The following is a 119,283-nucleotide window of genomic DNA, read 5'->3' as shown; positions in this document are numbered from 1 at the left end:
TATTCTATGCTTACGTGAACTTGGTGTATTGAATATTTTTCTTTTTGGTAGCTTTTACAAAAAAATCAGGCATGCTGAAAATTTTTAGGGAAAAAATAGTGGGCTAATGTATGTTTTTTTCCTTTAGTTACCGACATATATATATGGGTTGAATAGACGGAACAAAAAAATTTGTTGATAAATTTGGATAGTTAAATATTATTTAGTTAGTAAAAGATAATGAAAATATCTCCGTAAACATACTTCAATTGGCAGATACATGCATTGTTTTTTTTTTAAGGAGATAAATGCATTGTTATATGCATGTATCTTCGAACCTCGGACACCTTACTTAATTAACTTGAAAAAGATGAATTCTAACCATTAGACTATTTGAAAGAAAAAAAAAAGATAATGACTCTTAATTTCATAAACGAGAAAAGGATAAACATAATTTAACATAAAGACATAAAATTATATATGATTTAAGTTGAGAGAAATTTTAAGTAGAAAAGATAATGATTTATGATGACCTCAAAACATCAAAACATCTATTTATACAAGGATGTGTTGAATATTATCTATCTATAATTTAACAAGGGTTGAAAATTTGGAGCAAGGGTTGCAGTTTTATTTTTGAAAATAAGTAAGGATTACAGTTATTTAAATAATGTTTTACTAGACCAAAAAAAATATGTTTTATGACCCAAAAAAATTAAGGAATATAATTTAATTAGAAGTAAAGTATTTTTTCCATGCAATCACATAATTAGATTTAGAGCCCGTTTGTTATAGCTTTTTTCAGGAAAAAATCACTTTTTTTAAAAAAATAATCACTTTTAAGAGTTTTGCATCCGTTTCTTACAGATTTTAAAAAAAATCAGAATCTAAAAATAATCTAAAAACAGTTTCAAATGAGAAGCTGTTAAGAGCAGCTTCTCAAAAAATAGATTTTTTTTAGAGCAGAGAGAAAAAATGGTTTAAAATATTGAACTAATTTTGTAACAAAAAATCCCTTTTATATAGTTGTATCCAAACAAATCAAATTATTTGTTTTAAAAAAATGATTTTTATCATGGTAAACAAACACAAAATAGATTCTGATTTTTCATAAAATTTCTAAAATATATTATCTAAATTATTTTATGTGAAAATCACTTTTATTTTAATCCGTAACAAACGGGCCCTTAAATTAATTTAATCCCATAAAATGAGGGTTGAGTTTGTTAGGTAAACATTATATGAGATAAATTCAAGAAAACAACCAATTTCGTCCCATACATAGTTTCTACACAATGCTAATTATTTAGATTTTAACAAAGTACAGGAAAAGGGATTCAGGAAAAGGAGGGATTGATACACTGTTTTTTGCTTAAGGTATGTGGGAATATTTTTGCTCGATCCAATAGGTCATCCAAATGGTTCAAGTTGGACCGCAAGTAGGAGTAAGAACAAAGCCAGACCGTCCGACAAGGGTCTACGACCTATTTAAAGCTTAACTCGGCTCAACTCGTTTATTAACAAGGTCAAACTCAAGCTTTTTATAAGACATGTATAATTAAATAAGTCAGGCTAAACCTTACAAAAAAAGTCTGTTAAATCGGTCAGACTACTTTTTATATATAATATAATATATCTTCCATTATTGATATTGTTGAAGTTTTTTTCTCAATAAACTCAAGTCTTCATATGATTGGTTATTTAGTAGCATATATTGTGGTGTAATTAGACATTCATATGATTTCATTATTTATTAGCATACATATTTATGTGCTTTAGGCTTTTATAAGTTTTGACCTATTTAGTAGTAGGTTTATATATGTTGCTAGACCTTAGTGTAAAATAGGCTTTCGGGCTTCATCAGACCTTTAAAAAGGCCAGGTTAAGCCTAGAATTCTGCTCTTCTCCCAACTGTTTTTGCTCGCTCCCAACTAAAAAGATGTAATTACCCCTGCGTGACTTAAGTCACGCAGCGCGAGTTAACTCACACTAGTTATAAATTCTGCGTGAGTTAACTCACGTAGGTTATAAACCCTGCGTGACTTAAGTCACCCATGGGTATTTTCAGAAGTTTGGTTGGGAGCGAGCAAAAATAGTTGGGAGAAGAGCAGAATTCATAAGCCTATGACAGATAATAGGTCAGACTCAAACCTATAATTTTTGAAGTAGACCAGACTTAGGCCTTACAAAACTCGGCCCGATCTAGCCCATTTCCACCCCTAACCACAAGTTCAAGTGGTGTAAATTAAACGGATCCGTAGATGACATATTTGAGTTTTATTTTTTGATTACTTCACCGATAGTGTGTTTATTAGATAAATAAGTGAAGTATACAAAGTCAATTGTTAGAAAAAACCACAGTAGTATAGTTTAATTTAATAATAAATGAACAGCTACAACAACTACCTTAACGACAACAATTGGTTTAGGTTTGTACTATTACTTGTTAAAGTACTAAGGTTAATTATTTGTGAACATCACTACTAAGCATGAAAAGTAATTTAGTTAGTAGTAATGAGATGGAATAGCACTATAGAGTATAGAGTCTATGATGCATTATTCGTGCCATTTAAGCACAGTTTTGATAGGAGAGACAAAGGGCGGTGCAAAACTTGTCGTGTGTTGTCAAGAACCATAACAAAGAATATGCCGAATCATAGAACATGCTCCCTTTATCACTAAAAGGATTATCTAATTATCGTCTGTCATGTGGCCCTTAAATTTCTAGTTTTTCTTTTTCTTCTTTTTTGAAAAGTTCTTCCACAAATTTCATAAAAATAATAAAAAGGAAGAAAATGAAATAGACTCTTTTTATTAGCCTTTGAAAAAAATCATTTTAATGAAAGGTTGACATGCATAGTTTTTCAACTATAATTTATGCCTTTTTTAAAGTTTTAAAGAATAATCTCAAAGTTATTTCTATCAAAATCATTTTTATTTTAATCTATAATAAAAAAAACTAATACTGGACCACGAGTTGAACTATTGATACTCCTTCTCTCCTCATCATTTTGTGTGAGTGAGTTTTACCGTTAAACTTTTTGAAATAAATAAATAATAATAATTCTCCTCCACTTGTAATAAAAAAACATATTAATGTTGATAAATTTTCAATATTTTTTAATCGATAAGCCACAATCAATAAAATGTGTAACTTTAATTATTTTGTACTTATAATTAAAGTCAATTATTTTTAATGATATGATGAATATGATTAATTTGCAGTAGTCTAAAAATAATTTTACACCAACGTTGCATATAAACTAAACGTTTTCTATAAAAATGCAATTTAATAGTAATTATCAATTTATTTCTTCATATAAAGAATGTTGGCCATCGATGCTTGTCGTCGTCGTTGTTTCGTCATAATGAATTGTTTGTTTTTGGACTTACTTTTATGTTGGTGGTCGGACTCATTCGTGGTTTTCAAGATATAGGTTCAGGTTCTATTTGGCTCGTTTTTGGTTTTGGTACTCATGAATGTTCACAATCCACAATTTTGTTGTAAAATGTTTTCGTAGTCATACGTGGGGTTGCTTGGTTGTGTACATGATGGCTTTTTTTTTTTTGAAGTAAAATCGCATGATGGATGTTCGTTTGCTTCGAATTTTGTTTACTCCGTTTTAAATTATAAGTCACTTTGACAAAAATTTGTCATAAATAATAAGTCACTTTTGCCATCAACATTCTTATATGTAATACTTAGTTCATCTACCTTGAGGTTGTCCCTATATATGTTTTTTTTAGTACAAGTTGTCACCATGTTATTGGTAACATAAGAATGCCATCGTGTGTGATTGGTGTTTAACAATTTAATTTTCGTTTTCGATTGTATATGTGATAATGTTTTTTTCTTTCTTTCTGAAGGGGTGTGTGATAATGTTGTTAACAAAAAATATTATGCTTTACGTAACACTTAGGGATATTACCTTTTCTCGATCGTAACATGCTTGGTTTTGATGTTAATGATAAAACCAAACAATATTAGGTAAATATATTAAAGTACACAATTAAATATTTAACCCAAAAGTCAACAATTTATAGATGGTTAAAAGATGTTTGAGACATTTGATATAACGAAGAGTAGCTTCGAACCCGTGATACTCATCAAAAGTTTCATTGACGTGTTTTTTAAGGTTTTTTTTTGTGAGTTTGAAGGGGAATGGAAGGAAAGACTTGAAAAAAAAAAAAGGAATGAGTAAGTAGAAGAAATAGAGGACATCAGAATGAGGGGTTTTGGGGGGCTTATTTTTCTTCAAAATATAAAACTCCTCCTCATTTGAGGGAACTAAAAAATTGTATTGGAGGGAGGGTTTTGAGAGGTTTGGAAGGGCTTATATGAATTCTTCAAATTTAATATATGTTGTTATAATATTCTTAAAATTAAAAATATATTAATCATAAGCATTAATTTATCACTTTCTAAAAAAATACTCTTTAAAAAATGTGAAAGATTTCTCAATTTTCCCATATATTTTTCTCCCTCAAAGCCTTTCATTCCACTCCCCTCCAAACTCCCAAACAAAGCCTAAGAAAAACCTTACTCACCCATTTTTGTTAAAATTAGTTCAATTTTGATACAATGCCACTATAAAAAAGTTTTATGCTACAATAAATCACAACAACTAATCCATGTGAACTTAACTCAATTGGTAGGGATATTGCATATTATATGCAGAAGTCGGTGTTCGAACCCCGGACACCCCACTTCTCCACATTTAAAATGTGTGAGCGCTAGCCACTAGATTATTTGACAAAAAAAAATCACAACTAATCTTTAAAAAAATATCGAGAATGGGAAAATTTATATTATTCATAATAGTATTAATGACCATTTTACAACATTCTTGAGCGGATCCAAACTTAATAAACTCTTATAGCACTGAGCTTACACCGAAGTGTAATAAATCAAAACCAATAAAATGCGTGACTATAATTTTTGTGTACTTATAATTAAAGTCAATTGTTTTAATAATATGATAATGATTAATTAATTAATGTTATTGTAAAATAATTTTTACTCAAATTATTTTAAAAAATGCACATGCAATTTAATAGTTATCTATTTTTTCATATAAAGCACTTTATGCACATGCAATTGTTTTTCATATAGTGCCAAGTAAGAAAAATAGAGCCAATTTTAAAAACACCAATTTGGCACTAGTTATATCCATTTAAGTTATTGTATTTGATTCTATTTTTTAACAAAAGTTATTAGATTCAATAATTCATCTGTCTCTTAAGTTGTCGTTGTGTAATTGGTAATCTAAGAATTCCATCGTGTGTGATTGGTTTTGGACGTTTTTATTTTCGTTTTCGATTATATATGTGATAATGTTGTTGCCAAAAAAGTATTTTGCTTTACGTAAGAGATAGGGTTTTTATATTTTTATGTAACATGCTCAGTTTTGATGTTGTCACGAAGTATAAACTAATGGATAACTAAACAATTAGGTAAACTTATTATAGTACAAAATTAGGTATTTAACCAAAAAGTTTACAATTTACAAATTGTGTAGTGGGATATATATGATTCGAAATTATACATTGCACTCTTGCAGACAACCATGCATGCCAAAATACGACTCAAAAGACGTATCAAATTGTGGTTGTTTTTAATTAGGAACAATGTACCTTCACTAATTAAACCCACGTTTATTCATTTGTTTTTTGAAAGGGACAATGTACCTTCACTAAATAAACCCTTCAATCCAAGAAAAAAAAAAGTTTACGACCCAAAGGGAGACCTAACCATTTTTAGTAAAAAAAACAGTGAACTCGCTTGGGTTGGTTTGGGTATTTAGAGTGTGATCATCCTCAAAGTCTCGAGTTTGATTCCCTCGATGTCAATTTTAGTGAGTTAATTTAGAACAAATATGATACTTTACTTGAATTTACTAAAAATAGTAAGGTTTACCTTTAGACCAAATTTGTATTAGACACAAAAAGAACATTTTTAATAACTCATTCTTTCCTGAACTTAATAACTCATTTGATCAAACGGTAAAAAATAAAATAGATTTGATCAACTTTCGGTTCTTATATAATGCCAACCAACATCTAATCCAAATCAAATTACAAAATTATATTATTAAAACTCCTTCAAAAAAAATTATATTATTAAAATAAAACATGTGCTCAAATCTAGATTTGAGAGTTGTTTGTATTTAGTGTCTTACTCACTTTAAATAGGATTAGCTCTAGTAGATATAACTTATACAGTGATCGTATTAAATGACAAATTATTAATTTTTATCGATGAAAATCACACACACTAATTATTAAGAAGTGAAGAACTAAACTTTCAAACTCGCACCTTATCATATCTAATGTCTCTCCAAGTCTTTTATCATCATTATATTTAAGGAGCAAACACTTTATATAAAAGCTTATAAGAAAATATTAAACTTTAAATAAAGTCAGTGACGGATTCAAAAATGGTGACTTGTGGGGGCAAGATTTTATATGATAAATATTTATAGAAAATTTTTAGCAATACAAAAGTGATATAATAATAACATCATTATCATTGAGCAAAATACTCAAGATTATAAACACTATCCTATTATATATTAGAAAAATTAAAGACTCGTCAACATCTACAAATTAAAACTGTTCTTTACGTGTCTTTATATTTAAAAAATATGGTAGAAATTATTCAAAATTCCATCTCAAATTCATTTACACATTTGATTTATAAAATTCATGAGCTAAACTTTTTATGGTATAAATTTCTATTTAACGGGGGCAATATATTATTTTAAGAGAGATCAATCATTAAAATATCAAAGATTTAGCAAATATAACCAGAAGAGTAGTGGAGACAGTTGCCCCCAACCCACTCTAGCTAGATCCGTGGCTGTATAAAGTTTGATATTATTAATTAAAATACACGTGCATAATGTATTGTCAATTTTTTTTTTCATCCACAAGACTTGAGTTCAAGACATTTGTCAAATCCATGGTATACAAGGAAGATAGTTTTCTACCATGCACATGGTTGCTTCAACTTCAACCATCGATTAATAAGTCTCACCATTAAAATAAATAAAATATGATGTAGTTTATTGGTCCAACAATAAAAAATAGACTTATGCACGTGCGAGAGTAATTTATTTGTGCATGTTCAACAACACCCAAGATATTGCTCAAATGATTCGGGTTCAGTTCACTCAGACCAAAGTAATTAATGTTGATTAATTATTGTCTACTTTGTTTTACATAAGTTTTTATTTTATTTTTTAAGTCATAAAAAAATCTTTAAAAATAATATAAACCAAATATTATAGACCTTAATCAAAATCAAAAAGTTATTCAAATCCAAGCCAAAATAAATTAAAGAAGATCAAATCAGGTCAAATTTAATTTGAAAATCAAACCAATCTTTTTCTATAATATTAATAATGAAAGTGTAGTTGAGTGGATCTCGGGACACACCGACACTAGGACTATAGTAAACCTCAAGACTCAAAAAATACTTACAGAGATATTTATAGATTTTTCATCAGCGAGGGTTGAAGTTAGGTCTCTCCGGTGTATGAGTCTACTTCATATGAACTAGACCAACCTATATTGACTAAAATCAAACAATTTGATCATTAAAGAAAGAAAAAAAAAACCTAAGGAGTGAGAATAGATTTTCTCAAGGATATATCTAATCACCACATCCCTCGCTTGTTATGTCGGGGTGAAATTAAGATAGCAAATCTATTTCAAATTCACTTACATCTTGACATACAAGAGTCGGTTTTATTTTGTATTGATTACACTTGACTTTAGTCACTTAAAGTAAAAGATGATTTTGATCCTTCAAAGATTTTCGTTAGAAATTAAGTTTTGCGTTTTAAAAATTTAAGCAAATTTGATCATGCTAATTTCCTTCTATTTAACACCCTTTATGTTTTAAACTAAATTTTAGAAACTTTATGCTAAGTTTGAGTTGTGACCTTCAAATTTTTAAAAGCTTATTAGTCAGTAATTTATATGGACATTTTTTATGTGTTCATGTCATTCAGAAATGTTTAAGTCGGTAAATGAGATCCATTACACATTTAGTTGGTTATTTAGTCATTATTAAAAGTGTATAATTTCAACAATGTTTAAACAATTCAATACCGACCTTAAAAAAAAGTTCAATAACAGCAACAAGATAAACATTTCAATATATAATAGATCCTGGAGATGTCAATTTTCACCCGTATGTGAGAATGTTCATGGGATCAGATCCATGCATAGACCCATGCATGGGGGCCACATGAGCGTGATTTTTTATTCCACGAGTTCATGTTGACAAGAAAAGTTCCCTCAAACACGTTAACGCATTACTCGATAACACTTGGATGAGATCTCTTTCAGGTTTCTTAAGGAGATTTTTCTTTAACAAAGACTTTGAGTTGAAATTAAGTTCTAAAATTGTAATGGTGTTAAATTTTTTGACAAAGAAGTTTTTTCATTCATTGTGGTTCTATTCGATATTAATCGTTACATTTGCGCGTAGATGATATTTGGTTTAAAAAAAGGAAGGAAAAAAATATTAACACGTTCAGATGGGGATCACACCCTCCATCACGTGGAGTACTCGTCCCCAATAAACCGGTTAAAACATATATTCATGTTTGTGTTATAACTTCTTTAGAAAAAGGAAAATAATGTATGTATTATAACTATATTAATAAAAAAAATTGTATTATTTTTATTAAGTTAAAAATTAATGAGTAATCTGGAAAAACTATACAAATGTTATTAACACAAATTTGAATTTGAGTTTTTGTTATCTAGTATTCTATATTTTATTCCAAATTTATTGAATTTTAGTTGATTATTCATTCTTTTTGATGGACTATGAAGTTCCTGTGGATCTACATAGAGAAGGATGAGGGAGAAAATCTCTAAAGTGAGATGATGATGGAAACATGGTGTAAATTTGGAGGTTGAGAATTGGGAGTAGGAGAGTACTTATCGCTCCCGTCCTGTTGACATTTTTGTATATGTATATGTCATTTTTATCAATTTTTAGAAACTTTTTTTTGAGCAATCAATGGTATATATTAATACCAAGCACAAGGTGTTACATATAAGACTTCTAATAATTACAACTTGTCAATGTTACCGAAGCAATTAGTCAATGTCCAAACAAAACAAGAGGTTTGACCACCTCGAAGTACATCCGAAAACAAAGTTAATGTTACTGCGATAATTTCCCATATAGTCGAAGCACAGAGTAGTCAAACTAGCTGCAAAAATGAGCGCCTTGCATGCAAACCGCCCGCCGAATGAGTAAACTGATACAAATGATCTGAGATGCTGTGAGGATCCGGTCTGGACACACCAAGCCAGGACCGCGCCGCATGCCATAATGAGCCATAAAAGTCGTAAGATAAGAATAAATGCTGAGAATTCTCCAATTGATCACAACCCGCCAAACAACCCGCCTCACCATCCATGATAATGCCGCAATCCCACAAGTTCGACCGTGTAGGCAACTGATCCCGCAATAACCTCCAAGCAAAAATTGAAACTTTCAGAGGATCCAACTTGTTTATGCCAAATCAAATTCGTCGTGTGATCAACCAGCGATGTGTCCTGAGAGGTTAAAAGCTGGTATGCACCACGAACCGTGTAGCCTGCACAAGGATCAAGCTGCCACATCCAGGAATCTGTAACATTAAACTGCAAAAAACACTGCGAAGTAATGTGACACATTCCTGTAACATATCCTCCTCTCGAACACACAACCGTCTCCTTAAAATTAATCTATCGTTAGAGAGAAAAATAAACAAAGATACCGATGATATATATATATATATATATATATATATATATATATATATATATATATATATATATATATATATATATATATATATATATATATGGGGTTTGCTACAATAGACCCACTCATTTTCATGAAGGTCTATTTTAGCAAGATGCACCTTTTCTGTTTGGACAAAAAGACCCCTTACTTTATGTTAGAGAAAGACAAGATTAAAGGGACACAATTGTAATTGACATTCGTGTTTATTTTTTATTTCTAAATTCACTACTTTTTGGGTCCACTAATTCTCTTTCCTAATTAATTTTAGTTAGTTTCCACATCTTAACCGTGCTGCACAATTTCTGTCGCCGCCCACATCACAAAGACCACCGCGCACGACCACCTTCTCCGGTTCTTTTCTCTCATCTTGCTTGCCTCTTTATATCTCCGAATTTGCGTTACCGCCATCAACCTCTTCGGTAGCCATCCCTCTATCCTTCTCTCGTTTTTAACTTGCAGATCTTCCTTGATTTTTCTGTCTCATAAGTTCATAACCCATCTTTTATCTTTCTCTGCGAGACAGTCATTCCACCGCTCTCTTTTTTCTTATTTCAGACAACTTCTTCTTCTGTTTTTTTATTTTTATTTTGTTAACAAAAAAAATGGTTGCAGGTTTCATGGAACAAGAACAAAACGTGAAAAGAAGATAGTGAAGAGCAGTGGCCAATAGACATAGGAAAGAGAATTAGTGGACCAAAAAGTAGGGAATTTAGAAATAAAAAATAAACATGTGAATGTCAATTACAATTGTGTCCCTTTAATCTTGTCTTTCTCTAACATAAAGTAAGGGGTCTTTTTGTCCAAACAGAAAAGGTGCATCTTGCTAAAATAGACCTTCATGAAAATGAGTGGGTCTATTGTAGCAAACCCCTATATATATATATATATATATATATATATATATATATATATATATATATATATATAGAGCAATGATATTAGAACAACCATTTGCTAACAACTTCTATGACAACCTCATTTTTCTCTCTTTTCATTGGTCAAAAACAATGGAGAGAGAAAAAGAAAGAGAGAGAGTAAGAATAGAATGTGAGTATGAGAGAGAAAGTTGTCTAAAGGTTGTCAAAAAGTGGTTGTACAAATATCATTTCTCATATATATAATAGATTGATTTTTTTGAATTCATATAATAGATTGATGTAATATGAAAAGAGTGATAAAAAGAAAATAAAATATTAAAAGAGTGTACAAAAAATAAAAGTGTTCAAAAATATAATTGCTCTTTTTATTAATTTTTCTCGTTGTTGCTTTCTAATATATAGGAAGGTCATTGAGGCACTTAACCCTTCACTCATACATTCTAATAAAACAAGTCAATAGAAGAATGAAAAAACACCACAACGATCGACGTTTGCAATTTTAGATACAAACTAGTAAATAAGTATTTTAGGCCTCGTTGAAATTTGGGTCTAAATCATCATTAAAAAATCGACTTGTAAAAAGAGAAGTGTCTCCTCTTTATAAGCTTTTATCAAGAGTCTTGTGGAACTTGGGTTTTTCCTATCAATTATTATTATTATTTTTTTTACTTTTTAAGTTAATTGAATAACCAATATGGTGTGTATACACGTTCACACATCGATTATTCAATGAACGTAAAAGGTAATTTTTTTTTATCATAGCAAGGACCAGATGATGAAATATACAAATGATTATCCTTAGATCACTTAGTTCAAAATCTACTCTATAACTTTGATGTCCTAGTTTCGATACTCTGGCACACCAAAAAAAGTAATAAAATACATGAAATATACAAATGATTATCCTTAGATCACTTAGTTCAAAATCTACTCTATAACTTTGATGTCCTAGTTTCGATACTTTTCGATACTCTGGCACACCAAGAAAAGTAATAAAATACACATTTAATTTTAAAAGATTGTGTTTAAATACCAAGTTCAAACTAGAGACACATTCCCTCCATGCTCAAATATACGCAACAAATAAATCATGTTCACAATTTGAAATTTAAACAAAAATTGACCATTCTTGGATAGTAGATTACACAAATTTCTTGTGTTTCTTGGATTCTAAATACTTCCCTCAATGATGCTTAATTGTTAGTAACAATCAGTTTCATTTTATTCTTCATCGCTGTCACGAGATATGGATTATTGTTCTTATTCCTGAATGTATATATATCCCCGACTCATCGCAAAACCCCTAACAAACTTTTGATTGATTCCTCCGTAAGACTTAAGAATAAAAATAATTAAACCATATCAAATGAGGGCGAGTACTTTAGTTGTAATGTAAAACTTGTTACAAAACCAAATATACATTCGTGTCCTAAGACAAAAAAGTAGTAAAATTAGCTGATATTTAAGATGTATCGTATCAAAACGGCCTCGTAGCCTCTTCATCATCTAGTCAAGTGCGAGATTGTCTAGATATGAGAGCGACCATGTTGTGATGTGATTTGGTAAAGAAATAGTGATGTTGTATGCTAAAAAGTAATTCTTTTGGTATACTCTCTTGCTAATAATAAGGACCTCAATGAATGTCGTTGTTGTGTTAAATGAATTAGGTGAACAGAATAAATATGCTTAAGAGTACGTACTTTTGTTTCTTGACTTATAAATGCGTATTTTTTTATGTTCTTAACTAAAAAATCTGTGGCAGAGATTCTTATGATGTTATAAATATGCTAACAAAATTAGGGAACAAATTTTGACCCGTGGAGTATATGCATATTTGGAACAAAATTGTAATTTTGCATGTTTATGTTCAAAAATAAAAATAAACTGAGGCTTATTCAGAATGTTATAAAACTTTGTATATCGTTTCTATATATTTTTATAGATGTCACTACAAAAAATTCGATTTATAAGTCAAAGTTTCCGTTATTTTTGTTGCTCTAAAAATTCATAATTAATTTGCCAATTGTCAAAAAAATTCTAATTTTCTTTGGAAAACCATTTTTTAACATCCTAAATATGTCTTAAAAAAAAATCATAAAAAATTCAACTTTTAGATTACTTTTCTTGACTTTATATCTACAATGGAAAATATAAGGACAAAAATAGGAAGAATTTTAAATTACAAGAGTAAAATATGTTTTTTACATGACTATTTTTTTTTCCGTCAGATTTCACATATATTTCATTGTTATTTTGAAAAATTAACATTTTAGACCATATGACAGTGTCACACATATAGTCAACGATCATATCGTATTGACTAACGAACGAGACAGACCGATCTAACAATTTTATAAGAGTTGTTGATTTTTCTCTAATTTAAAGGGTATTACAAGAATTTACAATTTAGAAGTTTTTATTTTTTGCTATTTACTCGTGTTTATATACTTATTTGATTTTTTTTTTTTACAATATCCTATTTGTATACATTTTATTTTGAATATGTTTTACTACATCATATACTTAATTTATAGTTTAATTAATTATATTAAAAGAGTATAGTCAACAAAAACGGTCTTTGTATGAATATAATAGCAGATCGTTATCCTAAAATCTTCAACGCTGAATTAAATCAATAACATAATGGCGGGGTGGTGGTGGAAAACAGCGGTGTTAATAGCAATATCCGCCTTACTACTCCGATCATATGGCGGAGAAGCAATCGGAATCGGAGTCGGAATCGATAAAGAATCATTGATGAAATGGATGAGAGATTTATCTGATAAACTAGGAATTTGGGCGATTCCACTTTACATCGCTATTCATACAATTTCAATTGCTCTTTGTTTACCTTCTGCTATTTTTCTTGAAACTGGTGCTTCTCTTCTCTTTGGTTGGTTTGCTTCTGTTCTTTGTGTTTTCTCTGCTAAGATCCTCGCTGCTTCCTTATCTTTCTCCATTGGCAGGTAACATATGATTTTTCAGATCTCATGTTAATTTATTGTTAGAGATGTTATGTTTGAGCTATGAAGCACCGACACAGACACGAACACGTCGACACCGATAAAAATGTGAAAAAGAAATGAATTAATTGATCGTTAATCATGTGTGACACGCCTTCCATTAGAAGTGTTGTTGATGCTAGTGCACTGAAGCTCCCGCATACACAGGGTCCGGGAAGGGGTCCCACCATTTGGTGTATTGTACGCAGCCTTACCCTGTTTTTACACAAGAGGCCATTTCCAGGACTTAAACCCGTGACCTTACAGTCACATGACAACATCTTTACCAGTTGCGCTAAGGTTACCTCTCTTGTTAGAAACTTAGAATTAGTTGAATAATTTTGGTTAAGGTAGTTGTGATTAGTTTTTGGTAAAAAAAGTAGCGGATAACTGATAAGATAGTTTATAGTGGATGACTTATAAGCTAACTTATAGCGGATAGTGTTTGGTAACATTAACAGTTGAAGTAGCTTATAAATATGAAATGATAGAAAAAATGTGCATTTAATTAATTTTTGTTTTCAATTAAGTTTGTAGGGGTAAAATGGAGATAAAAAGTGATAAACTATAAACTACTTGAATTAACTTATCAAAAACCTCTATAAGCTCATGAAAATAAGTTATAAGCTTGTGTAAAAATGTCAATTATCAAACGAGTCTTTTTTAATCATACTAGCTTATAGAATGCTATAAGCCATAAGGTCAATTTTATGTCTTACTAAATAGACATCTAGCTGGTTATATTATTAAATGTGTGTTTGGTTTTGCTGTATGAAAATTGATATTGAATGAATTGATTTTGTAAATTTGATTTTGGTTAAACGTGAAGTGATTTATGTTTGGATGCATTTATGCAAGTGAGTTGAAGAATAAATTTGAGTTAAATATGGCGTTTAGAGTCGAAAGCTACAAATATTAGGTTTAAGTTTAATCAATTATGGAGGCAGAATCAATTCTATCGGAGAACATGCAAATATGTCAAAATCAACTCTAGACCTCTAGAATCAATTTTTGTTTTTTCAAAAGTGGAACCAAACATACACTAAATTTATCGTATTTCTTTATTGTTTCAAATCTTGTGATGATGTGAATTTTTTGTCGATGAGAAAAAGGAATAATAGGTGTGGATTAGTTTAACGAGAATCTAGTATTTTGTAGTTATTTGTTATGTTGTGGTTTATGAAGTGAGCTTATGATGTGAATGATGAGGTCTAATTGGATGTAAATTAGTTTGGATTTAATTTATCATAAAGTGAGTTTATGATATGATGAATTCTAATTGGATACTGGAGTGAAACTAATTTGTGCTGATTGTTTATTCTGATTGAACCCTTTGATGATACCTAGTGTTTTAGTTGTCAATTTGCCTTAATTATTAAATCAACTATTAATTTATTATGTTGTTTTAGGAAGTAAGGATCAATTGATGGTGTTTGGTAAATGGTTTAGTTGATAACTAACGTAGCTCATAAATTAAATAAACTAATTGTGTTTGGATAGATTGTATAACTACTTCTAAAGTAAGAGATCTGTATGCTTGTGATCTGTTGACAGTGTAAAACGGTTTACGCTCAAAGTGTATTATTAAAAATTAAACTCAATTAGTTTTATAGTGATGTCCAATGAGGTTCTAGTATTTTTGTAGTTTTTTAAATTGTGGTTATATATAAAGTGAGCTTTCGATAATGATGACTTCTAATTGGATGTTGAGTTAAAAATAATTTGTGCTGATTGTGAATTCTCATTGAACTCTTTGATGATACCTAGCATTTTAGTTGTTAATTTGTCTTAATTAAAGTAATAATTAATTCATTATATTTTTAACTCTTATGAGTTGTGATGAATGATGATGAAAAAAGCAACAATCAGTGTAAATTAGTTAGTTTTACACTGATGTTCAACGGGAATATAGTATTTTGTATGTTTTTTACAATTTGTTGTTATAAAGTGAGTTTATGATATGATGAAAACTAATTTATAATGAGAGTGCATTTTCATTGAACTCTTTGATGATACCAAGAGTTTTATTTGATAGTTTTGTCTTAATCAAATCAATAATTAATTCATTAAATTGTGATAGGAAGTTAGGATTTAGCAGGTTTAGGGGTGTTTGGCAAACAGTTTAATTGATAGCTAACCAAGCTCTTTAACTTAATAAACTATTTGTGTTTGGATGTGTTCTTACTGTTTATTTTCACTTTAAAAAAATACAAAGAATTTGAGGTGGATTAGAGTTGAATAGTGTTAGAACAGCAAAGCTGGCTCTAAAGTAAATCGATAAATAAACACATAAGAACACAACGATTGATTACAGAGTTAACCAATTATGCTTACGTCTCCGTCAATAGATTGGCTACTGAGTGTACTATTATGTAATGCTTGGGGTTACACAGTACAAGTTGCGTTTAAATACTGCGGTTCAAATTATAAGTTTACCGCCGAACCGTCTGCCTACTTTTAGCTCCACTTGCTCCGCTCTAGGGTTTGACCTATTATTAATATTAATGACTATGAGTCATACTCAACTAATTGGGGGATGGAGAGTAAGCTTTACATAAGCTGTATCCGTAATCTATATGAGAGAGCTTACTAAATAAACTGAAAAATAGTTTTATAAGTTTTTTCAAACAGTTGCATACATGTTTATATCATTAAGGAAGTCTAAAAAGTTCTTTTGTATGTCGATTTATAGGCCATCAGAAATTTTGTGGTTTCTTTGTTGGAATCAAACGTGAAGCTTATATTAAAAGCAGGGTTTTTAATCTACTGCTGCAGTTTTCAACTTTTTTTAATTTTCATTTCAAATTTTCAAGTTATTCACCTCAATCTTTGTAATCAAATGATTGGTTGGAATAATTTGAGATGAAAGTTACTGGCTTCTCCTGTACGGCTGTACCAGAGGAAGCAGAGGGAATAAGAATTTTTCTTCTGTTTTGAGTCACCAATCTTGTCTATCATGATCAATCATGCAAACAGAATTGGAATTTTGATTTCCTAATATTGTCTCTGTGAAAGGACTGCTGGGAACATTAGGTTTTTATTATATTTGTTTTTTTTTGTTATGCTAGGCTTTGGAACCTTTTTCTGTGCAAATATTCTATGGTAATGAAGGGTGCTGGTTTGCTGACTTTTGTGCTTATTTTTGTTTTGTATACGGAAGTTATATTCTTTCTTTGGTCTTTCTTTTCTGGTTACTTTTTTACTTCGCATCTCAATAGCACTTTTTCTTGTCTGTAAATGAGTTAAAATTGATAGAATAGGAATTTGTAAAGTTTTGCATCTTCATTTTACGGAATAATTAATGCTTTTCTTGCATACAGTTGATTTCATAAATAAACATGTTTAAATTTAGGAACTGTTAATCAAATATCTGATGTTGACTGCTTTGTTTTGTTCAATTTTGATTTTTGTAATTATGTTCAATTTGCCTTAAAATTTTGTTGAAAAATTTGATAAGTTGGTTGAAGGTCATATGTCAAAAATCAAAGTCCTTATTGCTGATATTACACTCAAACTATTGTGTATTCTTTTTGTTTTTGACTCCTGTGATTTTTTATTTTAGAAGAGCAAAAAAATGATCTCAATTATTGAATTTTTTTTTTTTTTTTTATGTTACATGCTCATACATTACAAATCTATTTATAAAAATGTATCCTCTTGGTTTCTCATCCATAGTTGGGATTTCTTACATGAGTTACTTCAAAAGAAGTAAATAAGTTTCCTTAACATATTTAGCTATACCGAATTATATCATTGGGAAAGGGAAGAATTATATATTGTCTGATTCAAGTTGGCCTTTAAGCATGTTGAGTCCATGCCCTTTATAGCTTCACTGGAATAGAAATTCAAGAAAAGCCATTGCCAGTTTAAGTTATTGCTTCTTTGACTTTACTTTGGACAGCTAAAACAAACTGTCATTGTATGAATTATAAGTGGTAGTTTATAGGATGAATGAATGAGGCAGTTGTGTGAAGACTATTCTAGCTTAACATGTCTAGTCTAATAGTAACAATATGTAGCACCGAGCCACCAACATTTCACTTTAAAGGCATGTCGGACACCGACACATATTATTACATCCAATTTATCCTGTAGCACCGACACTTCACATTTAAGGCATGTCGGACACCGACACATATTATTACATCCAATTTATCCATTTTCTCAAATATTTATCACTGTCGTGTCCAGATCTTTGACAGTGCTTTATTAGTAACAACTAACAAGGAAAGCCATATGTTGATAATGTATTGTCCTCTGGATGTTCTATATGTAATTCATCCTCTTTTTATCTTCCCTGATCTGATCTGAATTTATGTCATTTTGAGTTCTTCAGGTTAGTATTCAGGAATTCAACCTCAGCAATGGACTGGGCTAGAAGGAACAAATATTTTAAAATCCTTGCAAATGGAGTTGAGCGAGATGGTTGGAAGTTTGTTCTTCTTGCTCGGTTCTCGCCTGTGCCATCCTATATCATTAACTATACCTTAGCTGCTACTGAAGTTAGGTTCTTTTTGGATTTTCTTCTTCCTACCATTGTCGGATGCATCCCCATGATCTTACAGAATACATCTATAGGAAGTCTTGCTGGTGCAGCTGTTGCTACAGCCTCTGGCTCTAAGAAATCTCAATTTTGGTCTTACTTTTTCCCCATAGTTGGTATTTTATCTAGTGTACTTATTTCTTTGAGAATTAAAAAGTATTCGTCCCAAATTTCAGTACCGGAAATTTCTTCTGACAAAGATAACACTGTTGAGTCAAAACAACAAAAATAAAATTATCTAGTAGTGAAGAGGCTGTATGTTTTTCTGTTATTAAACTGGTGCGTGGTTAGTGCTCATTAACCGTCCTTCAGTTTACCGATCGAACTGTCTGTTTGGGACAATACTGAAGAGACTGTAATTTTGTATAACTGCCAATTTTGTTGTTGTTAGTATTAACATTTACATGACTTTTATCTTCATGAATGTTTTGTAACTTTTGTTATGACTTGATCTTCATTTAATCTGGTAGTTGAACTTCACTTTGGTTATGTGTGGACTTTGGTTGGGATTTTTCTGATGAAGCCTTTCTTTTCTTTACATGGGGTAGTGAGTGGTCCTACGCAAACACTTCACTTAAATGCAGCTTAGTGGTTGGTGTAGACGCCAACCTTTTTTCGACTAAAACTCAGATCTAAGATCTAGCAGTAGATTGAATACACAGCATTTTGTGATTGGAAGGAATGTGTTATCCTTACGCTATTTTAGCACTTACTAAATGTTAGAATTCTAGTACTAAAAAAAGTAGTAAAAATATATATTTTTTACTACTTTTGTGAAAAGAGTTCTAACGATTCTCGGTTTTCGTCCCTTTATGCAAATCGGATTAACGACATTCAAGTTTTTCAGGTATTCAAGACGACTGTGGTAATTTGATCGAGATCAAACAATCTAGATTTTAATTTCAAATAAAAATATTGAGTATGAGATGTAGACCTTTCAATCTCGATTTAAGGATTATTGTTGCTTTGAATGTGTCAAAATTTGATTGGAGCAATCATGGTCCCACTTTATGTACTACCAGGTTTTTTGTTTTTAACAACAGTACCACCAAGTTGCTTCATATCTGTGTACCTGGTGCATCTAACATCATGGAGATCTATTTGATTTATTTTCTCCCACATGTGATGCATTTTTTTGGTTACTACTAGGAAAGTTTGACTTCGTAACTTTCATCAAGTTATCTTAATTATTTGAAAAAGTATAATGCTCATTAAAATACATGCTTAAATAAAAAGTTAAGAATTATATGTTTTTAGTCCTAATAAGGGACAAAGAGTAACTAGTTTAGATAACTTGTAGACAATAACAAATTGGTACAAAGACTAAATTGTAAAGTTTATAAACGACTTAAAAATATGCTTGTTAACCTAAAATATAAGACTCCTTCAAAAAAAAAAAACTAAAATATAAGATGTTTATTTAATATATTGTTTTTATTAATTGATGCGACAATAGAAGTCACCCACCACATCATAAATTAGTAAATTGTACACTGCCACCCTGCAGCAAATTAATGTCGGCCAAAAAGATATACATCTCTATTCTCTTCTACAAGCAAATCTATTGACTAATGATATTATTCAAAAAAAAAAAAAAATTGACTAATGATATTTGAAGAACTAAACGTTGACAATTGATATTATTCAAAAAAAAAAAAAATTGACTAATGATATTTGAAGAACTAAACGTTGACAATTTTTAGAGAAATTCAATTTGTTTTTGTAACAAAGTAATAAAGATTAGAAAGAATAAAAATATAATGAGAGTATGAGAGATCATTATCTTAAAAATTCTCAATTTTTTATTATTCAAATACTATTACTTAATTTGTTATTGTTACAACTTCAAATAACAAATATTTAGATACACTTATATAAAATAAAAAAATTAAAATAAAATAAAATTATTGTGTTTTAATTATTTCATTTTATGTATACGTGTTCAAATATTTTTTTATTATGGTTGTGTCCATAAAATATTTGCTCTTATTTTACAACAACAAGTGGCAGCAATTCCATTTAGAGGACTTTTTTTCTGTCACGTTTGGCTTTTTATCATTAAGTTTGAAGGGGCATTGAAGGAATAGGACACTGCTAGTGCTATATCCCAATATTATTGAGAAAAAGTGCAGATATGTGTGGGCTAGATTTTTTTTTTGACGTTATGTGTGGGCTAGCTAGATGAATTTGAGTTTTGTTAAATTAATGCACCGCCACACTAGTTGTTGACTCAAAAAATCGGCGTGGTGGAATGCGTGTGCATTACACAAATGAGTTTTGTAGATATTTACACCTTTATTTAACATCGTGAGAGGGAAAGAAATGGATATTGAGATATAGGATAGTTACAAGTTAGCATTAGTTATATTGTAGTATATATAGTTATAACCACCTTATTAGAATGTATTTTTTTATCATTGTAATATTTACTTTTATCATCAATATAAATATTCTTTGAGTTTTCTCTTATTTCTTTTATGGATGTCATGTTTCATAACAATAGAGAAAATTATGTAATAGATATGATTGATAGTTGATGCGATGGAAAGAGATATACCGAGTAATTTATAGACGTATGATTCATTTAAGTATTCAAAATAGATGTTTTTATTGTGGATGTTTTTAGAAGACACAATAACTTTGAAAAATAAAAACAAATTAAAAATCTGTACATTAGGTGGAGTTCAAATACAAATATTATTAACTCGCTCTAAAACTTTAATAATGAACCTTTTAAAAAAGACTTTAATGATAAAGAAAAGAAACATAAAGTTTTATAATTCATGGCAACTAACTCAACCCAACATAGCATATGTTTGGGGTTAACTTCAAAAGGAAGAAAGAAGACAATGAAAAAGGTGAATACCAAAAATTGGGTGGAAAATATTAGGCTATTTCTTTTTCCACGTTTTTTTTTTCTTTTTCTTGTGTGCTGTATTTAGATTATAAACTCCAAAAAAGTAGAGGATTTTTGAAGGTATTTTAACGTGTTTTAGAGGACATTTAATTTCAGATTATATTTATACTATAAGCTTGTCTCTCTCTTCCAGCCCACGTACCTTGTTTTCTATCTTTCAAATATCAAAACAATTAAGTTTACAACTCACCAATCCAAATCGAGTAAAAACCAAAGCGACGCTCAAATTTAGCGTTTCAATTAGGAATTAGTAGCTTTTCTCTATTGTTTGGAATTACATTATCTATATTTACTTTTTTGAATGAAAAATGTTAGTCGGCTAGTTTTTATGTTAGTATTTTCTCCTTGTTAGAAATTGACCTTAAACCTTTTAAACTTTTAGTTCAACCCATTATCTACCTTAGCTATTTGAATGCTATAGTTTATTCAAGAGAGACATTGATTATTAACATAAATTATTTAGATGAAATAAAAGAATCGGTTAAGAGAGATATAGAGTTATCAAAAGTAGAACATTGACACAAAGAATCCGGATTCGTTTCCCTTTATTATACTGAAGTATTGACTGAGCTATGTGAGAGTCAAATCTCAAGACAAACCTAACACAAAAGCAAAAATATTGTAACCTTGTTCACTAAGCCCTAACCCTAGAGACACCACTTCTTATTTTCATTTCAATCTGATCCTTTCATACTTTAATGTGTTAGACACAATTGTGATTAACCTCCGAGTCAATTATACGGTAGCTTTGGCTACCTAATTTTTCAGATACTCCAATAAATAATTAAATTCAAGTGGTAATATTTAACCATATAACAGAAGAAAATATATTTTAGTCTTCAAGATATTTTAGTCTTCTGGTCAATCCAATCATTTCCTACTTAAATTCTATCTTTAATCGAATCCTATATCATTCTAGTCTCTTTAGATTTATGGGACTAAAATGGAAAAATAAAATAAAAAAGGAGATGGATGAGCAAAAATTTGGTGGAAAATAGTAACCCCATATTCACATATATCTATTCTATAGGCCTGTTTTAAGCCCACCAAGTTCACAATTTTGTACAATTCTTCCTCTCTCGTCTCCTAGAAAATCTGAAATTGTTCGTTCTATAATTTTCAGATTTTAGAATCCTATACATGATACGTGTTTTCCTGTATTTTACGAAGAGAAAATAATTAGTCATGTTTATTTACTATCTTTAGCCATGATCATTTTAACACTTTTGGATTCTAGGATCCGAACAAAAAAACAATTATTTTTTTTACACATTTAGATTTTAGGATCCGAACACCCATTTTACATGCATCGTACCACTCTTATGTCAAAAATTAATTTTCACATTTTTTTCCATATTTTTTTTTTATCATAAGAGGGATTCAAAACATGTAAATTGGGTGTTTGGATAATAAAATTCGAATGACTCGATATCATAATATTTCCCCATGATTTTTTGGCCTAAGACGGTCCAAACATGTAAAAGGGGTGCTCGAATTTTAAAATCCAAAGTACTTTTGTTCAGTTTGGATTCTAAATTATCATGATGAGGAAGATGATGCTCATTGATCAGTTTGAATGAGAGGAAATTTAGTTCAAAAAATCAAATTCCCTTGTTACTTAATGATAGAAGTCCGCAAAACAAATCATGATATAAGTTTCCTTTTTCCTTTCTTCATGATAGAAGTTGCCTTATTTCCTTGTTACTTCATGCTTTACTGATTCACATGTAGTGCATTTGCCTTAGTCACTTCTTCATGATAGAAATTGCGGAAAACAAATCGTGTAGTTTTCATATAGCAAAACATCAATAATCGGAGCTTGACTCATGGCGAAAATGGCGGTGTCTTTGGTTGTTAACAAACTACTTCCACTATTAAGGGAAGAACCCAAGCTGTTAAGGGTATTCACAAGGAATTTGCAGACATTAAAGATGAACTGGAAAGAATTCAAGAATTCCTTAAGGATGCTGATAAAAGAGCCGAATCAGCTGAAGGAAACATCACTAGTGAAGGAGTTAAAACACGGGTGAAGTAGTTTTTCGTATAGAAAATATCGTTGATGACTATTTGATCCAGGTGGGGCAGAAGCCTCAGGATCATGGATGTATCTTTCATCGAAAAAGTGCTCGTAACTATATTTTTCAAATGGATCGAGTGTCATTGACTTATGAAGTGAGAAACTACTTGCAGCAAAAGACGTACGTTGTTGTGTTTGATGATGTTTGGAGTGTACATTTTATGGTGGGTGTTCAGATTTGACTATAGTGGGTGTTCTCCAAAAGAACTTATTAATATAGCTTATGAAATTGTCAAAAAAATGGCTAAGGTTTACCACTAGCATTTGTTTCCGTTGGCGGTCTTTAGTCTACAAGAGAGAAAAATGTGTTTGAGTGGCAGAGACTTGGTGAAAATCTAAGTTTAGAACTAAAGAAAGATACACATTTAATTCGGATGAAAGAAATTTTAGGTTTAAGTTATGATGATATGCCTAACTATCTCAAGTCATGCTTTTCGTATTTTAGAATATATCCATAAGATTATGAAGTTAAATCAAAGAGAGTGATTCGACAGCGGATAGCTGAACGGTTTGTGAAGGAGAAAAGGGGGAAAACTTTGGAAGAAGTAGTAGAAGGATATTTAACAGAGTTGATCCATAAAAGCTTGGTGCAAGTATGGAGTCGATGGTAAAGCTAAAAGTTGTCGCGTTCATGATCTACTACACGATTTGATCCTTGAAAAATTTGAGGATTTAAATTTTTGCAATCATATTAGTGAAGATGGACAATCATCCTTAAGTAGAATAAGTCGGCACCTATATCAATAACAACTGCTTCTGATTTCATGGCGCGTATTGAAACCTCCCATGTTCGGTCATTACTTGTTTTTACAACTAAGGAATCAAACGTAGACTTTGTGAGGGAAATCCTTACAAAATACAAGTTGTTGAAGGTTCTTGATTATGAATCTTCTCCATTATTTGATCCACTTGAATTATTTAAACTTCAGGCATGCAAGAGTAGCTGATGTCCCAAAATCCATTGTCATGCTCCAGAACCTAGAGACTTTAGACGTAAGGAATACAAATGTTATCGAGTTGCCAAAGGATACTAGACTAGCAAAGCAAAGCATAGAAAAATAAGACATCTTATCGGCTCTAGATAGTCTTTGATTCAATTAAAGGATGATATTGAAAAGATGACAACCCTATAAACGTTACATTTTTATTAATTTAGGTATGTATGGAGCTGTAGACGTAATTAAAGAGTTAGGAAGCATTCAAGTTTGGAGAGAAAATTCTTCTTCAATCGATAAAGCGAGTTGGGTTTTGGAGGGGAAGGGAGGGAAAGGAAAGGCTTATGGAGAGGTAAACCCTTGTTTGCGAGTTTTAAAAAACAAGGGAAAGGTTTTGGGGGGTTTAGAAGGGCTTCATTTGTTCAATTTTAAAGTTCCCCCAAATTGGGGGGTTTTGGGGGGTTAAGCATACAAATTGACAATTTTGCCCTCATAATAATTCAAATTGACAATATTAGATATAACCTAATTATTACGATCTTTTTTAAAAACAGCTTTTTCTAAACAACTTATTTATCAAAAACAACTTATTTATGCAAATTAGCTTTTAACGACCTCTTTTTCAAAATCAGCTTATTCAAAACAGCTTATTCATCAAAAACAGCTTATTACGACCTCTTTTTCAAAAACAACTTATTGAAAACAACTTATTCATCCAAAACAGCTTATTACAATCTCTTTTTCAAAAACAACTTATTCAAAACAGCTTATTTATCCAAAACAACTTATTATGACTTCTTTTCAAAAAACAGCTTATTTATGCAAAACAGCTTATTACGATCTCTTTTTCAAAAACAACTTATTCAAAACAACTTATTTATACAAAACAACTTATTACCACGTCTTTTTCAAAATCAGCTTATTCAAAACAACTTATTTATCCGAAATAGCTTATTACGACCTCTTTTCAAAAAACAACTTATTCAAAACAACTTATTTATCCAAAACAGCTTATTACGACCTCTTTTCGAAAAACAGCTTATTGAAAACAACTTATTTATGCAAAACAGCTTATTACCACGTCTTTTTCAAAAGCAGCTTATTCAAAACAACTTATTTATGCAAAACAGCATATTACGATCTCTTTCTTCAAAGAGGTCGTTAAAAAGCTGATTTTCATAAATAAGCTGTTTTGAATAAGCTGTTTTTTGAAAAGAGGTTGTAATAAGCTGTTTTGGATAAATAAGCTGTTTTGAATAAGCTATTTTTGAAAAAGACGTGGTAATAAGCTGTTTTGCATAAATAAGCTGTTTTGAATAAGCTGTTTTTTGAAAAGAGGTTGTAATAAGCTGTTTTGGATAAATAAGCTGTTTTGAATAAGTTGTTTTTGAAAAAGAGATCGTATTAAGCAGTTTTGTATAAATAAGCTGTTTTGAATAAGTTGTTTTTGAAAAAGAGATAGTATTAAGCTGATTTGTATAAATAAGCTGTTTTAAATAAGTTGTTTTTAAAAAAGAGATCGTAATAAGCTGTTTTGGATAAATAAGTTGTTTTGAATAATTTGTTTTAGAAAGAGGTCGTAATAAGTTGTTTTGCATAAATAAGTTGTTTTGAATAAGTTGTTTTTTTGAAAAGAGATCGTAATAAGTTGTTTTGGACAAATAAGTTGTTTTGAATAAGTTGTTTTTTGAAAAAGATATCGTAATACGTTGTTTTGTATAAATAAGTTGTTTTTTAAAAAAGAGATCGTAATAAGTTTTTTTTATTTTTATAAATAAGTTGTTTTTGAAAAATAGATCGTAATAATTTAATTTTTATGAGATAAGTTGTTTTGAATAAATTTCAAGATAAATTCCAAAGTATAACACAATGTATTGTTTTTAAGAGAAAAAAAGGGTAAAATAGTAAAATTATAACATAAGCCCTCCATTTCCTTTTCTTGTTGGTTTTTTAACTCCCAAACAAGGGGAAGGTTTTCCCTCCTTTCTCCCTTCCCTCCCTTCCCTTCCCTTCCCCTCCTAAGCCTTTCCTTTCCTTCCCCTCAAAACTCGCAAACAAAGCCAAGGTAAACTTCATATCATTAGTTTGAATTGGTTGGCAGTGTGACCTGAGGGTGCTCTCACTTACCAGCCAAACTCTCCCTCTCTCTCATTGAGCCAAAAATATACAAGGCTCGGTAATCATTGAGCAACACCTTACACCTATGTGAAATTCGAATTTTTAGAGGGTAGGGTTGGATTTTCGGATTTGGAAAAGTTGTGATGATTTTTGGTGTTAAAATGTGTTTTTGGAAGGTTTATGATATGTGGAACGAGTTTTGGTGTGTGGGTGTTGATGAAGGATTGATTTTTGGGTGTTAATGGAGGTATTTTCTTGTGTGAAAATGGAGTTTTTGTGTTGTTGGAAGTGAGGAGAATGGGGAAGAAGAGAGAGTACGGTTGTGGTTTAATTTAATGGGGGAAGAGAGAGAAAGTTAGAGTTTTAAAAGGAGTGGATGGGGTAGGAATGGTGGGCCCAGCAGATTTTATTTTTTTTATTTTTTTTAAAAGTTATGACGGCCGTCACGAGGGTGACCAGCTGACCGTCACACCCATTTTTTTTTTTTTTAAGAAATGGAAAAAAGAAGAAAACAGAAATTAATTAAAAAACAAATACCTTAGACTAAAAACTCGTGGGTTGCCTCCCACGCAGCGCTTTATTTAGTGTCGGTAGTTCGACTTTTCAGCGCATGACCCTTAAGGAGGGCACATCACTAGGGTAGCGACATGTCCTACTTTCTCTGCTGGATGGTAGTGCTTCAGTCTCTGGCCATTTACTATGAACTTTCCGGTGGATTCACTCCAAACTTCAACTGCACCGGATTGGTTAACTCTAGTTACTTCAAACGGTCCACTCCATCTGGAGCGAAGTTTTCCAGAATTAAACAAAGTTCTGGAATTGTAAAATGGTACGGTAGCTGAATGAAAGCTTAAATTACAATAAAAATAAACTGTTTCTAAATAACGCAATTTCTCTCTAAAAGGCTTGGTATCTTTAAACTGATTCTTCCACATCTATTTATAGGCAAAAACTCCAATTAGGTGCTTCTGGTCGTGTCCCTTATGGTGGAGAAAATGCAAGAAGTGGGAAAAACTGCTTCTAAACGTGGGGAGACTTTTTCAACTCGGCGCCGTGACGGGTGTCACAAGGGGTGACGGTTTGCCGGTCATGGGTCGTGACAGTCTGCTGGTCATGGGTTATGACGGGTGTCATGCCAGACGTTGACTTTTGTTGACTTTCTGGTGACTTTGAGTTTTTCTCCTATTTTCACCGTTTTTCATCATTTTGACGTGCGACGACCTTTATCTGACAAATACCTGAAATAGACACACAATACCAACATAACATTGCAAAAATCTATAAAATCAAGATCAAAATATGTGTAAGTTGAGTCAAAATAATAGTGCATTTTACGTGTTATCAGTAAAATATCAGGGGAAAACAGAGTAAAATATCAGAGTAAACAATAACAATTTGACAAATATCAGGAATCAGAAACAAATTATCAGAAACAAGAAACATTTTGAGATAGTATTTTTAGGTCCAAAATCAGGGTATGACAATTATGCTCCGACGTCATGAATTCCATGGGCAACTTATGTCAAATTACTTGTCATTTAAAATTGAATTTTTTTCTTCCTTCAAAAAAAAAATTTGAATTTTTTCCTTTATTTTGGACTAAGATGAATTTTATTCTTCATCTTTTACATGTTAAGGTATGTTTTATTAAGTAGAAAAAGGTATCTCATTTTAACATAAATTGATTATGTTATTTGGTTATAGTTGTTGATATTCTTTTTTTTGAAGAGGCATAGTTGTTGATATTCTATAACTCATGAATTTGACAATAACTTAATTACTACTATTCTTTAAAGAGATAAGAGTAATTTTAAAGACATAGTGGAGTTGTCTTATAGATGTGCCACATAGGCACAATCCAAGCATTATAATGAAGCAAGTTTCAAATACAAAGATATATAGAAGATAAATAGATAGATAGATTTTGTTTTCTTGTATTAAAAGTTACAATTTATCTTATGAGAAAAGAGTCTCAATTTGATACAAATGACACTCACATGGGCAGACCCAAACGCATCACCTCCAGGCCCATCAAGCTGAATGACTATGTCACCTAGTCCACAAGGCCCAATGGAAAGCTTTCTAGAATGATCTCATGAGTATTATCATCGTTGGAGAATAAAAGCTGTCAAATTCTTCATTCCTATTTTTTACTGTCCTTTATCTTATCCTTTATGTCCTTTTATTTTGATTATTATGAGCTGGCAGCATCTTTTCTTTTGTATCAGGAGCCTATGAGGCTGCCTTCTATTGTATAAAGAGAGAAGTTTGCTGATAAAATAAATATATGAAATTTCACAACTTAGTTTTTTAGGTAGCATAGCTATAGCAGTAGTAAAACTTTCCTATCACAATTATAGTCAGGCCCGGCCCTTGGCATGTGCAAGGTGAGCTACGGTGCCGGGCCTCGCAATCTTAGGAGCCTCAAAATAAATAAATTAATATGGCACTCAAAAGTGTTAGGTATATAAAATAAAATATAAAAAATCAATAGATATATTGGAATAGTTTAGTAGTAAAATAGAATGCACTTGAGTCATCGGTCTTGAGGCTCACTCCCGAGAATTTGTGTGAATTTGAACCAAATATAAAAGTCTCAATTACATACACAACTATTAGGCCATTACAACTTAAAATGCATTTCAAAGTTATCTATGAATGTAGAAAACTACTATTTATCTTGAATTTTTTGTCATCTATTTTCATTAACAAGCACGCCTTTAGTAAAAATAATTGCTAATTTTAATTTCGGTGGCTAATAATCATTATACGAGTGTTATTTTCAATTTAAATAGAAGATTAATCTCTTAAAAAAATTGTGCGTTTTTTTTTATTATTAGGGGTCTATTTTTACTACGAGAGCCGAGCCTCCAGTTTTATAGGGACGGCCCTGATTATAGTATAATTATTTATCGGTGCAAGGTAGTGAAAGAGTACTTTTGAGACTTGGGAAGATGAATAACATCATCATAAAAGAATATATGTGCGGATTAGTGTAGAGAAGTGTTGTGATTTAGTTAATTGGTACACACTTATTATGAATGAAAAAACTCTTATTATGAATGAAATCAAAAAACTTGCAACTAGTAGTATAGGACATTAATAGTTATAGGACCACTTTGCATTGCATTTTTCTCTCTTACAGCCTGTTTGTTTGTGCAGAAAGTTGAGAGGAGAGAGTTAGCTACGACAGATTATAGGAAGAAAGTCTTAATTTCTTTCGTTTGGCAGGCGAAGAAATAGCAGCGAGAGAAGTTTAAAGCATGGGACCCACCCCAAAAACCTTTCTCTTCAGATATGCCAAGAAAGCCCACCATTTTGCTGTTTTCCAGTTATGCCACTAACTCATGACAACACGTCATTGTCTTTTATGTTCCAACATTTTATTCAATTAAATTAAATTTGCACACTAATTAAATTAGATTAATTTAATCATCCTATAAATTTTTAATTAAATAATTGTTATCTTTAGACTATGTAATTTTTTTTTTAGTAAAGACTAATGTAATTTATTTAAAAAATTTAGTGCAATTAAAATAAAATCTAAGGTAAATAACAAAATACATTCCAATAAAAATAAACTTTTAACACAAGGATATTGTTGTCTTTTTAAGAATTAAACACACTTCTCTCTCTTCTATTTCTCTACTCTTTCTTTTAAACCAAACACCACTCTAAATCTACTCTATTTCTCACATCTTTCTCTCTTCACATATTCTCTCTTACCTATTTCTCTCTTCACAACTTCTCTTCTACACCAAACACACCATTAAATACATAGTACATACCCCAATAGACTAAGCTCTATTGCTGCCTTATACTGAGAAGGAATTTCCATCAATTAAAGTGGTACACACTGCCTTATATTGTAGAGACCAGGGGCGGATCTGTGTGAGGCTGAGTGTGGCTATTGCCACACCAGCCCAGCCCATTCTTTTTTTTATTTTTTATATACAGAGCATAATTTTTTTTTTGAAATATACAGAGCATAATTATATAATATATATGTTCTATTTCGAAACATAATGTGACATTATTCTTTGGTCTAGTGACACGACATTTGTGTTTCTGTTTGTGTTTGGTTGTTGTCGGTTCAACTTTTAACTTTTGCGTTTTTTTTATAATATTTTTCATGATAATATAAACAACATAAAAAAATAAATTTACTCGTAAAAATCGAACTTGTGAACTCCAAACAAATTGACTTGATTATCTTCCAATAAGCTATAATGCTTGCAATGTTTTTTTTTTTGCAACTTTGATATATATATATATATATATATATATATATATATATATATATATATCTATGTATGTATGTATGTATGTATGTGTGTGGCGCGCGTGCGTGTGCGTGAATGTGTGTACGCGCGCGCGCACGAGTTCTAAGATAAGATTTTGTAACTTACGTTGTGCATTATCTATTAATATTTATTTCTCCAAAAAATTTAGTCTTACTTCCTTCAAAAAAAAAATTAGCCCCACTAATAATTCAATCTCAGATCCGCCCCTGGTAGAGACGTGTTTACTATCGGTACACACTTATTATGAATGAAATCAAAAAACTTGCAACTAGTAGTATAGGACATTAATAGTTATAAGACCACTTTGCATTGCATTTTTCTCTTATTATTGCCCCGTCTTTAACTCTCATCATTGCATTGCATTGCATTTCTCCTTTCAAACTTAATTTTTCCTTATAGGACCACTTTGCATTGCATTTCTCCTTTCAAACTTAAAAAGTATGACCACCAACAAGAAAATAATACACTATTTGAAGTTAGCAATTTATGCTATACTTCTGCTAGTGGGCGAATCAGCGGCAACTCTATTGGGAAGACTATACTATCAGAAAGGTGGTAAGAGCAAATGGCTTGTTACTGTTATGGAACATGCAGGTTTTCCATTTCTCATCCCATACTATACTTTTTAAATTTATCATCCAAGACACTTATTATGGAACATGCAGGTTGTTAGTAATTTTATTTAAGTTTATTTTATTTTATGCTTTAGAAGAGGGTTGTTAGTAATTTTATTTAAGTTTATTTTATTTTATGGAGGCACCTAGGTCAGTAAAGCCATATGGTTGTTCTAGTATACCAATTTGCAGGACACATCTATGATATATAATATTTTGATGTTATAATTTGATCAATTACATATATTAAAATAAATAATTACATATGGTTGTTCTTTTTTAATATTGTTTACCATATAATGTCTTCCGTAGAGGTGTCAATATCATGGGGCCTTGAAGTTTTGGCCCCAACCCATATAGTAATGGGGCTTAAAAATCCACAAGATTAAAAGGCCCACATTCATGCAAGCCCACAAATCAAAAGCCCCCAAGCCCCAAAATTTCTATAAACATTTTCTTTTAAAAATTTTTTTTTTTAAAAAAAAACTATTTTAAAAGTTTTTTTTAATTCAAAACAAATTATTTATACAAAATAGCTTATTACGATTTCATTTTAAAAAACAACTTATTCAAAACAATTTATTTATGCAAAACAACATATTTATGCAAAACAACTTATTCAAAACAACTTATTTATGCAAAAGCTTATTCGAAACAACTTATTTATACAAAATAGCTTATTTGTGCAAAACAGCTTATTCAAAACAGCTTATTTATACAAAACAGCTTATTTGTGCAAAACAGCTTATTCAAAACAGCTTATTTATACAAAACAGCTTATTCCGATTTCATTTTAAAAAACAACTTATTCAAAACAGCTTATTTATGCAAAAGAGCTTATTCGAAACAACTTATTTATACAAAACAACTTATTTGTGCAAAACAACTTATTCAAAACAACTTATTTATACAAAACAGCTTATTCAAATAAGTTGTTTTGAATAAGTTGTTTTTTAAAATGAAATCGGAATAAGCTGTTTTGTATAAATAAGCTGTTTTGAATAAGCTGTTTTGCACAAATAAGTTGTTTTGTATAAATAAGTTGTTTTGAATAAGCTGTTTTGCACAAATAAGCTTTTTTGTATAAATAAGTTGTTTGGAATAAGTTGTTTTGCATAAATAAGCTGTTTTGAATAAGTTGTTTTGCATAAATAAGTTGTTTTGAATAAGTTGTTTTTTAAAATGAAATCGGAATAAGCTGTTTTGTATAAATAAGTTGTTTTGAATAAGTTGTTTTGGACAAATAAGTTGTTTTGTATAAATAAGTTGTTTCGAATAAGCTGTTTTGCATAAATAAGCTGTTTTGAATAAGTTGTTTTGCATAAATATGTTGTTTTGCATAAATAAGCTGTTTTGAATAAGTTGTTTTTTAAAATGAGATCGGAATAAGCTGTTTTGCATAAATAAGTTGTTTCGAATAAGCGGTTTTTAAAAAGTCATTCTAATAAGTTGTTTTGCATAAATAAACTATTTCGAATAAGCTATTTTGTATAAATAAACTGGTAAGAAAAAAATTATAATATGGGGCTTTATTAGGCCCACAAATAAATAGATTTTATAGTGGGTTTGGCCCCAAATAATTCTTTTCAATTAGGGGGCTTTAATTTAGTGGACTTGGTAGGGGCTTTTTTAAGTGGGCTTTGAAATTTGGGGCTCTATTGACACCTCTAGTCTTCCGTGGTAATATTGTTTTCCAAATAAAAGGAACAATGTACCTTCACTAGTAAACCCTTCAATCCAAGAAAAGAAAGTACATCTAACATAGATTTCTCAAAAATAGTTTACGACCACAAGGGTGACCTAATTAACCATTTTTAGTAAAAAAAATAGTTAATAATAAATAATAAAGAACAAATATGATATTTTATTTGAATTTACTAAAAATAAGGTATACCTTTAGACCAAATTTATATTAGACGCAAAAAAAAAGAACATTTTTAATAACTCATTTTTTCCTGGACTTAATAGCTCATTTGATCAATGGTAAAAAATACTCCCTCCGTCTCAAATTGTATGACGTTTTGAGTATTTCACACATATTAAGAAATGTAATTAATTTTGTGTGGAAAAGAGATATTATGAGTTGTTTTACAAAATTATCCTTAATAAATGATATGGGAAAGATAAATGAAAGAAATGAAATAAGAGAGAGTAATAAATAGTTAAGGATATAATAGGAAAAGTAACATTAATGTTTCGTTGGTAATGTAAAGCGACATATAATTTGGAACAAATTTTTTCTTCTAAAGCGACATACAATTTAGGACGGAGGGAGTATACTTTTGATCAACTTTCGGTTCTTATAATGCCAATTGCCAACCAACTTCAATCCAAATCAAATTATAAAATTATATTATTAAAACATGTGTTCAAATCTTCACTAGAGAGGTATTTGTATTTAGTGTCTAACTCACTTTAAATAGGATTACCTCTTTCTTATTGAAGAAAAAAATGCGATTCTACAGTTCTATTCACATACAACTATTATATTAAATGACAAATTATTATTAATTTTTATGTTTTAAAGAGCTTATCGACGAAAATCACACACACTAATTATTGAGAAGTGAAGAATTGAAGGTTCAAACTCGCACTTTATCATATCTACTGTCTCTCAAGCCTTTCACCACCAGGAATATATTTGAGGGACAAAAACTTTTGTTTAAGCTTATAAAAAATATTAAATCTTATTTAAAGTTTGATATTATTGATCTAAAATACATGTGCATAATGTATTGTCAACTTTTGTTTTTCCATCCACAAGACTTGAGTCTAAGCCATTTGTCAAATCTATGGTACGCAAGGAAGATAGGCTTGCACCATACACATGGTTGTTTCACTCATGGATTAATAAGTTTCACCATTAAATTAAATAAAATAAGATGTAATTTATTGATTCAACAATAGAAAATAGACTTATGCATGTGCGAGAGTAATTTATTTGTGCATGTTAGACAACACCCAATATCAAATCAGATCAAATTTTAGTTGAAAATCAAACCAATTTTTTATTTTTATAAAAATGAAATTGTAGGTGAGTTGGATCTCGGGACAAACTAGGAACATAGCAAACCTCAAGACTCAAAAAAAATACTTAAAGAGATATATTTATAGATTTTCCATCAACAAAAACCTAATGATGGTAGCGAGGGTTGAAGTTACACCTTTGCAGGACACATCTACGATATATAATATTTTGATGTTATAATTTGATCAATTACATATATCAAAATAAATAATTACATATGGTTGTTCTTCTTTTTTAATATTGTTTACCATATAATGTCTTCCGTGGTAATATTGTTTTCCAAAGCAGATTAAATCGTTCTTTATTCGAAGTACAATTTCTATTATAAAAAACAAAATTAGCAAGTCTTGATTAAGTTATTAAATTTAAATATTAAGGATTAGTCTTGTTAAGCTTTCGGTTAGTCATGATTCTTAATTAATCCACTTCGGTATATGTGCTGATGAGAGTAATTTGAAATATATGAAAGTGTTCTTCTAGTTGACTCATATATCTTGATCATGTGCACTAAAGCGAAACTATTATTATTAACCATGTTATACTTCAAATGAAGGATAACTTTGACAAATTTTATAATAGTATTAAACATTCTTTTGTTCATTTAAAAAAAAAACATTTTATTCTTTGACCTAAAATAAGTAATCAAAAGTATCACGTGAGGGAGAGGGAGTATATCCACTAATTTCTCAACTCTCTCTAAGGTGGTTTTAATTATAATCTAAAGGACACATGTGACATTATTCTCTTTAATATATGCCACTTTAGTTTTGTGTTTTGCATAACTGTGTAAAACTTTTATACTTGTACATCTAACTGAATCACATCAATATATATTGTGATGTGAGTTCACACAAGTAAAAAAAATGGTAATTTGTGATTTCTATTTGAATGGCAATGGTAATTTTTGATTGAATGCATGTGTAAAAAAACATTACACAATAATATAGTGTATACAAATTATAATTTAGTCATAATTAACTATATTCTTAGTCCAAATTAATAATTACCTAGATTTGAGCTAGCAATGATTTCATATAAATTCTTAAAAAAAAATATGATTTCATATAACTTATATTCAAACACATCACAGCTATCCAAGTTGGACATAGCTAGATGCATGTAATTCTCATGTTATAAAGAGAAAACTTGTCCGATTTTAAAATTTTATTTTGTAACTTCAAATTTTATTTTTTTTGAAATGGCATTTTGAAACTTCAATTAACCAAAAAAGTTACACTTTTACCTAGACAACTATTTCCTTTCAAGTTTTGGGTTAACACCCAAGGACAAAGAAATTGCTCTTCTCCCTTTTGTTTTTGCTCATTCACTGATCTTAAATGTGTCAGCGTGAGTTAAATCACGTTGAAAAATGTCCAGCGTGAGTTAATTCACGCTAGAAAATGCCGAGCGCGAGTTAACTCACGCTACATTGAATTAAGGGAATGAACAATTTTGAAAGGGAGAAGAGCAATTTTCCAAGGACAAAGACATGTATGGCTTTAGAACAAAGAGATTCCAAAGTGGCCCTCGTTTCTAATGTAGATATAAATAACCTTTTTGCATAAAGTTGTGTTTATAGTAGGGGTGGCAAAATGGCTGGATTGTATAGAAATGAATTTTGATCCTAATGGAAGGATGGATCAAAAAAATTCATTAGTCCATTAAAATCCATTAAATATAAAGTCCATCCAATCCATCCATTATTAGATTTTGATGGATGAATATCAATCTGATCCATCTTTTAAAATGTGTAATTTATTTTTTAAAATTTGTTTTACATAATTATTTTGTTAATAAATTGGTGCAAAAAGAAAAATAATTCAACTCTATTTATTTGTCTAAGCCCAAAATAATTTTTTTAATTAAGCCCAATGCTTATTTTTTGTCTAACCCCAAAACATATTTTTTATAAAGTCTAAAACATTTTTCTTTTTGCAATAAAATAAATAAATAAAAGGTGGTGGTGCACCAACGGAGCTCCAACGACCTCCACGGCGGCGCACAATGGTGCTCTTGCCGGAATTTGCGATTTTAAAATTTTAAAAACAAATGAATATTTGTGGGTTTAATCAGTGAAGGTACATTGTTCCTAATTAAAAACAATAGTGACAGTATTCAATTTGTTAGTGAAATTATATAACCACAATTTGATACGTCTTTTGAGTCGTATTTTGGCATGCATGGTTGTCTATGTATAATTACGAATCATATATATATCCCACTACACAATTTGTAAATTGTAAACTTTTTGGTGAAATACCTAATTTTGTACTATAACTTTACCTAATTGTTTAGTTATCCATTAATTTATACTTCGTGACAACATCAAAACCGAGCATGTTACATAAAAAGATAAAAAACCTATCTCTTACGTAAAGCAAAATACTTTTTTGGCAACAACATTATCACATATATAATCGAAAACGAAAATTATAACGTTCAAAACCAATCACACACGATGGAATTCTTAGATTACCAATTACACAATGACAACCTAGGGACAAATGAATTATTGAATCTAATAACTTTTGTGAAAAATAGAATCAAATATAATAGCTTAAATGGATATAACTAATGCCAAATTGGTGTTTTTAAAATTGTCTCTATTTTTCTTATTTGGCACTATATGTTACACACTTTGAATACATAAAGTGCTTTATATGAAAAATTAGATAACTATTAAATTGCATGTGTATTTTTTAAAATAACTAGAACTCAGACCCGTGCTCCGCACAGGTCATATCGATTGTAAAAATTAACAAAAATATGTAAACTTGTAATAGACCACTCAACACTAAGGAAAAAGTTTAGAATTAAAGATACAGTATTGCATAAGTCATACCAAGAGATGGACTATAACATGGTTAATTCAAAAAACTTCTCTATAAATCACATTAGACGTTACATCCGCCTCTTCAACATCATCGTTGGATACTAATATCTTCAAACCATCTCTTGAAGTCACCCTTGACAATGCCACGTACAATTGACCATGAGAAAAGACAGGCGATGGTAAATATACTCCCACATGCTTTAGAGATTGGCCTTGACTTTTGTTGATAATCATTGCAAAAGAAACAGCTATCGAAAATTGCCTTCTTTGAAACTTAAAAGGAATTCTGATATCAGATGGGGTTAAAGATAATCTTGGAATAAACACTTTGTCACCTATATTACTTCCAGATATCGCTTGTCCTTCAAGCACAAAAAATAAAGGATCATTAGGACCAAACTGAATATAAAAATAAAAACCTATTTTAGCAAAAAACCAAAACTTGTCACTTAAAAAACCAAACTTAATGATTCAATGTATTGAGCTATGATATAATGAGTAGTTCATATTCAAAATCAATTTTTTAAGACATTAGCTGAAATACAAAGTTATGGGTGAAAGTTCACATAAGCATTAAATCTAACATATGGTGGATGCAAAAGTACAAAAGAAACAAAACAATAGTACATTTAAACAATAGAGATGATTATTCTCTTTATCATGTTTGTGGACTTCATGTAAATCAACATTTAGAATAAGTATGTTTCATTTTAATATTGATTAAATCAAACGATGTAATATAAAACACATTTTTGTGGAGACCTTATTTTACATAGAAACTTGAAAAAAATATAACAACATCTATATGTTTTTTTAAACAGCCAAACTTCATTGATAATGCACAAAAACAACACACAAAGGGTATACTATATGCGAACAAAGAACGGCCAAAGCACATCAAAAAATTGTGTGATAATGCACTCAAAAACCAGATAAAAACTACCCTAAAACAACCACTAAGGGACCCAAAAATAGCTGCACATAATACCCTCAAAAACTATGCCCATGCATCCAATTGTAACCAAAAGAGAATACAAAAATATAATCCATGGTAACACCATAGCTGAACCAAAACATAGTGATCACACTGCAACAACCACAATAAAAATCGCAGAGCAATAAGCAAGCCCAACACCACTTTAGAACATGTTCATCTTTCACTCAAATGTGCCATTTTGTTTACCTGCTATGACAACATAACAATTGGAAACTCAATCAAGCAACATTATTCATAAAACAAAAACGAATCCCTCTAAAGAAAATTAGCAATCATCAGATATGTAACATTAATTTAATTTTACTTGTGATGACCTGAATAATCTAATTAAACAGCCAAAATCCGAAAACAATATGCATATCTCAACACTGCTAAAACTGGAACACACTACTCAGACTGAGGAACTTCAACTCGATGACAGGCAAAAGGACCACGCCTATTCAAATGAGATGCATCCAACAGGAACTGAAGCATTGTATGCAGATCAAGAAATCAACCTAAAAGTATAAATTCAATCCGAAATTAACTGATAAGTGAAGACCATGACTATGTGAACTGCGAATCAGAAATAAACTCCAAATCTTGTATGATTGGCAAAATAAATCATTAAAAAATAAGAAAAATTGATCAAAAGACAATTAGAATGTTCTTCTTAACAATAAAAAGTTCATGTTAAAAGAACAATGTCGAAAGAAAAACTACAAAACTTAAAGCAATGTGGAACCAAACTTTTTATATAAAAAGCTGTGATTTGCAATTGGAAGTATTCTAAAAAGAAAACTACAAACAATGTGATCATAGATACTAACCTCAAACACAATGTGAAATGTTTTTCCACAAATCATGATCCTTCATATGCTTTCATCCTCCTCCTTCCATCACCAGATTACAACTTATGTAACTTTCATAATCTCAGTGGAAATGAACAACAAAGAAACAATTTTCCTTTTCCGGTGTTATGCAAAACTGCAAGACAAATGCCATTTGAAGATTCAAATTTTATAGCATATTAAATGAAAGAGTTGATGTTATTGCAATTGATCAAAAGCTTTAATTGATGATAATACCATGGCTACATAACAACTCGTACCAAACACTGTAACTACAACACCAACACCATCATTTTAGAACCACTGCAGAAAATTGACAAACAAAAAGGAAGAACTCACAATTGTTAGTAGGTTACATTTGAACCCCCAATGAATAAAATTCTCTCAATCTGATATCAACCCTCATTTTGAAGATACTTAAACAGTTAAATACTAACAAAACAAATCTCCGCATAAGCTACATATCCATAACACTAAATATTAACACCATCAGCCTTAGAGGGAATTGCATTGAGAACAAAAAAATAATTATACAGTACAAAATCTGCAGACCGAAGACCACCGCCTAAAGCCAAATCATCAATCACACGCACCCATGCTCAGAAACAAAATTGGCACAACGGTCCAGATAGATTCGTTGCGATCAAAACACTAAACCAAGGCATCACAACACAAAATAAATGCAGTAGAACACCATAGACTTGAATAATACAAACTGATGCAGCAGGCGACAAAAAAACCACACAATAGAAGCAAAATTGCATGAAGCTGCTACAGCTGAGGCAAACCAGCCCAGATCACTCCAAAGCAAAACAGAAACACGACAAAGTCTGTGAGAAAAACCTGAAAACGAATTCATAACCTAAAATTACTTTCTTTCAATTGCTGATCCAAACAAATTAACATATCATAATAAGAGCAGATTAAAGGGACTCAGTCTAACAAAGGTATCAATAACCTAGAAAAAGTTAGCACAAACATGTAGATCTTGTTGTTTCCTAATTGATTTCACTAAGAAATTGGTTGTATAATCACCAACCCTCCCAATATACATGATCCTTCTGTGTGTTGTGGGGAGGAAACAATAGCCATAAAGAAATAGAAAATAAGATAAGCAAAACAAATAATACACAAAAGTAAAATCTGATGCTTTGTTACCTCATATTTCATCTATGAAGGATTCCCAATCTCACTGTCTCCTCCACACTATCATGCGCTGAATCAACAATCCCCAATCTCACCGCCTCCTTCGCCGTCACCTTCGCAGCCTGCATCACAATCTTCCTCCTCGCCGCTGCATCACAAACCTTCGCATCAACAATCGCAATAAACCACGCCGGAATCACATGATCGATGTCAAGTTCGCTCATGTAGAGAAATCTAGGATCTGATCGCATTAACACATAGTTGTGAGATAATGTGAGGAAGTAACCTGTAGCGGAGGCGTGACCGGTGACGGCGACGATGGTTGGCATGGCAAGAGAGAGAAGTTCGGAAAAGATCATGCGAGAACTCACAAGCATATCGTGGTTAAGGTAAAAGTGATGGACAAAAATCAATTGAATGGGAAGGGTGGAGAGGATCCATGAGAAAGAGAGAGGATTTGGAATGATGAGAGAAGAAGAAAGATATCATTTTCAGAAAAAATGAGATGATAGAGATGAACACAGCCGTGTGTAGATACCATCAAGGGAACATTGGAAAATGATAAAATTTTGAATATGCATTGAGAACATAAAAGTCACGTTGGAAACATGCATTGGGAGAGGAGTTGAATGATAGCAAAGAGAATAGCATTAAGATATATGATCAATGGTTTATAATGAATGGTGCTTTAATGATGAGCATCCAATGGTTTAGAAAAATGGAGGAAAAATATTAGGGTTAGGGTTAGCTTGGGGGAAATAGAAGAGATAAATATGAAATAGTTGTTTCGGAAAACAGAAGAGATAAATATAAAATAGTTGTTTCGGAAAAATAGGGCTATAGATAAATATGAAATAGTTGTAGGGCCAATTTGTTTCGGAAGTAGAGATAAATATGAAATAGTTGTTTCGGAAAATAGAAGAGATAAATATGAAATAATTGTTTCGGAAAATAGAAGAGATAAATATGAAATAGTTGTTTCGGAAAATAGAAGAGATAAATATGAAATATGATCAATGGCTAAAATTGAATGGCGCCTAAATGTGCAAGATCCAATGACTTAGAAAAGTGGAGGGAAAAATGGGGGGAAAATATTAGGGTTAGGGTTAGCTTTAGGGGTTAAGCTTTAGTAAGTAAGATTGCAATCGTAAAAGTGTAGAAAATATTTGTTTCAAAAAAAAAAAGAAGAAGGATACGAATGAAATTTGTTAGGTTAATTTTTTTTTGAAAGGGAAATTTGTTAGGTTAATTAATAAATAAGGATTCGGATGGCCAAAACTATAGCAAAACAAATTTCGGATTTAAGTGAATTGATAACAAATTTCGGATATGACCAAAATTATAATTAGAGATAAATATGAAATAGTTGTTTCGGAAAATAGAAGAGATAAATACGAAATAGTTGTTTCGGAAAATAGAAGAGATAAATATAATATGATCAATGGCTAAAATTGAATGGCGCCTAAATGCGCAAGATCCAATGACACAAATTTCGGATTTAAGTGAATTGATAACAAATTTCGGATATGACCAAAATTATAATTAGAGATAAATATGAAATAGTTGTTTCGGAAAATAGAAGAGATAAATACGAAATAGTTGTTTCGGAAAATAGAAGAGATAAATATAATATGATCAATGGCTAAAATTGAATGGCGCCTAAATGCGCAAGATCCAATGACTTAGAAAAGTGGAGGAAAAAATGGGGGGGAAAAATTAGGTTTAGGGTTAGCTTTACGGGTTAAGCTTTAGTAAATAAGATTTAAGTAAAAATAATTTTACACTAATATTAATTGATTAATCATTATCATATTATTAAAAATAATTGACTTTAATTATAAGTACAAAAATAATTATAGTCACACATTTTATTGGTCGTGATTTACTATTACAACTTGAGATGTTAACTCAGTGCTAAGAGTTTTAATCATCTAGCTTGATAGTATTGAGTTCGGATTCACTCGAGGACGTTGTAAAATGATATTAACACCACTATGAATAATACAAATTTTCCCATTCTCATATATTTTTTTTAAAGATTTGTTGTGATTTAGTGCAATATAAAACTTTTTTTTTTATAGCGGCATTGTATCAAAATTGAACTGATTTTAACAAAAATGGGGGAGTATGGGTTTTCTTAAAGAACATGGCGATGAAACTTTTGATGAGTATAATTATTTTCGGATTTACACCCTGTAATTTTTTTTTTTACCCTCTATAAAAGAAAATTCTTCAGAATAACCCCTAATAGACCATTCAAAAAAAAATATTGGTTTTTGAATGGCCTATTAGGGAGTTTTAAAAAAACTTTTTCTATAGGGGGTAAAAAAAAAAAAATTACAGTTTATACAAAACAACTTATTTATACAAAACAGCTTATTTGTGCAAAACAGCTTATTCAAAACAGCTTATTTATGCAAAACAACATATTTATGCAAAACAACTTATTCAAAACAGCTTAATTATGCAAAACAGCTTATTTGAAACAACTTGTATAAATAAGTTGTTTTGAATAAGTTGTTTTGCATAAATATGTTGTTTTGCATAAATAAGCGGTTTTGAATAAGCTGTTTTGAACAAATAAGCTATTTTGTATAAATAAGTTGTTTCGAATAAGCTGTTTTGCATAAATAAGCGGTTTTGAATAAGTTGTTTTGCATAAATATGTTGTTTTGCATAAATAAGTTGTTTTGAATAAGCTGTTTTGCACAAATAAGATGTTTTGTATAAATAAGTTGTTTTGAATAAGCTGTTTTGCACAAATAAGCTATTTTGTATAAATAAGTTGTTTCGAATAAGCTGTTTTGCATAAATAAGCTGTTTTGAATAAGTTGTTTTGCATAAATATGTTGTTTTGCATAAATAAGTTGTTTTGAATAAGTTGTTCGAAACGGCAAGTTCGATCCGAAGAACAGTTTGTACCCTAGCTTATGTTTTGTTAACGGTCAAACGACAAGTTCGATCCAAAGAACAGTTTGCACCTACTTACATGTTGTGATATTGATCAAGCCGCAAGTTCGATCCAAAGAACAGCTTGTATCTAACCTTTTGTTTATATCTCCGGTCAAACGGCATGTTCGATCCAAAGAACAGTTTGTACCTGCCTATCTGTTTGTGTTTTCAATCAAGCGACAAGTTCGATCCAAAGAACAGCTTGTATCTTCCTATATGACTATGTCTCCGGTCAAGTGCCAAGTTCGATCCAAAGAACAGCTTGTACCTATCTTTTGTCCCCTGGTTTGTCTACCCTGACAATGTCTACCTAAATCCCCAGTGATATGACATGCTCTGTAGACTCCAGTTCGTTTGTCTTGCATTCATAATCAAAGTGTTGCATGGCATTCATGTTTTTGAATATGTGAGAAGCGTATTTTTATGTCCAAAAACAGTGCAAATGTTAATATTTAAGTGTCTTCGTCCCGTCAAAACAAAGACTTCGTCTCCTGACTCTCCGGACAAAGAAACTTAAATAGGGGCAGCTGTTATACCCTAATTTTGGACCTAAAAATACTAGCTCATTTATTCTTTTCTTGTGTTTCAAGTCATTTGAATTTGTCCTTGATCAATTGCACCTTCCTCTGCATTTTATTTCAATATTATTTGCAAAATTCATGAAAAAGGGTATTTTAGTCATTTCCTGCATTCAAACTCATTTTAGTCCTTGAAAATTGTTTGAGTCCTTTCAATTAGTTTGTATAAATCCTTATTTCAATTCCATGTCAAAATCCATTTCAAAAATTGCATTTGAAGTCATTTTGAGTCAGTTTAGCCCCTAGGGGCATTTTAGTCTTTTCATGTGTTAAAACTCTGTTCAATTTCTAAAAAATTTCTCTGAGTCTTTTAATTTGCTTGTATAAACTCTTGCTTTAATTCCTTGTTAAAAACCATTTTAAAAATTGCATTTGAGTCGTTTCGAGTCATTTTAGTCCCCAGGGGCATTTTGGTCATTTCACACGAAATTTCGACAGAGAGAGGTTACTTTAAAGTACCTCATTTAAGTAATTGGTTCATTTTAGTCCGTTTTGTTGTTTTTAATCGTTTCACTTTACGTTATTTTCAGATTACATTTTTTACCAATTTTATTTTAAATTTCATTTTAGTCCCTCAAAGTTGTTAAAATTGCACTTTAGTCCTTTCTTCCATTTTGTTTTTTTTCTCTTCTTTTAAAATCTTTTCCAATTTACGTTTTAGTCCTTCAAGTCAAACTTTTTGTTTTTAGTCTTTTTAAGTCAATTGCAGATTGATCCTTTGATTTTAAGAAATTGCAGATCAGTCCCTCAAGGCAATAAGTCCAGAATTCAGTCCAAAGCAAGTCCAGTCTACGTGTCAGCTCATTATTGGCCCAGAAGGCCACATGGCAGCCTATAAAAGGCACTTTCACTGCACAAGTGTCAGAAGAATCAATCACGCAGTGCCAACTCACAAACACATCAACATTTCTCTCTCCCAGATCAAAGAATCAAAATCCAGAAATTTCACAAGAACACGATGAAGGTTTGAAGAACCTTCAAACCCTAACCGTTTTTCCAGAACCACAATCCATCCAAACTCTCTCAAATTCATACCAATCCACATCACTTCACAACAAATCCACACCAATTTCATCATAAGAGAATCAGATTCAACAATTATCACGCAAAACCAGTTCGAATTCAAAAAACCCTAAAAATTTCAGAATCAAAATTCATCACAATTGAGGCAAATTACGACGATTCTCAGAGATTCATCACTGAATCTTCATCATTGAATCGTGTTTCTTCGCAATTCAAGTGAGATTCTGTCACTTACAGTGACAGATTCAATCACGATCACGAAGGAACTTCGAGAGTAAGAAGAAGAAGGATCAAAGCCAGATTCAAACCATAGAAGAAGAAAGACGAACTGAATCACACCGGTGTACAAGAACCAACAAATTCACCGATTTATTTTCGGTTCAAAGCCTCATTTCTGAAGAACGAAGGAAAACACGAAGTCTTCCGTCGTCGTCTCCGTTCGTTCTCCGATTTACACCGAGGTAAAATTCTCGTTCTTCTCTCTTTAAATCTCCAGTTTAATTGTTGTTTCGAACAAAGAACGGTGTAGATCGAAGAAAGAACGGTTGATTTCATAAAAAGTTTCAGAAACATAGGTAAACACATGAACCATCTCGTCTTTTCTTCCAAAACATGCACGAAAGCGTTTCATCCATAGATCAACGTAGATCGAAGCTTTTAAAACTGTTTCCTTCAAAAAAAATTCAAGATCCAAAATATTTTCAAAGAAAACGTAAAGATCGAAGTCCAAACTACGTCGATCTACCGTTTGTTTGTGGAATCAAAGTTTAAATCTGCAGCTAGCATGAATCTCTGAGTGTTTTAGGGTTTGATTAGGTTTAGATCGGAGAGAACGGTGAGAAGACGAGAGAGAACGAAGGAAGAAGAAAGAGAAAGAAGTGGAAGAATGAATAAAAAACCGGTCCCATGCCTTTTATATACCACGTGAACCAAACCGGTTCATACGAACCAGTCTGGTTCACGTCTGGTCCACTCTCTCCTTCTTTCTTGACCGTTTGATCACTGGTTCGTTGTGTGTACGGTGCAGATCCAATGGTTGTCTGTTCTCTCTTTGGCTTATGATGCACCACGTGTTCCTGGCCTTTAGATTTAGGGTTTTGGAGGAGTTGGATCAATCCAACGCCTCTGAGGCTGTTGGATGATCCAGATCCAACATATGCTTGGGCCTGGGTTTTGTGTTACTGCTTTTTTCGTTTTTTATGGATTTTCTTGCTATTTGCACACAGTCTTGTGGTTTTTACACCCTCAACATACCTAAAAACTTTTAGAAAATTCTATAAAAAATTTGTGAATGTTTCTCATCATTTTTGCAACCTATTGTGTGATATTCTTGTATTGAAAAATGGATAAAAATAATGTGTTGTGTTTTGGCTTTATCTCTTGAATTGTATAATAAAAACTTGTGAGAATGTGCATAATTTTGATTCCAATTCTTGATACATGTTTTTGATTTGTGATGTGTGAAGTTGTGATGAATTTACCCCTGTGTTTGACATGTCTTTACTGGAGTTTGAGGTGTTGTGGTGGATTACTTGTTTTGCAAGTCATGTGGATAGTGGTGTGTAGAAATAAAGTGCCATATGTACCTAAGAATCTATCATAATTCTTGACTTGAGTATGTCCTTATAACTCTCACATTATTACTGCAACAAAACCTCTTGAGAATTGTTAGAATGAGAGAATTATAGGTCATATCCATATTGAGATGTTATGGTGAACTTTTAGAGCATTTTGACACTTTATTCTTGTTAATCTTACCACTTTTTGTTTAACATCTTCTTGCCTTATTTCTTTATCCTATTATATCTTGTGCTACTAACCCTTTCATTTCATGTCTCATGCATTCCATAAGGCATCTCATCCTCCATCTCATATTCTTGGTCTTTATCTTTCTTACATTTTACAATTCATACAAAAGTTAGAATGTAAAAGCTTAGGAATTTTTGTACTTTATTTTTATGCAATTTAAATTCTTGCAAGACCATAGAATGTAAACTAGGGCATGATGTAAGGGATAATGGACTCTAATGATGTACACCGACACAAGCACCGACACATGCACACACACCACATAGGTATTTTTAGATGTATGTTTAGGATTGCATGTTTAGATGAATGCTTAGGTTTTACACTTAGAAAAATCAATTTTCCAAAAAACATGAACAACATCACTCAAATCATTTTCTAAATAAACCTTGGGATCAAATCCCATTGAATTTTCCTTTCTATTTTCTTAATCAAATTCCAATGAAAATTAATCATACTTGACTTTTTTCCAAAAATCACTAATCAAACCCCACTTTTTCTTCAATCTCAATGCTCATGAAGCCTCTCAATCTCCATTCTTCAAAATTCTAATTTTCAAACTTAAAATCAACCAACAAAAACAAAAATATTTTTGGAAGAGAACTACGGTGGATTTGATCCCTTAAAAGGGTACGTAGGCAAGGGATCAAAATTCCTTCAATTCAAATAAAATAAAAATTCAAACATCTTCTTCCCCCTCCAATTCTTCACTTAGTAAACTCTTAGGTGTAAATATTATTTCTTAAATAGCATTTAAAAATAAAGCGTGCTCGTAGAAAGTAAAGACGGTTCCTATAAGATACTATAGTCGTTATGGGTGCCTAACACCTTCCCGTAGCGAAAACAACTCCCGGACCTCGATTCTCAAGGGTTTTGCTTATTTTTTCCCTTCCCAAGAAAAAATGAGATATCAAAGGTTAAAAAGGTTCAAACGTAATCAATGTTTGACACCCGAAAACCAAGATAAACAGCTGGCGACTTCACTGGGGAGATTCGAGAGTTGCGCCTAGTCTTTATTTCCACGCTTGCGCTCTTTTTACTTATTTCTTTTACTTGCTTTCTTATGTGAATAAATGTTTAAATTCTTGCGAACATGAGGGGTGAGAATATCAAAAGTCCTACACCCGGACTGAGTGAACTTAGGATTTAGGAGGGATATAATCGACAATTCATTCCGGGGGTTGCCTCGTGTTTTGGATTATGCGATCAATCCCACATAGCTGAGGCATTCTGGGGGTGATGTTGTCGGCGCGTGTTGTCGCGTTTAGGCACTTTACTTCTAATTGTTCTATGACGCTATGAACCGTAGATAACCGAACCCATCCATGGCCATTTTCTAGGATGTAGTGCGGAGGCTAAACCGAGTGTTGTCTCGAGTTTTAGTCGTCACGCGATACTACACTCAAGTTAGACCTTCTTACGGATAATCATGGAGCGAGTGTTCGTCTCGTGGCACCATGATATACGCAAGAGAGGTTGCAACTTGGGAACTTTCGTAGAACCCGGTTACTATTATCCAAAGCCCTAGATTCACCGGACACCGTGTCCACCCATGACTCCTTAACTTTGAATTTCAACCCACCATGTTTTCTCCGTACTTGAATGTGATCATGCATACATGCATAAACTTTTTTCCATGCATTTATCGAAGGGCTTAGACAAACTTGAATTTGTAAACATTGTAGGAATGGGGAAGACTAAGTCCTACAAGTTCAAGGAAGTGGATTTGACTAGTTTGAGAGATTTGGCACTCAAGATCGAGGATCCGACTGGTTTCCGACATCGTTACGGGGCCTTACTTACTATTCTCCAGACTAATGTGGATGAGAAGCTTGTGCACACTCTAGTGCAATTCTATGATCGGGAGTATCTGTGTTTCACTTTTCCTGACTTTCAGTTGGTGCCCACACTCGAGGCTTATTCTTGCTTGATGGATCTATCTATTGCTAAGGGGGTACCTTTCGCGGGACTTGAGAATCCTCCTACTCCACTGGTTGTTGCTAAAGATCTCTATCTCAAGACTACCGATGTCTCCAAGAATCTTGTCACTAAGGCTCACATCCGAGGGTTCACTTCAAAGTATCTACTTGAGAAAGCCAACCTCAAAACCACTTGTCAGGACACTCTTGAAGCTATTCTTGCACTCCTTATCTATGGGCTTATTCTCTTTCCAAACCTTGATGACTTCGTGGACATGAATGCTATTATGATCTTCCACTCCAAGAATCCGGTTCCTACTTTGCTAGCTGACACATACCATGCTATTCACGATCGATCCGGCAAGGGTCGTGGATACATTCTTTGTTGTGTACCTCTTCTCTATAGGTGGTTTATTTCGCATCTTCCGAAGTCTTTCCATGATAATCTAGAGAATTGGACTATTTCACAGAGGATCATGGCTCTCACTCCTAATGAAGTGGTTTGGCTCACTCCCGCTGCTAGAGTCAAAGAAATTATCCTTGGTGGTGGAAAGTTTCTTAATGTACCTCTTCTTGGTACCCGGGGTGGAATCAACTATAATCCGGAGCTCGCCTTGCGACAATTTGGTTTCCCGATGAAAGAAAAGCCGATCAATCTTGCTACATCTCCTTACTTCTTTCACTACTCCAATGCACCCACGGGAATAAGAGAAGATTTCATGGAGGCTTGGTCTAAGCGCGGCTTGATAAAAAGTGATAAGCGCGGCTTGATTTAACTTATCAAAAAGTGAAAGAAAATGGAGATAAAAGGTGATAAGCGCGGCTTGATTTAACTTATCAAAAACCTATATAAGCTCATGAAAATAAGTTATAAGCTCGTGTAAAAATGTCAGTTACCAAACAAGTCTTTTTTGATCACACGAGCTTATAAGCTATATGCTACAAGCTGTAAGCTCAATTTTATGTCTTACTAAATAGACATTTAGTTGGTTATATTATTAAATGTGTGTTTGGTTTCGCTGTGTGAAAATTGATAGTTGGTTATATTATTAAATGTGTGTTTGGTTTTGCTGTGTGAAAATTGATATTGAATGAATTGATTTTGGTTAAAAGTGAAGTGATTTATGTTTGGATGTATTTATGCAAGTGTGATGAAGAAAAAATTTGAGTTAAATATCACGTTTGGAGTCATGAAGCTACAAATATTAGGTTTAAGTTTAATCAATTATGGAGGCAGAATCAATTCTAGTGGAGAACATGCAAATATGTCAAAATCAACTCTACACCTCTAGAATCAATTTTTGTTTTTTCAAAGTGGAACCAAGCATACAATAAATTTATCGTATCTCTTTATTGTTTCAACTCTTGTGATGATGTGAATTTTTTGTCGACGAGAAAAGGAAATAATAGGTGTGAATTAGTTTAATGAGAATCTAGTATTTTGTAGTTATTTGTTATGTTTGGTTATGAAGTGAGCTTATGATGTGAAGGATGAGGTCTAATTGGATGTAAATTAGTTTGGATTTAATTTATCATAAAGTGGGTTTATGATATGATGAATTCTAATTGGATGCTGGAGTGAAACTAATTTGTGCTAATTGTTTATTCTGATTGAACGCTTTGATGATACCTAGAGTTTTAGTTGTCAATTTGTCTTAATTATTAAATCAACTATTAATTTATTATATTGTTTTAGGAAGTAAGGATCAATTGATTTAGGGGTGTTTGGTAAATGGTTTAATTGATAACTAACTTAGCTCATAAATTAAATAAACTAATTGTGTTTGGATATGTTCTTATTGTTTTTTTTTTTTTCACATTAAAAAAAGGAAAGATTGTATAACTACTTCTAAAGTCAGAGATCTGTATGCTTGTGATATGTTGACAGTGTAAAACGGTCTACGCTCAAAGTGTATTAAAATTAAACTCAATTAGTTTTATAGTGATGTCCAATGAGGTTCTAGTATTTTGTAGTTTTTTAAATCGTGGTTATATATAAAGCGAGCTTTCGATAATAATGAGTTCTAATTGGATGTTGAGTTAAAAATAATTTGTGCTGATTGTTAATTCTCATTGAACTCTTTGATGATACCTATCATTTTCTTTGTTAGTTTGTCTTCATTAAAGTAATAATTAATTCGTTAAATTGTTATAGGAAGTTAGGGTTTAGCAGGTTTAGGGGTGTTTGGCAAACAGTTTAATTAATAACTAACCAAGCTCTTTAACTTAATAAACTATTTGTGTTTGGATGTGTTCTTACTGTTTATTTTCACATTAAAAAAATAAAAAGAATTTGAGGTGGATTAGAGTTGAATAGCTAAAGTAAATTGATAAATAAACACATAAGAACTCAATGATTGACTACAGAGTTAACCAATTATGCTTACGTCTCCGTCAATAGATGGCTACTGCAGTGTACTATTATGTAATGCTTGGGGTTACACAATACAAGTTGCGTTTAAATACTGCGGTTCAAAAATTTTCTGGTTACTTTTTTACTTTGCATCTCAATAACACTTTTTTTTGTCTGTAAATGAGTTAAAAATTGATAGAATAGGAATTTGTAAAGTTTTGCATCTTCATGTTACGGAATAATTAATGCTTTTCTTGCACACAGTTGATTTCATAAATAAACATGTTTAAATTTAGGAACTGTTAATCAAATATCTGATGTTGACTGCTTTGGTTTGTTCAATTTTTATTTTTGTAATTATGTTCAATTTACCTTAAAATTTTGTTGAAAATTTTTATAAGTTGGTTGAAGGTCATATGTCAAAAATCAAAGTACTTATTGCTGATATTACGCTCAAACCATTGTGTATTCTTTTTGGCTTTGACTCCTGTGATTTTTAATTTTAGAAGGACAAAGAAATGATCTCAATTATTAATGAAAAAAAAAAGATTTATGTTACATGCTCATGCATTACAAATCTATTTATAATAATGCATTCCCTTAGTTTCTCATCAATAATTGGGATTTATTACTTGAGTTACTTTAAAAAGAACTAAACAAGTTTCCTCAACTTATTTAGCTATACCAAATTATAGCATTGGAAAAGGGAAGAATTATATATTGTCTGATTCAAGCTAGCCTTTAAACATGTTGAGTCCATGCCCTTTATAGCTTCACTGGAATAGAAATTCAAGAAACGCCATTGCCATGTTAAGTTATTGCTTCTTTGACTTTATTACTTTGGACAGCTGAAACAGACTGTCATTGTATGAAATATAAGTGGTAGTTTATCGGATGAATGAATGAGGCAGTTGTGTGAAGACTATTCTAGCTTAACATGTCTAGTCTAATAGTAACAATATGTAGCACCGACACTTCACATTAAAGGTATGTCGGACACCGGCACATATTATTACATCCAATTTATCCTGTAGCACCGACACTTCACATTTAAGGCATGTCGGACACCGACACATATTGTTTCATCCAATTTATCCATTTTCTCAAATATTTATCAGTGTCGTGTCCGGATCTGTGAAAGTGCTTTATAAGTAAAAACTAACAAGGACAGCCATATGTTAATAATATATTATCCATTAGATGTTCTATATGTAATATTGTAATTCATCCTCTTTTTATCTTCCCTGATCTGATCTGAATTCATCTCATTTTGGGTTCTTCAGGTTAGTATTCAGGAATTCAACCTCAGCAATGGATTGGGCTAGAAGGAACAAATATTTTAAAATTCTTGCGAATGGAGTTGAGCGAGATGGTTGGAAGTTTGTTCTTCTTGCTCGGTTCTCGCCTGTGCCATCCTATATCATTTTATTAGAATTTGAGTTTTGTTAAATTAATGCACCGCCACACTAGTGGTTGACTCAAAAAATCGGCGTGGTGGAATGCGTGTGCATTACACAAATGAGAAATGTTTTGTAGATATTTACACCTTTATTTAACATCGTGAGAGAGGGAAAGAAATGGATATTGAGATATAGGATAGTTACAAGTTAGCATTAGTTATATTGTTGTATATATAGTTATAACCACCTTATATTAGAATGTATTTTTTATCATTGTAATATTTACTTTTATCATCAATATAAATATTCTTTGAGTTTTCTCTTATTTCTTTTATGGATGTCATGTTTCATAACAATAGAGAAAATTATGTAATAGATATGATTGATAGTTGATGCGATGCAAAGAGATATACCGAGTAATTTATAGACGTATGATTCATTTAAGTATTCAAAATAGATGTTTTTATTGTGGATGTTTTTAGAAGACACAATAACTTTGAAAAATAAAAACAAATTAAAAATCTGTACATTAGGTGGAGTTCAAATACAAATATTATTAACTCGCTCTAAAACTTTAATAATGAACCTTTTAAAAAAGACTTTAATGATAAAGAAAAGAAACATAAAGTTTTATAATTCATGGCAACTAACTCAACCCAACATAGCATATGTTTGGGGTTAACTTCAAAAGGAAGAAAGAAGACAATGAAAAAGGTGTATACGAAAAATTGGGTGGAAAATATTAGGCTATTTCTTTTTCCACGTTTTTTTTTTCTTTTTCTTGTGTGCTGTATTTAGATTATAAACTCCAAAAAAGTAGAGGATTTTTGAAGGTATTTTAACGTGTTTTAGAGGACATTTAATTTCAGATTATATTTATACTATAAGCTTGTCTCTCTCTTCCAGCCCACGTACCTTGTTTTCTATCTTTCAAATATCAAAACAATTAAGTTTACAACTCACCAATCCAAATCGAGTAAAAACCAAAGCGACGCTCAAATTTAGCGTTTCAATTAGGAATTAGTAGCTTTTCTCTATTGTTTGGAATTACATTATCTATATTTACTTTTTTGAATGAAAAATGTTAGTCGGCTAGTTTTTATGTTAGTATTTTCTCCTTGTTAGAAATTGACCTTAAACCTTTTAAACTTTTAGTTCAACCCATTATCTACCTTAGCTATTTGAATGCTATAGTTTATTCAAGAGAGACATTGATTATTAACATAAATTATTTAGATGAAATAAAAGAATCGGTTAAGAGAGATATAGAGTTATCAAAAGTAGAACATTGACACAAAGAATCCGGATTCGTTTCCCTTTATTATACTGAAGTATTGACTGAGCTATGTGAGAGTCAAATCTCAAGACAAACCTAACACAAAAGCAAAAATATTGTAACCTTGTTCACTAAGCCCTAACCCTAGAGACACCACTTCTTATTTTCATTTCAATCTGATCCTTTCATACTTTAAAGTGTTAGACACAATTGTGATTAACCTCTGAGTCAATTATATGATAGCTTTGGCTACCTAATTTTTCAGATACTCCAATAATTAAATTCAAGTGGTAATATTTAACCATATAACAGAAGAAAATATATTTTAGTCTTCAAGATATTTTAGTCTTCTAGTCAATCCAATCATTTCCTACTTAAATTCTATCTTTAATCGAATCCTATATCATACTAGTCTCTTTAGATTTATGGGACTAAAATGGAAAAAAAATAAAAAAGGAGATAGATGAGCAAAAATTTGGTGGAAAATAGTAACCCCACATTCACATTATATCTATTCTATAGGCCTGTTTTAAGCCCACCAAGTTCACAATTTTGTGCAATTCTTCCTCTCTCGTCTCCTAGAAAATCTGAAATTGTTCGTTCTATAATTTTCAGATTTTAGAATCCGATACATGATACGTGTTTTCCTGTATTTTACGAAGAGAAAATAATTAGTCATGTTTATTTACTAATTTTAGCCACGATCATTTTAACACGTTTGGATTCTAGGATCCGAACAAAAAAACAATTTTTTTTTACACATTTAGATTTTAGGATCCGAACACCCATTTTACATGCATCGAACCACTCTTATGTCAAAAATTAATTTTTCACATTTTTTTCCATGATTTTTTTTATCATAAGAGGGATTCAAAACATGTAAATTGGGTGTTTGGATAATAAAATTTGAATGACTCGATATCATAATATTTCCCCATGATTTTTTGGCTAAGACGGTCCAAACATGTAAAAGGGGTGTTCAAATTTTAAATTCCAAAGTACTTTCGTTCAGTTTGGATTCTAAATTATCATGATGAGGAAGATGATGCTCATTGATCAGTTTGAATGAGAGGAAATTTAGTTCAAAAAATCAAATTCCCTTGTTACTTAATGATAGAAGTCCGCAAAACCAATCATGATATAAGTTTCCTTGTTCCTTTCTTCATGATAGAAATTGCCTTATTTCCTTGTTACTTCATGCTTTACTGATTCACATGTAGTGCATTTGCCTTAGTCACTTCTTCATGATAGAAATTGCGGAAAACAAATCGTGTAGTTTTCATATAGCAAAACATCAATAATCGGAGCTTGACTCATGGCGAAAATGGCGGTGTCTTTGGTTGTTAACAAACTACTTCCACTATTAAGGGAAGAAGCCAAGATGTTAAGAGGTACTTTCAGAAGTTTGCTTTTTCTTCCTTAAAATTATTCATGGCATTAATATTTACTGTTTTCTATTTCTATAGACACTAGTAACATACCCGTGCATCCGCACGGGTACTGGTTTGTCGGGGGCGATTTAGGCAGTAAAAAATTTACAATTACTAATTATGTTTATTGCAATTATAATTCTAAATGTATTAGGGCACTTGTGTGAGTATTAATATTAGGATACAATTGTAGAATCAAACATTATGACTAATTCCATATGCATGTATGACGGTTCAAATTTGCTGTAGTTCAAAATATAGTTAGGAAATAATTATGGGATCTATTTGACAAAATATGTGTCACATAATTTAATAAAATTATTATAAGTGCATTGAAATTTTTTTAAAAAGTTGTTGAAGTAAATGTAGTAATACCTCTGCGTAGATTGTTATGAAGTATGGTAGATTAGACTAAGATGACATCAATGGTGCTACACTGCAATAGACCGATCTTTGATTGACTGGTAGTGCTCTTATTGATGAAGAACTGTATTCCATGTATTTTTTATTACTGTTGTATGTTTTGTAAATGAAGTTGTATTTATATTATATTATCCATAGGACATTTATTGTATTTTATCATTTATAGAAAGTGTATTATTATTAAAAAAAATTTGTTGTGTCTTACTACTGAAGTGTATTCGAATTATGTTGTATGCGTGATTTAATGGTAGCATTACAATATTTTTCAGGAATTGAAAATGAAAAATTATGTAAAACATTTATCTATCCTTCTTAATATAAGTTAAAGGCATGCATTGGCATAGTGTTATACGGAAGATGTATATTTTTTTATATTACAATGATAGACATATTGCTTACCTAATTACTATAATAGACATATTGCTTAACTAAAAGGGGTGAGAATATCAATAAACCGAATGTAAATGCTGTATAAGAAATAGTTGGGCCTTTTTGTTACCGGGTCATGAGTAATATCAAACTTAAAATTGGCCCGATTTCAGGTTATAAATAGTCATCGTCACATCCATTTGTTGCTTATTATTTAGCACTGCATACTTTGATCTGTCTTTGCATTTTAAGATGTCTTCTTCCAGGAAGTTAGATTTCGATGCCTCCAGCAGCAGTGTTTACACGGGAAAAACTGGGGCAGTTGAAGATATTGAAGCTGAGAAATCGAAAATTGTAATGGTTGACAATTATCGTGAGCCAGTTGAATTGCCTCCATTCTTGAATGTTAAGAAAAATTCTTGGGAGATTATTGTCAATGAATATCATATTCAACCTAATCACAAACTTGTAAGTGATATTTATATAACTTTGCTGACTATTTTATATTGCATTAATATCATTATATTGTTTAAAATATGCAGCGTCTCCCTAGTCATATTACTTATGAAGGTGTTTTGAGTTCTGAGAAGAACATTATGCTATATATCACCTAGGATTAGTGCAGTTGAACATTATTCTGGCATGGAATTCATCTATTCTTTGCAAATTTCCAGTTTGGCCTTGCATGATGATATCTCTGTGGGAACCAGAGTCTATATCACCTAGGATTAGTGCAGCAACTTCAGATACTGTTGGTTTGTTGTAAATTCTACCATCAGTTTTTCGATCAGCAATCAGTTTCAATCTGACATCTTGGAAATTACGATCATGCAATATATCTCTTGCCATTCGGAAAACTTGTGCATGGACATTATTCTGGTCCAGCATAACTTTGAGTCTCTTCACAATATCTTCATCAATGTCTTTGTTTGATCTATATAACCACAAAAATTCAGACCTGTTAAGCAATATGAAATTTTATCCATAAGCTGAAATTTTAAAAAATTAATAATAAACATGTTTATGTTGTACCTGTAGGTTTTCATTCTATTTGAGATTTCATTCTCCGTATCAAATATGTATAGTTGAGCATATTTTGGACTCTCACCAGGTAAAGGCAACATACTTCCAATTCTGTGACATGCTTGTCCTTGCATTCTTAATATTGGGGGACCTCTTCCATTGTTGATGTCATTGTCCATTTTCATTCCAGGTGAGGTAAATGAAAACATTGCATTGTATGTCCTGATATTTGCTTGGTAATTCTTGCTACCTGGTGATTGGTTTCCATCTAAAAGATCTTGCAACAGTTGGGGAGGTGGGTCTAACAGAGGTAATTGCACTTTGCCACCACCGCAACATAACTGAAATTTTGGTATCGTAGTATTCCTTGATTTATCTTTTCTTTCATTATACCACATCAAAGCTCCACATTTTTCGCATTCCCACACAGGATCACCTATATCAGAATAAACTGTGGCAATGCAAATGCCAGAGACATTGGTTATTAATTACTGGCTAGATGTATATGTATATTTGATAATCAGTAAGTAGTTGGGGTTAAGATGGTACGTACCTTGAGCATAATTCTCAATATGTTCAGACTGATCTTGTTCACTCTCAGAATCTGAATCAGATTGTTGACTATCATCAGATTCAGATTCATCTGATGACGAGTCTGAAAGATTATCTACAGGATTTGTGGCATTAGGTTCATGTATGCCATTTGCAGCATAATATTGAGCATCTGTAGTAAAAGCTTTCCTTTTGGTTCTATTGGATTGACCCTTCCCATTTGTCTTCGTAGGTTCTTTACATGTTTCACCATCAGGAGAAGGAATCCGTGCTGGCATTGAAAATGGATTTAGTGGAATGCCATTTAAAATGGAAGCAAATGGGTTGTAATATGTTTGTGGTATATTTTCCTTTGATACATGTTTATTCCTCTTGGCAGTGTTCTGATTCGGTGCGGTTGATAAATCACAAACATTTGCAGTTCTGATCTCTCTTAAGATTCCAGCATGAGGATTAGTTGAAGTACTTGCTCCAGGATCAGAATACATTGATCGTGAAAACTTAACATTAGATGGTATTCTGTTAAATTCGGGATTATATTCTGTAACTAATTGTGATAGAGGGATTGGTTTGACATTTGCTCTTGAGTGATTGACTTGTTTAGCATAAATAGATCTTGAAGTTTGGAATTGGGGATTACCAACATTTGTTGAGTGTGTTTGAGTTTGATTAGACTGAATTCTCTGCAATGGTGTTGCATTCGGCCGAGGAATTTGTTGTTGAGGCTGAAGCGATCTTGGCAGCTTTCTTTTAACATTTGTGAACACAGGAGTTGTTGTTTTCAAACCAGAAACAGGTGTAGGATAAGTAGTTGGTTCTGGTCCATTAGTTGATGCTGAGGCAAACTTGTTGAGTAGATTAACACCAGATACATATTTCCTTGGTCTTAGGTTCAATTGAGAGATTCTATTTTGTTGATTAACTGAAGGATTTGTTTTATTTTCAAGAGATTGGTTTTCAGAATTTAGCTGGTTCAGTGTAACTGAAGTTATATCTGCAAGTGGTGTTGAAGAAGGATAACTTTTGATATCAAGTGATTTTGTATTGAGTTTGGAACTGGACACCTCTTTCTTTGATGTCTTTTGTTTAGCAACCTGGGACAATGTCTTTCTTCTTTTTCGAGCTTCTGCAGACTTTGAATCAGAGGTTGGACTTCCTACCTTGTCCATTTTCTAAAATGAAGTAGCTGAATGAAAAAGTTAATAATTGAAATCGAATTTAAGTTAACTATCAGATCAGACTGCATGAGCATATATCTATCGTAGACACTTGTTAAAATCACATATTGAAATTCAACATGAAATGTAGTTTGCATAAAAATGAATGATATAAAAGTAGTATGTTAAAATGGAAGTTGATATAGGGTCAAAAGATTAAAACGAATATGAATAGCATCTCCATTAAAATGCAATGAAGATATGAATGCTTACATCACAGAGTAACTAATACATGCAGATTTGGACAAAAGACATTACAGATGTGATATTGTAGTGGTAGACAAACATATAAGTATTGCAACAACATGTTAAAAAGTAGCTAGATTATAACAGGGATTACCGTGTTTTGATCTTAACCAATGTCTGAAGCACACCTTGTACTAATGTAGAAAATGAATCATATCTTGGCAAAATGAATGAATCTAATTACTTGATAAATTCTTAATAATGCAGAGAGAGTGTTTGTATGTTATAATTGTTTTATATAAGTCATTATTAAAATATAATTTACAAAAGTTGCAGGTTCCATACCACGTTTGGCAGCAGACCACAAAGTTTACTCAACAGTGTGTACAGTATAACAACATTTAATGCTTGGCACAATTTGCTATGATATTTCCCTCACATGTCAAGTCCAAAAGAAAACGTTGAGTGTAAAATTGTAGACATATAAGTGTAGATGTCATTGAGTAATATTGGCATGAAACTATTAAAAAAAAAAAAATTATGCAATTAAAAATGAAACGGCGTGACACAAAAATATCACACTAAGCCAAAAACATAATTAAATGCCCTTAGATCTGTATTTTTTATGTTGACCTCCAATTATAAACTTGGTATTTAAAATTATAGTGTAATGAGTTCTTAAAAGAGAAAATAAAATGTGAATGTGTAGTCAGCAAAAAAGCGACTGTGTAACCAGCCAAAAAAAATTTAGCCATTATGGTAGATCTGAATTGTTCATTTTGACATTGTCTAAAAGTTGGTATTTACTATTATATTGTAATGTGTTGTTAAAAGAGGTAAACATTTAGATACTGTGTAAATTGAGAGCTTAATGTATAATCTTATACTGTAATGTGTTATTGGAAGATAAATATATAAGATTGATTGTGTACTTGTTCGTTATAATAATTTTTAAGATTTGTGTTAATAGGAATTCATATATAAAGCTATGTTGTACAGTGCGTTGTACGTGTAAGCAAGATATGTATATGAAATCATTTTCATAAGATGTTGACCATTATAGAAATGTGGTAGATCAATAAAGAGACTTTCAAAGTAATAGTGGTGGAAGCAATTTGCAACATAATGTGGAACGTTTGCTCCTATCAGATATAACTCAGGAATATTGTTAAAACAGGATGAAATTGTTTATAAAGAGACTAATGAGTTAATAACATATATAGAACCCAAGGTTCATAATATAGATATAGATATAGCATCCTATATTGGATGAATAACTTGTCTATTATCACATTGGCAGAAAGTTTGGTACCAAGAGATAAAGCAATATTAGTAATATTACAAAACAGGGATCATCCTTAGGTAAGTAGTAACATAGATCATGTTTCACTTCTTTTCAGTCTTGATAACCTTAACCCTCTTTGACGAAGACTGTTTGGCAGGAATGATCTCTTCATATGTCGCAGTCGTAGGAAGCACAACTGTTTCGGGCATCTTCAAAGGGGTGAATTTATCAGCAGACGCATGATTGGTAACCTTTCCTTGAGACTTATCACTCATTGGGGTGAGCTGGCTCAATGTGTCCGGATCGTATTCAGCAGTTGCAGAGGGCTCCTGAAAATAAAAGGTAAAAAACCATGTCTCAAATAGATATATTTTAAAAAGTCTAAACCAATGCACTAATTATATCAACTTCACAACTAATAAATACTTACAACAGACATGGTGACCTCTTCAGTAAGCGCAACACTGTCGGGAGGTTTTTCAGCATCATCGGCTGACTCAGCGCGTGACTCGTTGATCTCGTGAATTAGACAATAACAAAATAATGTGGTAAGGCTCTCAACAGTTGTTGTTTGATCATATGGATTATAATAATGCAGTTAGATATGTGCATATATCAAAGTAATAACATAAATAAGATGTGAAAACTTCATTAATGCATACCACAGCTTCTGGGAACTTAGAACTGACCAACGTTGCCAAAACATCTCCTTCTCTATAGCAAACGACAGATATTGTCTTCCATTTTGGCTGCCATTTGATCTTAAAAGCCATATTCTTCCCACCTATGCCATCCATTAGCATTGGATATTCTAGTCGGTTTGTAATACCAGCCTAAATGATAAACCATATAATAATCAATAATATATGAAACACCTAAGGTTTTCTTTGAATATTTGAGATATATATGAAACTCATGAGAAAGGTCAAATTAGTATATAATAAAATATATTATTGATTAAACCTGGATCATGTTGCTTCGAAGCTGGGCAGCAGAAATCCCCAGTAACTGTGTGGATTCACGATCCCAAAGAACAAATGTAGCCTTCGTATCACCATACGAAACATCCAGCTCAAGTTTGTACCTTAAAAGGAACAATATGTATGAATCAGTATATGGGCCATCAGCTTATGTTATATATCAATTAGTTATAAAGCAGGAAATACATTTTACCTGACAATTTCTGTCTCAGTATTGTGGCCTGCATCACAAGTGTATGGAGGGTTTTCACCCTTAGCAATCTTACTACACTTGTAGCAAGCCATGTAGTACCAACCAAATTTAGTTGAATTGACCTTATCGATTTTTGCAACAGTTACAACATAAGAAATCTGAGAGAAATAAAAACACAGAATATCAGATGAAGTTACAATAAGATATTACCTTGCACACATCAGCAAATAAGATATACCTCATCAAGCTGCAGAATATCAGACAGTGGCATGATTAACGGATTAGATAGCAAGTCATCATCCGTACTAAATTGCGACCCAGCAGATGATTGTGTACACATAACTTGGCTTTGTGTCATCATCTGATCATTCTTGGGCAAACTGCAAAGTATTATGGATCAATTAGTATTACATTAAACAAATGTTTTTGTTGCAAGACATCATGAGTGCTATTAAGATACTTGCCTTTCCCTGAACCTTTTGATTTGGGATATATCAGCATTGATATACATTTTCGTAGCACCATAGGTGTTAGAAACACAGAGAGGGTATTTACCTGCAATATTAATCATTTGCAAAGATCCTCCTCAAAAAATATATATATACACATATTTATACAAACACACACACACACACACACACACACACACACACACACACACACACACATATATATGCAATTTAAATATAATAGTATAAGATAAATATGAAAAATAAACAACCTTCTTCCTTAATCTTCCCATACTTCAACATCACTACAACTGGACCACACTCCTTGTTATCATTGTTAAATTTGATGAATTTTGCAGCATAGTCCTCCCAAAGAGTGCAGTGTAGAGAGATGTCACTAAACACATTATCACAATATTTAGTGATATTGACAATATATGGTCAGAAACAATGTAGTTTGAAGGATAATTTAAATTTCACCTAAGGTCTTTCAAAACCAAGTTCACTTGCAGTTTCTTAGACCCTCCTTGATTTAGTTGACAATGCCCAATTTCATGAACATATCCTATGACATCTGTTGGAAAAAAAGTGTTTTTTACAGTTGGAGTAAGTACTACTTAACAGAAGTAAATCAACAAAACACTGTAAGTTAATGTACTTACGAACTAATAGATCAGAACGCCATTTCCCAGCAACAATTTCAGCAAAGGGTTTGAACTTCAAGTCACTATCAGGGATATCATGAACATTAGGGTCTACAGCAGTTGTTCCACCCGTCCAAATCAACTTGTACTTGTTAACCGATGCTTTGAAAAACAAATCATTGGTCAATACCACAAAGTTGCTCAAGGTATAAGTTGTATTTTCTTCAATCTTTTTATCGGCTTCAGCCTTATATGCCGTTGGGATGATGACTTGAACATCAGTACCCTATTATAATAAAGAAAAACAACGTATTAGACCAACTTTCATAAAAAATAAGATGATATCCTTGTAACCATATTACCTTTGCATCCACGATGACCATTTCTAAGTGCTCCCTTCCATCCTTAACAACCGTCCATTTGTCCCTAACCCTCACAGCAATTTTCCAAAAGTCCTTCTTTTCGTTGATGTCTTTTAAAAACACAAAAGGTCTAGTTTTGACTTCAAAGGGTGCAGCCATTTTCAGCTGAAGGAAAGTTCAAACAAATGATATTACAACTCGGAAATATGGTGAAGTAAATCAACAAACAAAGAAAAACAAAATGAAAGCCACGAAATCAAATGTTATTAAACTATGAACATTAAACAGAAACAATGAAAACATCATATTATAGACAAAAAAATAACATAAACAAAGATATCAGATATGAACTATGAGACATATAAAATGACACACATATTTTTTGTGAAAAATTATTGTTATAACTGAAGAAGGATTACCAGGTTATGTTTGAAGATCTATGAGACGAAAATATTGATAGAGTGAAGAGAAGTATGAAATGTGTATTGTCTTAACCAAATGGATCTGTGTTGTTTTGTGTGATATAGAGTAGTAGCAGAGCACAATGAGTTCAAATATTGAGAAGTGTGATAGTTTGAAAAGAGTGACCCATTGTACCGTCGATTTGATTGGTGAGGCATATTGTTTTTTAAACATTTTACTGTAGCATTCAGTTCGTCCAGGATTTAAAACGTCACATGTGCAATTAGATTGCAAGTAACTAAATATTATGAAGACACATTTAACCAAACCAAGTTGACCATGACCTCATTAAAGTTAATCATATCTAGTTATACATATTTAGTTAGATTTTAAGTTTTACAGACACCTTTTACCCTTAATTTGGCTGCCTGGCAGAAGGGCAGATTGGGTTATAAACGATAATTCCACAACAGGTTTTTTTCTTATATTAAGAAGGATTAAATATTTAGTTTTAAGTCATCAAAATACAAGATATATCCTCTAAAAGAAATACAAGTTTTATTTTTCTTCTGTTATATATGCTTCATTATTTCAACTCAACATCGCCAATTATAAGGTTTTGTTCAAAATAATCGATTCATTCTCACAGTCAAGATGATTTGCAGTGATTTGGTAGGTGTTAGGCTTCCTCTTCAAGTGCAATGGCAGTTCAGATTCTCCACAGTGATTTCCTTTCTATCTTGGTGTGAGAAAATTGAAGTTTTTATGCTATTTGGTATTGCTTTCTAGCTTATTCAAATATTGACAATTTTTAGTTGTAAAAATATTGAGCTAGAAACAGGTAAAAAAGAGAAAAGAAATGGTATTATAATGTTTATTTTAATCTATTTTACTTCAATTTATGGAGCCAAAAACAATTTTCGAAATTCTGCTCAATAGATTTGTTACATTGGTCCTAAAAATGCGGCACAACTTTAAGATTACGAAATCAGGAATGATAAATTTAAGATCATGGCCTGCTGTTGAACAAAGAAAAGAGATGTCATTCACATTGATAATGGTACCTTTCTGCCCGAAATCCGCAAAACCCTCAATGCAGGCATATTGACTAATTAATTCCTCAATTTAGCACCACCAAGCATATAGAGATCAATAGTCTGCAAGAGGAAGAAACTAAGCAATAGGGAAAATCGCGCTCTTCAAATTTCAGACAAGTACAATATCCGATTCAATAAGTCTATCATACGCGATTGAAAGATAATCTTTTTTTAGATTGCTAAAGGTCTAACCAGCTCTACTTCGCACCGACAGAGTTACTTTTAGTGTTAGCCACTACTTGATGGAATAAAATTTATACTTTCCCATGTTGGACTAGCAGAAAGGGGAGACTCGACGATTTTAACTTTTTTTTTTTTTTTGCCATTTTTTATGATTGCTTATAGATGGGAAAAGAAACACTTTTTGGAAGAAACTAATCTACCCAGATTGTACCAAAATTAAAGGTATTGACATATGCTTTCAATTGTTGCTGTTATAAAAATCATACTATGCAAATGAAACCAAAAGCTATTTTATGAGGTTGTGTTTATACACCTGATGCAGTCTGAAGCATTATACAACAGGTTGAAAATATAAAACAAGCTTATATTATGTCAAATTCTTTGGATCTTGAGAACCATAGTAGCAGTAATAATATGTGCAATGCTTGTCGAATGACGAATTAATTGTGACAGTGCTAATGTGATGTTTTTTCATAACATTCGGAGTATTATAGTCATGTAGGTAGCTCTGTTGGTGAGTTAAATGTTATGTCACGTAAGGATCCTGTGTGTTTTAATTTGAAAACTGCATTGTTAGAAATCAAATGCAAATATATGTAGCGTGTCTCGTCACTCCGTATCCGACAACAACGACTTGATACTGACTCATGTCAATGTCAATGTCGTGTCCGGTGTCCATATTAGTGTTCCATGTGTAAGTTTAAACTCTTTACAGGGTGAGACTAATTTTAACTTCAACTAATTCTTTTATTGTTTTCGCAAGGCTTCCATCTGTTACTACATACATACAGGAACATTCTTAGATGATGATTTAAACAAGCCTGCCCCAGAATTACATCCACTTTGCAGAGGCTTCTACCAGCAATAATGATGAAGTCCATATATAGTTTCAGACATGTGGATCAAATGCTAATTAACAAACTTGATGGGGAAGAATTTGTGGCACTAAGATCAACTCAGATGGTTCTAGACAAATTTGTTACTAGAGTGCTATACAACAGGGAAAGATGATGCATCGTTTTTTTTTTTTTTAGTGGGGAGTTTGAACCCAGACCTTGCATATATGTCCTTATCAATTGGGCTAAACTCACGAAGACAAACATTTGTTTTTTTTTTCCTTTTAACTATGTAACCAATTCCTTAAAAATTAAAATATATTTAGTTTTTTTAACGATAGATTTACAAATTTTTACAAGGATTAAATGTTATTTTATTTTGTCAAAATAATAATATATTTTTAATCTCTATAAAATGACAAGCGGCGATTTTAATAAAAGACAATGAATGAAAACATATCTTTTTATAATAATGTTTTAACATGTCTACAAGATTTTTTTTTAAAGATTCAAAGGGCACTCTTGAATTTATTTAACTGTAGAGACTATAATTGTTGACATAAAATATTATGAAGATTAAAAGTCGAAAAATAACACTAAAAATATTTTTTTTTAAAATTTATAAGGACTACAAAATATTTAATCCTTTATAAATTTATTGCTTTTTTTAAATTTCTCTTCTTCTAATTATTATTACTAAGTATCTTACAATTTGAAAAGCAGATATGAAAATCAAATTTTAAGGGTGGGTATATTAGAATCTAGGTTCAAGTTTAAGCAAACTTTTCTCTCAAAAAAGTTTAAGTAAATTTTATCATATATATGGTTTTAATTTTGAAGAGTCAAAATGATGATAGAGGTTATAGAATTGATTTTTTTCCTTTCAAAAACAAAAGAATGGATTTTATTATGTTTTGAATAATTTTAAGGACAATTGATTTTTTTTTGAGCTCCCACATTTTAAATATGAAGAAACGGGGTGTCTGAGGTTTGAACACGACCCTTAAATATATTATATAATGTTCATATCAACTGACTTAAGTTCACGGACATTATATAACGCAAATATTTATTTGAATATTTTATCAGATTAATTCTCTTTTCGAGTAAATATTTTCACGGACATTTATATTTAAAATATTCAAATATATTTAAGGGGTATTCAAATATTTATTTCTCCGCAAATATTTATTTAAAATATAGCGCAAATATTTATTTGAATATTTTATCAGATTAATTCTCTTTTTGAGTAAATATTTTCACGGACATTTATATTTAAAATATTCAAATATATTTAAGGGGTATTCAAATATATAAAATAAATATTCAAATAAATATTTTCTTTTGAGTAAATATTCAAATATATTTCTTTTGAATATATTATATAATGTTCATACCAACAGACTTAAAATATTCATCATCATCATCAAAGACCCTTGTTTTGAACCATATGTGCACATAATTTCAAGGGGTATTTGCACATAACGATAATTTTTTTTTACCCCTATGATGTGACATGACACGTGGCAGTGCTATGTGGATAGTCAAATGCCATGTCATATTGACCAGAGGAAATTGATGGAGGGGAAAATTGATGGATAGGGCAAGTTGATTAATGTTATGCAATAGGGCAAGTTGATTAATTTTATGCAATTTCAGGTAATTGAACTTTTGTTAGTTAGGATAATTGCCTATTTACTCATTTAGTCATTTGCTTGTGTAATACTAATGTGTATGAAAGTCCCACCGAAACGACACTAGAATGTACCGTTTCGTTGATGAATTAGAACACAGCTTCTTCCTCCTCTTCTCTACTATCCCTTTTCATTACTGGAGAGAGTGTTGTTAGTCAAACCACTGAAACGCAAAAATGCTTCAACCCCGTTCCCTCCGCCCTTACATTTCCATCTCTTCCCCTTCCTCAAACCCTAACCCTAACCCTAACCCTAGAGACTCCATTTCTCGTTTCAACATCAACAATGAATTCCCTTCATCATCATCTTCAACCTCATCCTCCTCCTCCTACAGATCTCTCAAAAACCCTACAACATTCTCCCACAATACCCTAATCGCAATCTCCCTCATCCCCGCCGCACTCTTCATCCTCGACCTCTCTTCCACCACCGTCACAACCACCCTAATCATCGGTCTCATGATCTCCTACATCCTCGACCTTCTCAATTTCAAACAACCTTCCTTCATCTCCCTTCACCTAACCCTAATCCTCTCTCAATTCACTTTCTATTTCACCTCCTCACCTTCTTTATACACCACCTTCAATTCAAATCTTACCCTAACTATCCTCGCTACTTTCCTCACCGCACACACTACCTTCCTTATAGGTATTTGGTCATCTCTTCAATTCAAATTCCTTCTTCTCGAAAACCCCGCTATCGTCGTCGTGCTCGAACGTCTCCTCTTTTCCTGCCTCCCAATTACAGCTTCCTCGTTATTCACTTATGCCGCTGTTGCTGCTGTTGGAATTCAAAATTCTGCTTATTATCTTATGTTTTTTAATTGTTGTTTCTATTGGTTGTATTCCATTCCGAGGATTTCATCGTTTAAGATGAATAATAATGCTAGGTTTCATGGTGGTGAAGCTCCTAAAGATAGTTATATACTTGGTCCATTAGAGAGCTGTGTTCATGCATTGTATTTGGTTTTTGCACCGATTTGTTTTCATATTGGATCGCATTATTCGGTTGTGTTTGCGTCCTACGCGAATTTCTGTGATTTGGTTTTGTTGTTTTTTGTGCCGTTTTTGTTCCTGTTATACGGTTCTACTAGAGGTGGTTTGTGGTGGGTTTCTGAGAATGCTGCCAATATAAGGAGTATAAGGGTTGTGAATGGTTTTGTTGCGTTGGTTTTCATTGTCATTGCGTTGGAGGTTAGAGTTGTTTTTCATTCGTTTGGGAGGTATATTCAGGTTCCAGCGCCATTGAATTATGTTCTTGTTACCATTACTATGCTTGGTGGGGCGGGTGCTGCTGGTGCTTATGCTATGGGGATGGTTTCGGATGCACTTAGTTCGGTTGCTTTTACTACTTCTGCTATTGTGGTTAGTGCTGCTGGAGCTGTTGTTCTTGGATATCCTGTACTGGTGAGTGGTTTCTGACTTGTTTTTATGATTGCTTGCTTGAATTGTATTGAATTGAATGTGGGTTCTTTGTGGTAGATTTCAATTTTGTTGGATACCCTATAGAGTTGTTTGATTCTATAGATGATTCTACATTTGAATTTGAATTGTTGCGAGATATTGTTTTTAGGATAGAAATAGATTCATTAAGAAAGAGAGAAAAAAATGATGAAATGATCATGAATGAATCCCCTTAAAGATTAAAAACAATGTATTGTAGAAAATAAGGAATGCTAGTTTGCAAGTCCTTTCTAGAAGCGCTGGTAAATAGACCGGGAGCAGTATAGTGACTACATGTTAGGTACTCAAGCAGATCTTAGGATGATAGTCAAAATGGTAATGTAGATTTAGTTAAGTCTGAGCTTTGTGGTGCATGGAAGTAAAACTGCAGACAATGATTGAATTGCATGCTAGGTAGTCAGGCAGATTTTGAATGATAGTCAAAACTGTGTTTAGATTTAGATAAGGCTTAGCTTTATCATGTTTGTTTGTGACCTGCAATCTGCTTTGTATTTATGAACACGGGTAGTTGGGAACAGTTATGTTTCTTGTGTGTCAGGCATTTGCACAATGAAGCTACCATGAGTGACTATATCCAGGTAGTTGCAAGCTTCTAACATAGTGTGGGTGAATTCAATAATAGATACCTCTTGGCATTCCAAGCTTCCTTAAACCCATCCTGCCCAGAAATTACTCATTCGGCGTCTTGTATTCGTCCAGCAGAAAGTTAACCTGCTTCAAACGAGTAAACTACTATTTTGGTCCTTGAAGGTGTAGGGCATTGGCACTTTAGTTTAGTTCTTGAAAGGTTTTTATTTTAATAAAAAAAGTCTCTTGCTATCAATCAATTGAGGTCCTATGCTACACTCATTACTTAATGTTCATGTTAAGTGCCTGATTGGATTTATTACGTGTGGTAATATATGGCATCTTTCTCTATTGGGGACTAAAAGGACCAAAATAACTTGAGCCACATGGAACCTTTTACCTTCTTCATCAGTCCTTTTAAGTACTCACCTTTTTCAGATCCCTCCAATCTTTGAACGTGTTGAGCAGCTTTAAATTTCACTATGCACCGACATAGTGGCATTATTTAGGGCTTTGGTCTAGATCAATCATTTTAGCTTCACTCCAGAATTTTGCTGGTAAAGGGTGCAACATTTTGTTGCTGTCGGGTGCTTCAGAATTTTTAGGAAGCTAAGCCCATTAGCTTTAGGGTCTTCAACTTTTATTACAGTGAATGATTTACGGTGAAGTTATGGAAGGTTGAAGTCTTAAAGAAAATGGAAAGAGGATGCTAGAAGAAAAAGCTTACAAATATGGAATGTGAAAGAATGGGGTCCAGACTTGTAGGGTGCTTTTGAAAATCAATGTATAGAAAGAAATAAATTGAGAAAGAGAAATGGATAGAGAAGAGAATACTTCCTGCCTGAATGAGAGAAGTTGAGGGTGAAGGCATGAATGTGGTAAGAGGGATGAATGTGGTGTTGTTACAGAGATTGAAAACAAGTGACGTGATTGAGGGTATTTTGGTTATTTTAATCCTTAGCAGAGAAAGATGCCACATATTACACACGGAAGGATGTGTCTGGGTACTTAGTTTGTCACACGAGCAGGTCTGTTAATGTTAAGTAACTGGACTTAATTTAGTAACTAAGTTGTCTGAAGGGATACACTTTCAGGGGCCAAAATGGTGGTTTATTATTCTTTGAATCTTCTCCTTTTGAACCCCAATGCTTTAGCGGCGTGACCTTGCTTGTGCGACCTCAGTTGTGCTTTAGTTTGGGCTACACAACTTCAGTGTTACATCATTTGTGCTTGTGGAGCTTAGACCGAGCTGTCTCTGGTGGGGTTTACGTTTTTCCATGTTTCTGGTTTGTGCAGGATTCTATCAGCCTTTGTGAGAGCTTTGGACTGATTTCTACTGTGTGAAATGAAACCTGATTGGTGTTGTTTATTCTTTAGCTGTTTTTTTGGGCATTGATCGTTCATGTTGGGTGTCAGGAAAATGTCATCTATTGTTCCTGGTACTTCTATTGCTCCTATTGATTTTCTATGCCTATCAAAGGTTTCTTGTTATGATATCATTAAATATTCACTCCCATTAAAACCTTTAATAAACTTAATCAGTTGGGTACTTTTCACAAAATTCATATAACTACTAATCTAGTTCAAAACCACATGTTTTTCCCCTGGAAATCTTCCTCAACTTTTTGCAGCAAGTCATTTTTAGGAACTCTCTTAGGTACCTTTGTCCAGCTAAATCCCTTCACGTTAAACTAAGCTTCAGCCTTCCAGATTTAGGCAAGGCTGAGCTTTTCGTTGAGCGTGCTATATTGCTAGTCAATACGACAATGGAGATTGTAGATTTGCATGATTCAACTTGGCATCTTCCTGCTTTTCTAGCAAGCCTGAAATGTGGTTGAGGAGTTGATCAGATGCTTAATGATGTTGTCCAGCCGAAATATTCACCATCCACCCCATCAAACAATGGCATTTGCATTCATCCATCCTAAAATCAAGATGCTAAGTTTTAAACCTTTCCTTTTGAACCCTAATGTTTTGATGGCGTGGTTGTAAAAATGTCCCTAACATCTTGTCTGTGATTGACAACTTGAACTGACTTCTTTTTATGACGTGCTTATGATTTTCCTTCTTTCTGGTTTGTGCAAGGTTACTTCTTTTTGTTCTCCGCTGGGTTAGGTGTTGTTCTTGTCATTTTCTGGTTTTGGGTGTTGCTTCTGGTAGTTGGTTGTTTGATGTATAGAATGAACCCCGATGGGATCAAGTTTTTCGTAGTTCTCTTCTTTTATTTGATAGTAAATCAGAAACTGAACAACACACGCATGTATAAGTTCCCAAAAATGTTTAAAGTCCAAGTACTGAGATCTAGCTTATTGAATTATTATCTACCTTTGATTTGCAGTTCCTGCCTATGCCTGCTGCTGCTGGCTTTTATTTGGCTCGATTTTTTGAAAAGAAGAGTTTGACTTCATACTTTGCTTTTGTTGTTCTTGGGAGCTTGATGGTTACATGGTTTGTGCTGCACAACTTCTGGGATTTAAATATTTGGTTGGCAGGCATGTCACTTAAATCTTTTTGTAAGCTAATTGTTGCAAATGCAGTCCTGGCTATGGCTATTCCTGGTCTAACTCTTCTGCCTTCGAAGATAAACTTTTTATCTGAAATCAGTTTGATAAGCCATGCGTTGCTCTTATGCTACATTGAAAGCCGGTTTTTCAGTTACTCCAGTATTTACTATTATGGATTTGAGGATGAGGTGATGTATCCTAGCTACATGGTTGTGATGACAACTTTGTTGGGTTTGGCTTTGGTGAGAAGGCTATCTGTGGATCATCGAATTGGAGGAAAAGCAGTTTGGATTTTGACTTGCCTCTTTACTTCAAAGCTTAGCATGCTGTTTATTACATCTAAGTCTGTTGTATGGGTTTCAGCTATTCTTTTGTTGGCTGTTTCCCCTCCATTACTTCTTTACAGGTAATTGTTGTGAAAGTGTCTCGATTTTGTAAGTTATGAGGGTTTCTCACCTGTATTATGCCACTTTATTTATTGTCGGCCTCATTATGCTTCATTGTTGTATTTTGTAGGGATAAATCAAAAACAACAGCTTCTAAGATGAAACCATGGCAGGGTTATGCACATGCTTGTGTAGTAGCCTTATCTGTATGGTTTTGCCGAGAAACCATTTTTGAAGCCCTCCAGTGGTGGAATGGAAGATCTCCTTCAGATGGTTTAATGTTGGGCTTCTGTATACTGTTGATTGGAGTGGCTTGTATTCCAATTGTGGCCATTCATTTCTCTCATGTTTTGGTATGTATAATTATCCAATCCATTGTTTTGCGTTGTTTGCTTTGGGAGTGTGGACTATTCATTATCAAATGCAAACCTGTGCTATCTCATAATAATTAGAAATTATTGACAGAGTAATCCATCACACCTACTCAATTCATGCAAGATATTAAAAGACTGATCATAAGCTTTTTGTTTAATATGCAGTTTGCCAAGAGATGTCTGGTGTTGATAGCGGCAACTGGTCTACTTTTAATTTTGATGCAGCCACCTCTTCCTTTGTCACTGAGTTACCGGTCGGACATCATCAAAACTGCCCGTCATTCTGATGATGATATCTCAATTTATGGCTTTATAGCTGGGAAGCCTACCTGGCCCTCTTGGCTGCTTATTATTGCTATTTTGCTGACTCTAGCATCCATTACATCAATCATACCCATTAAATACATTGTTGAACTAAGGACAGTTTACTCCATTGCTATGGGTGTTGCCCTTGGTATCTACATTTCTGCTGAATACTTTGTCTGGGCATTTGTTCTGGATGTTCTCATTGTTGTCACTATGGTTTGTGCCTCTGTTTTTGTTGTCTTCACTCATATGCCCTCTGCTTCAAGCACAAAGCTTTTACCCTGGGTATTTGCTTTACTTGTAGCTCTTTTTCCAGTTACTTATCTTTTGGAGGGCCAACTAAGAATTAAAAATATTCTTGAAGATAGCGAGATTGGAAATTTGGGCGAGGAAGAAAAGAAGCTTACAACATTGCTAGCAATAGAGGGTGCCAGGACATCTCTTCTTGGTTTGTATGCAGCAATCTTCATGCTTATAGCCTTGGAAATAAAATATAAACTTACTTCAATTATGCGGGAAAAGGTCATTGATTCAAGTGGAATTAGACATAGTCATTCAGGTCAAAGTGTATCTTCTAGTTCCCTGCCAAGAGCGAGATTCATGCAGCACCGTCGGGCATCTACTGTTCCCTCCTTTACAATTAAAAAGATGGCTGCCGATGGAGCTTGGATGCCTTCTGTTGGCAACTTTGCAACAATATTGTGCTTTGCTATATGCTTGATTCTGAATGTTTACCTCACCGGTGGCTCAAACCGATCTATATTTTTCCTGGCTCCTATCCTTCTGCTGCTCAACCAGGATTCAGATTTTATTGCTGGTTTTAGCGACAAACACAGATATTTGCCAGTGACTGTTGTTATCTCAGTCTACTTTGTTGTAACTGCCTTGTATAGCATATGGGAAGATGTTTGGCAAGGTAACGGTGGATGGGGTCTTCAAATCGGTGGACCAGACTGGATTTTTATGGTGAAGAATTTAGCACTCCTTGTTCTTACATTTCCCAGTCATATAACTTTCAACAGGTTTGTATGGAGCCATACAAAACAGAGTGACATACAATCATGGATAACATTGCCCCTTAATCTGCTTCCTATAGCATGTACAGATGTTCTCAAGATTAAGATCTTGGGTATCTTAGGAGTTATATATTCACTGGCCCAGTATCTAATTACTAGGCAACAATATATCTCTGGTCTTAAGTACATCTAAAATTACCATGTACTCTGTACTATATGTTTTGTCAATTTAGTTATATAGATGCTTGGGCTGCTTGTGTTGAAATTTGTATGAGGAATATGGCGAAATGCATTTTTGTTATTGCTAATAGTTAATTTAACCTATCTTGAAAAATACAAATAATGCTTTGGTTGTTTGTGGTTGGATGTACTTTGATGGATATTGTAAAGCGTCCGAAGTTTTATGCATGGCATCAAGACAACTGGTATCCAATAACCAGCAAATTGCAATATCCGGTGCTTTTGATGTTGCAGAAGTTCATAAATAAACCATATAACTATTTTTAGCTCTATTTTTGCTAGTGCGGAAAATGGAGGGACATGTGTTTTGTACATTTTAGGTGGGTTTATTATCCCGAAGAACAAAGATCAAGAAAACGGGTGACATTGGAGAGTTGTTTGGGGTTTTAGTGTCGTATTAGTTCATGATGTATAATACGTAGATGTGATTATATTTGATTCCATGTTTTCTCTTGTTCAAAATGCATTTACCACTGCAAGTTTGTGAATGCTTTGCTTGGCGCATTTGTTATATGATCCTTGCTTTTATCCTCTCCTGGATCTTAAGCAGTGGTTATGATTTTCCAAAATTATGAGACTTCCACAAGCAAGAAAAAAAAATCAGAGACTTCGACAAACAGGTGGCCTTGGGCAAAATATGACATCAATAAAAATCTTCCGACCAAGTTGCAGAATATATTGCAATAAAAATCTACCCTACCGAGTTACTCTTCTACAATTGCCAGTAGCTTGAAAGGGGATGCGGTTGGAAAGTGCATGGTAGAAGCCTGGATAACCGGATCAAAAGATTTCGACGCTAATTGTGTCGCATGTGGTTGAAAAGTGCAGGGTTGAAAGTGCAGGGATGTTATTCTGTGAGACTATTTCAGAGCTATTTTGTAGAGCTTAATAAGCTGAAAACAACTTATGGAGATAGTCTCTTACGTTCTTACGGAGATTTTGTGGAGGATTCGGATCAACCATATTTATTAAGAGGCAAACAGGGCTCTAGATGATTTGACTAGCATGGGACGTAATCTAATGGCAATATGATTCTTGATCAATATTAAACATTTGATTTCTCGTAGTACTTAGGGGGTTTGAACCCTTTTTTCTCCAAAAATATATCCAAATTCACCTCCAAATTAAAGAATCAGTTGCCTTTAAAGTTCATTATTTATAGTTGATGTCTTGTAAAAATATATGTTCATTTGGAGAAACTAAATTCAACTTTGCATGGAAGAAATAAACTCCGATATGGCATCAATTAAAAACTAAATGAATGGTCCTGGTTGGGAAATGCTAACATGCAAATTTTGTAATGAAAATTTTACCAATTTATTTTTAAAAGGGTTTGTCTAACATGTATTTATGTTAGCATTTGCGTCAATATTTCAAATACATTTGCAGTAAATTCTTATGGTTATATGTTTTATGGTTACATGTTTAGAGAAGTCACATTTGCGTTTTGATTTTAATCATACATAATAAGATATTATCCTCTCCCATCTCCAATATTTGTTATTTTTTTTATTTTTTTTTGTTTTGCGTCAAAGGGCCTAGTGGTAAAACTTAAACACACTAAGTGAAGAGATATATTGCAGATTCAAACCTACTCTATGATATATCAAATACATTTGCAGCCTTACTAGACTACTATTTTTTATTTTTTTTTGAATAATACTAGACTACTATCTGCGTTGCCAAATTTGACAGTTTTAGGCTTTGTTTGGGAGTTTGGAGGGGAAGGGAAGGGAAGACTTTGAAAGATGAGAAATATGAGGGAAAATGAAGAAATCTTTCAAATTTTTTAAAAGAGTAGTTTTTTAGAGAATGATAAATTAATGCACATATGATTACAATATTTTTAATTTTAAAAATATTATAAGAAAATATATTAAATTTGAAGAATTCATATAAACTCTCCAAAACCCCTCAAATCCCTCCGTCAATACAATTTTTTAGTTCCTCAAATGGGGAGGGTTTTGTATTATGAAGAACAGTTAAACCCCAAAGCCTTCCCCTTCCATTTTCCTCTATTTCTTCCACTTGCTCATTCCTTTTTTCCCAAGCCCTCCCGTTCCTTCCCAGGGGCGGATCCAGACGTTTAGTACACGTGGGGCTAAAATTTGAAGAAACAATATATTAAAAATAAGAAGGATTTTTCTATCATATGCAAAATTGCACGTGTTAAGAAATTTAAAATCGTAAGTTTGTCTTGTAAATTGTGTATTTTATATTAAATATATAACTTTTTAATAAATAATTAGTGTTTTTCAATGAAAAGTTACTACTTTTAGTTGCCTTAACACTAGAAGTTGAAGAGTGTTGTCTAAGTTTCTTCCTTTGCGCATACGGTGCATCCATATCAGACATATCAATACCATGCTTATTGCAAATTTTAATAACTTTAGATAATAAGTTCTTCTCATCCCTCATTCCTCATTTTTTGTAATTATTTTTTGGTATCATTAACAAGTGACAAAGCATTCAAAATATCTTATTTTTAACATGTATTTTTTTTATTTAAAAAAATAGGAAAATTTCATGTGGGGCTTTAGCCACACATAGCTTACAAGTACATCCGCCCCTGTTCCTTCCCCTCCAAACTCGCAAACAAAACCTTGGGAAAATGAGATATAACCGAACATTTTTTGCTTTGTATCCATATACACGTAGAATGAATTTTATTTTACCATTTGTCTTTAAAGAAATTTACTTGAAAATAGACACTATGTTAAATTTTCACAAATAATAAAAAAGAGCTTGATAAAGTATAGTTAAGGATTTGATTTAAGACAAAGAGAAAGGATAGTTGAGAATTAAGATTTAAGACAAAGAGCAATTTTCAAGGATAAATTGATCTATACTCCCTTCGACTCAAAATGTAAGAAAAAAACTCACTTTCATTATCCCAAAATGTAAGCAAAAAAGACAAACTTTTATCCTATTTAATCTTGGTTTTTAAAAAAAAAAATGATCTTTTCCAAGAAAAACTTTTGCTTATTCTCATGAAATTAAATGCAAATTACATTCAATTCTCTCTCTCTCTCTCTTCTATTTTCTCCATAATCAATAGCCAATGAAAATTGTTTTTACATATGCCCATGAAACTTATTCTAAAGAAAACACAAAAAACTATACTCCAAATTCTTATGTTTTAGTTTTCTTAATAAGTGTGATTTGATTTTGTTTGCTTACAATTTGGGACGGAGGAAGTATTTGTTTACATTTATCTTTTCTTTAATATGTATATCTTAATTTTTCAAAGACCAAAATTAGGAACATAGGGAGGTGTGATCAACGAAGGTTGGTCTGGTTGTTAAATATTCAACTCATACTCCCTCCGTCCCAAATTGTATGACGTTTTGGGCATTTCACACATATTAAGAAATGTAATTAATATTGAGTGGGAAAGAGATATTATGAGTTGTTTTACAAAATTGTCCTTAATAAATGATATGAGAAAGATAAATGAAAGAATTGAAAGAAGAAAGAGTAATAAATAGTTAAGGATATAATAGGAAAAATAACATTAATGTTTCATTGATATTGTAAATTGACATACAATTTGGGACAATTTTTTTTCTTCCTAAAGTGACATACAATTTGGGACGGATGGAGTATTACATAATAATGATTTTGAATCTCAATGTTGATATTTGTTGGTGGATAATATGAGTACCAATTCAACACTTTTTTAATCTTGAAACCTCTCTAACACCGACGAGCCGCCAAATCATCTCTTCTAAACTTTACTTTTTTATTAATACAATATGGGGGCTGCTAACTTACACTCACTTAAAAACACTAAGGTGCAAGTTAGCAAGCTACACCCACTTATAATTTACTAAAACTTGTTTATATTCTAATTAATTTTAAATAGAAGGGCAATTTTGTAACTAGCTTAAAAAAGATCCTTAAAAAAAGAAACAAAAAAGACAATGACATGCTTAAGGTACAAAACATGTAATAAAGACAAACTTTTAAGGAAACAATATTTGGAATGATGAAAGTGAGTGTAAATTAGTGAAGATTGCTAACTTGCACCTTAATAATACTTATAAAAATGAGTGTAAATAATCAAGTGGGTGTAGGTTGCTAACTTGCACCTTAATAATTTTAGGTGGGTGTAGCTTGCTAACTTGCACCTTAGTGTTTTTAGGTGGGTGTAAGTTATATGTGTGTGTATATATATGGAGAAATTATCAAAATTCACTCCTTTCATATGTGTGCTTGTGTATTATCTATCTTTCCTTTTCTATCACATGTTACACTTATTCTTTCACATCTCTCTCTTCCTTTTCCATCTATACCTCTCTTACACCTCTCAAATAATTCTATAATGAAGTATAAAATTTGAGACAATCATTATCTCCTACCCTATCGAATTCTATGGTTGAAAGACCAAATCAAAAACTAAATTTGTAGATAGCCAAGTGTAAAAAGTGAGTGGTGAGGGAATCCAAGTGCTCCCTTTATTCTAAGGTGTATACTTGTAGTCTTGTACCATATTTATATTCCATATATGCTGACCATGCATTGATTTTCTTTTCATGTTGTAGTGCCTACGAACGAGTAATAGATTTAGAAATTATCTTTTTTGTGGCTAAGGATCATCAAACATCAATCTAGACTTGTTAGTGCTCCTATACATTTGACATACAAAGTAAAGACAACTACGTAACATTTTTACCATTTTGACATTTTTCATGCAAATGCATTTTGCAAATTAAACGTACATTGTGTCCAAATTTTTTTTTTAAGTGTAACTTAATAGTTATACAAACATAACTGTAATCTTAAACATTTGTTTTTTTAAATTTAAACATAATATATAACAAGATGCTGAGGAAAAAAAATATTTCGTACAAGTTTACATATGTAGCTCAAGTAGTTGAGTTGCGTGACACCTAAATGAGTTTTTAATAAGAAGATTCTAACTTCTAAATTGCTAATATTATATTATAAGAGTATTGCGTACGAGTGACTAAATAACATTGTTTAAGCATTTGTAAAAAAAAAACATTGTTTAAGCATTAAACAAGATAATTATTCGTTAAAAAGTTAATTATCTATTCACAATATATATATATATATTTTTTTTGTGGTGGCCGGGGTTTGAACCCCGGACCTTTGCATATATTATGCATTGTCCATACCACAAATAGATGCTCCTGTTCTCACAAATATTATTTTTCTAACGAATATTTGTGAGAACAGGAGCATCTTTTTTAGAAAAATAATTAATTTTAAAGATTTTTTAAATAAATAAATACATATTATGCATTGTACATAACATTAATTAAAAACTTGATATTCTAGACTTAATAAACAATGCTCCTATTAGGGCACTCTTTAGCATTTGCCATATATTTATGATCACGTAATCACCACATCTAGTCAAGTTCGCTAAAAAATCTTTCTTTTCAATATATTTTTTGTTTCTTGGTATCTTTATGATAACATATATAAAATTTAATGTAAATTGGACATTTAAACAATGCCCTTATTGGAGATTTGGAACTATGTAATTTTATGGTAAACACTTAATTTTATTTTAAAAAAATTATTATATGTTCATTTTTAGTTATTTGATTACCTATCAAATAGTTCTGAAATTTTATGAGCATTTATGGAGTTGGTATAGCAATATATACAATTCAGAAAATCTTTAAAATTAATTATTTTTCTAAAAGAGATGCTCCTATTCTCACAAATATTCTTTTTATTTATTTATTTATTTATTTATTTATTTTTCTTTATATTTTTCTCTCAAATATGACAATAACGTTAAGAAAATAATTAAATGGAAGAAGGAATAGAAAAAAAGACAGAATCTATTTATGACAAGTGATCACCTCATGAAAGGCAAGGCCAAAGCATATATAAAAGCATGGGCATGTAGTAGAGCCAATAAGCAAATTATCAAAGCATACATTGTTAATTATGCGTATTAAATCAATGAATCCTCTTGTGGTTTGTGGTGTAATTGGAGATGTTTTGGATCCCTTTACAAATTCAGTGTCTTTGAGGGTTGTTTATGACAATAACAAAGAAGTCATCAACAGTGGTGAGCTCAAACCCTCTCAAATAGTCAACCCACCAAGAGTTCAAGTTGGTGGAAATGACCTCAGGACTCTATACACTCTGGTTGGTATACACATTCTTTCTTTAATTAAGTGTATATATAACAGTCTTTATCTATTTTTTTTAAACAAAGAATTACCATATATAAATGGATCCCCGAAGATATAAGAAAGCTACCCCTTAAGAGAAAATTAGGGTCAACAACACCGCTTATAGAATAAACCATTCCTTCTTTGTCCTAGCCAAAAACTTTAATTTGATCAACTATATATTAAATCTCTTACCCCCCAAACTTGAAAATAAATTTTCAAGCAGCACAAATTGCCTAAATAATACATATTGCAAAATTAATTTTTTCTGAAAGAAGATTGTAAAATTAATGCCAGCCGCCTCCAACACCCTTGAAATGAAAAAAAAAAACAGTTAGGAAAATTCACATCTAATAAACAAGTTAACCTTACCTCCATACAAATTAAACCTAATTGGGATCATTCTTAATAACAACTGTTACGTAAAATCTTTAATTGATTAAAGCCTTTTCTTTCTAGGGTTTTTGAGTTTGTGGCACTAATTTTCAGGTAATGGTGAATCCTGATGCACCAAGCCCTAGTAACCCGACTATGAGGGAATACCTGTATTGGTAAGTGGGAACTACCCATATGGGCTTGTTAAATATTTTTTTCATAGTTAAAATATTTGTTAAATTGTTTCCAAGACACCATGCTTATGTAAGACTATAACAAGAAAAACTTTTTGAAATAAAACTAAAATAATTTATAGAATGGCATACGCTATTTCCTAGGTTCTCAAGTTTACTACTTTCATAAGCTTTTAAAAAAAAAAATCAAACAAATGCTTATGTAAGTAGCTAAGTTTAAATTAGTCATTCATAAACTAATCCAAAATCCTTAAGTCCGATAGTTAGTGGATGATCCTAGTAATATATATTTTTTTTAACAAGAAAAACAGTTCATTGACAAAATGAAACAAGGAATCCAAGCACATGTGACTAGTTAAGTTCAACATGATATAGTTCATGTTTGGATAAACAACTTAATTTCTAGCTTATAATATAAATGCTTATCATATATAAGTGCTTAATTATTTATAAACTATTTTCATAACAAAATATAGAATAAAGTCAATTTGTTTTCATATAAGTTGAAAACTATTTTTATAAATTATTTTAAAGAACTTATAAAAAAAAAAGTCGAAAATGGCTTATGCTATCATAAGTTCTTTCAAACAGTCTCATAAATGTATTCAACTTATGCTTAATTTTGTGTCAACTGGAGTTGCTATCATAGAAAGAACAAACTTTTTTTTGCAACTGTACTTTTCATCCCATACTTTATTCTCACTGTCTATACATATTTTTTTTTTTTTGATATAGTGTATAACTGTATATGTGTGTGAATAAAGTGCAGCTATATATGAAATTGTGTGTGTATACATATGTGTGTGATTTGGAAACTTTTGTTTGGCTGCTTTTAGTTTTATTCTAACTTTTTTTTTTTTTCCTTCCTTCGTTGGATCCTTAATTAGGATGGTAACCAATATTCCAGCTACTACGGGGACAACGTTCGGTACGTGCAAAATTCTCTTGGGTCTTTTAATTAATTATATTTTGTGTTTTTTTAAATCAAAATTATGAACCCAATTTTAAGGATAAACGGCCCATTTATATCCTTGTTGTAATAATAGTTCCGACTCATGAAAAATAAATAAATCAGCGACTCAATCTATCAGCTTAGTCTCCAATGTTAAATTTGAATATTAAGCATATAAAAAAGTTGAGCTTACATTTTTTTTACGGATGGGGATCGTGTAGCGTGACATTTTTGTGACAATTTCGTCTCAAAAAAGTTGAGCTTACATTTTTTTGACTGATGAGGATGGTGTAGCGTGACATTTTCATGTCAATTTCGTCTCAAAAAAGTCGAGCTTATATTTTTTTGACTGATGAGGATGGTGTAGCGTGACATTTGTATGTCAATTTCGTCTCTAATGTCAATATCTTCCAACATTCAGAAATCTATACTTTTTCTTGTCAAATCATTCAAGTTTTTCACAATAAACTAATTAGTATCTTATATAATTTATTATTATTATTATTATTATTATTATTATTATTATTATTATTATTATTATTATTATTATTATTATTATTATTATTATTAATGTATGTATAAATATATGGTGTTTGAATTAATTGTAGGACAAGAGATAGTGAGCTATGAAAGTCCAAGACCAACATCAGGGATTCAACGTGTAATATTTGTGTTGTTTAGGCAACCTTGTAGGCACAATATATTAGCTCCTGGATGGCGACAAAATTTCAATACAAGAGATTTTGCAGAAGTTTACAATCTTGGATTACCTGTTGCTGCTCTCTATTTCAATTGTCAACGAGAAAATGGTTCTGGTGGAAGGAGGATGGTCATGTAACAATAATCTAAACATTTGGTCACAAAAAATTCCAAACATATCCTTGTCCTTCAATATAAAATATACACTAAGCAAAAAATGTCATGTCATCATGTCATAGCTATTATTATAACAACTTAAGTAAAATAAACTCCTTTCAAATAAAATAAAAAACTTCAGTAAACTAAAGTATTATTATTGTACCCAAAAAAAAATACTATTATCATAAAAGTAAAAATAAATTAATGTTAATCAGCAAGGAGGAAATAATGAGTCCTCGGGGGATATGAGCTTAGTTCAAAGAATTCGTCATTTGCTTGAGATGGATTGGAAAGTATTGTTAGACAAACCATTGAGAGGATGCTCTGACACATAATAGTCGTAGTTTACCTCTTAGTTGATTATTTATGAATTGTGTCCGACTCAAATTAGAGACTTATTGTTCCGATGCTATGAAAAATTTGTATCTTATTTGATTTGGTTGTACGTGTTTTACTAGGCTTCGGCTCTCTTATTTTTTATTAAAAAAAGAAGCCTAAATTATTTTTCAAGTGTGTACGAGGAGATAATATTTGAGAAGTGCATGTAATGATCTTTGAAGAATAAATTGGCGATTATCTACCATATCACAGTTTATACATGGAAATGGATTCTCTACTTTTAAGTCAAGATATTGAACCTGACTTTCTCTCATTTTTTGCTCATCTTTCTCTCATTAAATACACTAGTCATAGTGATATTATACTTTTTTTTTATTAAATAACCTAGTAATAAAAATCACAAACTTTAAATGTGGAGATTGGAGAAGTGGTTCGTGTAAGTATAGAGAAGTGGAGAACTGCTCTTCAAACACGCTTCTCATACATCAAACGTTTTCGAACTACCGTCTTATATGTATTTACGAGATTGCGATTTGAAATTTCTTACACGTGGAAACAAGTTTGACATTATTGTTATATGGGTTAATTATGTTTCTAGTCCCTACAAAATAGCGACCTTGTAAGTTTAGTCCCTACTTAATTTTAATAGCAGTTTTAGTCCCTAATTTTGTTTTTCTGCACTGAGTATTAGTCCCTACTCAATTCAAGTAAGTTTAGTCCCTACTTAATTTTAATAGCAGTTTTAGTCCCTAATTTTGTTTTTCTGCACTGAGTATTAGTCCCTACTCAATTCAAATTTGTTTAATTTATGCTTAAACTCTTAAATTTTTGAACAATTTTTTGCAGACATGTTTAGAACATTACTAAAAGTTCGTCCGCAAAAAATTATCGCAAAATTTGATTTCTACATTCAGATTTTATTACTTTTTATCTTTAACTTTTGTCGTTTTAAAAAATTCATATTTAATTCATTTCATGTCAGAAAATTCTAAATTTTAGTAAACGAACCTTTCATAGTGTTCTAATATTGTCTCAAAAAAATCGTTCAAAAATTTAAGAGTTTAAGGATAATTAATCAAACTTTGTTTTAGCAGGGACTAAAATTATAAGTAAATTTTTTTTATAGGGACTAAAAATGCTATTAAAATTAAGTAGGGACTAAACTTACAAAGTCGCTATTTTATAGGGACTAGAAACATAATTAACCCTTGTTATATTTTCGCTCACCATAAATTTGTAGGAGGGTGCATGGAATTCCCAAAGTTATCTACCATGTATTTTCTCCATGAGATAGTCTTGTATGTCATCAAATCTATAGTGCCTAGATAGACACACAAAGATACACTTTTCTTCAAAATATTAAATCAATTTTTTAATTAATAAAAGAAGTATCTCGATGTGTATGTGTCTAAAAACTATAAATTTGTCATTTATAAATATTAAATCAATTAATCTTTTCCTCTCTATTTCAATCTAAATAAGTGATTTTCACATAGATCTAGGTTTTTTCTTTGTGATTTCATCATCTAAGTGTGGTGGTTTGTTGTTCGTCGTCTTGTGCGGCGCTGTTTGATTTTCCGTCTTCTTGCGGTGTTCATTTGATTCATCTTGAAAGATCGATTATTCAATCAAAGATTTGGGCGTCAACGTTGCAGATCTGGAGTCTATGGATATTCCGGTCACTTTAATTTTATCATATATTTTTGTAGGCATTATGCCGTTATATGCTATTAACTTGGATGCTGTGAGTTTGTTCGCAGATTCATCCTTTACGTTTTTAGCAGTGTTGAATGATGTAATCTCTCAATTTGAATGAATGAATATCATTTTATTTTTGTCAAAAAAAACTACTTTAAACCAACAACGTATTCAATTAAACTCATTTTCCTAATATGATTTTTTATTTGAAACAAAAGCTAAAAGGGCCTGCACTTTTATCACCCAAAAGAAAAAGCGCATGCACTTTATACTTTATCAAATTTTTTTCTTCTAAAAAAATAAATAACTAAATTAACGTTCACGGTCAATATTGCTCCAAAGAATAGAACTCATTCTGTTTATGAAATCTAAAACTCTACTTGGAGCTACTCTAGAATATTCTTATGATATCTATATCTTCATGTATACACCTCCACATATTATGTATCTTTAGCAAGACCACAAATTTGAGGATGAAACACTATATTCTCATTCCTCATGTGATCGATATCCATTAACTCATTGGTGATGTAGCTAGAGTACCAAAGATAAAAAAAATAAAAGAATTATGTCAGTAAAAATTTGTTTAGTTTGTAAAAAGTTGACTCATATTAAGTGTCCTCTTTTTATGGAAGAATCTCTTTGATGTATGTATAATAGTACTCATTAAACTCTAAAATCTACCCTAACTCCGATGAGTTCCAAAACTCAACTCACTTAACTTTTTTTGTAAAAAAAACAAAATATATAAAAAAATAATAATCAAAATTAATTGATCATCTTACACTCTCATCCACCATTCACAAGACATAATTAAATTCGTCCCCACGTTTTTCTTTATGCACTCCTATAGTAATTAAGCAATATTTTTTACCAAGTACAATAAGGTTATCCTTAACTGGTGGTGTTATTTCTTTAAAGGACACCACATCAAACATTCTTCTAATTACTTTATCAAGGAATATGTAACTTATGGGGTGTTTCTTTTAGGGATCATTTAGAAAATGTTTCAAAGTGTGGAACCTTGATCAAGTTAACTAAATAGCCGATTAATTCATTTTTAATTGTTATTAAATAACTTTAACATTATTGTCAACCAATAATAACACCAATGAATTATGTTGTATTGTAACAAATAAAGTGGATAGCTCAATTGGATGAAACTAATTGATAAGGAGTAATGAATAAGTAGTTGAATGTCCCGAGTTTAAATTTGAATAAAGGAGAAAAATTAATATGACAATTCGACCAATTAAAGCGAGTACTAGTCAATTTTTCAGTTGATATAATTTTTGTTGGACATTAGTCTGGTTGAATCAGATTGAACTGATGGTAAACTGGTGGAAGGAGGATGGTCATCTAATAATAATCTAAACATTTGGTCACATAAAAAAAAAGTCATGTCATAGCTATTTTTATAACAACTTCACTAAAATAAACTCTTATCATAAAAATAAAAATAAATTAATGTTAATTAGAAGGGAGGAAATAATGAGTCCTCGGGGGATATTGTGCTTAGTTCAAAGAATTCATCGATTGTTTGAGATGGACGAGGAAGTAACATTCTTATTGTGAGACCAATAATGATTGTAATTTTGCTTTCAATTGATTATTTATGAATTGCGTCCAACTTAAATTAGGGACTTATTGTTTGGATGATCTGAAAAATTTGTATCTTATTTGATTTGGTTGTACTTATTTTCGGCCCTCTTATTTTCCATTATTGAAAGAAGCTAAATTATTTTTCAAGTGTATAAGAAAATATTTGAGAAGTGCATGTGATTTTAATTGAAGAATAAATTGGTGACATATCCCACTTTATATATGGAAATGGATCCTCAATATCAATATTCGTTGGTGGATAATATATAACTACTAGTTTAATAGTCTTTTAGTCTTAACCCTTCTCCAGCCCTAACTAGTCGTGGAATCCATCTTATCTAAACATTATATTAATACAAAAAGGATATATAGGAGAAATTATCAAAATTCACTCTTTTCATATGTCTGCTCGTGTATTATCTATCTTTCCTTTTCTATCACATGCTACACACGGTGGGATTTAGTATGGGAAAAGAAAGTTGTTTCCCATGATGGGAAAGTTTAATAACAACCATTGATTTAATATTTTTTTATGTGGATGGCTCAGATCTATTATCTGGTAATGGTTTGAAACTTTTTGTTGGCTATTGTGTAACAAAGAAGCTGACCCCACCAAACTATTAAAAAATAATTATGCATTTGTTTTATTTTATTTTAATAGAGACATGTAAACCCCAACCAAACTTTGCTTCTTCTTCTTCGTCCAGCAACATGTTAGTGTCTCTAAAAAATTTAACCATGTTAGTGTCTTATTTTAAAATTTAACCATGTTAGTGTCTCTAAAAAATTCTTCCCTTAGATCCTTTGTTCTCTTTGTCGCCACCCGAAAAGGTTTTTGAATTAAAGCATTGTTCTTAACATAACCATTATTTACATAAATTACTGCATTATTTTTTCCAGAAATTTTCTGGTTCTTTCATTTCTAGCCAAAAATTGTAACTCTTTCACTATTACTGGATGAAGAGAACATGGAAGGGTTGCTATTTTGTACACATGGAGATAATGCAAGGAAACCAATTATATGAAAATAGTTCCTTCAATAGTAGAATGGATTTAAAAATTCAATTGAAATGTTTAAAGAAATTTCCATAATCAGAATAAGGAAAAAATTCAGATTCTGGAACTGCTGTGTTCGTTCATCTGTCACATGAATCTGATTGCAAATGTTGAGAAATCAATAAATAATAAATCAGATTGTCAACAATAAGAAAGATGCAGAGAAGAAGAACGCATTTTGTAAACATTGACCAATGGGAAGCGATTTATTTGGCATTTTAATTAATTATTTTTTATCATCACAACAAGTCATGACTGCCAGCTGCAGGTAAAAAGCAAAGTTTCCCATGGTGGGAAAAAACTTTGCTTTCCCAGGTTAAATCCCACCTACACGTTATTCTCTTTCACGACTTTCTCTTCCTTTTCCATCTATACCTCTCTTACACCTCTCAAATAAGGTGGAGTTTAGCATGGGAAAGGAAAGTTGTTTCCCATGATGGGAAAGGCTAAGCATGACCATAGATATATTAATTTTATATTTCAACGGTTTAGATTGTTTACCTGGTAATTGTAATGACTTTTTGATGGGAAACATTGAAAAAAAATGATGACCCCACCAATTCATTGGTTTTTCTGCCGTACTGGCTTTTCTGCAGTATGTGATTACCCAATTCAAATATCTCATGTTTTGGTTGTTTAATTGTTTGTTTGGGGAATAAACCAAGATTTAAGCCTGGTTATATTAAAACTAGTGGTCGGTTAGGTAAACTAAAAAATTAATGTATGTAAATTTATAAACCAGTGGTCAATTAGTTAAATTACATTAAAAAATTAGGCTACACAAGATTTTTTTTATTATTAAATAAGAAAATTAAATTAAATTAAATTAAATTAAATACGAAAACATTATTACGTAAAAAATGGGTTAAATAAGTTTTTTGTCTTTTTTTGGTAGTGGTCGGGGTTTAAACCCCTGACCTTGCATATTTTATGCATTGTCCTTACCAACTGAGCTATGCTCATGAGGACAATAAGTTTTTTGTCTCTATAAATATAACGAATTTTGATTTTGGTCTCTAAAAAATTAAATTGAATGTTTTTCATTCTCGCAAAAAAATTATTTTGTTTTTGGTTTTTAATAACCATTTTATTTTCATGTAAATGTTAAAATTATAACTTTTTTATGTTCAAATTGTATGCATGTTATGTCCTTTTATTTTGTTCAACATTTATATATTTATATTATGTTCAAAAAAAGGTCAAATCATGTTAAAATTGTATTCGTTAGGAACAAAACATAAAACAAAATTTTTTTAGAGACGAAAACCAAAATTTAATACATTTATAAAGACAAAAAACTTATTTAATCCAAAAAAATTGACAAAATTATCAGGTAAAATTTTAAATTAAGCAGTACGTTAATATAATAAGTCAAGCAGTTCGGTAATAAGCTCAAGGAGAATTGTTAGCAGTATATCTTATTTTTGTGTAGTCTTTTTTTATCCGTACCTAATTAATATTGATTTTAAGAATAATACAGGGGGAGTACGTAATTAGTTTTGAACAGACTATATTTTCTTTTTCTCTTTTTTGCAAAAAACCCACTATATTTTGTTAACTAATCACTCCTTATTATTGAAATTATTTGATTAAAAGAATAATAATGGGCTACGTAATTGATCTTGAATTTTTATTTTAGTTTTGTTAATAAATTATTGTTGGAATTATTTTTAATTATAGAGTAATAATGAGCAGGGTTAGTACCTACTAGTCACTAGTGTGTAGGCGTAGCTTTTCTTTGTTTGCATGTTCAGAAAATTGGTCAGGAAAAAGGCAGAAGGTATATTTTATTGTTTGCCTCAACCGGTGGTAACTGCCACGTGCCCTTTAAAATGTAACTTTCCCATCCTGGGAAACAAGTTTACTGTCCCAGGCTAAACGCCACCCTCAAATAATTCTAAAATGAAGTATAAGAGTTGAGACAACCATTATCTCCTACCCTATCGAATTCAATGGTTGAAGACTAAATCAAAAACTAAAATTGTAGATAGCCAAGTGTAAAAAGTGAGTGGTGAGGGAATCCAAGTGCTCCCTTTTTTTTTTTTTTTTGGTACAACCAAGTGCTCCCTTTATTCTAAGGTGTATACTAGTACTATATTTATATTCCATATATGTGCTGACCATGCATTAATTTTCTTTTCTGGTTGTAGTGCCTACGAACGAGTAATTAATAGATTTTGAGAGTATCTATTTTGTGGCTATGGATCAAACATCAATCTAGACTTGTTAGTGCTCCTATCCATTTGACATACAAAGTAAAGACAACTACGTACTTAGTGAGTCTAGTTACCTTAACATTTAACCATTTTGGCAATTTTCATGCAAATGCATTTTGCAAATTAAATGTACAATGTATCCATCAACTTTTTTTAAGTGCAATTTAATGGTTATACAAACATAACTGTAGAAAAATCCCTTAAAGATTTGTTTTTTTTTTTTTAAAAAATTTAAACATAATATATATCAAGATGTAGAGGCAAAAAATATTTTGTACAAGTTTACATATGTAGCTCAAGCGGTTGAGTTGTGACACCTAAATGAGTTTTTATAAGAATATTCTAAAAACTCCGGTTAATATTATATTATAATGGTTTTGCTAACGGATGTCTAAATGTCATTGTTTTAAGTATTTTAAGTTAAAAAATTAGTTGTCAATTCACAATGTATTAAATACATTATTGAACAATGCTCTTATATTTAAATTTATTTATATGTAATCTTAAGTAAATTGGACATTTGTAACTATGTAATCTTATGGTGAACATTTAATTTAATTTTTAAAAAGCTTATTGTATGTGCAGTTGTGAAGTTGATATATAACAATATGTATAATTCAAAAAATCTTTAAAATTAATTATTTTTCTAGAAGAGATGCTCATGTACACATAAACATCCTTTTGCTTTATTTCTTTTGGTTTATATTTTCTCTTTAAAGTATGACAACAACTTTAAGAAAACAATTCCTCTAAAAAAACTAAATAATTAAGTAGAATAGAGAGAAAAGATAGAATCTATTGATGACAAGTGATCACCTCACGAAAGGCAAGGCCACAGCATATATAAAAGCATGGGTATGCAGTAGAACCAAATGAGCAAATTATCAAAGCATACATTATTAATTATGCATATTAAATCAGCGAATTCCCTTGTTGTCGGTGGTGTAATAGGAGAGGTTTTGGACCCCTTTACAAATTCAATGTTTTTGAGGATCGTTTATGACAATAACAAAGAAGTCATCAACTGTGGTGAGCTCAAACCCTTCCAAATAGTCAACCCATCAAGAATTCAAGTAGGTGGAAATGACGTCAGAACTCTATAAATGGATCCCCAAAGATGAAAGAAAGCTACCCCTTAAGAGAAAATTCATAGAGTCAACACACCACTTATGGAATGTCAGGTGCTGATCCGCTTAATATTGATGATCATTTCATTCAGTTTACTCACTCTACATGTCACTCAAAGGCTCGACAATCCTTCCTCCAACATATTTGGTTACTTTGTGCATGGTTGGTTTGGAATAAACGCAATAATAGACTTCATAACAATATCCAAACCAACATGGAACATCTAGTAGAAAAAGTTAAATATCACTCTTTGTGGTGGCTTAAAGCTAATAAGGCCAATTTTATGTACGGTACTCAAAGATGGTGGTCGGACCCTTTATTATGTTTGGGTATCGACTGACCTTCGCTTTGACTATTCATTGTATGACTGACTGTTTTTAGGGGTGGCACTTTTAGTACATCTTGTACTTAGGTGCTCCCTGCCGTTGTTAATATATTCCATTTTTATATCTTAAAAAAAAAAAGCCATTCCTTGTTTGTCCTAGCCAAAAACTTTAATTTGGCCAACTATATTTTAAATTTCTTACCCCCCAAACTTTAAAATAAATTTTCTAGCAGTCCAAATAGGCCAAATCACACAGATTGTAAAATAAATTATTATTTTTAAAGAAGATTGTAAAATTAATATCAACCCCCTCCAACACCCTAGAAATAAAAACAATAAACATTTGGAAAAATTCACATCTAATAAACAAATTTAATTCCGGTTCCTGGACAATGGGTATAATTTACATCACCAATATGGAGAAGGGGACATAGAGACGACTTGGTGCGGCGGCGTGTCCTTCATCACGATGATGCGGCGTGTGTGTCAGGTTGTGGGAACACAGAGACGACAACACATCTTTTTTTAGGCTGTTCTATTTTCAGCTCTCTATGGTCTTATATGTGGCTTTGGTTGGGTATCTCTTCGGTTTTTTCTAGTGACATCCGACAACATTTTGTTCAAGTTACTAATATGGCGGGCTTGCCTAGATTCACCCATTCATTCTTCACAATCATTTGGTTTGCCTCTATTTGGATTATTTGGAAGGAGAGGAATCACCGTGTATTCCAAAACATGGCTTCTAATTCTTCAACTCTTATAGAAAAGGTTAAACTCTATTCTTTTTTATGGTTGCAATCAAAACAGCCGACATTTAGTTACAACTATCATGATTGGTGGAAACACCCGCTCCTTTGTATGGGTGTCCACCTGTAAGTTATCTTGTCGGTGTAGGCAGGTGCTTTCTTTGTATTTTCCACCTTGAGTTTTTAAATACTTTTGTGTGGTTTGCCTTTTGCACGCCTTGTGCGGGGTAAATCACAATTGTTAATATATCATTTTAGTTTGTTAAAAAAAAATATGGAGAAGGGGAGAATTGTGGTTCAAACACTCTTCCCATGTATCAAACATTCCCGAACTACCCATGTAGATATACACTTACAAGATTGTGATTTTGTAATTTCTTATATATAGAAACAAGTATCGAAATTTAAAAAAAAGTATTGAAGATATAGTTATATTTTCTCACAGACCATAAATTGGTCGGAGGGTGGAACTTTAGAGTTAATTTTTTTTTTTTAAAGGAAAGAGTTTATTTCATTTAATTAAATATAAGTTTAATGATACATTTCTTAAGGTTGTTTTCCATAAGATAGTCTTGTGGTCACCAAATAAAATCTCTAGTGTCGGTGACCTTAACTCCAATGATAGGTCACCAAATAAAATCTCTAGTGTCGGTGACCTTAACTCCAATGATAATAAATAATAGGATATCTTTATTTATCTTTATTTTCCATAAGGTTGTTTTCCATAGAATATCTATTAGATAATTTAACTGTGTCATGGCAATAATTATTAGTTAAACTTAATTTATCTTGCTTAAAGAAAAAGACTTTATTTACTCCATCCGTCCCGCAATACTTGACCTACTTAGTCATTTCACACAGATTAAGAAAAGTGTAAAGATGAAAGAAAGAGAATGATATTTTTACTGAATTGCCCTTATTATTTTTAAACCTTCATTTTTTTAAGTAATGATTACTTTCTTTGTTCCACTACAAACTTTTACATGGAGACCACAAAAAGTAACTATAAGGGGTAAACTTGTCAAATTAAGCTTAAAAATTTGAGAAGGTCAAGTATTGTGGGACAATTTTTTTCTCCAAATATGTCAAGTATTGCGAGACGGAGGGAGTATCTTATAGTAAATGTTTGGATTAGTCAACCCTCTTTTTCCTAAAACCTATAATCGTGACAACATTAAATATTTCAAGATTTTCTTCAAATTATTAGACCATCTACATCAGAGCATCCGTTTTAAGTGTTTAAATGGGACCCTTTTGTCCACATCGCTCATTTTACAATAATACTCCATCCGTCTCATAATAATTGTCTCTTTAACATTTTTTATTTTTCTCAAAATAATTGTCACTTTAGAATACCAATGCAGCATTTATTATTTTTTTTCATTATTATATCCTTATTTCTTGAATTTTATCCAACTTAACTACTCCGCTAACTACAATTAATAAGGGTATTTTAATAAATGATATTAATTTTACCATTAAAATTAACACAATTAATTATTTTCTTAATAATCGTGCACAAACCTTAAACGACTATAATTTAGAGATGGAGAGAGTACTTAACAATCACCAATATTCTCCAACCCAACACCACAAAAGAAATTACTAATTAAGTCCCACAAATAATTCTATATCATTACATTTTAACACAATTTTATTTATTTCATTATGATTTATTAAATGGGGTTAAAAAAATGAAGAGAGGATGCTTCCATAGCCACCCTTCTCCATAGACACCCAAATATCTGCAAGGGGAAGTACTCACCATTGTGAATGACCTTAGGTATTGAGAAATGATATTTGTACAAGAGGGTTGTTTTTTTGACAAGGAATACTTCCAATTGACACATGGAAATTACTTTAAAGCCCCTGGCGGTAGTTAACTACCGCTGGGAAACACGCCGGTAGTTAACTACCGCTGAGTGCCAGCGGTTGTTAACAACCGCTGAAAAACACCTATTTCTGTCTTCTCCTCTTATTCTTGGTAGTGTGTCTTCTTCCTCACAAACACCTTTTTCTCTCTTCTCCTCTTTCTGTCTTCTCCTCTTATTCTTGTTAACAACCAATCTTATTCTTGTTAACAGCAATGAAAGCAATGACAATTACACATAACAACTTATCAAAATAAATCCTAACTCCCCAATTTATTTCCTTCAGAACCAAAATCAAAATAATTATCCTATACAATTTTATTTCTCTTCTTGTTTGTTGTCTTGGCTGATGCAAATTTTAGAAAATACAATGAAGCTTGTTGTGGTGGTTTTCCAGATCCCAATTTGTTCTTGTTGTTTTGATGTTCCAGATCTCAACTTTGAGGAAGAAAAAATTGGTGAAGATGAATGATTTATTTGACGAACACAAATGAATGAATGAATTAATGAAGATGAATAGTTTGTTTCAGATTAAATTCTTTTATATTCATTTCTCTATTTTAATTCAAGAACATTTTTGAAAGAAAAATGAATTGAGAGCTGAAGATGTTACTTCCTTCATGACATGATAAACAAATTGATGCAAAAATAAATTGTAATTGATTAATAGATAAACAAGTGATAACAGAAAATGGTTGGGATGGAAGGGAGAATAGAGATGGAAGGGATGAGAGAGAACAGAGATGGAAGAGAACAGAAAATGAATTCAGCGGAACAGAAAATGAATTCAGCGGTAGTTAACTACCGCCGGGTCTTCAACGGCAGTTAACTACCGCCGGGTCCTCAACGGTAGTTAACTACCGCTGGGGGCATTAAGGTCATTTCCATGTGTCAATAGGAAACTTCCATTGTCAGAAAAGCAATTCTCTTTGTACAACCATTTTGCAACAACTTTTTGACAACTTTCTCTCTCATACTCACATTATAATTTTATTCTCTCTCTTCCTTTTTCTCTCTCTATTATTTTTGACCAATAGAAATAAAGGAAAATGAAGTTGTCACCAATGGTTGTTCATATATCATTATTTTTGCACCAAAAAAATTTCACGGGAAACTTTTCTATATTAGGAAAATCCATATTTTCAAAACTTGAGGAGAATTGCACCAAAATCAAGAAAGAAACAAATGAGAGCAATATAGACACGGCAATTCATAAGAAATGGAAATGAGAACATGGATACAAGCCAATAGAAACATAGAATTAGATACTTGATGAGTCTATTATCCAAAAAACATATATTCGATGAGTGGTGTCCAATATTCTTTTTCCTAATGTACTTTTGCTTGGCAATTTTTTCTTCTTGTTACATTTTTTTTTTCGTAGGCTCTATAAGAAAAGTAACTCCGATACTTCATACTTTTCATAAGATTATTAAAGACTTTAATCATAACCATTTCTAAGAATCACATATATAATCATGGGCGATTTTACCCCCAGCTAGCCCGGGTACGCGCCCGGGCTCAACCCATACTTTCTTTGTATCACTACGAGAAATTTACAAGAAATTTGACTTTTAGTGACGGCCAAAATCCGTCACTACAGGGCAAATTTCCGTAGCTAAATCTGTCTGTCATTGTCAAATGACTGTCATGGCATGTTTTCCACCTTTACCTACGGAAAAAACCGTAGTTAATTCTAAGGAGACCATTTTAAAAATATTATGGACCTCTATCTACGGTTTCGGCTGTCACTAAAACTTATGTTGTTTTATTTTGCCCAGGCTCCAAAAAAATTCTGGCTCCGCCACTGTATATAATTGATTATAGTTTATATCAAAATTAAACTCTTATAAATTATTTTATGAATTTAACTTGTATACATTATTATAAGTATAAAAACGTTTTGCTTACACATACATCCAAATATATTTAAGGATTATGTTGTTTTGTTATTTAATTGTACAATATTATCTCAAATATTTATGTCATAAATGTGCTTAAATGTATATGTAGAACTATTTTAAATCAACAACATATATTCAATAAACTATTGTCCTTGTGAGCTTAGCTCAGTTGGTTGGGACAATGCATAAAATATGCAAGGTCCGGGGTTCAAATCCCGGCCATTTGGAGTTCAAACCCCGGCCACTACCAAAAAAAACTATTGTTCCTAAAATGATTTTTTATTTTTTTGATTAAGAAAATGATTTTTTATTTGAAACAAAAGGTAAAAGGGCCTCCTGCACTTTTTTTTTGAAAAGAAAAAGCGCATGCACTTTATACTTCATTTTTTTTCTTCTGAAAAAATAAATAAATAAATTAACCCTCACGGTCAATATTGCTCCATACAGTATAACTCAATCTGTATGAAATCTAAAACTCTACTAGGAGCTACTCTAGGATATTCGTATGATATCTATATCTTTATATATACACCTCCACAAATTATGCATCTTTAGCAAGACCACAAATTTGAGGATGAAACACTATATTCCAATTCCTTCCTCGTGATCAATTTCCATTAATTCAAGATGATTTAGTTGTTAAATAGTTGAATCATACGCAGGGACGGATGCAGGTATAAGCTTACGTAGGCTTGTGCCTGCACTAAATTTTTAATTATATTTTTTATAGTAGTATAATATAGTAAGAATTGATATTTTGACCATATAATCCACATATATTACAAATTCTTTCTCTCTTGGCCCATACATACAATCACATGTGACACAACAAGTAACAACACAACCACCTTCATGTTTCTAAATATAAAAAAATAATAGGAAAATATTACCTAGTGTCCCGGAACACTAGTTAAAGAAACATGTATAGTAAAAATTTCTTAGAATCTGTGTAATCAAGTATTAAAAAGTGTATAAAATGTAGTCTTCAATGTAAAATTTACTTTTTTTGTTTTTTTAACTCGTGTCAGGGGCACTATTTAGTATGACCCAAAACAATAACTTATTATAACAAAATAAAATTATCACAAATTATTCAATGTTTTTGAGAATATCAACAATTAGTAAGAACAATTATGATTTACTAGACTCTAACCCGTGCGATGCACGGGTTTTGTATATAAATATCATATTGATTGTACATTCAATACTATGCTATGAAGATTTTTCAGAAGAAATCACGGAATTGACTGAAAGCGAATAGAAAACAGTGAGACACAGAATTGCTATCTTCTTCGCGGAGGCGGTGGTTTGCGGCGGCGGTGAGGGATCAGAGATCCGAACTCGAATCAGTGAGATGGTGGGAAGGATGTGGTTGATTTCATGGAGAGAGAGAGAGAGAGAGAGAGAGAGAGAGAGAGAGAGAGAGAGAGAGAGAGAGAGAGAGAGAGAGAGAGAGAGAGAGAGAGAGAGAGAGAGAAGTGAAGAGATAATTTGGGGGATGGATAGATGGATCGATAACTTTTTGAAAGGAGATGGAGCGATAACTTTGTTTCCTAATACTTGATGAGAGAGAAATTGAGCATTGGAAACTAACATATATCACAGTAAACAACTAATAAAGCTAAAACGAAGGCTATTATTAATTTTAGAGCCAAAATCACAAACTAATAATACAACTAATAAGACCTAATAATCACAAACTAATGATGCAAATTTAGAGCCAAAATTTTAGGGTTGAGGATTAGCATTTAATGATACAAATTTAGAGCCAAAATTTTAAGATTGAGTTGTTGCAAACCTAATAAGGGATTAGTGGAGGAAAAAATTAGGTTAAGTTGCTGCAAACTTAACAAAATTATTTTTTTTTTGAAGAAGACTTAACAAAATTAATAAATAAGGATATTTCTTTTTCTGGTCAAGTAGTTTAATGACTAAAAATTCGTGTCACAATGACCCTGCCAACTAAGATATGTTTATTAGTCCTACAAAATTATATATAAGGTGCCCCCACCATTCAAAATGTCTGGATCCGTCATTGATCATACGAGTGAGTTTAATTTATACGCTCTCAACTTAAAAACCTCTTTAATAATATTCATGTTAGCACTTGTTGAATCTTGAAATTTGTCCTAACTCTATTGAATATTTGAAGTTCAACTCGTCTAAATTTTTTTTATAAAAAATTCTAAAATATGTATAAAAAAAACCAAAATTATTTGCTCACCTCACCTCAGACTCTCATCTACCATTCAAAATTAATTTACCGAATATTAAATTAAAGAGTTTCTACTGTATGTATAATAGTACTCATTGAACTCTAAAATCTACCCTAACTCCGGTGAGTTCCAAAACTCAACTCACTTAACTTTTTTTGTAAAAAAAACAAAATATATAAAAAAATAATAATCAAAATTAATTGATCATCTTACACTCTCATCCACCATTCACAAGACATAATTAAATTCGTCCCCACGTTTTTCTTTATGCACTCCTATAGTAATTAAGCAATATTTTTTACCAAGTACAATAAGGTTATCCTTAACTGGTGGTGTTATTTCTTGAAAGGACACTATATCTGTAATATCCCGCCTGTCAGTATCGGAATATTACCAGTCGATCGTGTCAGAAGATTAATATTTCGAAAGAAGGTTTGAAGGAAATATTTTTCAAGTGATGTCAGCTCATTACGTAATAAATATCAGAGTCGGATTCAACACGTTTAAAGGCAAGGGTATAATGGTAATTTCACCCTAAAGGATATTTATTTTGAATTGAGGCCCAAAATATCTCATTTTTCAACCTCTTTCTCTTTCTAGGTTAGAGAAAAGAGTTTTGCTCTCTCTTCTCTCTAACCATCGGCCTCTCTCTCTCTCCTTATCTCCTCAAATTATCAAATCTTCCTCTTCATGGATTATTAAGTTGGTAATGAATCATGCATCATGATTTCTTCTCCTCCTCTTTCAAGAACAATTAGAGACTTTGGGGGAATTCCAATACTTCTTCTCCTCTTCATCAACTTTACTTGAAACTCCATCTTCTCAAGGGTTTTGGTTTGGCAAAGTTGGAATTTGAAACATGAGTTGTTTTAGTCTTCATAGTTCATGGACCAAGAAGCTAGGGCCTTGAGTTTGTCTTTAAGCTTTGATGTCAACTTGGGGTCAAGATCATGAACTAGGGTTTCAAGAGAATCAAGTAGTGGGTTGATGATGTTTGTGGTAGGTATGCAATATTGGAAGCAACTAGTGAAAGATGGAGCAAGAGCTAGAGCATGGGTGGTGTTTCTTGAATGACTTAAAGCTTTGGAAGCAAGCTAGGGTTTTGTTATGTGATGATGATGATGCTTGAGAGATTTGGGATCAATTACAACACGATAGGTGAGTTCCTTAGTTAGCTTCTGATGAGTCATAGATAGTATTATTTATTGCCTTATTTAGTTTAGTTTTATTTTAGATTTGATTTTATTTTATTGCATTTTATTTTAGTTTAGAATATTTTACTTCAAATTGTGTTTTATTTTATTTTAGGAATAAATATATGGTGGAAGGTGTCTTGGAGCAAAAGAAAGAGGACTGGAGCAAATACAGCGCAAGAATACGAAGATACGGGACAAAAATATGTTCCCACCAAGTCAGAAGCTTGGCACGGCCAGTGCCAACATGTGGCACGGCCGTGCCACCCTCCAGAGCCACTTTTGCTGCTTTTTCTTCAAGGCCAAGTTACCCTGTTGCAGCTTTACTGTTTTACCCTTTTAGTTGCTTAGTTTCTAAGTCGATTGTAAAGCTATAAATAGAGTAGCTCTCCACCATGAACAATCATCCTTTACTTTGTTTATTTCAAGTATTATTTTAATAAAAGTCTTTTATTTCTCTTTTACTTTCTTTGCAATTTATTTTACCGTACTTCTCTCTTCTTCCTCCATGTCTACGATGAACATGAGTGAGTAGACTTCTTAGTCTTAGGATTATTGGGGAGTCTAATGACTCAATCCTAAACAAAACATATCTAAACCCTAATTTCCATGTAACCCTAATTTCTAATCTGGATTCACCGTCTTAACGTGGATTAACAATTATCAAACTGTGGAAGCGAAAGCGGAGGGTTTGATAATCGTTAATCCATCATCCCAAACATCAATTCATAAAGCGAGAGCGGAGCTTTGATGTTGGAACAAGTGAATCTAGACAATAGTTGCAAAACAGTGAAATAGTCTTTGCAACTATTGAGACAAAGAGTAGTTTCAATCCTCTATGCATCTTCTAGTAATCATGTCAGTGAAATAGGCTTGGTCGCTAGAAGTAAACTCTCACCGGACTTTCATCGGAAAGGTGAGGGGCTAAGGGAAACCGGTCTTTAGAAATTAGTGTGTAAACCATGAAATTAGAAGTTTAGGTTTTGTCAAGTGAAGGATTAGTTATTAAGATGAACCAATGATCCTAAGGCCCTTTTATTATTATTGTTTTTACCTTCAGCAATCAAACTCTTTCTAATCAACTTTCTCTCCTCTAATCATTCATTAAAAGTTAATTGAATTGACCAACTCCCTAGCGGAACGATACTCTACTTACTACTATTACTTCGATAGGCCGTGCGCTTGCGGTTTGGCTCTATCAAGTTTTTGGCGCCGTTGCCGGGGAGTTAACTAATTTGATTAGCTTTTTCTTAGTGATTAGAATTCTCTCTTCTTCTTTCTCTTTTCTTTTTATTTTTATTTTTACCTTTTTTATTTTTCTGTTATCGTTAACTTCTTGGGTTCTCAACCTTGTATGCGAAGAACTAGAAATCAAGCGGTATTCATACCCGAGATCGAAAGGTTCTTACATAGAAGGAGGAGAGCAGCACAAAATAACACCGCCATGGCCAATCGCACTCTCAAAGAGTATGCAACGCCGTCTACGGCTGAGCCACAAGCTGTTATTGTGTACCCAACGGTTGAGGATGACAACTTTGAAATCAAGCCTGCCCTACTTAACTTGGTGCAGCAAAACCAATTCTCGGGATCCCCCACAGAGGATCCCAATCTTCACATCTCTGTTTTCCTACGAATTAGTGGAACCATGAAGGAGAACCAAGAAGCCGTAAGACTTCATCTCTTTCCCTTTTCCTTAAGGGATAGAGCTAGCGCTTGGTTCCATTCCCTCGAAGTCGGTTCCATTACTTCATGGGATCAGATGAGGCAAGCATTCCTTGCCCGTTTCTTTCCACCATCTAAAACCGCTAAACTTAGAGACCAAATCACACGGTTCAATCAAAAAGATGGGGAATCTCTCTATGAGGCGTGGGAGCGTTTCAAAGAAATGCTAAGACTTTGTCCCCACCATGGCCTAGAGAAGTGGCTTATAGTCCACACTTTTTATAATGGCTTGTCTTATACCACTAAGATGTCTGTTGATGCAGCTGCAGGTGGAGCACTTATGAACAAGAATTACACGGAGGCGTATGCCTTGATTGAAGACATGGCTCAGAATCATTACAAATGGACCGACGAGAGAGCCATCTCTAGTTCTTCATCCTCCAAAAAGGAGGCAGGTATACACGAAGTCTCTAACTATGATCACCTTGCTTCTAAAATTGATACACTAACTGAAAAACTTGAAAAATTCAATGTTAGTGCTATCAATTCTGCTTCTACTCCTTCTTGTGAAATATGTGGTATAACTGGTCATGCTGGTGTTGATTGCCAACTAGGTAGCGCTACTAACGGTGTTGAGCAAATGAACTATGCTCAATACAACCAAGGGATGCGACAAAATCAAAATTTTTATAAAAACCAAAATCCCTATGGACAAGTAGCACCACCCGGTTATGCAAACAACCAAAGATTCACTCAAAAATCCAATTTGGAAATTTTGTTGGAAAATTCTATTGCCAACCAAAACAAACAACTTCAAGAACTCAAAAACCAAACTGGATTTCTGAATGATTCTCTTTCCAAGCTCAATACCAAGGTTGATTCTATTGCTACTCACTCTAAAATGCTTGAAACTCAAATCGCTCAAATAGCCCAACAAGTGGCTACATCCTCCCAAACACCGGGAGTCTTTCCTGGTCAAACCGAAGCCAACCCCAAAGCCCAAGTTAATGTCATATCTTTTAGGGGTAGTAAGTTAGGCGAAACTTTTGCTAAGGTTAAAAACATTGGGAGAGAAAATGTCAAGCCCTTAGGTGATAAAGTTGTGATAGAAGAAGCTAAATCACTTGGAGAAAACAAAACTCCATCCCCCTTAAATCCCGAAAAGCTTAAATTAGAGGGTAAATTTGAAAAATTTGTTAACATACTTAGGAAAATTTGCATTAAACTTCCCTTTGCTGAAGCTTTGTCTAGGATGCCTCTTTATGCCAAGTTTTTAAAGGAAATTTTTTCAAAGAAAAGGGCTATAGAGCATAATGAGACAATAGCCTTGGCTAAGGAAACTAGTGCAATCATCCAAGAAGCACCCCCTAAGCTTAGAGATCCAGGTAGCTTTGCCATACCATGTGAAATTGGGAATGAAACCATAAACAAAGCCTTATGTGACTTAGGAGCTAGTGTTAGTTTGCTGCCTTTGTCTCTTCTTAAAAGGATAGGGATAGGAGAATTGAAACCTACCGAAATGGAACTAAAGATAGCTGATCGTTCTACCATGAAACTTGTAGGATTTGTCGAGGACATACCTATTAAGATAGAGGGGATATACATCCCCACTGATTTTGTAGTCGTTGACATTGAAGAGGACGATGACGTCCCTATAATCCTAGGTAGACCTTTCCTCGCAACTGCGGGAGCTCTCATTGATGTGAAACTTGGTAGGATAGTCTTTCAAGTGAGTGATAAAATGGTAGGATACGAGTTGGAAAATGTTATGAAGGGTCCCGCTCTTTACTCTTGTTGCATGCTTAACGATCATGTTGTGAAAGAACATTTTATAGCGTCATCTACACAATATGATATCTTTGATCCATTCTAAGGACTCTTTCTAACCGTCAAGCTAATGACATTAAAAGAGCGCTTCGTGGGAGGCAACCCACGCATTTAATCGCTTTTGTTTTGTTTTTCTTTGTTTCAAGTTGTTTTGCAGGTAATTGTCCAAGTGTGATTCGAAAAAAAATCAAGAAATTGAAAAATTCTGAAGCCCCCAGGTCCAGAAAGGTGGCACGGCCCGTGCTAGGTATGGCACGGCCGTGCCAAGTTTTTAAGTAAAAAAGGGCCATTGAAGTCAGAATGTTGGCACGGCCCGTGCCAAGGGTGGCACGGCCGTGCCCGACCTCTACACCCTATATCACAAATTTTTTCTCTTCTTCTCCCTCATTCTCAAACCACAAACCTCTCTCTACCTTCAAACTTCTCTCTAAACCTCCATAACCTTCAAACCTTAAAACCACCATATCTCCCTCAATTCTTAACCAAATCACTCCATTCTTTCACCAATCAACCACAAACTTCACCCAAAACAAAAACCACCAATCAAAAACATCTTTCATCCATCCAAACCCACAATTCACCAAAACCCTAATCCTTCAAAACCTAACCCAAACACCACAAAACCTTAACCAATCTCCATATCCAAACCAACAAAACTTCCTTAAACATCAACCCCAACCCTAAACCAATCCTTTCCACCAAAAATTTTCCCAAACCCTAAACCTTCAAAACAAATCCTACCAAAGGTCAATGGCTTCAAGAAGAAGTGGTAAAGAACCAGCAAGCTCTCAAGGAGGACCTCCCCCAAAGAAGCAAGCCCAAGTGAAGAATCATGGGATCCAGTTCAAAAACAACAAGCAAAGGGACAGGTATAAAAATCTTATCTCTAAACATCTGCACCCTTCTCGTTATCCTGATTCCCATACTTTAGATATGCTAGAGCTGCTTGATGATGTTTCTAGGTTGATAGGAAAGTTAGGTTGGACTGAATTGCTGAAACCTATGAGGGGTTATGAAAATTTCACGTATGAATTCTTGAGCTCAATAGATTTTACTAAAGATAAGATGAATTTTGATAACCCTAACCATAGAGTTGTTTTCCGGTTAATGAATATTGATTATGACATGTCCCTTCAGCACTTTTGTGATGCCTTAGGCTTTGCAAATGAGGGATATATTCATGATCATTGGGATCCCAGCCTTAAACCGGATAACTATGACCCAGCTGCCTTTTGGAAACAAATCACCGGTCTTAACAAATACGTCCCTAGGGCGAACAAAGCTAGCAATATTCACAACCCTGTACTTAGGTACCTTCAGAGGGTAATGACTTGCACTATTTGGGGTAGAACCGAGCTAGGAAACACTAGAACCGATGAATTGTTCATGCTTTGGGCAATGCTCCACAACCACCCCGTCAATACCTGTTTTTATTTGATTGATCACCTAGACTTTGTCGGTACTAGACCGGCCGGTAGAGGAGACATAGTGGTGGGTGGCATCATTACATATATAGCTAGGTGTTTTGGAGTGGGTGAAGATGAGGGGATCAAACCAATTGAGGGAAATAATAGGCTTAACATAGAAACCCTTATTGCTATGAATTTCATCAAACATCGTCCACCCCTCCATTACCAACTTAAGCTAAATGTGCCGATCATGTTTTTATTGCCTAACCCATCTCGGACTACCACCGAGGTGGAAGAAAATTGGTTGTATGATAATGATGTGCAGGTTCTTGGTGATGATGAGGGAGAAGGTGCTAACTTGCACCACGATGAAGGAGAAGGTGCTAACTTGCACCATGAAGAGGGGCACCATGGCCATGAAACCGGTGAGCTTCATGAAAATCAACAATGGACATGGATTCACAATGAAATCGAGAGGATGAGCACCGAGCAACAAAGGCAAGGTGTTGAGATCTCCGGCCTTCGCAATGAAGTTCAAAGGGGCAACCGTGTCAATGATGAAAATAATGAGATGCTCCGTCGGATGATGCAACACCTCCAACTTCAAGGTCCTCCTTACGGACCTCAATAAACAAATGTGAGCTTTCCTCTTCCTCTCTTCCCTTCTTCTTCTCCCTATCTCTCTCATTCTTCTACTCATCACCTTCTTTCATCTTCTTCTACTCATTCTTCTTCTTCTTCTTTTAATTTCTTTTTCTTTTGAATCATTGAGGACAATGCTTCTCCTAAGTGTGGGGGGGCCTAATAAAGTGTCTAGAGTCGTAGTGTTCCCAAACTCCCTTGAACTTTATTCTTTTGTTTTGTTTTTATAGCAAGAGGCATGACTAAGTAGCTCGTTTTTAATGTAAATATGGCATAAAATTTTTGTTTTGTCTCTTCTCTAAAGGTCGCCTCTTGTACATGAAAATAGTTTCTTGTGTTTCTTGTGTTCTTGCTATACCCATATCATGTTTTATTGTGAAAATCTCCAATGAGAAAAGCACCCGGTTGCAATCCTTGAGTGAATGTATGAATAGGTATTTTAAGGAACACGTTCTAGCTTTAGTGTTAACTTAGACCCTTTAAAGTCTTAAGAGTAAAAGTAGTATAAGTTTGTGTGGGAAAATTAATCAAATTGTTCTTAATTGTTATATTCTTCTTAATTTGTTAATGTTAAATGGGGTGGGAGAATGGCATCAACATATGGGGGAAAGGACAATTACATCCTAACTTCCTAATTGTGGTGGTGACTCCTTAATTTGAACTTAAAGTGAAACAAATTCATCAATGCTAGGGGGAAAGGACAATTACATCCAAAAAGACTTCCTACGCGGAGATGAAACAAACAATAATTTTGCAGCACTACTTAGGGTGATTTTGAATCTAGGGGGAAAGGACAATTACATCCGAGAAGACTCCCTACGAGGATAGATAGCCCCTAAGCATCTGCAGCCCCTTGTGCTTAATTGTTATATCTAATTTAATGTTTAACTCAAATTCCCATCACTCTTATATGAAATGAAGAAAGGACTTTTCTCGGTTACTTTAGCACTAAGGATAGAACCTATTCCTCATAATATCTGTCTTATACAGGAGCAAGAAAAGGGTTGGACTGCACACACACACTCACTTGAGACTTGATGTTGGGTAGAATAGGTTCATGAGAAGTATTTGAAATTGTAATTAGTGTACTTGAGGCAAGGCCTTTCTCTAGAGACTTATGTTCTTAATATTGCCATAAATCAAATCTTTTGTTGCTACTATGTTTGCTGCCTTTTGCTTGAGGACAAGCAAAGATTCAAGTGTGGGGGAGTTTGATGAGTCATAGATAGTATTATTTATTGCCTTATTTAGTTTAGTTTTATTTTAGATTTGATTTTATTTTATTGCATTTTATTTTAGTTTAGAATATTTTACTTCAAATTGTGTTTTATTTTATTTTAGGAATAAATATATGGTGGAAGGTGTCTTGGAGCAAAAGAAAGAGGACTGGAGCAAATACAGCGCAAGAATACGAAGATACGGGACAAAAATATGTTCCCACCAAGTCAGAAGCTTGGCACGGCCAGTGCCAACATGTGGCACGGCCGTGCCACCCTCCAGAGCCACTTTTGCTGCTTTTTCTTCAAGGCCAAGTTACCCTGTTGCAGCTTTACTGTTTTACCCTTTTAGTTGCTTAGTTTCTAAGTCGATTGTAAAGCTATAAATAGAGTAGCTCTCCACCATGAACAATCATCCTTTACTTTGTTTATTTCAAGTATTATTTTAATAAAAGTCTTTTATTTCTCTTTTACTTTCTTTGCAATTTATTTTACCGTACTTCTCTCTTCTTCCTCCATGTCTACGATGAACATGAGTGAGTAGACTTCTTAGTCTTAGGATTATTGGGGAGTCTAATGACTCAATCCTAAACAAAACATATCTAAACCCTAATTTCCATGTAACCCTAATTTCTAATCTGGATTCACCGTCTTAACGTGGATTAACAATTATCAAACTGTGGAAGCGAAAGCGGAGGGTTTGATAATCGTTAATCCATCATCCCAAACATCAATTCATAAAGCGAGAGCGGAGCTTTGATGTTGGAACAAGTGAATCTAGACAATAGTTGCAAAACAGTGAAATAGTCTTTGCAACTATTGAGACAAAGAGTAGTTTCAATCCTCTATGCATCTTCTAGTAATCATGTCAGTGAAATAGGCTTGGTTGCTAGAAGTAAACTCTCACCGGACTTTCATCGGAAAGGTGAGGGGCTAAGGGAAACCGGTCTTTAGAAATTAGTGTGTAAACCATGAAATTAGAAGTTTAGGTTTTGTCAAGTGAAGGATTAGTTATTAAGATGAACCAATGATCCTAAGGCCCTTTTATTATTATTGTTTTTACCTTCAGCAATCAAACTCTTTCTAATCAACTTTCTCTCCTCTAATCATTCATTAAAAGTTAATTGAATTGACCAACTCCCTAGCGGAACGATACTCTACTTACTACTATTACTTCGATAGGCCGTGCGCTTGCGGTTTGGCTCTATCAGCTTCCTACCCTTTTGGGATTGTGTGATTATGCTTGCAAGGAAACATATATGTTTAGGGCTTATACATAGAAATTGTTATTCCTTTTAATGTCATGCTTTCAATACATGGAAATACTTACTACAAGACTATTTTGCAGGTTCTAAATGATCCATAGAGTCATGATATGCCTTAGGATATTTTGATTTGAGGATTTTGGGTCAAAAACATCGTTTTTGCACTTCTGGACTGTCATAACTCGCAACGGCGAGTAATTACTCGCCATGGCAAGCAAGCAACACCGAAAGGGGTGTTTACTCGCCGCGAACTCGCAGTGGCGAGTTAGGTAACTCGCAGTGGCGAGTAGGTGAACTCGCAGTGGCGAGTAACAGGGTGGCAGCACCCTGTTCGCCCGCTACAGGCCCTTTCACCGCCGTTCGATCCAGTTTTTCTACGTGCAGTCTTTTACAGTATTAAACCCCTCAAGTCATGACCCCAAGGCATAGCTTTATACATGTTTTTATCCAATAGTAAAGCAAGTATTTATATTGTATAGAGAAGCATGACATACGAGGGAAATATTTGTTTCACGACCGGGTAGCAAGTTATATTTCAAGTACGGAAATGGGACTAGAGCCTCGACATAGTAGTCGAGAACTAGAATGATTAGGAGCGAAGTATGTTATCTTCGCACATGATTAAGATAGATATATTAATGCATAAGTCGTGGACAAGATAGTTATCTTTACACCACGATATGAATGAACAAGTATGAACACTTACCGTAAATCGGATCGATCAAGGTTCCGAGGTAAGCTTTAAGCATGATTAGGTATAACCTAAATAAATGAACTTATGCACGGCAAGACTATGACCTAATAAGTGTAGGTGACATGTCTCTTGATATCAACATCAGGGGGATACAAGGGGTTCTCATTATGAGAACGATTCAAGCCGTAAGGGACCCGCATGTCACTGAGTAAGTAAGAATGTAGGTGTTCGTGTCTCTTGTAATCCATGAAGGTATGGATTCAAGGGGTTCTCATGATGGGAACGGGGAAAGCTCCGTAAGGGGGTCGCACGACACTGAGGGAGTCCGATGTACGTACATCGGTCATGATGGGATTGTACTCGGGGTTACTCCACCCGGGACTTTCCGTAAAATGAATCAAGATAAAAATGTTTGTTCAACGCTAACATAATGAATAATGAACTTAGATACGATTATGTATGATATGATTATGTTTACGAATGAACTCATGTATGTTATGTTAAATGCAAGTTATGACTAGGACAAGTAAATAATGTGATGCCGATGACGTACTTAGGTTTCCCTAATCGTCCGGCTTAGGATTGTGTCATGAACATGTTATATGAAGACCTCGATACATTATCGTATCTTGGCATAGTGGTCTTAGGTTCCCTTGACCGCCATGACACATATTATGATAGTAAGCCTATAACAAGTAAGATGAATTATGACGGCTTTAGTATGCACTACCGTCTAAGCATGCAAGTCCCCACACACGTTTAATCAACCGTCAGGTTGTAAAGTAGACACGTGGTGACCGTAGGTTTCCCTTGAGGTTGCCCATAGCCTAGGATTAGGTGGAACTCACTGAGACATTATGTCTCATCCCAATCCTTATTTGTTTCAGATATCAGGTGGATTAGCAAGCTAGTAGCCGAATGGATGATACGACAAGTGTTCGTTCGTACTTGCAGCTGGATGGTGTGGATTTTAAAGGATGCTTTTATTATGTTTTATAAAAGTTAAGTTGTATTATCACCGTACGAACGCCCTTGTTGTCTTTTATATTCATTCGAGGTTTTATTGTTGTAAAATATTAATGTATCCAGTACTAAATTTAACGCACGTGCTAGACTTTCTAGATATGTCTAGTATGGGTGTTACATTTGGTATCAGAGCAGGTTGATTCAGACCGTGCCTTGGGTCATTAAGTTACAACAAGGTAGTGGGACCATTGGGTTCCGGGTAAAAGTTCTAGTTGTCATTGTTAGTTGAGCCTGATCAACTCAATTTAACAATTGACGATTAGGATAGACGCCTGAGAGCTGAATAGGACCCAGGAGGAATGAAGTAAGAGATGAAGTTGCCTTGAAAGGTAAGAACTCGGGATGAGTATTAGTAAGGGGTTACAGTGCCAGAAGGTGGACGGTGAACTAGGTTGTAGAAGTATAGTTCCTCTGGGGATGTAAGGTAAGGTTAAGTAGGAATGTTCCGAAAGTGTTGGGTAAGATGTGGAAGATACTTCGCATACCCGTAAGTAAGAGTTTGGAAATGTTTATGTATGATCTGAAGTTTTAGTAAGAGCTGTTGTGGAACAGATTTATTGTACAGGAAGAAGTCGACGTTGTTGACGGAATTAGTAGGCTCGCAGGGATAGCGTTATGTAAATGAGTTAATGAATTTGTAAGATCAGGGTGGACAAGGTTCTAGTATACGGAAACTGCAATAAGCGACGACGTAACTAGGAAAGTTTATGATTGTCAGAGCTAAGGCGTTAAATTTCCGACGTGCCAGAATTGTATCGATATAGGTTGATGGTTGTTGTGCACATATTAAAGAACATTTTACGATGATGGGAATGAATGATATGCATTGGGGTACTTGAGAAATAAGGATTTTATGCAAAGTAATTTTTGGAAAAGAATGTTGAACTGAAGAAGCTCACCAATAGCGAACCTGAGGCGAGGTTTCTATTTTTCCGAAAACGGTCAGTTCGTCTCAAGGGTTTGCAGTAATTATTGGAGAGTTATTTTTGTAATAATATTTTAAGTAATGAAAACCTTTATGACAACAAGTGACGAATGCATATCACACCCTAAGATTTTCAAAAGAAGAAAGCATGAGCAACTATCAACGGAATTGATTCGATTCAAGGTAACTTTGGAAGTTAATGTGTCAAGGGTCGAGAAGGAGTTCTGATCAAGAATCTAGAGGTTTTGGTATTTAGAATAGATGTCACGGAATTGAAGACATGAAGTAAGAATTAAAGTGGTGTGGAGCTATAGGAAATTACAAGATTTTAGAAGAACATGCGCATATGGGTGATTGAAGTTGATATTTTTGGAAATTCAAAGAGGAATTTGTAGGTACCGGTTGTTACGACTCATATAACGTAGACTAAACTCACTGGGACTAAAATTTGATAGCACGGTTGTGTTATAAACCCGTTCTGTGAATTTAGAGTAACGACGGGAGCCTAGGTTCAGTAGGGTTTTTATATAGAAACAATGGGAAATCATCAACGTCAATGGCCCGTGTGCTAGATTATGAAATTTTTCTTTAAAAGAAAAAAAAAACTAACGAGCAAGCAATGGTAAGATTGAGCAAAACATAGCGTGAGAGAATGTCGAATTGTAATGTTAGATGCATAAGGAAGGTACGTAAGGGTGCAAGATGAGTTACCCTGGAAAGTTGGAAGGATGAATTATGTAAATAGTAAGTATGTAATATCAAAGATGTATACTATGAATTCAAATTACCGAGAATAATTGAGTGAAGTAGGTGTATGTCAAGAGAAAGGGTCATCTTGAGAGTAATCTTACAAGCTAAGGGTAGAGCAGGATGGCAGAGATGGTTGCAACATAGAAAGTTTGAGAAGAGCTCACGAAGATATTATCGAAATGATAGAAGGAGTGTGAAGACCACTCGTCTCAACGGATTAGAGAACTAGTCAAAGTCAACCGGTGGGAATCAGAGTAGCGCTACGGAAATTAATTAGTAAAGTTGTGAACGGTGACTATGGAACTTTGGTTGTAAGAATCTTTACAAAGAATGTTGGGAAAGTAATATAAGTTAAATAAAAAGTACTATGAGACCAACAAGGAATTCTCGTTGTAGTGAGTAAGTATTGATGTTTATGTGGTCAGTGACGATTAAGGTAAAAGGATAAGAAGTGTATCTTTACTTAAGTAAGACAAGGAAGACTAGAGTTGCCACAGAGGAAGTATTCGGGTTGTCTTATTGTTGTTATTGAATATGTAGAAGAGCATAAGTTATGATGATGGAATAAGGTTCATGAGAATTACATGATGAAATACATACCCTCCTATACCAAACTTGTTAAATGATAACGATACTTGCTAGAATAGTGACAAGATATGATTGAAATTTTCTTAAGGTTAAGATTGGTATTAAGGAACTTGGAAACGAAATTGTTTTAAAAGTATAATATTAAACATTGATGAAACCAATGAGGTGCGCGATAAGTGAGCAATCTCACTTAAGACGTACCGACTTCAGGAACAACTTGATATGGACAAGTTTGTGGCAGGTGGTAAAACCTTTTTAATAAATGTAAAGACCCGTCATGTGGTTCTGAGGTATCATTGCGAATTCAGTTTCAAAATGAGATTTTCCTTATCCAAGTAAATGTTCGTTCCAAGAACCTAAGTATCAAAGTTTAGAAATTTCTTGAAGTAAAGTACTAGATGGGTATCGTTATTGACTAACAAGAAGTAGTATTCGGAAGTATGCCAGTTTTATGGAGATAAAGTATTAAGAGGAGTTAGCAATGTTGGTGTGATATTAATATCATACGGGATGCACGGATCTTTGCTAAGAGTATTCAATTGCAAATGCAAATGGATTTTGCTAGGAGGGCAAACTATATATTTGGTCATTTGATTGTCAAGAGAATCGAAGTAATTAATTTCATTTCTCCATGCCAAGATAGACGAGCTACCCATGGTTTCTGAAGAGTTTGAAAGAAATGTACGGAACCATCAAGGTAAGTAACATAAGTAAGAAGAATAAGTCGCCAAGAGCGATAAGGAAAGATTATGTATGTAAGATAAGATGTATTCAAGATAATATGAATTAGATGCACAGAAGCACTACAAGGTAAAGTCTGAGTGTTTCAGTTAATTATAAATTACTTATTGATGGTTAAGCTAAGCAGTTAAGGTGTGGAATTAAAACAATTAATCCTTAAGAAGCAAGGTAAGAGTCAATTATGATGTTCTAAGATAATTTTGTGATTTGATAAAGAGGTTATGCTCGTTGTGTGGATTAAGAAAGAGGATGAATTACACGTTTTGATGAGGAAAGTATGCTTTGAACTCGTTGGAGTGAGTATGAACGACTTTGTTTAACTGAAAACTGAAGAAGACGAGTTTAATCTTAGGGATTGGTAGATGGTTTTCGAATTTCGAGGACGAAATTCTTTCAAGGGGGGTAGAATGTAATATCCCGCCTGTCAGTATCGGAATATTACCAGTCGATCGTGTCAGAAGATTAATATTTCGAAAGAAGGTTTGAAGGAAATATTTTTCAAGTGATGTCAGCTCATTACGTAATAAATATCAGAGTCGGATTCAACACGTTTAAAGGCAAGGGTATAATGGTAATTTCACCCTAAAGGATATTTATTTTGAATTGAGGCCCAAAATATCTCATTTTTCAACCTCTTTCTCTTTCTAGGTTAGAGAAAAGAGTTTTGCTCTCTCTTCTCTCTAACCATCGGCCTCTCTCTCTCTCTCTCCTTATCTCCTCAAATTATCAAATCTTCCTCTTCATGGATTATTAAGTTGGTAATGAATCATGCATCATGATTTCTTCTCCTCCTCTTTCAAGAACAATTAGAGACTTTGGGGGAATTCCAATACTTCTTCTCCTCTTCATCAACTTTACTTGAAACTCCATCTTCTCAAGGGTTTTGGTTTGGCAAAGTTGGAATTTGAAACATGAGTTGTTTTAGTCTTCATAGTTCATGGACCAAGAAGCTAGGGCCTTGAGTTTGTCTTTAAGCTTTGATGTCAACTTGGGGTCAAGATCATGAACTAGGGTTTCAAGAGAATCAAGTAGTGGGTTGATGATGTTTGTGGTAGGTATGCAATATTGGAAGCAACTAGTGAAAGATGGAGCAAGAGCTAGAGCATGGGTGGTGTTTCTTGAATGACTTAAAGCTTTGGAAGCAAGCTAGGGTTTTGTTATGTGATGATGATGATGCTTGAGAGATTTGGGATCAATTACAACACGATAGGTGAGTTCCTTAGTTAGCTTCCTACCCTTTTGGGATTGTGTGATTATGCTTGCAAGGAAACATATATGTTTAGGGCTTATACATAGAAATTGTTATTCCTTTTAATGTCATGCTTTCAATACATGGAAATACTTACTACAAGACTATTTTGCAGGTTCTAAATGATCCATAGAGTCATGATATGCCTTAGGATATTTTGATTTGAGGATTTTGGGTCAAAAACATCGTTTTTGCACTTCTGGACTGTCATAACTCGCAACGGCGAGTAATTACTCGCCATGGCAAGCAAGCAACACCGAAAGGGGTGTTTACTCGCCGCGAACTCGCAGTGGCGAGTTAGGTAACTCGCAGTGGCGAGTAGGTGAACTCGCAGTGGCGAGTAACAGGGTGGCAGCACCCTGTTCGCCCGCTACAGGCCCTTTCACCGCCGTTCGATCCAGTTTTTCTACGTGCAGTCTTTTACAGTATTAAACCCCTCAAGTCATGACCCCAAGGCATAGCTTTATACATGTTTTTATCCAATAGTAAAGCAAGTATTTATATTGTATAGAGAAGCATGACATACGAGGGAAATATTTGTTTCACGACCGGGTAGCAAGTTATATTTCAAGTACGGAAATGGGACTAGAGCCTCGACATAGTAGTCGAGAACTAGAATGATTAGGAGCGAAGTATGTTATCTTCGCACATGATTAAGATAGATATATTAATGCATAAGTCGTGGACAAGATAGTTATCTTTACACCACGATATGAATGAACAAGTATGAACACTTACCGTAAATCGGATCGATCAAGGTTCCGAGGTAAGCTTTAAGCATGATTAGGTATAACCTAAATAAATGAACTTATGCACGGCAAGACTATGACCTAATAAGTGTAGGTGACATGTCTCTTGATATCAACATCAGGGGGATACAAGGGGTTCTCATTATGAGAACGATTCAAGCCGTAAGGGACCCGCATGTCACTGAGTAAGTAAGAATGTAGGTGTTCGTGTCTCTTGTAATCCATGAAGGTATGGATTCAAGGGGTTCTCATGATGGGAACGGGGAAAGCTCCGTAAGGGGGTCGCACGACACTGAGGGAGTCCGATGTACGTACATCGGTCATGATGGGATTGTACTCGGGGTTACTCCACCCGGGACTTTCCGTAAAATGAATCAAGATAAAAATGTTTGTTCAACGCTAACATAATGAATAATGAACTTAGATACGATTATGTATGATATGATTATGTTTACGAATGAACTCATGTATGTTATGTTAAATGCAAGTTATGACTAGGACAAGTAAATAATGTGATGCCGATGACGTACTTAGGTTTCCCTAATCGTCCGGCTTAGGATTGTGTCATGAACATGTTATATGAAGACCTCGATACATTATCGTATCTTGGCATAGTGGTCTTAGGTTCCCTTGACCGCCATGACACATATTATGATAGTAAGCCTATAACAAGTAAGATGAATTATGACGGCTTTAGTATGCACTACCGTCTAAGCATGCAAGTCCCCACACACGTATAATCAACCGTCAGGTTGTAAAGTAGACACGTGGTGACCGTAGGTTTCCCTTGAGGTTGCCCATAGCCTAGGACTAGGTGGAACTCACTGAGACATTATGTCTCATCCCAATCCTTATTTGTTTCAGATATCAGGTGGATTAGCAAGCTAGTAGCCGAATGGATGATACGACAAGTGTTCGTTCGTACTTGCAGCTGGATGGTGTGGATTTTAAAGGATGCTTTTATTATGTTTTATAAAAGTTAAGTTGTATTATCACCGTACGAACGCCCTTGTTGTCTTTTATATTCATTCGAGGTTTTATTGTTGTAAAATATTAATGTATCCAGTACTAAATTCAACGCACGTGCTAGACTTTCTAGATACGTCTTTGACCCTAACATGTCATATCCAGATCAAATTCAGCTTCATAATATATGCAAGGTCTGGGGTTTAAACCCTGGCCACCACGAAAAAAAAGAAAATCAAATTCAGCTAAATATTTTCCGATACAAGACTTTTGGTCTTCGCCTTTTTGTAATCTCATGTGTATTTTCAAAATTTTGAATTATTTTTTACGGTAATATTTAATACTCCCTCCGGTCCTATTTATAAGAGAAATTTAGGTCAACAAAAGTCGATGTATTTGGTCCAATTTTTTAACCAAATACATTAACTTTTGTTGACCAAAATTTCTCTTATAAATAGGACCGGAGGGAGTACATTATAAAAATCTCTCATGCAAAAATTTAATTTTTTTAGCGAGCGATGAACTAAACCTGAATTTTTAAATTTTTAACGCTTAAAAATTCATATTTTTTTGTTAAAACATTCTAAATTTAGGTGGGAGAGATTGTTATAATATTCTAAATATCTATATAAAAGTTCATTAAAAAAAATATAACGATCACACATGAGTTGGCAAAATTAGGGACCAAATGTCATGATCTAAAACATTTAGAGGACAAAAATTTCTTGAATTTTTTTAGAGGAACTTAAAACGAAATTTAAGATATTCAAAAGCATCAAAAATTTATTTAGCCCAATTTTTATTTTTGGTGTTAACCTTCCGGTTCTTATGGGGAAGGGACGTTAGTAATTTGGAGTTCGTCTTGAGTTAAGTAAAGTCCGATCAAGAAGTATTCATCCAAAAATTGATTCCAGGTTCTCTCAAACGATTTATCCTTTAATAGAATTCATTAACCACTTAAACTCAATTATTTTATTAACCAATTTTTAATTAATAATAGGGTCAAAAATTTAGAAAAAAACGTGAAACAGGAGCGAAGAGAGGTGGGGAGTCTAAGAGACGCGACGGCCTGCGGCACCACCACGGGAAATCGCGCCGGCACAGTTCCCCGGAAGTGAGGACCATTGGGGGGGGGGGGGGCTAAGGTTCCTGGCTGGGTGCCACAAACCGGGGATTTGGGGGGGGGGGGGGGGAATAGGGCAGATTGGTTTGACGTAAAACCGCGATGGAGGAAAGCGCTGCGACATGAGCATCAAAGTTAGGACGGTTATGCGGATGGCAAGCGGCTTCGGGACATGGATGGTTTTGATCTTCGACAGTCTAGGGTTAGGTATGCATCAAGGGACGAACGTTACTACGGGGATTCTGAGAGGTTCGTTGGCAGGTTTCATGATTGGGCAGATAGAGAACATGGGGAGTACGATTACAACACTAATTAGTATCGGCCTTCTGGCAGGAAGGCACACGCGCCGCGACAGCTAGGGAGGCAGCAAGCTTTAAGTCGCGCGATTGCTGCTGTTCAAAAGCAGCTTCTGCGCGCGGCATTAGTTGAAGGGGAAGTTCCGGTCAATTCGTCATTCAAATGGTTTGTTACTTTTTATATTGTTAATTTTCCTCCACAAGTTTCAATTTTTTATTAAGGAAGGGATTCGAAGTTTGTGGCATTCTTGAAAATGTATTTGTTGCTCGAAAAAGAAACATGAATGACGATGTTTACGGCTTTGTGAGATATGCTAATGTTCGTGATGTGGAACAATTATTAAAAGCTATGAATAATGTGTGTTTTGGCCAGTATCGTGTCCATGCTAAGTTAGCTCGGTTTGACAAGAAGCTGCCGAGGGAGGGGATGAGGTTGAGCGAGGGAGAGGGTGTAGGAGTAGCAGGTGCGAGCAAGGATGCCGGGAAGGAGGGAGAGGGTGTTTCGAAGGGGAAGGATAGGGTTGTTGAGGGAGAAAAAAATGTTACTGACGAGGAGGGTGTGAGGACGAAAGGGACGATTGGGGGGAGGGGAGAAGGAAGGTGTTGAGGTGAGGGTGGGTGCGGTTGTGGTGAGGATGGGGGGGAGCGGTGAAGTTGGTGGTGGAGGGTGGGGGAGTGAGGGAAGGTGCGGGTTTGGTGAAGGGGAAGGTTTCGACCGCCGTTAGCATGGACTAGCAACCTGTAACTAAGAGATTGGTGAGAATGTATAGGTCCTGGGAGGAGGACTTGAAGTGGGCACGACGTGGTTTGGTTGGTACGGTGATCAATGGGGAACCGATTCTGCTTATTCAGAATAGAGTGAAGGATGGAGTTTTTAAGGATTTAGACATTATTCCTCTTGGGGCTGACAAGGTTTTTGTTCATTCCTTATCTGGGTCAAACGTTTTCGATATTGTTGGAGAAGCAAAACAATTTTTTGATCTAATATTTTCACATTTGGTATGTTGGGATAAAGCGGTGTTACCATTTCATAGGAGTGCATGGCTCTGTGTGTATGGGATATCGTTACATGCGTGGAACAAATGTTTTTTTCAAGTTATGTGTTCTTGATTGTGGAAGATACTTACGATCAGACAATTGTTCTTTAGGTCGAGAAAGATTTGATTTTGCTAGAGTTTTGATAGGAACATCGTCATTAGAGGTGGTGAATGTGACTGGAATTTTTTTAGTTGATGGGGGTTCTTGTTTTGAAATTAAAATCATTGAGGAATGGGGTTTTAACATAGGGGATGACGCTTGTTTGTTTGAGGAGGATGAGAATTCAGTAGAGTCGTGTCCCGATAATCCTGAGCTACATGACGATGTAGAAACAAATCATAATGTGGATGTTCTGGTTGATAAGATTGTTAGAGACTTAGAAGAAGCTACAGATAATGGTGGGCATTATGATAACGAGGATCGGTGTGAGAATATGAACTTGGAGACTACGGTGCTAGTTGAGGAACATGCATATGAAATGCCTCAGCTGGGTTCTCCGGATAGTCCTAAGAGTGCTAACCAGGCGGATGCTTCCTTATCTAAAGAAGCAGATATTCTAGAAACTGATTATGGAAATAATGTGACGGGAGATGTCTGCTTGGCACAGGTTTCATTGGAAGGGTGTGCGTCGGGTTTGATTTATGTTGGTTTGGGTGCACCTTCGGCTGCAATTGAGCCGACGGTGATTTCTAGGAAGAGTAGAGTGAAACTGACATCTTGTTCCCAAAAAGAGGCGCGGTCTTCAAGGTCTAGTCCGTGGAGTGTGGAGTGGTTACATAATGTTCAACATGGTGATGTGGGTCTTATTTCATCAAAAAAGAAGCGATTGAAGAAGGTTATGAAGGGTAGTGAAGATAACAAGAGGAGAAACATTCTTCTCGCTAGTAGAAAGAAAGCGGGGCGGGGGGGGGGGGGGGGGGGTGCTTTGTCATCCGGTACTTACTCTTAAGAAGGTGGCAAGGTTACCTACCAAAGACTGAGCGGAGGTTATGAAGGTGCTGAAAAATTCAGATGTGATGAAAGTCTTCAAACAAAATTAGAAAACGACAACGTCTCAGAGAGAAAGCAACAAGATCTACGGAAGTGGTTACTGTTGGTTCCTCTAATGAATCTTCTTCTTCGGCATCATGAATAATGATTGAAAAAATTGGGTAGTGTTACAGTGTTGATGTTGGCGGAGGATGTAGGAGGTGCGGTTTGGAGGGGGAGTAGGCCAGGCGGTTCGGTGGTAGGTTAGGGGCACGGAGGATGTGTGAGATGAAGTTTTTAACTTGGAATGTGCGGGGTCTAGGGGGTTGGAGAAGAGGAGGGAAGTGTGGTTGTTGGTGGCGGAGAAACAACCTCATATTCTTTGTCTCTAAGAAACTAAATTAACAGTTTGTGATGATTCAGTGTGTTCTTCATTGTGGGGAGATACGAGTCATGCTTTCTCATTTCGCCTTCAATGGGGGCTTCAGGCAGGTTGTTGACTATGTGCGATTGTTCGGAGGTGGAGGTGTAGTCTTCTGTGAGTCAGAAACATGTTCTCATTATTCATTTAAGGTTTATCAAGATGAATGTAGTGTTTTATTTGTTCAATGTATATGCTCCTTGTGACATCTGAGCAAAGCAAGAGTTGTGGGCTTCTTTGTCGGCCCGATTACTTCGGTTGATAAGGCAGAAGGTGTGAATGCGGGCATTTCAATGTCGTTCGTGGTGTGGAGGAAAGACGTTCGGTTCGGGGTGGTGGTGCTACACCGGATGTTGCGCAGTTCAATTTTTCTGTTGATGATAATTTGCTAATTGATTTGCCGTTATGTGGTCGTAGGTACACATGGTTTAAGGGTGATGGTATGTCAATGAGTAGGATTGACCGATTTTCGTTAACAGAAGAGTGGTTCTTAAGATGGCCTAATTGTCTTCAGATTGCCCTTCTTCATGATGTTTCAGATCACTTCCCGATACAGTTGTCTGTGGATGAGGAAAATTGGGGTCCCCGTCCTTCCCGTATGTTGAAATGCTGGCAAGATATGCCCGATTATAAGCAGTTTGTATCTGAAAAGTGGAAATCGTTTATTGTTTAAGGGTGGGGAGGTTTTGTTTTGAAAGTGAAGCTTAAATTGATAAAAATGGCTTTGAAGGAATGACATTTGTCTCACTGTAATAATATTCCAGCAAAGCTTGATTCTTTAAAAGCTCGGTTATCTGGGTTAGATGGTAGAGGTGAAGATGTTTTGTGTCTTCGGTTGAAATTGAGGAAATGCGTGGTATTACTCATGAGATTCATTCTTTGTCTCATGTTAATACTAGCATTTGTTGGCAGCAGTCCAGGTTGCTTTGGCTAAAGGATGGTGACGCTAATTCCAATTTTTTCACATGGTTTTATCCAGACGTCGGAGACACAATTCTATAGTTTCTTTTGTGGAAGACGATCATATTGTGGAAGGTGTTTAGCCTATTTAGAATGCCTTTTTTTCGTATTTTAGAAATCATTTTAAGGTGCAACATATGGAGCGGCCAGGTGTGGGGAAGTTGCCTTTCAAGACTTTATCGTTTCTAGATGGGGGCGGTTTGTTTAAACCTTTTACAGTTGACGAAGTTATGGTCGCGGTGTGGGATTGCGATAGTTTCAAGAGTCCTGGACTGGATGACGTTAACTCCAGTTTCATTAATGAGTTCTGGAAAGATTTGCAGGAAGATATAATGCGCTTCATTATGAAGTTTCACCAGAATGGCAAATTAGCTCGAGGTATTAATGCTACTTTATTGCTCTCATCCCAAAAGTCAAGAGTCCGCAGAAGCT

At 33.1% G+C, this 119,283-nt stretch overlaps 5 protein-coding genes, 1 long non-coding RNA gene and 1 other non-coding gene across 8 annotated transcripts; 3 read left to right on the top strand and 4 right to left on the bottom strand.

Moving 5' to 3' along the window:
* Positions 1-13,289: 13,289 nt before the first annotated feature.
* On the top strand, positions 13,290-18,705 carry LOC146903777 (SNARE associated Golgi protein family). The gene is made up of 2 exons (XM_085723374.1): positions 13,290-13,637; positions 18,010-18,705. Exons 1-2 carry the CDS (start codon positions 13,315-13,317, stop codon positions 18,446-18,448), a joined length of 762 nt encoding a protein of 253 aa, XP_085579500.1. The 5' UTR covers positions 13,290-13,314; the 3' UTR covers positions 18,449-18,705.
* Positions 18,706-37,004: 18,299 nt separating this feature from the next.
* Positions 37,005-40,661, bottom strand: LOC146903776 (uncharacterized). 2 transcript variants are annotated; one of them, XR_015019177.1, is made up of 6 exons: positions 40,302-40,661; positions 40,028-40,163; positions 39,107-39,712; positions 38,849-39,005; positions 38,354-38,536; positions 37,849-38,225 (listed from the first exon to the last, which is right to left on the bottom strand). It is a non-coding gene; the product is annotated as an uncharacterized LOC146903776 (long non-coding RNA). The 2 variants fall into 2 exon arrangements; XR_015019178.1 differs by lacking the exons at positions 37,849-38,225; positions 38,354-38,536 and adding an exon at positions 37,005-37,404 and having other exon boundaries at positions 40,302-40,617.
* Positions 40,662-56,150: 15,489 nt separating this feature from the next.
* On the bottom strand, positions 56,151-58,288 carry LOC146903775 (uncharacterized). Its single transcript, XM_085725486.1, has 3 exons — positions 57,121-58,288; positions 56,577-57,018; positions 56,151-56,478 (listed from the first exon to the last, which is right to left on the bottom strand). Exons 1-3 carry the CDS (start codon positions 58,286-58,288, stop codon positions 56,151-56,153), a joined length of 1,938 nt encoding a protein of 645 aa, XP_085581612.1.
* Positions 58,289-59,687: 1,399 nt separating this feature from the next.
* On the bottom strand, positions 59,688-63,036 carry LOC146903774 (uncharacterized). The gene is made up of 12 exons (XM_085726538.1): positions 62,855-63,036; positions 62,436-62,600; positions 62,092-62,359; positions 61,910-62,003; positions 61,702-61,826; positions 61,445-61,535; positions 61,219-61,360; positions 60,981-61,138; positions 60,771-60,891; positions 60,470-60,640; positions 60,238-60,324; positions 59,688-60,136 (listed from the first exon to the last, which is right to left on the bottom strand). Exons 2-12 carry the CDS (start codon positions 62,592-62,594, stop codon positions 59,909-59,911), a joined length of 1,644 nt encoding a protein of 547 aa, XP_085582664.1. The 5' UTR covers positions 62,595-62,600; positions 62,855-63,036; the 3' UTR covers positions 59,688-59,908.
* A 3,764-nt stretch (positions 63,037-66,800) lies between these two features.
* Positions 66,801-73,528, top strand: NEF1 (no exine formation 1). The gene is made up of 4 exons (XM_085729723.1): positions 66,801-68,053; positions 71,016-71,587; positions 71,698-71,920; positions 72,107-73,528. The coding sequence occupies exons 1-4, from the start codon at positions 66,824-66,826 to the stop codon at positions 73,454-73,456; spliced, it is 3,375 nt and encodes a 1,124-aa protein (XP_085585849.1). The 5' UTR covers positions 66,801-66,823; the 3' UTR covers positions 73,457-73,528.
* Positions 73,529-79,404: 5,876 nt separating this feature from the next.
* Positions 79,405-82,628, top strand: LOC146903772 (protein FLOWERING LOCUS T-like). Its single transcript, XM_085729722.1, has 4 exons — positions 79,405-79,635; positions 80,151-80,212; positions 81,118-81,158; positions 81,791-82,628. The coding sequence occupies exons 1-4, from the start codon at positions 79,432-79,434 to the stop codon at positions 82,018-82,020; spliced, it is 537 nt and encodes a 178-aa protein (XP_085585848.1). The 5' UTR covers positions 79,405-79,431; the 3' UTR covers positions 82,021-82,628.
* Positions 82,629-100,141: 17,513 nt separating this feature from the next.
* On the bottom strand, positions 100,142-100,248 carry LOC146903771 (small nucleolar RNA R71). The gene has a single exon (XR_015020764.1). It is a non-coding gene; the product is annotated as a small nucleolar RNA R71 (small nucleolar RNA).
* Positions 100,249-119,283: the final 19,035 nt, after the last annotated feature.

Source organism: Medicago sativa, chromosome 7, assembly GCF_051527215.1.
Source record: "Medicago sativa cultivar Bolivia chromosome 7, Bolivia_mono, whole genome shotgun sequence".
Lineage (NCBI taxonomy): Eukaryota > Viridiplantae > Streptophyta > Magnoliopsida > Fabales > Fabaceae > Medicago > Medicago sativa.
This window is presented reverse-complemented; position numbering and strand designations above follow the sequence as displayed.

Excerpts from the sequence above, each read along its gene's own strand:
- LOC146903777 (XM_085723374.1), top strand. The coding sequence starts at position 13,315 with ATGGCGGGGTGGTGGTGGAAAACAGCGGTGTTAATAGCAATATCCGCC. Across the intron at positions 13,638-18,009 it reads TTATCTTTCTCCATTGGCAG|GTTAGTATTCAGGAATTCAA; the intron begins GTAACATATGAT and ends TGAGTTCTTCAG.
- LOC146903775 (XM_085725486.1), bottom strand. The coding sequence starts at position 58,288 with ATGGACAAGGTAGGAAGTCCAACCTCTGATTCAAAGTCTGCAGAAGCT. Across the intron at positions 57,019-57,120 it reads TATTGAGAATTATGCTCAAG|TTTATTCTGATATAGGTGAT; the intron begins GTACGTACCATC and ends GCATTGCCACAG. Across the intron at positions 56,479-56,576 it reads AATAGAATGAAAACCTACAG|ATCAAACAAAGACATTGATG; the intron begins GTACAACATAAA and ends GTGGTTATATAG.
- LOC146903774 (XM_085726538.1), bottom strand. The coding sequence starts at position 62,594 with ATGGCTGCACCCTTTGAAGTCAAAACTAGACCTTTTGTGTTTTTAAAA. Across the intron at positions 62,004-62,091 it reads GCGTTCTGATCTATTAGTTC|ATGTCATAGGATATGTTCAT; the intron begins GTAAGTACATTA and ends TTTTTCCAACAG. Across the intron at positions 60,892-60,980 it reads ACTGAGACAGAAATTGTCAG|GTACAAACTTGAGCTGGATG; the intron begins GTAAAATGTATT and ends GTTCCTTTTAAG.
- NEF1 (XM_085729723.1), top strand. The coding sequence starts at position 66,824 with ATGCTTCAACCCCGTTCCCTCCGCCCTTACATTTCCATCTCTTCCCCT. Across the intron at positions 71,588-71,697 it reads CCTCCATTACTTCTTTACAG|GGATAAATCAAAAACAACAG; the intron begins GTAATTGTTGTG and ends TGTATTTTGTAG. Across the intron at positions 71,921-72,106 it reads TTCATTTCTCTCATGTTTTG|TTTGCCAAGAGATGTCTGGT; the intron begins GTATGTATAATT and ends TTTAATATGCAG.
- LOC146903772 (XM_085729722.1), top strand. The coding sequence starts at position 79,432 with ATGCGTATTAAATCAATGAATCCTCTTGTGGTTTGTGGTGTAATTGGA. Across the intron at positions 79,636-80,150 it reads TCAGGACTCTATACACTCTG|GTAATGGTGAATCCTGATGC; the intron begins GTTGGTATACAC and ends ACTAATTTTCAG. Across the intron at positions 80,213-81,117 it reads ATGAGGGAATACCTGTATTG|GATGGTAACCAATATTCCAG; the intron begins GTAAGTGGGAAC and ends ATCCTTAATTAG.